Raw genomic sequence first — 144,179 nt, 5'->3', positions numbered from 1 at the left:
TTGTAAAGGCATGTGGGAAAGAAAATAAATAATATTTGACTTCATATCTTACATTATGCACCTTTAAGGTAAAAAAAAAAATAGCTTGAATTGGGTTAAACTCCTAAAACTAGTTAAAGCAGTCTGTCTGTCTTACCAGCTGTTAGCCTTCTTCACTTTCCTAGCAGCTAACAGAGCTGTGACATCTTTTCGCTACAGATAACGTAACTATCACTGATAATAAGGTCACATAACCTCCCTTTAAAATATCCAATCTACCCCTTTCACTGAATTGATATATATATATATATATATATATATATATATATATATATATATATATATATATGTATATATATATGTGTGTGTGTGTGTGTGTGTGTGTGTGTGTGTGTGTGATTGTCATACAAAGCTTTTTACATGAGAGCTCTATAAAACTGAGAAAGTGATTTGAGTGACTCACAAAAGCTTACAATAGGCTGAAGTGTTGTCTCTGCTGTGACAGCATTTCTTACATATTTACATCTCTTCCTCATGGGATTGCGCATGAATGTAGGACTACCATCCCCGAAAGGAATATCACAGTAAACTAATCATAAAGCTCTGACACTAGCAGCTCTCTTGTCCCAAAGTGGAATACTCTCCTCCACACTAATTGGTAAAGTTAGCGCTGCTGTATATATCTGCAGAGACATCGCTCAACATCAACATTTCTGATAAACAAAAAAAAAAAAAGATATCAGGTTTTCTGCATACTCACGAGGGAAAGTCAACAGGGGAACTCAGTGGAGTCCCTTGTTTGGATAAACAGACAAACATCAATTTAGAAACCCTGATTCCATCTCTTTAGGCTAACATACATTACCGCTCAAATAGACTAAATGGATGTTCTAAACGGCGGCACATAAACAAACGGCAGCAGGGTGGGAATGATCTTTGCCGTAGCACAAAGGGATGGCACTCCAGGGGGTTGCATCTCTCCGTAGTGGCATGATGTGATCAGGGATGTCCCTGCTGAAAACTATCCAGGTTAAATTATACGCAAAGCATAGGCAAAGGAATAAAAAAAAAAAGATGAATGTAATAAAAATATGTTGACCTTAAACACTTATAGCCCACAAAAAAATAAATAAATAAATAAAACAAAACAGCAATTCTGCTTTTAACAAACACAAGACCTTGGAGAAAAGAAGAGAGACGACAGAAACATGGGGAAGGGGGATAAGTGTGTAAGCTGGGGGGGGGGGGGGGGGGGGGCGCCAAGAGGGAAAAAATAAATGAGAAGATGGGGCTAAAAGGAAGTGAAATGACAGAAGAGAACGGAAGTATTGGGGTCACACTGATGGGCACTGAATTGTGTTGCGAATTGAATGAACTCATCTTTGAAAGACCACTGTGTATTTCCCCTTTATTGAGAGAATAGCCATATTAACATCCTGTTCTCTTTGCGAAGTCAAAGCCATATCAGATAATGATTGGGTTTTGAGAAACGCTCTGATGGGAAAATAGAGCCCATTGCATCCACATCACCATCTCACACCACATTGGCATATGAGGCTCACTGCCTCTTACTCCTGCCAGAATTGAAGAGCTTGCACAGAGGAAAGTAAATAGATGGTTGAATAGCAATGGCCTCTGCCACCGAACCTTTTATCAGTGGGAATCTAACAGCCGTGCCGTTTTAGAATTTCAGTTTAGCTTCCGATTACGGTATGTCCCGGCATTTTATTCCCTACATCTCTATGCTTCATAGCCTTCAAACACTTCTCGGTAACTGCCTATTATCCAACAGTTCCACTCCACTGACCCTGCCAATAAAACTCTTCATATCCTTATAAATGAACTCAATTGCAGCGTTCTAAACATTTACACTGCGCTAACAGATCATCTTCACACCTCGGAATTGGCTAAATTCCTTTTTCCTTATGAATATATAGGAGGAGATTAGAGATATGATAGCTTTTCAGATTGCTGCACCCAGTGAAATTAGTTTAGTGAGCGTTTACAGGCTAAATTGGAACCATTAAATAGCGGATTGAATTGATGGCACATTCATTGTCTCTCCATCGGTATCACTGTAAAATCAATTAGCCGTCACTTTTCCATTCTCAATAAAGTATGATTGTCAGCTACGGATGAGTAAAGAAGACCCCGACAGCTTCTCACACCAGAACGCCATGTGAAAACAAATCTGGGCCAGGGGTCTGGCAAATGTGAGCTGTAATTGTGCAAAAAGGAGCAATTTTCTCCATCATGCATAGGATGTGCCATTAGGTTAAAAATGTACCACATGAAAGTGATGTTGAGGAAAGGCATAGCTGTAATCACATTGTCAAGGTAAGGAAATTTAGGGATTGCCTATTGATTTTTGCAATGTTCTAGATGTGTATTGTTATTTTTTTTACAGTGTTTTCATAAAACAACACATGTGAAGCTTGGATGATGACATAAGATGAATATTTCTTTGTATAAATGTCTTTCTAAATGTCTTTATTAAAAAAATGTTTATACATTAAGCATAGTGATACTGTTTTTGTTTAACTACAACATAAACATACCACATTATTATTAGTCCTTAAGAGCCTTTGTTTATTTCAAAATAACATCAGGACTGAAAAAATAAAAAAATATATTTTTAGCTGCACATGGCTTTGGCGTAACAAGTGGGTTAAGGTAATTTTACGATGTCAGCCATTTTAGTATTTTTAATACATACTGTCCAAATCCTTCTACTTTTTCTACATATTAACAAATAAGAATATACTGCATATTCAAATTAAGCCCAGAGTATTTTATCATGTATTAGCTACTAACCATTACAGTGTTTTCCAGTTCTAAATCTATTAAAAAAAGTCTTATTCTAATATATTGCCTCTCTGTAATTTGCTTTAAAATACAATTTTATCAACAAAGTAGTTCTACTTTAAAACAAAGAAGACTTTTCATGAAAACCAAATCTAAATTAGATGGCTATGTGACATCACCCTTCTTAGGCGCCTCCTGGTCAATTTGCCTAAAAAACGTAATTTTGCACAATGTACGGCAATTTTCTTCTCAACTTCTACTATTTTGTACCTATAAAAGATTATTTACACCCATCTGCCTAATATTTCATCCAGCGTCATTTACCACGTTGTGCACATGTAATCACCACAGTCAGTGTTTCGATTTCTCATGTTGGTCATTTGGGGGAGAAAAAATGGAGATAAAATTCATAAAATAAAATGATTTTTTTAAAAAAAAAAATGCTATTTTACAGCCACATATGTGCCTTTGTTCACACTAGACACAAACACACAAATGAGTGTTGGCTTTGGGTCAATTCGCCAATTCGTACCCTCATTTCATAGCCAGGCGTTCCCCTTTTCATCCCCTCCTACTTCCATTTTGTACTCTTAACCACTACTTATCAGTTGATTTTCTTCTAGTTAAGTATTTTTTCACCACATCTGGCAACAAATAATTATCTAAAAAAAATTTCCAACATCACGTCTAATTTAATTTAATTAAATAGGATTTTCTTGACAAAACGTAAGTACTTCTAATGGACAAGGTCGGAGTAGATATTATTTGTTGGAGTCACATTACCAGGTTTTCTTAGAGCAAATTCCGAGTGGACTTTTTGGAGATTATTCCAAATAATTGGCATGCAAAGAAGATAACAGACATATTTAAGATACTTAACGAAAAAGGCCATAAGTTCAAAGGCCTAAAATGGCGAAGGAATAAAATGGATAGCGGATGAATGTGTTATGAAATATGCTGCTAATATGAGTGATACTTTTCCTGTTTTCCTGTTTTTATTAGACACAGTAGGCGTAATTTAAAGATTAACTAGTAAGGTTATAACATAGGGCACAATCTTTGACCATGCTCTTTAAATGTGGGTAAGATCTAGTAGAAGAGTACAAAAAGCATATAAGGAAGAAATAAATTGACACATACTTGGTAAGAAAAGAAAAGAAAATGTCAAATGGCTCTTTTACATTCCTAAAAAAAAAAAAAAAATAACAGGAAAGGGGTAAAATGTCACACTTCCCCCCTTGTGTCATTAAGTTAGTCTGATTAGTGTCAAAAACAACTATAGGTATTTTGTGTCATTTTGAATAGAAATTCCCAATATTTCTGTATTTTACGTACAAAGATTAAAATGTAACTTGTATAAAACGTATAATTAGCCTAATTAATTCAAACAGTCTTGTAAATGTATTGCCATATGGTGCTGTGTTTGCTGGTCTGCTTCTTTATATTACAGCACACGTGCATATGAAACACTGTAATGTTCTACTTCTGGTCTTGCTAATCAAAAAAGTCATTTGTTTAACAGATTCTTGTTTGGTATATATTTGCATTGTTAGTCAGCTGTTCTGTTTGTGATGCAAATCAAACAGCTTTGTGTCTGTCAGTTTGCCAGAGGCACTGCTAGATATCCTCTGAGATCAAGACTCTCATCTAATTTTTCTTCTAATGAAATAAAATAGGTTCTCCCAGTGTCCCTCATCCCAACGCTTTGTACAATATCTGCACTGAGAGACTCCTGCTCCTGACATCTCCTTATTTTCTCTGCATGGAGTAACATATGAACATGCATATGAAAATTACCAGAGGCAGCAGCGTCACATATGCTGTTATGCCATGGACGGCACAATGCAGCAAAGCCAGCTCTTCATTAGGCCATTTTGTGTAGTTCATACAACAGATGAAGCATTTATTTTTATTTTTTTTAGCTAAAACAGGGTGGGCCAACAGCGTGATGGACACTGCTACTTTTAAGACATGCCAACATTTATCTGCTGGCGCCAATCATCTGACAGTATGGCAAAAAAAATTAACAATAATAAAAAACAAATAAATAAAAGGTCACAGTTTGGGAATTTTTTTGGCATAAGAATACTTTTCAGCTAATTTTGTCGTATAAAATTGTGTTTTTAAAGTATTAAAAACAGTAATATCGTTGGATTTTGACTGTTCAAATCTTCCAGTGAGCAAAAAAATATCAACATTCATTCAAAATCTTGATTGGAAAAAAGCCACTGGGTGCCCAAACCTTTTCATTCTGAACACATAATCTATCTACCTTATTGCTGGAAGAAATCATTACGTGCAGCTAAATGCCAATTGATGTCGACTGAATGATAGAAAAATAACGTCTTCCCGCCGTTGCAGTTGGAGGTAAAGGTTTAAATTCATTGTCAAGACCACATTGCTTAAATGTCTAAAAAAAAAATAAAGCATCTGTGGCTGCCCGCATCAGTCGTAGCAGCAGCAGCAGAGGATTGATTATCTCCTTACAGATTGAAGGGCTTTCAGATTCTCAGATGAAAGGTGAGACGTGAATGCAGTCGGGTCTTATTGCTTCATGTTATCAACATTTCAGCTACGAGTATATGCACCAATACACGGCAGATGCTCATCTCGCAGGTAAATACTTTGATTTCATGAATACAAATGGTTGCGCACAATGGGATGGGTAAGAATTCAATCTATATCAATCTGATTCAGAGACTTTGCAGGCTCTTAGAGAAAGAATGAGGGGATCCAGTAGTCACCTTCAGATATGAGCTCGGTGTTTGGTTTCAGCGGGAAGGGGGAGGGTATAATAATAAACTGACTGTGTGCTTTGCAGTTGGCCAATAGCTACTGAGCTCCCAGGTCAGTGGGAAATTGACAATGTTTAAAGAGGCAGGCCAAGCAGCATCGGGGTCAGAAAATGTCCCAGGTACCAGATCAACCTCAGACCGGCCCAGGAGCCCTTTAATGTTCAGAAACTAGGTGCAGGTGTAAAAACGTCGTGGGGGGCCTTTTCTCACGAACCGGGTCGACTTGGGAGAGAGGCTGCAGCGTGGGTCTGGCGATGTCTTGGAAAAAACCAACAGCTGACGCTCGGTAGCAGGTGGGGCGCCGCTCTGTCCACAGGTGTGGCACAGATGCCTCCAATGCAGAGCGAGCACCAGTTATCCTGGGACACTGATACTCGCTGAAGTCTCCAGATTCTCTCTCACCCACCGCCTCTGCATCTGCTCAGTCGTTCGCTTGAAGTAATTACACTTGACACCTGGTGGGCACATGATGGATGCTGGGAAACAAGAACAGAAATGTGACATGATTGTTTTCCAGGGTTCAGTGACAACAAATTAAGCGAGATCCCGTTATTTAACAATAGCTTAAATACGGTTTTATGGAGGTGAGGAGCGTCGGTTTTTACATGAAAACTATTTTTTTTTTCAGATGTATTTCAAAGCCACAATGAAGAATAAATGAAATGTACAAGGGAATGCTCTCCAATTGGTGTCATAATTGCTATTTGGAAGATTCATAATTACAGAGTGCAGCCATCAGATAAAAGAGTGTGGATAAAAAATGAGTTGGGCTTCTAATGGAAATCTGTTTGGAGGGGGATAGTTTCTAATAAGTAATTTTGCCTAATAAACTATAACTGATTTAATCTCCACGTTATCAGGCCAAGATTTCACCACTTTCCTTTTTAATTGGCTATTTTGTAATCCCGATTCCCAACAGAGCGGATGGTCTTTCTCCCTCTCTGGAGAGATAGCATGAAATCAGTTTGAAACAGTGTGTCAATCTCATTCTGAAGTGGCCATCTGGCCAGTGTACAGACGCTGGGGATGGCACGCCGAACCGCGGGGTCTCTGCAAGGCAATCATGAGCAGATTTACACAATGTGTTAATGCAAATTTAATAGAGACTTCCTATCAGCCACTTTAATCTTCCATGTGTTCTCTTGGCCGGATCAAAACCAACATTTAACACCAAGAACCCAGCCTTGCACATATCTACTGTAGTTATTCCACTTTTTTATTTTAAAATAACACTTTTATTTTTATATGACCAGGGTAGCGTAGCTGTTTGTTAAATTGCTGAACAGATTTAGAATGCTGTGAAAAATTATTATAACCCCCATACGGATTTCCTTTGTTTTTGCTTTTTTGTTGCTCTCAACTGTTTCAGATGGAGACAAAAAAAAAAAAAAAAAACGACTTAGTATTTGACAAAGATGATCTGAAGAAATTCAAAATTAAGTTTGCAAACAGCAATATGATACGGTAACGGGGGATAGCTATGTTTGGATAGCAACATTTACTTGGATTATCCACACCAAGGCTTCATTACTGCCAGAACTTTAAAACCAAGAAATTACTCACATAGAAACAAGCCTGATCTCATAGAAAAATAAGCAAAATAAATTGTTGGCCTAGCAAAATGACTGCAACAGCATGCCAACAACTCATCCAGCAGGTCACAAAAGACCACATAACTTCATCTGAAGCACTGCAAGCCTCACTTCCCTGCGATGAATGTGAAACTCTTTGGGAAGGGGTGCATCCCGTTCCATCTGGAATGCGCAGCAAGAAATTGATCTTACTTTTTGAAAAATAAAATTAAATCTCCAGCGTGTCGCATTTCAAACAGAACGAAAACTGATGCAAAAGAGTTATTCCGTGTCTGCAAATGTTTGACGACAGCCGTGCTGCCGAGGGCGGCTCAGTAGCCATCAGGTTTAGGGAGCAAATACTTTTTCCACACATGGCCAGGTTGGTTTGGATGTGTTCTTTCCCATTATAAAGTAAACCATCATTTAATCACTGCACTTTGTATTTAGTCGGATTTTCTTTGATATTACAATTTATTTAGTTGTGGGAATGATGTTAATGGACAAAAAGGCAAAAACAGAAAAAAAATCTGCATGTGTGGGTGAAAACTTTTCCACATCACTATGTGATTCACCAACATAAAATTACATCTTGGCCGCATTAGTGTGAAACCAATTTTAAGATTAATTAAATTGAATTTATTATTTCCTTCATTTACTTGTTTACCATCTGAACCTTACAGATACATTGAATGTGGATTGTAGTGCTTTAAAAATAATTGACCAATTACTGATACTAGTTTTATTCAGCTGGGTAAATAAGCAACTCATTGAACTATAAAAAAATAAAATGCCATAAACAAAGCCTGGATATTACTCAAGCCACACACTCACACACACTCACACACACAGTATTGACAGAGCCCAAACCACCGTGTATGTCTGCAGACTTGTGAGTCAGAAAGTCAAACATCAATAAGTGCTGAGATGATGGGCTTGTGAAAGGAGAGGAGTTTATAACTGTTTTTGCCCAAGTTTCCAAGTAAATAAAACAGTGTTTTATTGTTTTATTTAGAATAATACAGAATTGTATCAGAGATCAACTTCAATATCTGTATAGAGTTAAGAAAATCTACTTAAAAGTGGGCCATCAGGATGGCACTTCCAACATGTAATTTGTGCATCGATCGAAATTTTACTTCAGTCAACATTTAGACGTTTCCAAGTAAATAAAACATTGTTTTATTTAGAATAATACAGAACTGTATCAGAGATCAACTTCAATATCTGTATAGAGTCAAGAAAATTAAAAGTGGGCCATCAGGAGGGCACTCCTGATGGCCCACTAAAAAAAATTTGGATCAATGCACAAATTACATATTTTGTGATTTTATTTGTGCAGTGATCCAAATTTTACTTCAGTCAACATTTAGATGGAGACTGTGTGAAAAATCAGGAGTTATGGTGAGACAACAATTAGCTACCATGCTGCGGGTGGCTCAATGAAGGTTACACACTGTCAATGTTATGTCTTACCCTTTTATCTGATAGTGTTTGACAAAAAACGACTTTTCAGGACCAATATTCATTAAAAGGGGACATCTCTATGACATCAGAGATTGCCTGGACACTGTTTTGCAATTTTGCCTGAACTGCAGGACTTGAGACAGAGTTGGAGGCTTACTTTCCAGCAGGACTGTGACCCTAAACTCACAGCATGAGTTACATGTTGTTTTATTTATATATTATCAATATGTGCCAAACTTTGAAAACAGCTATTTACAGACTCTCTCCATCCAGTCTGGCTGAGATTGAGCTATTCTCTAAAACTTTGGTAAAATGTTAGTGTCTTAATGTAGAAAGAGACATGTCCCACAAGATTTACAGCTGTAATCACAGTGAAAGGTGAAACTGCAAAATATTGACACAAAGAAGCCCAATTTGATCTACTTTTCATTTTTGATTGGATGAAACATGTCTGGAAGTCATTCAACGTTTCCCTTCAACTTCACAGACATGCGCTAGTTTGTCTTAGTTTAGCAAAAAGAAACAAAAGGAAAAAAAAAAGAAAATCCCAGTTTATTTTAATGTCACAAAATCAGAAAAGTTGAGGGGGCATGAATGACTTTGCAAATTGTTGTATATAAAATGACAAAAGCTGAAAAAAAGAAAAACACCACTACCCATCACACGTGGTCGATTTCCACTTTACGTCTAACTGTTCATTCCCAATAAGAAAATATACATAGCTTAAGGTTAAAAACCATCAAGTGTGACTTTATAAGCAGCATTTACTGGCTGTCTGCCTTCATTTGTCTGCTGATTTTACCTCATCAATCAGTTACCAGGAAACAACATGTAGAGTTTCTTCAAGTAAATTGTCCAAATATTATTATTTTTTTCCTTTTTTTTTCAAATGTCACGCAGTCTCGCAGAAATTTCAGGCGTTTTACAGACATTCATCGACACAGAAGAAGACTGAAGAAGCTAAAAAAAGAACTTTTTAAGGGGCTGCAAAATGTCTTTCAAAACACAAATTAGCAACTAAATGTATTTTACGGCCAAATGTCTGTAGAGAGACTTGTGTTTAAAAAATATGTTGTGCAACTTTTAAAGGATATAGTTGGAGTTTCTATCCTTTTTTACATGCATACGTACATATTTCTCATTTGATGTTCCGAAGGTTGAAGTAAAAGACATTTTTGTTCCCTCAGCCAAAACAAAACAAACAGAAAAAAAAAACAACAACTTTATTTGCTTTTGTTTAATGACAATAAATCTACATTGTCTCGCCATGTCCTTTTCTTTATTATTGGCGGTGGCCCTGTCGGACCCTTTGTTGTTTCATAATGCAGATCCACAGTCCCGCTGCAGCAGTCACATATGCACGAGCAGCCTCCCCTGAGAGTGTTGAATGAATGCATATTAATGAACCTCCATACGAATACGCGCCATGACACTGATGCCATAAATACACGAAGACAACAGAGGACCTTATATCCCCACATCCCCTTTTTTTTCTCCCCTTTACATACATGGAATAAACAAAAGAACCAATTCCATATTTTCACTTTACATTAAGTAGTGAATGAATGATAAGACCTTAAATAAATCCTACATCAGTTCTTCTTAAAACTAATAGTTTCTTCTTTTTTTTTTTTTTTTTTTTTTTTTGCTTTCAGCATGTCAGGGATGAGAGGAAGAGTTAATGAGGCTGTGCATCACTTCCCAAACTTTAAGAAAACTTTTTAATAAACCGACTGACTCCGGATGATAGTCATTCCAATCACTCAGATTAATAACTGCTCCAAATTGTTTTGTTTCAGCTCCTCCAAACATTTTGAGTTTTATCTTATTTACACTTGTTGGACCTTTCAGCTTTCAGGCTCCCTGAAATATCTTTTTTGTCATGCTACATTCTCAGCTAATTAAAACACGCTGAATGGTTTTTCTGCAAAATGACATTGTCATATCTGCATAATACAGGGCCCTGGTTTTATAAATGGCTAAGAACAGGTAAATAAAAACCTTTGATTTCATTTCAGCTTGGATGTTCTTTAACAAAAGAGACAAGGCCCAAGACAGGATGTGGATATCAAAATGGAAATTTCACAGGCTCTTTAATTGGATGGGCACTTTTACTTAACTTATCTTTGCAGCCAAACTCATTCACTGGAAGTGAGTATTTTCCAATTAAAGAAAATAACTATTTCCACTCAGGTTTAAAGCGAGCCTTTAACTGCCATATTCCGTTTTGACAGCTTGTGTCAGAGTAAACAAACAAAGCACAGAGCAAAAGTCCACTTTTGACCCTGCTTAAGTCTGTCAAGTTTGCTTACATACCACAAGTTCTTTCGCAAATTTACACAAATAAATTAGAGAAAAAAAACACGTGCATGAAAAATGTGCTGTAATGTAAAAAAAAAAAAAAAAGGAATAAAAGAAGAAATAAACTATGTGGATTTTTACATCAGGCCCAGGCAACTAACCTGGAAATCCCCCGCTCCTCCTTAGTGAGTCAATATGTCATGAATCAAAATAAGTATTTTTAAATTACACATACTTACAGTCTCAACAACAAGCTCAGTGAAGAACAAATGATTTCATTCACTTCAGCTTCAGAATAATGGAAAAAAATCTCCTATATTGTTGTCCACATTTTTTTTTTTTTTTTTTTTTTGCTGCGAGCTGCAGAGCCCAACATTAATCCCAACTGTCTGTAAAATTGAAGCAATAAAAACCACAAGCAGGGGCATCACATTTCACCATGGTGATGCTCCTCAAAAGTATAGATCCACAGACAAACAATGATATACTTGATTGTTTCAGTAAAGATTTCTAGACTCACTGCATTCCCTTTGTTGTACATGAGAGAGACATTACACCAATAGTGGATATGACCTCATTTGCTGCAAAGAGGAAATTTAATTAACAGAGCAAACAGAGTCTGCCAATATGCCTCCACAGAGACTGCAGAACAGGAACCTGCAATACTGTCTTTAAAGACTGGCCAACAGCTGGACTGTGAGGTCTTTTTAATCAATATGTTTTAAAATCCCGTAGATTAATATCACCAAAGAAGCATGCGCTTGGATTTTAGGTAGGACCTACGCAAAGAGTTAGAAAACCAGAAAATTCTAAAATCATCTTTACTATAATCATTTATTTTGTTGGAAAACTGCTCATTTGACTTTATCGCTGTTCTTCTTTGCTGCATTCATTGTGCCAAAATAAACTAAAAAAAAGCCCCTCAGGAAATACTGGTGCATATCTTCTCCAATCCAGTTCATGTTTTGGCCCAACTTACTTTGTAAAACCCATTGTGAGGAAAAAAAAAACATTTTCCCACTCTACTTTACCGTGAAAGCACAAGCTCGTCTCGGCACAGACAACAAAGGAGGGTGAGCCGACAACCATTGACCTTTTAACATTTTCGAATAATATTAACTTCTACTATTTATGGTTTATTTTCTCCTGATTTTACAAAACGCAAAATTAAAAACGATTTGTTTCTGCACAGTAATTTAGATTTAGGTGTTCTCATTTAGAAGTCAAATACAACCCTTTTTATCAAAACGCGAAGGCGTGGATGCCTTCGTGTACCCGCTGCTTCAATAAGAAGTGCCTAACGCAAACACAGCAGATGTTATTCTTCGGTGTTTTATTGTGTGAACAAATGACAAGATCCAAAGGATTCAGCTGCGCATGATGTGCTGGAGAATTTAGAATAGTGTGACTTGTGTTTGGAAACAGGCTGGTTGATTCCCTCCACCTCCCCTTTATCTGTGAACCTGGGATTTACATCCAGGTTTAGTCTGATTTATGCTTCTTGATTGGTTTAGTTTAACCACCCTGGTTATTAGTAAATAGTGTGTTTCAATTTCACTGGAAGAAAAATATGCAATAGTAGGCAAATAAGGCTCCAGCATTAAATTCTTATGCATCCCAGTGAAATGCAATATCGATAATATCTCAATTAAGCTTTCACCTCATGCTAAGTTACCATCAGTATGTGTTAAAAACCCTACATGGTCCTATTTATATAAAATATCTTATTTTATCTGTCTCAAATCTATGTAAAATTTATCTGTAGAAGAGTAAATTCTCTTTCTCAGGAAGCCTAAAATGACTTAATGAAAGCCCTTAAAAACTTAATTCAATTGAACTACATTTAGATAGTGCCAATTCATGATACATGTAATCTTAAGGCACTTTCAAGTCAAATTCGATCAGATTATACAGATTGCTCAAAAAGTTTCCTCTCTAAGGAAAACCAGCAGATTGCATCAAGTCTTGACAAGCAGCCTTCATTCCTCCTGAAAGAGCGTAGAGCCACAGGGAGAGTCGTCTGCATTGTCCATGGCTTTGCAGCAATCCCTCATACTGAGCAAGCATGAAGCGACAGTGGAGAGGAAAACTCCCCTTTAACGGGAAGGAAAAACTTCCAGAACCGGGCTCAGTGTGAACGGTCATCTGCCTTGACCAACTGGGGGTTAGAGAAGACAGAGCAGAGACACAACAAGAGAGACAAAAAAGCACAGAAGCACACATTGAGCCAGGAACCCTGTCTAAGTTATATGGTAATAGTGGATGATCTTTATAATATATATGAAAAATGTATCTATTTTCAGAATAACAACATTGAGAATTAAAATAAATTTTAATTTTCTTTTTTTTTTTGTATCTACTTGATTTCTGAATAGTTTGGCTAATAATCGTCTAATCACTTTAGGGCAGTCAGAAAACTGTAGTTTCATTTCATTTTATTTCTTGTTTTTCTTAACCTGTCCGGTTGCAGCATTTCTGGTATACCACATAGAAAAGCCGGTTGCCTACATGTGCCACTGCTGTTTTGCTCTGTGAAAAGACAGCATCCCAATTGTGTGACTGAATTTATTACATCCAGATTCGATTGGCCATCAAAGTAGGCAGGCCACATTAATGCAAAAGTAACCTAAGTCTGTATGACCTTCAACCATTTAGATTATTTGTGTGTCGATGCGTGGGTGAGCGTATGTGTGGAAATAAGGGTGGTTGTCTTGAATGGGTGTATACGAGCCAGTTTCTCACCTGGAGGTGCACATTTGTACGAATGGCGAGAAATGTGGAAGGCCTGCGACCCCCTGCAACCCACAGCACCCAAGACAGCAAAGGACATATGGACCAGGGTCTGGAAGGCCGCAGCAGTCCCAGGCAAACAGACAGAGGCATCACCCCAGGGCAGTGATACACCCTGCACAGCGGAAGGCTGTCAAGGAAGCACAGAAGCAGCAGCCCCAAAGCCAAGGGTATAGAGTGAGACGTAGGGTACCAAGAGCCTCCGACCCAGCCGCACCTATTTCCAGCCACTCAGAGCAAGCCAGGGAACCAGTCTCCCCAGTGGCCCAGAGCTGCCCCAACTCCAGCAGCCTGAGAGGCCAAAGAAGCCCCACAGCCAGCCCAACACATCCCTGGGAGCCATAGGCCACCAGACAAGAGCCCACCACTCCAGAATGTACCCACACAAACAACCCCACACCAAGGAGGGCATCATCTCCAATGACTCCATCAGAGACACTTTGTTGAAAAAAGGAAGTCGTTAACAAGGGAATGGCAAGAGTTTTAATGGAAATCTAACCTGTTCTTAAAAAGCTTTAAATTCATCTCCACTAGGACTTCAGACTAATTCTAGTTGTATTTGAAGTTGTAAAACAAACACCAAAAAGTATGCAAAACATTGGCCTTTAGCGGAATCAGATTTTACGTACAAACAGCCAGCGCTTAGAGACAGGATTAGCAGCAAACAACATCAACATTCTGGTTAATCTGATCCCAAATCTGTGGAGCCATCAAAAGTATACAATACAGTGATTACAAAGAAGCCTAGGCTGTCCTAAATGTTCCAGGAATCGAAACCGATGATGATTCAAAATCCCTGCAGAGACTTTCAAGTGGCTTGTTGACATTTCTAATAACAGAGTGATTTTGATTGCTGTACACAATAACATGAGATTAAATAATCTGAAAACACCTCACGAGCTGTACAACGCCTCCTCCTGCATCCTGCAAGGCTCCTCAGACGCTACAACTGGGAACATTTACCGTCTAATCATAGGAAGATCAGTTTCTCATCAACAAGAGATTACAGTTTTCTTGACCAGTCATACAATGCTTACAAATTAATTCCTAATAGAGACTCGCCGGTTTCTGATTCTCAGCTGAATGCTTGCCAGTAATGGGGAAATAAGATAAATATTATATATATATACATACGTAATTACCTATTGAATATGAAGTATAAATCTAAATTTGAATGCATTACAATTTGAGGTTTAAATCTGTCTTCCTTCTCAATTTTAGATTAATTTAATTAGGGTTAGCTTGAAATGTAATTTTTTTCTAACCAAGCCCCACTTTAATTAGCTAATGAATACGCGTTCAGTTCAGATTTATTGTTAAAAGGGATTAGACAAGGAAAAGTAAAAAATGTTGAACCAGTTCAACATTTGGGAACTCCAACATATTCACCTTGAATAAGTAGGTATGTCAAAACCATTGACATTGACAAAAAAACAACAACATACTGGCCAATAAGGGAAAAAAGAGTATTTGATTGAACTGATCCATCACCTAAGAGCTTTACTAATGACTGCCTGGTCTGCCTTGACCTCTCAATGCCTACACAATTTACTAACATCTCACATCTTGCATGAAAGCAACACCCTCACATATCAAATAGGGATAGAGGTAGTGCTCCATTACCCATGTAGCCCATTCATGGTTATGATTATTATTCCTCCTCTGCCTGAGACCTAAAATACTTCCGAGGAGGACTGGCTTCACTGAACTTCTGGTTCCCGGATCGTTGAACGGACTGATTTGTTTGCTGAGGGAATAGTTCATGTGCTATCAAGAACCAATAAAAATAAATAAGCCTGGACCCGTTGATGTAAAAGCACACCATCTCCTCTCAGAATAAAATAATAATAAAAAAAGGACAATACATTGCTTTCCAAAATACCACTATAATCATGTTTCTTCCCCTCACTCTTAATTTTTAATATAGCTGCGTAATTGGTTTCTGTGATTTAAAATTCTTAGCTGCAGCGAACAACATCCTAATTTCAGTAAACAATTTTAAGCCTAATTTGGTATGAGACACGAATGGCCCAGCGGCAGCGTGCAACTCCAATTATGATAAGGATTAAGCACATGCAATCAAAAGATATAACAAGATATTGTGCGAAGATACATTTGGCAAACAGGCAATTAATTGGGGAAGCATGACACCCTGCCTGCACAAGATGAGGCGGAAAGATGATGTTTCAACTCTTCCGTATTTTTAATGGCTAAGACAGCCAGTTTTCCCATGTTTGTGTGAAGTAGCTCTAGTCATTTAAAGAAAAAGACAGCCTGTAGTATTTAGAGGAGTTAGGAAAAAGCTGTGTGGACGTTTTGTGCCTTCTCGTGGTCCCTGTCTGCGCTTGGCGAACCAAGGAGGCAAGGAGCTGCTATGCCATAAGCTGGTTGAATATGCTTATTATTATTATTAATTATAATTTGGTATTATAATTTAAATAATAAATCATTCAACTCAAAATTTCGCTATAACAAATATAGTTCAAATGGTGGTGATGTTAGCTATAAGCTTATAAGTATTTATACCACTAATGCATTAGTTAACTTTCTGTTATGAACTCATTTATGCTGGAATAAATGATCAGGTCGGACTGTTAACCGACCAGGTTTATCCAGCAGGCTGTGAGAACCCCAATGTAACTGCAATTAGAGTTTAAATCCTTATTCCTTATCACCATCCAATGATATTGTCTCTGTATTAATGTCAGATGTTAACTCCAAAGGAGGTTAGCTCTGATTTCTGAATACCCAGGCAACTGTGAGTTGGACTGAACACAAAACAATGTCTATTCCGCAGTGGTTGGTTTTATTGAACCAAAAGCAATTCCCTGTTACAGTAATTCTCTGATTCAAACAACTTTGGAATTCTTACTCATTACTAAACTAAAACATGCAAAATATATATGTGGAAATAAAGAACAAAACAAAAATAAACAATGGATTAAAATGAGCGGTTAGCAGATCTTAACTTAACTCAAAGTTGTTTAACACCGCCCTCGAAACATCGGCATTTCACGTATCAGCATTGATAGACAGAACAGCTTCGGGAATCTCACTGGACGCTTTGATGTCTTACACAAAGCTAGTTCAGCTAAGCTACCTACAGTCCAGATACACGTGACCCTCCCAAGATGGCTGCTACGATGACGTATGAGGGGAGGTCCTAATAACGTAACCACGCTTACGCGGATGGGACAATGCCTCGTTTCGAGAGGGGGGGGCTAACTAGGAGTTTAAAGCAAAGCCCGCGACTTGAGCTCGGACAAAGAAATTAAACTGATAAGGAGCGAAAAGAGAGAGAGGGGGGAAGCAGGGAAGAAGATGAAAAGAGATAAATCGGTAACCCACGGCGGGGTTCTTGATGGATCACAAATCAACACAGCAAATCAATTGTAAAATGCATGCACATACAAAGAAAATGTTCAACAAAATAATTCCAACTTCGTCGTGGAATAAAAGCATTAACCAACACCTACAAAGTTCTACCGCCTGCCCAGGCACTTCTAAACACCCTGTTGGTGAGACAGAAATGAAAGGGGAAAAACCCCGTTACTTTGAGTTGCCTCGGGCTGGTCCGGAACGCTCCGAGTGTGGCTTTCTGGACGCGCTTCGACGAGCGCAGTTGTCCACAGGCTGCAGCGGGACGGGGAAGAAGCTGCTTCGTTTCTTCCTCCGGGTTCGGTCGCTTTGTTGGCCAGACAAAGCGGGGTCCTCTTCGATCACTGGGAGATGCGGCGTCTCTCAGTCTTTTGATCAGAGGGAATTTAAAAGTACTTATTTAAGTCGACCTCCTGTTATAAAGCAGGGAATAACCGTTGCGTCGAAAAATCTCGGTCCAGCGAGCAATCGAACACGTGGCGTGGGAATCAGCTGTGCGTGTCTTCTCGGGTTGGCTAAAAGCCAGGGAAGAAGGAAGCTCATCGTGTGTGATCGGCTTTTATAGCCATCACTATAGCAACCTTATCTTGATCGGCGGCCATTTTGCCGTTTTGCGTGATGGGAGTTGGTGGCCATTTTGACCACATTGCATCATGGGTAACGCAGTCCGTTACGTCCCGAATTGATGCTGTTTCCTTGATCGGCGGCCATTTTGCTGTGTTGCGTGATGGGAGTTGGTGGCCATTTTGACCACATGAGTTGGTGGCCATTTTGACCACATTGCATCATGGGTAACGTAGTCCGTTACCGCTTTCTGTCACGTCTGAACTGGCACAACATACCCCCCTTTAGCTTTGAAGAGTGGGATGCTGGTCACAGTCTTTAAAGCTACAACCAAGTCCATTCTGGCGTGACGAAAATCCGTTGTGCATGAGTGGAACAACCTAATAGTCTTTCTAGTAGTCCATTGGGATTCATGCAGTTCAGTTCATCATCCAAGAGGAGGAAAAACAAAGCATTCATTGTGCCTGGGTCAGTGACCTAGCCTGGGCAGGACTAAGCTATAGCTAGTCATTTCTATTGGCTAATAAGACAACAATAAAGTAATAAAAAAAAAAGAAATGCAAACTTCACAATCACCATTGTCAATACATTCATTGGTCATCAGGTTTGAACTTTGAACCAAAGAAAGGAGAGAGGGAAAAAGGGAAAGGAAAGAGACCGCGGTTCGTACTCTAATCAGCTTATGGCCTTCAAGGAGCTGGTGCTACGAACCTGGGAGCGACAAAGGTGAGGGCGTCAATCCTGATTTGCAACTGTTTGATCTGCTTGTATGCTGCATACGCCATCGCGGTAGTGATGGCCCATCCAAATACAAGGAGAACCACAATAATGGTCATAATGTGAGTGTCGGTCGGCTCTGTAGCTCTGGGGAAGCGAAGCAGAGGGACCGAGCTCAACTCTGATGGAGTGAGACTGAATTTAATCAGCTGGGTGCCTGCAAGTAAAAGCTGTCTTTCAATGCCGACATCAATGCTGAAATTGTATCCCTTAAAGACATCTATTATTTCAATCTCTGAGTCATATTTGTCAACGTCAAGGTGATGCAGAACCATGTTTCCAATGTGGACTACAGCGCCTTGAGGTGGGGAACAGAAAATGGTTTGGTTGGGCAGTTTTAGTCTAGTGACTGTGTCATGCTGCTCGTAGGATAACAGGGCTTCTGCCTCTGGGGTGCTAACGAGCCAGCGGTTACCTGCCCGCTCAATTTTGGTTTCCACACCTGCATCTTTAAGGGTCATTCTAGCCTGACAGTTTTGTTCAGGAGATTCATTAGACCACACAGGTAATTGGTAACGTCTCTGATAAATGGGTTGCTTGGGCATACCCAGTGGATGTCTTTGGTTTTGGTACACAAATCCAAATTAGTGACTAAATAAAGTTTGGGGTCAGCATCATGATAGGCCAATATTGAGGGAGTTTGTAGGTGTACGTGGGTCTCACCTTGCCAAAACCGACATTCAATACTGATTTAAGCCTATACACATTAGCTCTTTCAATGATGGGAAGGTTTAGCATAAATCCTATCTCCAAGTTGTCAGGATTTACAAATATCGGAATTGCACTACCTAGGCTGTACGCCAGGTGCGTTTGTGGTGGTTGCAGTGTTTCACTAGAGGCAGATTTGAGAACCTTTTCAACCAAATCTACTGGTACCAGGTACGGAGGAATCCGTCCTTCAGCAAGGCTATTTATGGATGAACTAACCTCTCGAGTGAGGTCCTGCATTAAATCTCTAACAACCTGAGTATACATCATGTCATTCTTTACCACTTCTGTGAGCGTTTCCAAAGCAATGCATGGTGTTATGGCTGAGTGTGAAATTATAGACGTGAAGTTATGTATGGACATTTGCTTTGTTAGTGCATGTTTAAAATGTCCTAATTAAACGTGCACTTGTCCTATTTAATGCTATGCATTGTTCTCTTCGGCGGGGGCGGAGTTAGGCTCCCTTCCCTGTGAGGAGAGTTTAGTGGACGGTTTAGTTCGGTTCGAATGAACCCATGTGTACTCTGGACTTTGCACGCTGGCTTCTAGGTTCTTTCGAGGCCACGCGAAAGTCGTTCGGAGACGGTCTTTTAAGTCAGTGATGCACTGGTGTGCCGTGTAGACGGTTGTCACACTGACGTCTTCGGGCTGGTAGATGAGATTCAGGGGAAGTGTCCTTTGTCTTCCTGTCATCATCTGGAAAAGTGTCACCCCTGTGGAGCATGGTGAGGTAGAGCGGATTAGCATTAGGACCAGGGGAAGCTTTGTATCCCGGTCCCTGTCATGGCTGCTGGTATGTTCCTTTGACATGCTGGCCACGGTGCCGTTCATTTGCTCCACCTGTCCGGATGACTGTGGGCGGTAGGGAATGTGGAATTTAACTTCCACGCCCAACATGTCAGAAAGCACGGTCAGAATGTTTGACGTTCCTCTGTCCGAGTCTATGGAGAGGGGAAGGCCCCACCGGCTGAAAACGTGATTTAGCAGCAGGACTGCAGTGGTGACAGCGGTGTCATTCGGTGCCGGCAGACATTCGACCCATTCTGTGAAACTGCCTGTTATTGTCAAAAGATATTTGTTATTTCTTGACGATTCGGGGACTGGACCGATCCAGTCAGTCTGCAAATGTGACCACGGAAATATAACCCCCCTTCGCTGAAGCAGGGCTTGGTCTAGTGGTCGTGTGGGTTGTAACTGGCTGCAGGTTAAGCAGCCTTGTACATACTCCTGGGTGTCCTGGGCCGTTGAAGGCCAGGACGTCACCTGTGGGAGAGTTGTCAGATTAGCTTTGCAGCTTCTGTGTTCTCCTACTGGTGAGTCATGGACGTGTGTCAGTGTGATCCCAAGTTCGTTTGAATCTTTGGGCTGAATGGGCTGAAACTCATAAAACAGCTCCTTAAGTGCCGTTTCCTCTGTTTCAGTGGTCAGTGCATCAGCTTTTCCCAGCTGTTGCATAATTTCTGTTTCGAAACCAGGGCAGGGCTCAGTGGTTGAGTCCCGGTCCCCTGGTTGATTTGGTGCTGGTTCTGTTGGGTCGGTTGCTGTCGCATACACCAACAGATTTCCTTCAGCTTCAAGCGTTGCACCACAAATAGATCCAGCAGGCCGAGCTTCATGTCGCCTTATTTGGATCATGTTGGAAGGAAAAGTAAACACGGTGTCTGGAGAGTCCTGTCTGCCGGTCAAGAATAAGGGCAGGTCTCCGATGACGGGAATGCTCAGCTCAAAGTCGTGGAAAGAGCTTTCGATGAGCACCCCAAGAGGTTTCTTCGCCACCACTTGGATCGGCATGCGAGTTGGATTCTCCACTAAAAGGTAAGCTGAGCGGTTGTTCAGCTCAAGCAGGGGTGTGTCAGAGGATTTGGAAATCGGCTCTGTGGAAGGCAGAAATGGTGCTAAAAGTTCTTTGGGCTCCTCGGAGCATGTCACCTGGTTGATAGGGACGGACAGTCCACTTCCAGAAGTGAGGGGCTTGGGAGTCCCCACTTGGGCCCAAAGATGACCATGATAGCAGTCAATGAGTGGGGCTAACCTGTTCAACAGGTCCTGACCCACAAGAAAAGGTTCTGTGTCCAAAGTACATATGTAGATGGGGTGCACCAGGGTCATGTCACGGAAAGTGATGTCTAACCACGCCCGTTTGGTGATGCATGACTGATCCTGAGTGTAGCTGGTGATGCCCACGTTACAGGTCTCCACCTGGAACGGTTTCCCAAGAGACACCATAGCTCTGGTCACCTCATCAAACAAATCTGAGCACATTAGACTGATCTCGGAACCCGTGTCTAAAAGAGCATTTGCAGTTACACATCCTCCGATAACTGTCGAGCAGTATAAACGGTGTGCATTTTCATGATTGTTTAGCTCACCTAGAAACCTTAGAAAAGGGGCTTTCTGATCACCTGCTGATGGGATCTTAGAAGGTTGTTGGTGATTTTTCGGTTGGTCCCCCCCCTTAATCAGATAAACTCTGTTAGAAGGGGAAGCCTGCTCCACGCCTAGTCATGCTGGCTGGGGTTTTGGGCCTGGCTTACCTGGAGGGTCGGCAGGATTGGGTGATGGCTGGGACGGCTGCGGCGCGATCTGATGCACTGTTTCGGCTAGCAACCTGCGAAAAGTCTCCTCTATCTCCTTTCTCATTGACTCCTCCATGCGCAGGTTCCAGCCTTTGTTGTCATGTGTGCTTTTCGACCTTTCTGGCCAGTCAGTTTGCTTACCGTCTCGAGCTGGATCCGGCCTGTGCCATTTTTGAAACCTCTCACCTTCCATGCTGCAATGCTGACCTCTCCTATCCTGGGAAGCTTTCTTCTGCTGCGGCTCAAAGCCATGTTGCTTCTTAGGACCAAATCTAGTTTTAGGTTTGAAGGGAGGCATCTCATGTCCCTCCAGACCTAAACTCTTTTCTGGTTCGGCTTGAATCTGCAGAACCTTTTTATCACTATCGGCTCCTTTGTTGGGCCGTACACGTGTTTCCCATGCCACCTGCGCATATTTCCTGATTTCCTGCATGGTAAGTTTCTTGGTTCTACAATGCATGGTAACCTCATAACGCACGCTTTCATGAAGATTATGGAGGAACAAAGATTTGAAAGTGTGGTCTTCCTCCAAGCCGGGAGCATTTCGTCCCTGAAAGTAAGCAGCTCGCAAGCGACGGTAGTACTCTTTTGGTGCTTCAGTTCTCTTTTGCTGAATTGCAAAAGCTCCAAGAGTTGCAGAAGCTGGGTCTGTAAACACAGAATATTCTTCTCTTAAAGCCTGACAAAGAGCTGAATAACGGTCACGTGTAGCTGGAGGGAGGCTTTCTATGAAAACATGGACACTTCTGGACGTGGTTTTCCAGATAAGCTTCAACTTTTCTCGAGCTGAGGGGCTATATAAGTCTAGCAGACAGTGCTCTACCTCTCTGAGATAGTCATCAATGGTGGATTCTGTATTGCTAGGATCAAAACGCTCTATGTCTCGGGCCAGGGACTCAAGTTGACGCATCCGCAGTCCCTGTTCAGGGATCGGAGCTGGTCCATCTGAGTCCTCTCCTGACGACTCCTGCCTGCGGTAACCACGATAGGAGGGAGGCTCCAGTTCTGACCACCTACCTGGCGGAGGCGGCCGTTCGTGGGACGCAGGGGGACCCCCCCTGTCATGAACTCTTGTCTGTGGACGCAGTTCAGAGGAGTGGGGTTCCCCTGTGTCCCAGGAACGGTGCTCTCGTCGCCCTGGTGGGGGGAAAAGATCACAGCGGACCGTGTCAGGGGTCAGGTGGGAAGCAGGTGTTTTCCCATGATTTACATCATGTGGATCAGTCCTGATTGCCACCCTAAGTTGTTTAGGCATTTCTTTCCGTATCACACTGCTATATCTGTCCTGACCTTCGCTTACCCTTCGCTCAGAAGGTGTCTGGGGGCCCAGTTCATCCAATGTCCTCCAGGTGTGATCTCCATGTTTTCCTTTGGAGTTCTCACACTCAGATCCTTCTGTCTGCAAGCTAATGCGATCCTCCTCTCGCTCCTCTGTGGTATGACAGCTGCCCTGAACACTTCTCTGTTCTAGCTCCCTAACTCTTTCCTCAGCTGCGATCCGTATCTCAACCTCTCTGTTACGCAGATCGGTCTCTAGCGTTAACCTTCGGTGGTATAACGCAGTTAATTCACCCAAAACATCTGCTACCAATCTATGTTTAGGTTTGCTCTGGACCTCCTCCACCAATTCCTGAATTCTCCTCTCACAGTCTTCTATGCTAAACTGATTCAGACGGGTTTGTTCGTCCGGTGTCATTTTAAGCAGTGAGCTAATGACATCCTGGGCCTCCATTCCAATGGAATGGTTTGGACCTTCAGCTCCTTCAGCTGAAGAACCGCTACTATCCATTCTTTGTCAGCTATGGATAACAACACAACAGGTAACAACCTGTAGTTTAGCTCAGCGCTAAACAACAGACAACAAATAACAACGCTGTATTCTAGCTTAGCACTAGGTAACAACGCATACACTTAAGTTTAGCTCAGCGCTAAACAACAACTGCTAACAACAACTGTTAAGTGGCTTCACTTTAACTGTTAACAGCAAACACGCACTATGACTGGCACTTAACTGCAGTAAGTGGGTTCAAATACGTGCGTTTAATTAGGCTGCACAGGGGAAAATCAACCCTGCGACTTACAACTCCTTAGTTTTAGGAACGGTTAATATGCTTGTTTAACTTTGAGAAAATTAACTTTGAGTGACATGGACCACTAACCTTTCGGCCAGTAATTAAATGATAAAGCTGTGGCTTTGTTTGTGATGTAAGTTATTTCAGAACAGGTGCTCTACACATGTGTGGAAAATAGCAAAGTGTTTTGGAGCTTCAGAGGTGGCAAAGAATGACAGTTAAAAACCGCTAAATTGCAACCTTAGTTTCAAAATCACAGCTCAATTTTGACCACTTATGATGAGCAGAAGGGGATAAAGGAGAAAAAAAAAAAAAAATGAATAAAATAAAATTAAAAAAGACAAAAGGGCGTAACCGTAAGGTAAGTTTAAAGAAACTGACTTTCAAAACTGTCCCTCCGGGACACTGAGCGATCTAAGCTGTCTTTAAAACCGTGACTGCAACTACCTATCCTGGCCACCAGATGGAGGCAGGGTCTCTCTTTTCAAAGCAGAACACGACACAGACTCTGATTGACAAGTAGCAGACGCTGGCTGCTGTGTATTTCAATCTAGCTGACTTCCAGTCCAGAAATCAATATTCAAACCTCAGGTTAACAACCTCAAACCACCACAAACACGTATATATTTAGTAATGATACCTCCTTAATCAATTATGACTGAATAGTCCTTTTGGCAAGGTGAGCAGTCAAAATGCTGGAATATGGATTGTGTTCATTCAATTCATAAGTTGCTGGTTATTCGATTTAGTCTAAAGGAACGCCAATAAGTAGACTCCAGCCCACCCAGGGACGCCAATTTATGCTATGCCATAAGCTGGTTGAATATGCTTATTATTATTATTAATTATAATTTGGTATTATAATTTAAATAATAAATCATTCAACTCAAAATTTCGCTATAACAAATATAGTTCAAATGGTGGTGATGTTAGCTATAAGCTTATAAGTATTTATACCACTAATGCATTAGTTAACTTTCTGTTATGAACTCATTTATGCTGGAATAAATGATCAGGTCGGACTGTTAACCGACCAGGTTTATCCAGCAGGCTGTGAGAACCCCAATGTAACTGCAATTAGAGTTTAAATCCTTATTCCTTATCACCATCCAATGATATTGTCTCTGTATTAATGTCAGATGTTAACTCCAAAGGAGGTTAGCTCTGATTTCTGAATACCCAGGCAACTGTGAGTTGGACTGAACACAAAACAATGTCTATTCCGCAGTGGTTGGTTTTATTGAACCAAAAGCAATTCCCTGTTACAGTAATTCTCTGATTCAAACAACTTTGGAATTCTTACTCATTACTAAACTAAAACATGCAAAATATATATGTGGAAATAAAGAACAAAACAAAAATAAACAATGGATTAAAATGAGCGGTTAGCAGATCTTAACTTAACTCAAAGTTGTTTAACACCGCCCTCGAAACATCGGCATTTCACGTATCAGCATTGATAGACAGAACAGCTTCGGGAATCTCACTGGACGCTTTGATGTCTTACACAAAGCTAGTTCAGCTAAGCTACCTACAGTCCAGATACACGTGACCCTCCCAAGATGGCTGCTACGATGACGTATGAGGGGAGGTCCTAATAACGTAACCACGCTTACGCGGATGGGACAATGCCTCGTTTCGAGAGGGGGGGGCTAACTAGGAGTTTAAAGCAAAGCCCGCGACTTGAGCTCGGACAAAGAAATTAAACTGATAAGGAGCGAAAAGAGAGAGAGGGGGGAAGCAGGGAAGAAGATGAAAAGAGATAAATCGGTAACCCACGGCGGGGTTCTTGATGGATCACAAATCAACACAGCAAATCAATTGTAAAATGCATGCACATACAAAGAAAATGTTCAACAAAATAATTCCAACTTCGTCGTGGAATAAAAGCATTAACCAACACCTACAAAGTTCTACCGCCTGCCCAGGCACTTCTAAACACCCTGTTGGTGAGACAGAAATGAAAGGGGAAAAACCCCGTTACTTTGAGTTGCCTCGGGCTGGTCCGGAACGCTCCGAGTGTGGCTTTCTGGACGCGCTTCGACGAGCGCAGTTGTCCACAGGCTGCAGCGGGACGGGGAAGAAGCTGCTTCGTTTCTTCCTCCGGGTTCGGTCGCTTTGTTGGCCAGACAAAGCGGGGTCCTCTTCGATCACTGGGAGATGCGGCGTCTCTCAGTCTTTTGATCAGAGGGAATTTAAAAGTACTTATTTAAGTCGACCTCCTGTTATAAAGCAGGGAATAACCGTTGCGTCGAAAAATCTCGGTCCAGCGAGCAATCGAACACGTGGCGTGGGAATCAGCTGTGCGTGTCTTCTCGGGTTGGCTAAAAGCCAGGGAAGAAGGAAGCTCATCGTGTGTGATCGGCTTTTATAGCCATCACTATAGCAACCTTATCTTGATCGGCGGCCATTTTGCCGTGTTGCGTGATGGGAGTTGGTGGCCATTTTGACCACATTGCATCATGGGTAACGCAGTCCGTTACGTCCCGAATTGATGCTGTTTCCTTGATCGGCGGCCATTTTGCTGTGTTGCGTGATGGGAGTTGGTGGCCATTTTGACCACATGAGTTGGTGGCCATTTTGACCACATTGCATCATGGGTAACGTAGTCCGTTACCGCTTTCTGTCACGTCTGAACTGGCACAACAGAGCGTCTCAGTTCACGAGCTGATTAATGAGATTGCTTACCCGGACGTCGAGATCAGACATTGACTGTGAGATGTAAGATTTAGAAAAGAAATCTTTAAATGAATTGTTTCAGTGCAGAGATTTTAATACAGTTTAATACATCTGCTGCTGCCATCATGAAAAAAATAAAAGGCTGAAGAAAAGGTGAATTCAAGCTGATCTTTCCATACAAAAAAACATGACAGATACCTGACAGAGCAACGATTTCAGCTTACTGTTGATAAAAAACACATGTTGAATCTGTGTGGCTTCTGACTTTCTAACTGTTGGGAGAGATGATGAGATTAATTGGAAGTCAGATAGCTACTGAGGGAGAGATGAAGCTGTCATTATACAGTAGGTGTTGAGTAATGATAGCTGGCTCCTCTTTATTCTCAACTAGGCTGTCTGCCGCTGCGCTTTTGACTCCCACCCAATTAATGCCCCAGGTAAACAGACTCTCACCATGGTCACAGGCACGCACGGTCCTCCTCAGATCGCTGGTGAAATGAAGCCGTACGTTTTATGTGTGCATCATGCTCGGAAAGTCAACTTGACAGAACGTGGGGGCACTTGATAAACAGTCTATCTAGGGCACATGCAGTGCAGCAGCTCTCTCAGGGGGGCAGCTAAAACCCAAGATATTACAGGGAAACCCAAAGCAAATTATCCTGACATGGATGAAACAATAGCAAATTGGACGAATGATATCATTTGAGTCACATAGGCCCCAGCAGAGTCTGGTTGTGTCTTGCACTCGAAGGGATTTGGAAACAAGAACGGTGTTCTGTGGTAAAGGTCAAGATACGAAGGTGGCTTTGTGTAAAACCAACCAACGTTTTCATTATTTTGCTCCGGTTGTGTATCGGAAATCACTGTCACAAGGAGTTGTTTTCTTTAGTCTTCACTCAAAACAAACAAAAAAAAAAAGATTTGAGAGATGTTGACTGTGCCAACCTGAAGTCAAAGGTTTGCAGCACTACACAACGCTCCGTCATTCTACCGTATACCTCCCCAATCGTCGACGGGTTTAGCCCATTCTCTGGGGAAGAACGTGACATGATTTGTCACTTAACACAAGCTAACGCTTACAATAGGCTACTGACAGCCCTGTGCACATTTAGAAACTTACCATTTAGGGACAGCTAAATGGACCAGGAGGCTCCACTTCTTCAGATTCTGACTCAGGGTCAAAGATGTTCAGTTCTACCATTGTGCATCTGTTTTTGCCGCCATTTTAACGCATATAAAGTGCAAGTGTAAACACTGAGTTGTGGGCACGCCAGCTATAGCTTGTTTGGATAAAAGTGGCCAAAATAGGCCGCACTGAGGGGGTGAAATTTCATTATCTGACAATGATTTTGTGCAAAAAATGTAATGAACATGTTTTGTATAGCCTACATACCTATCCTAAATGTTTAGAAGGAAGCATAATAGATCCCCTTTAAATGAGCTACTATTATATCATCTTGATCCAGGTGGCTCATTCTCCTCTGATCTCATCTAATCTGCCACTTTTTCAATATTTTATCATTTCATACCATGCCAACACAACCATGCCACTTTGAAAGTCATTTAGATCTCCTGTCTTCTACATTCGGATGTTGAGTTTGAACCTCAGCAAATCAACTTCCTACCATGTGACTGGCTGATGTTGTTGCTGCGCGAGAGCGCAAGCTCTCTGCCGCTGTCCCTGTGGTGGAGAGCTGGATCCCAGCTGCATATTCTTGTGTCGCGGCAGTGCACGCCACGGTCTATTTGGCTATTTAGTTCGATCCCACGGTGTTGAATCGCGGAGCAAGGTTAAAGCCTTTGGTCAGCTTGACCTCGCCTGTCGGACATCTTGCAACACAAACAATTCTACTAGCCAAAAAAACATAATATGGAATTGTAACGGAGTGTTGCACCAAGAAGAGAGGTGTGGATGGAGGGGGAAAGTGGAATGGGGGGGTGAGGGTGCGCATTTGACCAGTTTTCCAAATATGGTTGCAGCCAATCAGAGTGAGGTCAACTAGGAAATGCTGCATAGCACCCAACACTTTTGCTGAGGGGGCACATTTGGCCTGACCAAAAAAAACAATCCGATGTTATGTTTTAAATGAAATTCTTTGGAGAATTTCCATATGCAGCAATATCAACTACATTAAATAGTTTATACAGTGATGCCATAGCCCCTTTAACAAGTAGTTGAACAGGTGTACCTAATAAAGTGGCTTGTGTGAGTGACTGTTACTGATATCACGCGCTAACAATAGCACTACCTTCTGATTCCAAACACGTCATGTCCCCACTTGTGTCGCTAATTAGACTTGATTAATCATGAGGGAGCAGACAGATGTAAATGTGACTTTCCACTTGAAAATCAATTAGGGTTTTTTGGAGTCAGAGGAACAAATGTGTTAAATAAGTTCAAGGGGACAAAGGTCTCCATGGGATTAAAAATTCCTCTCCTGGTGTACAGGCGTCTGCTAAGAGGGTCGTAGGTATGAGAAAATCTTGTGCTAGACGAAGAATATGCACTTTTCAGAGGGAGGGAGCCACAGCGAGCCATTAATCATCCACTACTGACACTGAAAACCTTCTACCCCTCAAAAGGGCAGAATAACCCCTGACGATGATAGGAACTAAGTGGCCAGAGATGATGGGATATTGTGTGGTAGTTTATGTTGCTCTCATCAGCAGTCCAGCCAGCCTGAGACGATGGAGCAGCCATTTGACACAGCTCCCAGATCATACAGCAGCAGGAAGGGACATTATGTGGTTAGCCACAGTAAAATAGGTGCAGACTCAGGGAGCATGCTGTTCCTCAAAACAAAACTATCCTAACATATATATCATTACAGAGACAAAGAAAACTGCTTAGTTTATTTACTGTATACATTTCCAATATAATATAATATTACACTTTAGCTAAAATCAATAGGGGTAAATTTAAACATTCACCTCACTTACCTTCTGTTTCGCTTTTTGTCCATTCAGACAAGCAGAAATAATAAAAAGGTTAAGTATTCCAATGAATTGTCTTCTTGTCTTATTCACAAGACGAGAAGACACCCAACGTCAGGTTCATAACGAGACGTGACAAGATGAGACAAAATAATAATAATTTTTTTTTTTAGAAAATCAAAGGAAAACAAAGAATCCTCATTTTTGTTTTCACAAAGTTGTCAGAAATTACGGTCTAGGTTTTTAAGAGTCTGTAATCAGTTTTAAAAGATTCCAGTTCAGATTTCATGAGTCCAATGTTATGGTTTTAGTGCTTGTCTAATTTTGAGAATTAATGTCAAACAAGCATTTCTTATTTCACAAATAGATGAAAAGTATTATAAATCTCAAACTTCATCTTAAACACCAAGGTTGGATTATCTAGCACAGGTTTAGTCAAAATATTTTAACTTAACATGACCGAATGCATTCCAGACTCATTGTAAAATGAAGCTCTGATGTAAATACAAACTGGATTTGTTGACCTACAAGTTATTTGTGTCCCACAAATAACTCTAGTGTTATTTTTACTCTAATGTAAAAATAACTATAGAGTGTCTCTCAAAAGTGTACCAATCTCTGCTAAATATCAGATTTTTGGCATTTAAAAAAATGTGACCATGATACATAATTTCAAAACTCTTCATCTTCGGCTTTCTATAAAACACCTGACTCTCTTGGGCTGAAACTGACTTGTATTAGGAAAACTTTACGACTTCAGCCATCTTGAAACCTTTTCTTCAGATGGACCATAAAAGTAACCCAAGAAAATGATGCGGCCGGCACCATGTTTCCCTTTGGTGAAACTGTTCTTAGTATTAAGTCGTGCTGTTTCTGTGTCAAAAATACTATTTGCAAATTTGGCCCAAAACTACATGCTTGCTTAGCACGATAGCACATTCTCCAACCTGTCTATGGAAAATTTCATTCAGGCCTGGATGGTTTCTTTGAACTAAATAATTATCTGTTGCAACCCCTCTTCTTGGTGTAACAATAAAGAGGATAGAGAAAAATGTTGTCATGCAGAACAAAACAAATTGTAAATTTATCAAGCTCCTTCACTGCTTATTTCTACTCCTAGATTAGTTTCAGTCTCACATGTTCAATGTTGGAGAAACGTAAAAATTTTTTTTAAAAATATTTCCAAATATCTGTAACTTTCTTTACTATGCCATACCATACCTATAATTCTGTGGAATTTATTCTCATATTCTCCTGACTGATACCTTTGACGTAATTGATAATTGATTGATAATTGATCCTTTTGATCAATTATCGCTTCTCTGTAAACTATGGCTTTAGCTAAGAAGAAAATCCAGGATAACTCTATGAGGATAGCAGAACGTTAAGTTTGGTTCATCAGATTTATTGTAATTGATGGGAACTGTGAACTCAAAAATGTTTCAACTGAATCATAAACCTACTGGACAAAGTATTGGTTTATGTAAATGCACGTTATCTATTATTTTCTCCAAAATATGTATTTGTTTATTACCTCATATGTGGCAAAGGATTTAATGATTGATTAAAGTCCTATCTTTTTTTACACTATAACATGGCATTTAACAGGGCTGTGTTCTACTTTGAGAGTCCTGCATGCTGAAAACTTGTCAGTTGTGTAAGAGTTTAGAAAGAAGCTATAGACTGGATTTAAGATGGTAGAATTAAGCTCTGAAATTGGCCCAGTCGGGCCAGCTGTTTGTTTCTCCAAACTGAATCCATTCAAACAGCTATTAGTTGTTTCTTTTGGGTAAGCATGCTCATGACGTCTTCACAAATCTCCTTTTTTTTAAGATTTTAACTGTGACAACAAAGAAACTAAAGCAATTTTTTTTACTTATATACAGTTATCAAAATGATAAACCAAACTGGTAGCTCCTCCCTGGGTTATGGAGCTTAACGATGACTCCCCTCACAGCGCTGTGTGAGTTTGGCAGATGCTTGCCTTCACATTTGTGGACATATTTTTGTCAGCGTATTAGTGTGACATATCTGAAAAATACAGACAGAGTTTCATGGAAAAGACAACAAAAACGTCCAGATTAGACTAAAAAATGAACTCAACTTGATATTTTCTACCTTCCTGTCAATGTGCATGATCTTTGGCCTGATACATGATAGCAAGCAATATATTAGAGTGCTCAATTGCAACCTTCCAGTCAGTCGCCAAAAAAACACAGCAGCAGTAAAATTGTAGCTTATTAGACTGGAGCCTATCTCTGGCGGTCATTACTGTAAGTGAAAGTCAGGGTACACCCTAGACAGTTTACCAGTCCATCACAGGGCAACACGGAGACACTAAGGACAAACAATGCATGCACGAACACACTCATAACAAAAAGGCGAATAAGAGAGACCATTTAGCCTTACGGTCGTGTTTCTGGACTGTGGGAGGAAGCTGGAGTACCCGGAGAAATCCCACGCATGCAGAGGGAGAACATGCAAACTCCATGCAGAAAGACCTCAGAACCTTCCTGCTGCAAGGCAACAGAGCAGAAATCTGTCAGCAGAAAATAAAATGCAGAGTTAGATCTGCCTAAACCTCATTATCATAAACGCTGCCCTCCAATGAGAGTAAATTAAGAGATTACTGTAATCACCAGTAAAATATCTAAAGGTGTTTGCATTCGCAGCTTCATGGAAACTGAGTCATATTCTTCTAAAACTAATTACTGTAACAGCCAAACTTGAGCTACATGTAAGCCAAGAGAATTTGGCACCTGAGAGCTGAATGATTATAATAAAAAAAAAGTCCTCAGAGAAGGAACCTAAAGCAATAACACACATTTGCATCCCCGATCTCATGAAGGCATGAAGTTGATTGATTAATAGAGACAGAGCATGCCAAGGCATGTCAAGAGCTCTGTGCAGGTTAAATGGTGCTAATATTGTTTTATATAGTCTGTGATTAGAGGATGAGGAAGGAGGGTTTGATCTCCCGGACTGGCTGACCTGCTAATCACAGGGGGGGCTTTCAATCCTGCACCAGCAACTTCAGTCAGGCACACTGATGGAGTCTGAAACAGACAGCAGGAAGAGGAAAGAAAAAAAAGCACAACTGAGAATTACAGTTGAGGATTACAATTTGTTTTAGGAAGATTCAATCAATTTTGATATTTCTTACGCCTATGATAAGATATTTAGAAAGAATTCTAAAATATTGCTTTAATCATTTGAACACAATTTTAATTCATAAAGGTAAAAATGATTACGCAGTTTGAAGAGGACACTAAATGTGCTGAATTTCTTGAATTGTTAGATTTGTGACATCACAGTTATGAACAAATCACAACAAAGAGTTTCATGTTATGCTGTTTGACTGATTTTATAAATTTAATTTGTGACTCGTTTTATCTCATTTACTTTCAAATGTGTGTGATTTTGAAGATTATTGTTCAAGATAAACACGGCTAACACACAAACATACAACTATAGTTGTTAAAATTGGTTTTAAATTAATCTCTGTTTCTTGGGGGGATGAAATGAGCAATTTTTTATTGTTATTACTTTAAATTATTCTAGTAGCTAGAAATGTTAAACCCACAAGTTGAATGAACATACGATAATGTACCAAAAATAATTTTAGCAATCTGTGAAAACATAGTTTTAAACTAAAAGTGTAATTAAAACATATTGGCACTATATTATTTGCATAGTTGATCAAGAAATGCAAAAGGCTACAAGGAGCGTCTCCAGTTTGCACAGGGTGAAAAAATGACCGAAGTACAACATAATTATCGACATCATCAAAAGTAATTATGGATGCATAAATTGAATGCATGCCTGAACCCCCATTGTCCAGTGCATATTTGTCTTGAGCACAGATAATACGGCATTAACATTACAATAGAGGGGCAATAATGGAGCAGCGCAGCTGGGGCCGAGAGGACGTGGCAATAAGCTTCAGTCTGCCCTCAGTCAGAAAGAGCATAGAAACAAATATGTTATATATATATATATATATATATATATATATATATATATATATATATATATATATATATATATATATAATGGCCAACCAACAAGACATTTTGATCACTGAGAAGCAGCAGAGGACAGCAGTTGTGATCCATGTGGCCACCCCGAGTGATGGAAACATCAGGAAAGAAGAGCGCGAGAAACTGGAGAAATACCAAGGGCTCAGGGAAGAACTAGAAAGAGCCTGGAAGATGAAGACAACAGTAGTGCCTGTGGTTATCAGAGCACTCGGGGCAGTAACTCCTACTCTGGAGAAGTGGCTCCAACGGATACCTGGAGAAACATCAGACATCTCAGTCTAGGAGAGCGCAATCTTAGGAACAGCTAAGAACAAGATCCCAGGCCTCGGGTAGAGGACCCGAGGTTGAGAGATGGAGAGCCACCCAGCCTGCTCAGGAGTACGAGGGGTGGGTGAGAGAACAGTTTTTTTTTTAATATAGTAAATACATATAGCAAAACTCATGTATTATACAGATTAAATACTCAAGGGGTAAAATATTTCATGCCTTTATTTCCTATGTTTTTCTGATCATGGCTTACAGGTAACGCAAATCCAAAATTCAGAATATCATAAAATTTAAATATTACAAACAATAGATTTTAAACAGAAATCTAGGGCTTCTGAAAAGTGTGTTCATTCCCATGCACTCAATCCTTGGTTGGGTCTACTTTTGCATAAATTACTGCATCAATGTGGCATGGCATGGAGAGGACTGTCAAGGCCAATCATTTCAGGAATTTGGGGGAGCTTCACCAGAAGTGGGCTGAGGCTGGAGACAGGGCATCAAGACAAACTACACTCAGATAAATTGTACAAAGGTGCTGCAAATGGTGCATTCCTCATGTCAAGCCATTCCTGCAACCGGTAATGTCATTAACGTCCACCATGGGCAAAGGAGAAAAAGAACTGGACTATTGACCCGTGGTCCAAAGTCCTTTTTTCTGATCAAAGTAAAGTTTGAATTTAATTTAGAAGTCAATGTCCGAGAGTCAGCAGAAAGAGTGAAGAGGCACAGAATCTGTGTTGCTTGAGGTCCAGTGTGAAGTTTCCACTGTCAGTGACAATTTGGGATGCCATGTGATCTGCTGCTGTGTTTTTATCAAGTCCATAGTCAACAAATGTATCTATCGGGAAATTCTACAGCACTTAATGCTTCCTTCTGTTGAAAAGCTCTATGGAGCTGGTTCAGTGACCTTGGTGTTACTGTTTTTGATTGGCCGCTTGACCTGAACCGTATCGAGAAACTTTGGGATATTATCAAGAGGAAGATGAGAGATACCAACTCAGCAATGCAAATGACCTGAAGGCCATTATCAAAGCAACCTGAGCTTCCATTTCACCTCAGCAGAACCTCAGCTGATATCCTTTATTTCACGCAGTATCGATGCAGTAATTTAAGCAAACAAGGCCCAACCAAGAATTGAGTGCATAGAAATGAACACACGCAAGTTGAAAACGAAATGAAAACGTGCAAGTTTTTGTGTTCATGCGCTTTTGTTGTCATGCAAGCTGAAAGCAGAGGAATATAAAGAAGCCCAAATAATGACTGAAAAAAAAAGTCTTATTTGGTACAAATGTTTACTCTCCATGTGGCAGCTAGCCCTGGCGAAACAGAAAATCTACTCGCATTTGGCGTCTGGCGAGTCTTCATTTCAGACCTTGCTTGTAAAGAACAAAGTTCAGTTTATTTCTTTGTTTTGCTTATTTCTTCCCATTACCTCTGACATTAGATTTCCTTCCTCAAGCCTCTTCCTCTCTTTCTTTCTGTTTCTTAGTTTATTCATAGCCATTATACTGCTGCAAAAAGTGACACACTTCCATCTCTACATCATATTTCTTGCTCCAAAGCTATAGGAGAAATAAACGTCTTCTGTATTTAGTGGTGGCTACGTAGACTTGTCTAGTGATGGCCTGTCAACGACCTCCGCTAGTTACAGGCATGGGCCTTCGTTATGTCAAACTTCCCCCTGTAACCATAACCCTAACGTTGGCTTAGTGAATGTGTGAGGTGGGAACACGTCTGAGTTGCAACATTTGAGGACTTTATATTGGTTCCATTTGCAAAAAATTCAAAAATTCTTTAGTAAAAAAAAAACAAAAAGGTTTTGCATAGTTTTGGACTGTGAATGGTTTCATTCATGCCGGTTTTGCCCAGTCTCTTTCATAGAGCTATTTCATGAACACTGACCTCCTGGATGACGGGCCGATAAGTTGTTTAAGTAATTTTTGGAGGTCAGGTACCCTTGGTTAGGTTGACCACTGCTCCATTTTTGATCCACTGGTAGTTAAACATGGCTTTGTATGTTTTGGTTGGTCAGCATGACTGGAAAAGCGCTATATAAGTTCAGTCCATTTACCATTTGTAATGTTTTCCAGACTAATGAATGCCTATGGCGCTGTGTATCATCGGTTCTTAAAATTATTAAGCTCAGAGCATGACCCGGTCCTTTTTAATATCTTTTAGACTACTTCATGTCGATAGAAGGGTTCTATTAAAGATATTTCTTGGTTCTACAGGTCAGATAGTAGAAAGTGTGGTTTGTGAAACTTAAATCAACTTTCCAAAAGATAACTGGGTGTAGTTAATTCATGATTTAACAAGTTATTTTTTTCAATTAGGGTCAGACTTTGGATAGAATTCTTCCTTTAAATAATGAAACTGGTTATTCAGATTGTCTGATATTAAAATTTTATGACACACTGATTTGTTATTTACTTCGATAAATGCAAAAGTTTGGACAAAAAGTACCAACACCTGTGCACCTGTCTGCAGAAACTTTCACAAAGACACACAGGAACCGGTGTCTTGCCCATTTGGGACTTAAGAGGAACAACTATAGCTTCAGTTTGAAACTGAATGAGCAACAAATTCAATATTTTGATAAGAAAAAGGTAACACTGTTTGCTATCAGACGCTACAATAATTGTTATGCCTGGAGAGAGTTTCTTAATTTATTTTTGTATTATTATTTGAGGATTGCGCACTATTACCTAAAGTGATTTTTTTTTCTCCAAATCAACGAGATGATTTGAATATAAAAGACCTGATTTATCTCAGTGGGCTCAAGCATGGTGACTAATTATTTGTCTGAAAAAAACTTTAAGCTGAACACCCACTTCCCTTTTATATGCTTTTCCATTCAAACACTACTTACTGGAGATACTAAGCCAAACACTGAGTGGAACCAAAAGCTATTTAAATGTTCAATATTTGAGGTTGTCGTTGAGAGTCTGTTATTTGTCGGGCAGTCAAAACATCTCTGAAATGATGGATTGTCAAACATTCTTATCCTCGATCAACACCAAGTGATGAACGCCTCCAAATGCTCGATCCACATTATTCTCCCAGTCTGCGGCGTCGGGCTCGGGACTCACACCAGGCCTTCCTCTCTTCAGCCGAGACACTCTGAGAATCGCTGGCAGCTCATATATCAAGGGAGATCCTCACAGTGGTGCTCCTCTTCCTTTTTCAATGCGCAGGGTAAGTATTTTAATTAGTTGGCTAATTGTCTAAGTAATTGGAAGACAACTTAGCTCAAAGAGTAATCAATCTCTACAGGGCTGTGTTCTATCACATCAAAAGATCTGTAATTAACACTGCAAACCATGGGATGGTCTTTGACTGAGCTGGGTAGCGTGGGGGCGTATCATCACAGATAACACAGAGGTTGAGGAGACGGATCTGCAAGGCCTCCAGTGTGCTTGAAGATGAGATTCACTCAGAGAAACGCAGACTAAAGGAGGCAGAGGCAGACCTGTATTGCACTTAACTTCAAACAATGCTTAACACATTTTAAAAAGTTGCTTTATTGTCAATAAAAAAAATCAGCATGAATGGTATTATTCCAAAACATGAACGTTCAGCTGCACATCCTGGTCTTGGTTTTCCCCAAAGCACCTCCCTTAGCTAGATTTTGACAACAAAATTGGCAATTCATTAAATGTTCTCGAGCATTTAGTATCAGTTTCACTTTGCATCAAAGCTCAAGCCGGGCATTAAAAGAAAATGATCCATTTGGGATGAAGAGGACTAATCATGTCTCAGATTCATTCATTTGACGGTCCTTAATTTCCCCACTGTTGAAAACAAGACGTATAATGAACAATTATACATAAAGTCAATTTCAGCATTGTTGAGGAGACTTAATTAAAATTACTAATGAAAAAAAAAAGACTGCTTACAGTGGGGAAGTTCATTCGTCAGTTTTAATGTTAGAAGATGCATATTCTTTATGGAAGGTAATGAGAATGACCCAAATGGCGACTTTTGCTATATGCTGTTTGCAAACACATAAAGGCGTAAATCCCCAAACATATCTTCTAATTCAGGGAAAAGAGTCGGCATAACCGGGTAAATTGTTAAAACAAATAGAGCAGCTAAATAGCTTTAGCTCCTCACGTAGTCTGGGAGGAGGTATCATATTATCAATTAACAAATGTAGGCAAAATACGAAAATGACTGTCATGCTTGTGGCAGCCACCTAAAATGGATAATTACGATTAAACATCCAGAGGGAAGCGGCAGCTGGAAGAGATGATATTCCCCTAAAGATTCCCTCCCCCCCCATTCAGCCCGGAAGGCAAGGCAAAACTCACACAGTGGCACTGACAGATTGACAAATAAGGTTAATAAGTACTTTCCAACCCTTCCTGAAGGCTAATCAAATATTAATCCTAAAGGTGTGGTCAGCGAAATAAAATATACAGCAAACAATTGGTGGAGGGGAATTGATCTAATTGATTCTCTCTCAAAATGCCCAGATAAAGAAGAAGAAGAGGGGAAAAAAAAAAAAAAAACAGGCAGGGGCGGAGGTGGCGGCGGCGCCGAGTTGGAACTGTAGGAATTCATTTCAAGCTGAGAGTGGACAAATATTTGGATATAAGCGCTTAAAGCAATTTCAATTTTTAATCCATCGCCACATTCTGGTGGCTCTGTGGAGGCAGATTGTTCAGCGCGTTCCACTGTAACGTGGGAGTGAGTTTTCGCTCGTGACCCCCACTCACAGCCATTCCCAAACCCCCCCACGCATGCACTTTTAAAACAATATAGTTGATGCTCTTTTACACAGAATCCAAAAATATAAATAACAATCTTCTTATTAGACACGAACAACAACAAAAAAAGCAAACAATGCAAAAAAAAAACAAGACGAGCAGAGGTGAAAAAAAATTTGGATTTCAAAGTCTCTATTCAAATGTGGAGAAATACTGTAAAACGTTGCTATTGGTGACAAATCTGAATTTTACAAAAAATCTCTTCAGCCCCCCCTAAGGTTTTTTTTTTTTTTTTTTCACTAATCAGAAGCCTCGGGACAAATCGGGGGTCTGGTGGACCCGTGTGAGCGGGGCCACACACTCCTGTACTGATAGGGCAAAAAATTGGATCCAGAAGGAATGCAAAGAGGCTTATCAACCAACACTTCCAGGCAGCGCTCTCTGCAAGAGCATATGTCAACATCATTTATTAGATGTGGCTGGGGACTAAATTATGTATGATCACAAAATGGGGGAAAAAAAGGGGGGAAAAAATAGGAACACACAGAGCAGGTGGATAGAATAATATTTGTGGAGAATGTGAAATTATTAGCAGAGGCCCTTAAGGGAGAATATTTGTTAACATTACCTGGTGAGTCATTTGTAATGCTTGGTCTTTGTAATTAATCATCCCGGACATTTTCAGAGTCATATTTCGACTTAAGTGAATGTTTGAGAGGGGCTATTCATGTTTTTACTGTCGCAAATGTTATCTATATTAATGTTCAGTGATACAAAAAGTAAACCTTTTTTTTTTTTTGGGGTGGCACTGGCAAGCTTAAGGAGAAATAAACCAGAAATTTAAAAAACATGCTAACCACACTCCCTTCATTCCAGCTAAACACACTGTATACTAAGTAGCTTTAATATTGCCAGACGGGCAATCTCTCAAGCAAAATGCTCTTTCGAGATACTATGTAATTGACTCCACATCTAACAGTATGGAACAAATCCCACTAGCAGAGGGAGTTGACAAATTGCATTAAAAACACTCAATTTGGCCAGGATTGGATAGAAGCTCATGTTCCTTCTTATCCCATTAAACATGAAACAGTTTAATCTTCAAAACTTGCTGACATACAGGGAAAACGCTTAAGCACACAGAGCGTGTTTGATTTTGCAGGAAGAGGAAATCAAGGTGCGACGGCGACGGCCTCCGAACCACGGCGCTCCCCCAGTGCGCGGGTCACACGTGTAAACAAGAGTGGAGTTTACTCTCGGCGCATAATTTTAATCAGCGTCAATTACATCGCTTAAAAAGCTCAGTGAGAAGGAAATCCTAAGCACGCATATCACTTGCTTCAGCCTCCTCAAAGTGGTGAATGTTAAAGAGACTCAAACTGTCAAATCATCCAAGTTTTTTTCTTCAATAGCTTACCCGATTTGAACATGTTCCGCTTCTTTTCATGACATGTAAACAGGTTTTGACATGGGTCTAGTTAAATGTGTAAGACATGCTGAAAAAAGGGAAAGGGAAATGCCTGTGTGTAGAAAAAAAAAAAAAAAAACTCAAACCTGTCAACACGCAGTACCTGCTTTAAATCTGTTCCCCATTTCAGGCAATCTGTGGGAACCAGGCCTGTGGAGTCTAATCCTGTTTTCATCCGTACCCCTTCCACACACACCCCCCCCCTCATCCGTATCACACTTTCAATTCCACTTGCTGCTGCCATTGTGTGATTTTCATTTGATCTAGTTTTTAAAATTCAAAATCTATTCAGGGATTTTTTTTTTTTTTTGGTAGGATTCATGCTGGTGCTGTGAAGGCCTATTTATATTGTAGATTTGGAATTGCAAATCAAGAGTGTGCGATTTGTAAAGGTTGGGGGGGCAAAGATGTCCAAAAGTCCCCGGATTCGCCTTTTATGAAACCGTAGCTTTAAAATGTTAGCAAGGTCATATTAGTGAGCTTATTTGTGAGGTAACAAGCAAGATGTTTGAGTACAGATGACGTACTCTGCTTTTGGCAATCCAGAAATTAAATATGATAAAGGATCTACATCCCATACAGTTCTGTGCATTCTGGTTCTGCAGCAGATACAGCCTCATAACTTGGTATATGAATGATCACATTAAAAGTCATCATTTAAAGATCTTAATATTAAAAACACAGAACAACATTTTTAATTGAGTCATTAACTATTATTATTATTACTATTATTATTATTATTATTATTATTATTATTATTATTATTATTATTATTATTATTAATAATAATAATAATAATAATAATAATAATAATAATAATAATAATAATAATAATAATAATAATAATAATAATAATAATAATAATAATAAAAGGCCCTTACTTGTTATGGTAAATTGACTTTTCTAGTCATACTTGCTATTCAAAACACCTTACACTAAAACCACATAACCTATAGCAGACTCATTCATATACCAATATATAGATTATTAGGCAACATAGGGTGAGACACAGACATGTGACAAGGGGAAGCTAGAATCCAACCCACCACCTTCTAATTGTAGGACAACTGCTCTACCTAATGAGCTGCAGTCGGCCTCAGGAGGAAATGGAGACCATTGGCTGTAAGATCCAACACAACGCTTAGGTAGAGGATATCAGCCATGAGAAATAACTGAAGCAGCTGTCGCTGGTGTAAAGTATATTTCCAAGCAACTCTGAGCACATGGTTCACCAGCCAGAAATGTGATATACAAGTCAAATCCAATAGAGCAGATTTCCCCTCACGCTCACTCCAAAGACATATCATCAAATGGTCAGAGAAATCATAAACACCAAATGAACAAAATCTCAGATTTGCATAACCTGATTCTCGCCGGATGGATGTTGTTCTGCAGAGCTCCACATGTCTCCACACATCCATCTGGAATCACTGCCGTTGGGAGGGATTTCAATACCACAGAAAATGGACGAGCCAATCAGGATCGCCTGGTGGGATATTTGTAGATGTGACGTATCAGAGAAGTGACTGTGTGGATTCACACAACAATGGCGGCTCACAGCGTGGAAGCAAGCGGTAACATTGATGCTGCTACTTCATCAGTGTTGTCCAATCTACCCGGTATTAACTATGTAAAAGAACACCAAAGAACGGCTTTGAAAGCTTTTGCTAGTGGAAACGATGTTTTCGCACCTTCTCCCAACCGGGTTTGGCAAGAGCTTGTAGCACGTCAGTAATGATGAGGGACAAGTGGTTTATCCAATCATATGCAGGGATTTTTCACAAGTCCCCTCCTTCTGAAATACATCTCCAATGGAGCTATCCCAGATGGATGTGTGGAGCATATGGAGCTCTGCAGAATGAAATCCATCTGGCGAGAGTCAGGTAAACGTTTGCAATCATTTCCAGAGTAAAAATTTCAAAGACACAACTTGAGAAGACTGAAATAGTGTCTTTTTTGGGGGGCAGCCTCCAGAATAATGCCTTCTAAATGGAGTGAAACAGCACTGGTCCATTTTTACAAAGTTACAATTAAACAAACTAAAAAATAAAAAAAAACTTTTTGACATAACACAAACAAAACCATAGCAGGGATGTTTGGCCGTAATGCATGTTACAAATTTTCCTGACATTTTTGGATATTGGATATCAGTACACAGCTCTCATGCTGACGTTCGAGCACTGTGTTGAACAGTTCATGATTTGGGTTTGGAGCATCCTAGTCTGGAATGTAAGAACTTGTGTGTGTGTGAACCATAGATCCACTGGGTCATAAGATAGCTAGCATCTTCTATAACACAAAGATTAAATCCATAAATGTGTTGTGCAGCACTTCAGTTAGAGTCAAGCAAGTGCCTGACTATATAGGGCATTAATACCTTAATAGAAGAGGGCACAAACATATCTGCAAAATTAAACTAGCAGGGGCCTCCATTCATCCATCAATCCATCCTTGCAAGCAGGTGGAGGGCTGACTATTATCTCCTGTAGTGAATGGGTGGGAGGAAGTGCACATCATCAACAGGTTGCCTGTCCACAACAGGCCAGAGACAGAAGCCCTGTTGTTGACTGTAGAAATGTTTTACTAGCCATCAAATCAGGAAATGTCAAGTGAAAGGCTGCAGCCCGGGTGTATAACATGGAAACCCCTCAAAGAAACACACACACTGCCAGCACTGTAACCAAAAACCTTAGCTAAAACTTTACAGTGTGAAGCAAACTGATAATTTTCACAATGTAAAACATATCTGGCTTTTCTTTATTTCACGTGCATAAACATTAGCAAATAAACAACAACTTTTTTAGCAACTGTGGTGAGCATTTCCGCTGTAATATCGTAGGACACTCCAACTCACTCTGCAAATAAATTAGCGGGTTTGCATTCCGATATAACCCTAAAGAGCACATCATCGAGTGACGCGAGGCAACTCATTCATATCACCGAATTCCAGCCATTAACATTCAGAACAACCGCAAAAAAATATATCCTTCAAATGTCAAGGCAAACAACTCAATATTGTCATGTGTTTTAACACTGCTGCTTTTTTTTTTTTTTTTTTTAATCTAAAGCCTGAGCTGCGATGTTTGTTTTTGAATAAGTTTCAACTTATTCATAGAAGCAGCATTGGCTTATCAGACAATATTACTGCACTACTTGATGCCCGGCGAGGGATTTATGAGAGCATTACAAACTCAGCCATAACAAGTCCCGTTTCCTGTGATTATCTGACACGAGGTGCTGACAGACGCCCGGTGTTGACATTTCTGTTGATATTGGCAGTGAAAAGGACGGCACAAGCAGAGACTTAGAGGGCCTGCAGGACACACAGGAATGTAATTCTTCTCTTTGCTGGCCCAGATTGTCCAACTTACCGTATCATCTGCAGTTGAATGAGCGAGCGCGATACCGACCTGTCGTGACAGACTGACTTCATACACATCATGCATCGGGGCTTTTTTTGCTCACTGTCGTCACCGTTGCGATGCCAGGCCTGACACAGGTAACAGCTGAAGCATCAAAAATGCAAAATATAAAAGCCCCAATTACAGACATGCATGTGGAAAAAGTAGTATGGATAATGGATGGGGAGTCACAGTGTCAATGCTATTTTATGTTACCATCTGATCCTAATCTGATTGGTCTTTGTTAGATATATTAGGATGGCATAGACCCTGCTTTCCATAAAATAACAGGTGAGGTTAATGGCAAATGATTTGTTGCATTAAAACCAGAGTTTTTCCATCTCCCTCTTTTTTGTTTTCGGCCTAATGGATTTTATTTGACTGAATATTCCATGAAAGCATGCATAATCATATGTGCTTGGGAATCTATGTTTCATGAATACAAAGCATCATTAAAAGCAGAATTTAAGAGACTATGAATGTATAATGTTTTTTATTACTAGAAATGACAAATCCTCAGTTTGGAGCATTTTCCCTCATCTCTCTGTGTGGTGAGTTGTATTTTCCTGAAGCAAATAACAGCTAGTTTACATCTTGTTATTTAGATCTCAGAAATGCTGAATTTACATGGAATAAGTGGATGATTTTGCAAGTGTCGGAAAGTTTCTCTACAACGTCACTAATACGCCGCAACTCATTTCGATCAAGTCACCGCTTTCCCTGGCATTCACCACATTTTTATTGCACTTTCGGAAACACAGTGACATAATAATCATAATTAAAAAAATAATAATAATTCAACTTTATAGGCACCAGAAAACAAGGATTGTATAGAATCCTGTTTATCATTCGACAAGCCACTAAGCAACAGATGTTAATTTACTTGCCTATATCTGACTTAGTTTGAAGATGTTAAAACTGCATAGCCTTGCCTTTTATCCAGCAGAAATAACATTTGTTTATCAGATTCTTGGCTTAAATTTTAATTAGAAAGCCCCACTATTTACACACAGTTCAGAAGGACTGATTGTTCCACATCTTTGTGTCTATAGTTATCATTAAGCTTTCTCTCAGAAACCATGAAAGCCTCATACTGTAGCAGATATTCCCCTCTAAACACTGGACATGCACACACACATTTTTTTTCCACTCAAATTATTTCTTGGTAAAATTGTTATTTTTAGCATATTTGTTCTCTGCAAATTTGGTCTAAACAAAGTCTATGAAAATCAGGCATGTTTAACCCATTTCATTGCCAACCTTAACTACATTTAGACAATGAAAAACTATTTCTCTGTCGTTATATTTCGGTTAAAAAGCTAAGAGAGCCTAATAATTGTGAGAACAAAAAAAAGAAAAAGGATGTTTGATCCCATTAATGGTCCTTATGAGGGACGAGGAGGCAGTAGAAAAGAGAAATCGTTTTTAACAGAAAAAGGAGACCATCTGCCTCTGCTGACTTGAGGATTGGAGGGGGATCTGCAGACACAAACAGACAAAAAAAAACAGTCATGGGTAATCTGATAGGGGATATTATAATGAGGACAACTGTAAAGTTAATGAAGGCATTATTAACCTAGATAAATGTATGCAAGGAGATCATTGTGGGATATACTTCCGCGGCTCACATTGCCTTGCTTAAGTATTCACACCCCTTAGATCTTGTACACATCTACTTTGACTAGTTTGTTTTTTCCTGCACTGTAAACATAGAATGCAGCTCCAACTTAAATGAATTGTATAAATTGGTAAAAAGTAACCAAAGGAAGTTTACACAACTTAATTTATTATTGATGGTTTAATTTGGAAACTTATAAACTAAATCATTTATGTTGGAGATGCATTCTCTTTTTGGAGTGTAGTGAAGTAAAGCAACCCCACAGCATGATACTACTACCTCTGTGCTGTTCAATACACAGTATTTTGCATACAGGCCAAAAGGTTTAATTGTGATTTCACCTGAACTCATTGCTTTTTTTAACCGATGGTGGTCTTCTACACACTAAAAAGAGAAAACTTATAGCAGCACTATCTAAGTTTTGACCCAAGTATTAGCTTAATTTGAGATATATTAAATAATTTTTCAGGTCAACCTTCAGTACTTAGCACGTACCAATGCTGCGTGCGGGCTGCCCTTCTCAAAAACACGGCTCTATAAGTTCAGAGTATGGGTTCCGTCTCTGAATGGGTCATGACCCATTCTAGTTTATGACACAACAACAAAAACAGATATAATAATGACCGGATCAGATATATTTCTGGTTCTCTGATGTGGGATTTGATCTAGAGGGGTGAAGGGTGTGGCCTTGTCTGGCTGTAAAGCGGCAGCTCGGCGTGATCGAAGACCAACCGTTATTAATTAAACCAATCTACAAAAACTTTAACAGCCTCGTATCAGAACATTTACTCACATCAATCAACTCTGCGTCATATCTGAGCTATCGGCAGGTTTAGCGTCTGTTTCAGTCAACACCAACATTTATACTGTATTCTTAGCAACATTCCAGTCTTTTTTTCTCTTGGAATCATATATTTTTGCTCTTTTTTCACTGGGTCTTGGACCTTTCTTCATTGTTTCGCTGGAGATGCTAATAGCCGTTAGCCGCTTTCTTGTTTTAACCCCTGCTGCGCATGTGCAGTTCGTACTTCTATTAAAACCGTAAATAAGCACAAAAGGCTTTATTTACTGACAAACTGAGCAAAAACAAAGTATAAAACACCAAAATAACAACTAAAACGCCAGGAGGACGTGATGATCTTTCATAAAAACTTTGTATGCAACCACAGCGATGTATAAATTAAAGAAAAAGTCAAATAACGTGGCTATGCACCTTTAAGTTGTTTTAACATTCTCTTTTTAGAGTGAATAGTTGCATGGCTAATAGTTATTCTGTCAACAGATTCTCTGGGCTGGGTATCCCTGCAATTCCTCCAGAATTACCATACACACATGTGCTGTTTATTTGATTAATGCTTTCCTTGACTGGTCGGTCAGTTCTTAGGTGGAAAACAACATTTTGATGGGTTGATAAATGTGCTATGCTCTTTCAGTTTTTGGATGATGACTTGAACTGCGACGCTCAAAGCATGGATTATTGTTGTATAAACTAACCTTACTTTAAAACTTCCCCAAAACTTCTAGAACTACTGTGTACCTTGGTCTTCATGATGCTGTTTGTTGGCTGAATTGGATTTTATGTAAGGGTAACAGAATAAAGGGGCCTGAACATTTTTTATATGTTGTAAGCGGTTTCCTTCAACTTCAGAATTATCCACTTCTTGTGGTTTTTATAAAACACATTGACGTTTTTGCTACTGCAACATGAGACACTCATGCTGAAGGACCTGTAACTTGACAGTGATGTCATAAAATATAGTTAGGAACCAGTGTTATGAATAGGATTTAAAGAATCTTTTTTTTTTTTTTGTGAAACCAGTACTCCTATTCACAGATATATAAAACCTCTTTGGATTTCGCATATGATTTCAAACAGAAACCCATGTGCCTGTAATGTGTTTATACTGGCGGTGGGCTGTCACTGGGCTTTTCTTACTGTATTAGTGTAATGAAAGTGGAACCAGCTTTTCCCATGACATTTGGAGGTTAATTTGTGCCGGTTTCATGGTCATTTATTGACGGGGGGGTTCAGAAATCAGCATTAACCACGCTATTTATTGACAGAAGTGTTTAATAACCCATCAAATCAAACAGGGTGGTCGGGCAGGGAGCTCGGAGGTTGGGTAAAATACATTTTATTTAAAATGCAACTTATTTATTATTTGCTGATCAGCAAACGTAAAACGCTGAATCCTGGAAATCTGTGGCGAAATATTTTTGCAGATCATTACCACTTACAAGGAGCTTCACAGTAAATGCCGTTTAAGAGTTGATGAAATTGGTTTATGGGGGTGAAAGGGCCTGCATGTGACAACTCTGCATGGGGTGCCATGAGCCAGATGGACCTGGTCATTGTAGATGAGACAGGGGAGAGAGGGTGAAGGGGAGGCTTCTTCTCCTCACCAAAAATCCCTCCTTATTTAGATAGATTTACAGCCTCGATCACTCCGGCATGTATTTCCCCAAGTTGTTTCACTTCTTTTTACATCCCTTTTTACCAAACGTTTTTTTACAATCCTCTGAACAAGAGTTAGATTGCTTCCTGCTTTGGCTGAACAACAGAATATTAATGACTATTAATGGCTTTCTGAGAGGTCCCATAGAGAGCATAGGTTATGCAACAACATTGCAGATCACAAACATGCTTCCCATCTGAAAAGAACGAGCTCACGACAAATGAAATGCTCAAGTAAATCTTGTTTGTTTTTGCCTCCGAAATTGGCTCAAAACCAAGAAGAAAACCTGAACTGTAGACATAATTTCTGCGTTCGCCTTCGTACGCTCAAGCCTCCTCGTGCACTATTATGTTCTTCTAACCAATTTTCACCAGGATTTGCATAATAGCGTGTTCCACAGACTCACACGGCATGCCACAAACTCAGGGTGAAGGATACCCCCGTACAAAAGACTATTCATGTCGAGTGATGGAGTGGCGCTTAGTAGCTCCATAGTTGGTGACGTAGCTGCCTTTAACATGGATCTGGGGGAATGCACTAAAAGGAGAAAAAAAAGTACATAAAGAAAACCCCTTTCAGGACTTATTTAGCAAAATACTTCAGCTCTAGGAGTAAAAAAAATAATCTTTCTGTATGCGCTGTTACCGAGCAATCAAAGCCACAATTGCAGTTTTAACTACGCTCTTTAAGATTATGTGACTGAATGCTAATAAGTAAACAAATCAGACTTCTAACGTCTAGTTACTGAACAAGGTTAATCCTACAGGTTAATAAATACAACATATTCTCCTCTGAACAGTGCACACAGCCTCTTCACAGTTCCTTTATCTTCCAGCCAGTCTGTGAGGCTGTTATATAATTATATCATTGCATTTGTCATTGAGGTTCATCCCTGGGGTGAGGAACAAATTAAAGCGCAGACTATGTTAGCTTTATATTCCAAATGTCCACAATACACAAACTATAAAGAAAGTTCATATTTTCTCTGTAATGAATGTTACATTATTTATACTATGAATTATGGATAAACTCTTGCAGACCTGTGCAGCTCTTAACGGGCTGGCCTGTAATCAATCCTTGTCAGCCGGACCTCTCCGACAAACATTTATTAGTTGTTCCACTGTCTCTGGTCGGTTTGGGGGAAACTAACCTGTGCCAGCCTATAAAAGGAGCTATTATTACCCGCACTCGAGATGTAAATTGCGGCACCATTCAGAGCAAACGCATTGTCATTTGGGAAGAAATATTAAGATATTGTGGCTGTGATCGTTCGAAGATTACGGCGAAAGAGATTAAACAGCTCGCTGGCTTTAGAGGTGCAGAAAGGCTTTTGGAACCGGGCTGTTAATACCATTCAAAAAATACTAAAGAGAATGCACGTCAAATGACAGCTTCCTTTGAATTAATACACTTTGTAACTTCACAGGCAGTATAAGCACTGAGCTGAGATAGCGGGGGGAAACATTATTCATGGTGTTTTTCATCCTAACTCTACTTTATTAGCTTATTTGATTCCCCATTCTCCTCCTAGTTGATTCAATACATTTCCTATTTGCATAGAACTGTCCGGTAAGATTATCTTCACTTATTTGATCTATCCTAAGAGTCACCTTGTTCAGGATCTTATATGAATAATGAGATTTTAAATTGGAAGACACTCACACAGAGAATGAGGCATTTACAGTTAATTCATCTCATTGAGTTACATTGCTTAGAGGTATTGGAGGGTTTAGATTTTCATTCAAGCATCATATTTAACAGTGTCTGCTTCTCCCCTCCCTCCTCTCCTTCCACTTTGCCGGCATTGAAATTTAAATGGCCTGAGCCTGACAGATCCAATATTGCGACCCACTGTTGCTATTTTCCTGGGAGCAAATATACTGTCAAAATCCGTATATGCGAAGAACGAGGAGGCAAAAAAAAAAAAAAAAAAAAAGAGGGATCACATGCAGCTCTTCACCTTTGCGCGAAAAATCTCAATAGGACGTGTTTTTGTCTCGTTTTAGAGACATCTTTCTTATCTTTCGCTGTTCCTTTTAAAATTACGTTAAAATAATAGCGTGTCAGCTGCACAATAGAATCAAACACTCAGATTTGTGTCACACACGCTCACACGTTCCCCGTGATTTGACAGAGAAAGAGGCAGAGAATTAGGAGAGTGGGAGATACAGAGCACGGGGGAGGGGGTTAATTGGCTTTTTATGACTCCAATTAAATAACATTATGCATATACTGGCTTAACGGCTTATATGTGGCCTCTATTAACAATGTCCTCTTGATTGGTTCTTGGGCTTAAGGTCTCTTCCATCTCGTTCAGCGCTGGTCATAGTGTTAAAGTCCATTTGTGGAGACAAAAAAAAAGAGAGAAGATAGAGATTTTATGTGTGCGTGAATAATTCACAAGCAAAACTACAAATCTGGAAAAGATCAACGACCCCGTCTATACGAACACAACCGGCAACACGGGCACTTGTAATTTTAACGGCGAGTTGACAATTGAATAGAATAAATCTCATCATTACGGCCTTATCTTGAAAGCAGAAGAGTGAGAAAGAAAACAAGCATGTGCCTGTCCTGAAGCGGAGCTCCTGAGGTGTTAACTAATCTCTGGTGGCCAGTCTATACGCTGCCTCCTCTAATTGCTCCCTGTATTTCAGTCTGGTGTGAGAGCAGCCATTGTAGCGAACGCCCAGTCAGCCCCCAGAGGTCTCACACCTTCATTATCACTCTTTATTGCAGAACCTTATACGGGCACTCAGCACCAAACAGCCTGCCCGTTAAAAATAGAGCCTTCTCCTCTTCTCTCCTTTTGGTGGTTTCAGTTTTAATTACTAACACAGAGCCAAAGCCAGAGTCCTCAGCAGGCCTGGCGGTTTTTTTTTCTTCTACTTCTTTTTTTTTTTTGTTCACTAATTAAAGCGAGGATGGAGTTTATTGAAGGGACCCTGACTCTGCTCTCTCATCTATTATTAAGAGGGCAGGACAAATCATTTTCAAATTTATATGCTGAAACCTATCCAGGGACAGGCAAAGGGGCGTCAAAGGTTGGGGGAAGGTGGGATGAAATGGTGCTGAACACAAGGAAGGGTAGTTGAGGGGCTATTTATATTGGAGAAGTAAGGAGGTTTCCGAGGAAGGAGGGTAAATGCGGGAAACCATAACACAAACAGGGAGTTCCTGTAAATTTTTAACAATAAAAGAGAGGAGTGCGACGGAGCTGCACGGGCCACTGTTTGACAAAGATAATGGGATTGATTGGGCGGACCCCCTCTGTGTGCTCCGTGTAAACAGTGTGCATAAATACCAAAACAGCGGGGTGGTAAAGTGAGAGCACAATGTCCAGCCAGATTGATGTTCTCTGTGATTCACTAACCCCCTCCGTCTAACATTCCTAATTGTTGAAACAGCCGCGACCTCAGCAGCTACACAGGTACCTCGCTGGAGGGACAACAACAACAAAAAAAAACGAAGAACCCTACAGATGGAGACAGCTGGAAAGCACAACATCAAGCAGAACCTAAGAGACACCTGAGAGCATGACTCCTTTCTGACTATATACGGAAGGCAACATGATCTCGGCATGACAAAAATGTCTTTACTGATATCAAATATGCTTCAAATTGGGACATAAATGAACATTTAGTTAAATCGCTTCAGGTCCTTCACACTTGAATGCTATGAGGTACACATCCACGTGGAAAATGAGCAAAAGACAATTAGAGGGGAGGAAAAAAAAAAACTTCATATCGGGTTTCTAACCTTTGTAGGATGAGGTAGAGGGAATTGAAAAGGGAGAAATAATGAATTTAGCCAGCTGAGAAGCGAGTGAATCCTTCCTTAGCCTAACAAGCAGCTCGCATCCTCAGGGCAATTAGTCACTGTCATCTGAGGGCAAATGTAGAACCTTTTGCATGCTTGTTAAGTAAAAACTTACACAGAGGTCGCTGACATGTAAGAGAAATGCAGTGTAACCACTGAGCTATAAAAGATTTCCACTGTAAAATAGACTCCAGGCTTACATCAAACCTATTTTGTTTAGACAGTCTGTTGTAGACTGCGTATACACACAATCCAGCCCCAAAGTATGCATAACCCCGGCAGATTTACATTTAAAATGATTTTCCGTCAACGAAAAAGTTTCTTTCTGTTAGGAAATGTGACAAGGATCTCTTAAAAGATAATACATCCGTGTACAATTTTTTTTTTTTGGCATTACAGAAATCATACCGCTCTTTTGATGGCTTACCAGCTTTTTGCACGTTTCTACTGGAGTTTTGTCAACTTATCTTTGGCGATATGCTACAAATCTACGGGTGGAAGACCTCCATGCCATCCCCCTAATCTTTAGCCCCCCAAACCAGATTCTTTACCAGATTACCAGAGCCACAAACACTGGCTTCGCTCATACTTCCTAGAAATTATCATAGTTGTTACAGATATTTAATTGCTCTTTTTAAATGTTTTGATTCAGCATTAGAAGTTTAAGCTTCCCTTTTTTTTCTCCTAAATCTGAGTATATATAGACTTTCATCACTAATCCATCACTTCCTGCTTTGCTGGGGTACGATTTAACAGGAGGGCTAATCACCATCACCCCCTTTTCAAGATGGGAAAGATAAGAGAACATCGGTCAAGTAGGGCAGATGGTAGAATAATCTTTATGAGTCACTGTTAGAGAACTGCAGGAAATAAAATCATTCAACTGCAACAAAAAGTGGATTTTTCTTACAGATCTTCAGTGGGGTGCCAATAATTGTGGCAAACATCTGCACACCTTAGAGTGAAAAGATGTCTGGAGAGAGCAGAAACCGTTCAGCGAGAAGGCACAAGCTTTGAAAGCAGAGATTTAGTTGAACAACAATGTTTTTTTTATGATTATTTCATTCATTTTGTCTGCACTGACGTCAGTTTACCTGCTGATTTCATTTAATCCATTTACTCCGATCGCTCAAATCGCATACACTTCCTGTGCACAAAAAACTGAAGAATGCTGCACATTTCACAGCTATTCGCAGAAAGATTGTTTCGTTTTTCAGTTTCTACGCGTTATAAATATTATTTTCCAATACATACAAGGAGGGATATATAGGTCAGAGACCCTGGTGCCTTATCAGTAATTCACCATTGCCTGGTTATTAAGGACAGCTTAGGTGGAGAGGCCTGGAGTACCAGGAGGGGTTAAGGTGAATTGATTGCCTGTGGACATGTTAAACATGACCCTGTCAGGCCTCCACTCCACTCCTAAAATGCGCCAACCTGTGCACCTCACTCTAAGTAATCAGCTGTGGAGGCTTTAATAAAATTCAGAAAGCCCTGAGAACTTCCCTCCAGGGACTGTGCCAAGTTGGAAATAATCAAAACCCGAGGCAAAAGACATTTGCACTGTGTTACCGTAGGAGGCATGACAAAATGCCAAGTGCTTTGACCCTTTCAAAATGTTTTCAGGATAGGAAAAAAAAAAAAAAAAAAGCTGGTTTATGAGCATAATTGAAGCTCATTGGTTGTTGTTGTTCACCGTGAAACAGATTGGAAACTAATCACCAAAGTGCCTGTACCTTTTACTGAGTCGGTTCAGATGCAGCAGCTTGCGGAAGAGGGGCAGTGGCAGGGTAATTATGGGGTAACTTGGGCTCAATCTGTCTGCAGAAGCCCTCCCTCTTGGAAAGGGGGTGTTTCCCTTGATTAGCCCAGCTCAGGGTGAAGCCCCCGCTGCAAACGGCAGATTGAAGTTCATCACAGGGGTCTCAGCTGCCAGTATGTTGCAATGAATTGCTTCCCGTAAGAAGGTGTTGACAGGAGCAGCTGGACATCAGAGAGTGATGGAAAGAAAGGGAAATTCATGGAGAACCCAGACAGGGCGGTCCGTTGGGGGAAAGGACGTGGAATCGGTCATCTGCTGGCGGGGAACAAAACTGCAGCCTCTAACTTGGCTTCAGGGTGCGTGTTTGTATTTGGGGTGTATTAGCTGACGTTGGGGGTTTCATTGTGGACGATGTCTGCCAAAAAAACAAAAAAAAAAACATCAGAAGGGTTTAGGTTTAGAGAAGCTCTTGAAAGTCAGATAAAGAATTGCATCAAATGATAATACAAAAAAAAAAAAATAACATGTCTGCCAGAGGTTTGTAAATTGCCAACAGCGATTTTTTTTTTCAAATCCTGAATGGAGGTTTGACAGAAAAATCCTGTTTAGCCTCTACAGGCTGTAATAATGACAAAGGAAGGGTCTTTACAGGGTGGCTGACAGTGACTGTAGGACATTACACGTGTCTATTGTCTCCCAAGTGCTGCTCCTTAGCTTCACAATGGTGACTAATGTCAGTGAAAATGAGAAGTGTGCGCACGTTGATGAATAGAGATAGTGCCCTAAGGTGAGGACGGACTATATTGGTGTGATTTTACCATTCGCTATATTAATGAACTGCCTAAAGGTGCAAATTAGGTTTTAATGGGTGTTACTTTACCATCCCGGCTTTACCGCTTGAAAAAGCCCATTCACTTAGCGTTAGTTCTGGACCTTTCTGTTGGGATGAAGGAGAAAGAATACAAATTGAAGCGATCGGAGGGATGCTAAAACAAAATGCAAACTTTAGTAACTCAACTAAAGCAGTAGTAAAGCAGTTTTGCATCTATTATGTTTTTGTAATATGCTGGCAGTTTTGTCAAAGCTCTTTGTAAAATGTTGAACCATTTTGTTTGCATGCTTGCTCGTGCAATAGGAGCAATCGTCTTTTTCAACTTAAGCATTTCAGAACAAAATGCAGCATGTTCCTACATTACAAAGAAATACGGAGCAGAGAACGAGTTCAGGAACCGTATAGGACCCTGAAAAATGTTTAACGAGGTCTTTTTGCACACTTGACACCTGACACACTTCTTGATGGGGAACCGTTCAAAAGCTGAATTGTACATTCATAACTAATTTTAAAGCTATTAGCCAGACTTTTCCATAATGTAGATCAAACTCACTTTTGGATACACTTGTGACAGACAGAACAAAAACGTCATGGTCAGTTGTCCATCTTTACTTCAATCTCTCCATTTAAATTCCTCCTTCAAAAGTGTTTACTTGTATTCTGCTGAGCTGCGACACACGTTTGAAATGTAAGGAGACTTAGCGAGGAGTTCAATGAAATATGGCAACATCAAAGCTCATGGAAACACCTAAGAAACACCTAAGATGGGAGCTTCCACAGTCATTTCACTGCTCCTTTCAAACTCTCTTTCCCATGACTTTAGATCTGGTCAAATAAAACTCTCATCATGCAGAGGATGTCCTGAAACCTTTGAAATCTGTATGTCTTCATGCCCTTTCTGTGCTGTTTTGATGAAGACACATTTTTTGCAGTGTCTGCCCTGAACTACCCTATCCTGCTAGTTGAGACGGGAATACGGATTAATGTGTGAAACTTGGAAATATGAGCTTCTCTTATTCAGTAGCGTGATTACTGTATGACTTTAAAGTAAAGAATGCACTTTAATTTCTGTTATTGGCTGTGTAACTAGCAGGGTGTGCATGATTTTCCAAAGGCTTTGCCTATTTGGAAATGCCAAGTCAGGAGTGCACGGGATCTAAAGATCCACTAAAACGTTTTTTTTCCCCAATTCAGCTCTGGAGTGATCCAACTATTAAGCAGCCTGGGACAAATAAGGGGAGAAGTTTGATGCTATTTCCTTAAGACAAAAAATTACCTTAAATTCAGGCACCAGCTTTGTGCTGAGATTCCCCAGGAAACTGAGCAGAGAGACGGGATGCCGAGATCCACAGGTCAAAAGGCCCTGTCCAGATCCCTGAGAGGGCACACGTTGAGATCTGGACCGTAGCAGATCTTTCTGCTTTTTCTGATGAGGCACCATTCTTCTCCGAGGAGCTCTTAGGCCAAAGGTCGTCCTCCTTTTAATCCCTAAAACAACATTTAAGCATAATGTTGCTGCAAAAACTCCTTTCACACCAGAGAGAGAACAAAAGACTAGAGTTTGTTAAATCTTCAATCTGAAAAAAATGAATATGATGTATGATGTAGTAGAAATGTATCTTTAAGCATAATTTGTTGTCCATGTTCTATGTGTTTATGTTTCTTTATTTAAATATTTATTATATAATGGGCCTTACTGTGATTTATACCAAATATAATCCTTTAGCAGATGTGATTCATTAAACTGTTTTTTAAAGCATTCATCATTCAGTTCAAACTTTCTATAGATATGAGACTGATCATTTTGTGCAAGTAAAAATGATTTGTTTTTTTAACATTAATATAGTTTAATGTAACATGTCAATGCTTCAGGTTAGTGAAGAGGACCAGGACAGACCAGAACAGCCATATGTAATTAAGAAAGATGATCAGTCATCAGTTCGAGCCAAGGCTTTATTAAAAACAAATGGTCTGCTTGATGTTCCAGTGATGTTTCCTGCAAAACTGCTGCATTACTCACAAAAGTGACTGCCAGGTTGTCAGATTTTTAACTTAGACTTAAACTCAGACAACTTTATTGTCATTTTGTATGTACAGAGTGCATACAGAACGACATTTCGTTGCATACAGCATACGACAGTGTAAGGGATTGCAGGTGGAATAGGTAGCATTGCAATATAAAGTGCAGCAGTGATCAGAATGGAACACTGCAGGAGAATGAAAGGAGCTCAATCTTACCAGCTAGCCCTGCCATGCATAGCCTGGCGATTCAGCGTATACCTTCACCGTCATTCCAGGCAGCACCGGCACGAAGAAGTGAGAAAAGACTCCCTTCATTCGGAGGTCAAGGTGGCATACACATAATGTGGTTGTTACGAATTCTATGATTTGTGAGTGTGCACAGAGGCAGACCAGATGGTAATAATTCAAACACCAATATGAACCGATTTGTGCCAGTAAAAATGATTAAAACAACCACTACGGTTGTCTGTGTTAGATTCAGCTTTAGCACCACGCAGTATCCATCACGGCTAAACCCCAACTCAAATAGAAGACGATGGAAAAGAATAGAATTTACTGTCATTGTTTCACACAATAAAAAAAAACAGTTTAGTAGCTCTTAGGCACACACAAACATAGTCTGGTATACAAAAAGTAAAACACGAGGTTAGCAACTTTCACAACTCTATGGGCCACTTTTCCCTGGGATCCAGCCAGACAAAATTTGCTGAGAGCCACAGGACCCTTAGAGCTAGAATATGTACCCACTAGGAAATATGTGCGTGACCCATATACGGATGCCTTATTGCTCAATGCAGCTGTCCCGGGTTCAACTTGTGGACCTTTGCCGCATGTCTTCCCCGCCTCTCTCAGACCCCATTCCTGTCAGCCTACTTTCGTTAAAGGCCACCAGTGTCACAAAAAAGTTTATACAATAGAAAGATAAATAAGATGTTACTACAGAAACAATGGTCTAAGGTAAATTGTGATTAGATAGACAAAATAGCATCCAAAATCCAAAATATCAGTTATAAAATGCGTAAACAGTCATTCAGGTAAAAATATGTCTCAAAAAGATTTAACGATCGCATTATTGGTTCCTTAAAATCCATTTTGTTTGTTTCTGTGAGAAAGGTTGAATATTTTGTAGAAATCCTTAGGTGAGTAGTTAGCAGTTTATTTAATTTTTTTGTGGAACTGTAAGAAAAAGCCGACTGTCCAAAGGGGGTTTTGTGTTTCGGGATGCTGCATTCCCATCTGGTGGTGGACCTAGTCACTCTGATCATCTGTGCAGAAGTCCGGAAAACAAATAACTTGGGAGGTAGAGGTGACAGATCATGGAGGATTTCAAAAACGAAACGTTTTCAACACTTAACCCCTTATATTTGTGCGGTATGTGGCAATGGCAGTACAGTTGTGATCTTTTCTCCATGGTTTTGCTCGTGACCAGCAATATATACAGTGGGACAAATGCGACATGATCAGAACATGAAAGAAGCTTTTAGATCCCTGTGATGTGACAGAGTTTCTGATTGATCTGAAGCTTGTATGATCAGAACGGGGAGGTGGTGGCCCAGTGGTTAAAGTCGGTTACTTACATGCTGGAAAGGGTGCAAGTTCCCCGGTTTGAATCCTATAGACTTCCACTCTGGGTCCCTGAGCCTTACCCCCATAATGCTCCCCAGGCTCCACACAGTGGCAGCAAATTTCATTGGACTGTACTAAGCTGCAATGATAAATAGGTATGTCCATTATGATTATATCGCAGAGTGTATTTCAGTCATGTTACATGATTTCAAAATGTGAGCGCCATTGTCTAACCTTTGATATTGACGTTTGGATAGTCCTTGGATCAACTTGATTATTGTGCCTCTGGTGATGTCATGAACCCAACCACACCCAAAGCCGAATTTACTTTTAATTCTCCAGCGCGCTTCAAAAAATGTTGAACTTTGTGAAATCTTATGTTCCAAATCCATGGTTCATTGCACCGCTGTGTTTTTACAGTGAGCGCACATTTGTTGGTGGAAACAAGGAACATCACTGCGTAATATCTTTAAGACACTGTTTTTCCATCTGTACAATAATCTGTCCCACCGCTGTCAATACCTGATAAGCCTGTTTTGACACACATTAGAGCTGACTGTAGAACGTCTACAGGGAAATCTGAGCAGCCATGTTTCTGTGCGTATGGTTAGGCTGCATTGCATTTTTACTATTTAACTCCTCCACTCAATCTCTAAACATACTACAAAATCAATTGCCTTATCGATCCATAACTAATTAGGGGAAGATAAATGGTTCTGCTAGACAAATACGGGCACTATAATGAGCCAATGTTGAGGAAGACAGTTTAATTGAGCCTGACATATGAGGTTATTGTTGAAATGTGTTTTTAAATAGCTAAATGGGACCGTTTCTCAGCGTATACCTGAACAGGTGGAAAGTACATTTAGAGCCTCCCGGTTAAAGAGATCATCTGGCCTCCACACACGGGCGTTTTTTGCGAGCTCCTGTCGGTGCAGCAACCAGATCCCATGGTACACCCACCTCTCGGGTGTGACTCGTGTTGTGTGCACCCGGCAGCGATCAAAGGCTAATTAGCTTCAGCGGACACGGGCTATGGCCCTCGGGTCAAAGATCAGGACTGATGTTATGGAGATGATGGCGAAGAAGGAGGAAGCAGGAGGGGGAGTCAAGGGATCAAAATCCTCATTAACCAGAAATTGGTGCCCCCTTGCATCAAATCAAGTTAAACCTTAACCGAACTCATATCCTTTTCCAATCACTTGTTTTACACCCATGCACATCTGAACTATCGGGATTCTAGTGTGCATTGCATTAAAAAAAAAAAAAAAAAAAGTTGCTGACTGTTTTCTCTTAAGGCTTTCTTTTTAATCCTCAAAAAAAGTCCTGCAATTTGCATTTCACAGTTGCCACTGAGTAGTTTAAGGACCGACTCAGAACCGGGAGCTCCCTCTACAGGTCGAGTGCCGACCTCAACGGCGTGTAGAAGAGTCTCTCACTGACAGCGTGCGCGCTTGCGATGCTTCATTTGTCATAGCAGATGTTCAAAACTATTTTCCCTCGAAGCCTAAAATCTGAAGAAGTAAATTAATATCCCCTCCCCTCCCATTTTAAGTCCCGCAGACTCAGTTCATAGCCTGCACTAAGTGCCCTTGTTGACTCAATTGGATTAGCACTAATATGTAAACACAGGAGGTAAGAGGACTAATCCTCTAATGAGAGGAGAAAAAAAGTGAAATAAATAAGTTGAAATGCCACCCCGCGCCTTTAACTGAGGCATCTGTCAGGTAAGCTGTAAATGCTGCACAGATTGAAGCAGGTATTAAATGTGGACCAGGGAATATTCTGAGGTAAACTGTTGTGACCATTCAGTGACAGCGTAATTACTTGTTTGTAACTAAGTTGGATAATAGGAAAAGAGCCTCCCGGGGAAAAGACAAAGACTTGTTAATTATTAAAGCTTACATCAGCCAGCCACAAGAGAGTTGCAATTATTAATGTTGTTGTTCTTGTTTGTGCTTAAACACTACCTCTGCTGTTAATATACTCATTAACCGAAATGAGTGATTTTATTGCTGCTGATTTGGTTTGGGGTTTGTTAAACATATCAGGGGCTCAGCTGTCGTTGTTTACTGAAGGATAAACACTCCTGGCAGATGCGGACAGCGAGTAGGGGAACATCGCATTTGATCAAATTAAATACAAACGTAGAAACAGGATTGGATTTTTTTTTTTTTTGTGGTTTCTGCGTTGTTTTGCAGTGTAATGATGCTAAATACATTCCTTCAATTAAAAATAAATAAAAATTATTCAAGCTGATGCAAAATAGTAACACTGTGAGAATGAATCCATTTTGCCATTATCTCAATTGAGTTCTATTCCACTGAAGCTTTACCAAAGGACTCATGTTCATAAATGCATAAATAAGACTCATAGCACGATAAAAACAACAAATACGCAATAACATGGTATATGTGAAATATACATTGAAATATAAATGAAAAACTTTACTAACAGAGATTTTGAACACTGCACCATCATTAGCAGGACCAATTTACAGCAGGATTTTGAGTGCAGAAAAATGACTGTTTACAGCACCATCCAGATGTTGCATTAAGTCAAAAGTTGGATTTCCTAAAAGCACTTTGTGGGGGCAGCTTCCTGCAATTATAAACATCAGATATTCCTCTGCTGAAGATTCTCTTGGCATCATTGTGAATGAATGCCAACTGTACGTCGGTAGCATAGAGCAACATCCACAATGCTTTAAACAAAGCTTCTTTCAACTGGACTAAACGGAAGCAAAGATTATGTAAAATGATTAAATGACCTAGGTGTTACCTTTCTACAAACCTTATACAAACCTCAAGGACAATTCAGTCATTTGTGCTGCTTGGTTCTACATTTGTAACAAAATATGTTCTATCTATCTATCTATCTATCTATCTATCTATCTATCTATCTATCTATCTATCTATCTATCTATCTATCTATCTATCTATCTATCTATCTATATATATATATATATATATATATATATATTTATATATATATATATATATATATATATATATATATATATATATATATATATATATATATATATATATATATATATATATATATATATATACAAACTCCGAGGGGTGCCAATATACTGTATGATGGTGGCTTCCTCAAAATACACCAAGAAACTCCCCAATTCATCAAATTTGTGAAACACTTTATGTTATTAACTTCAACAAAGGACTTGGACACATCCAAAAAGCCCATTGGGAAAGAGTATTTGACCTAATCCTAATTTATTATTCCCTTAAAGGTTATGCTTTGGTTTAAAATCAAATCGATTATTAATTCTTCTTCTTTCGGCTTTTCCCTTCCAGTTGTTGCCACAGCGAGTCATCTGTCTTTATCTGACCCCATCTTTTGCACCTTCTTCTCTCACACCAACTACCTTCATGTTCTCTTTCACTCCATCCATAAATCTCCTCTTTGGTCTTCATAGAGCTCCTACCTGGAAGTTCAAGCCTCAGCATCCTTCCACCGATGCACTCACTTATCCCTCCTCTGTACATGTCCAAACCATCTCAGTCAGGCCTCTCTGGCTTTACCTCCGATACATCTAACATCAGCTGTGGAACGGATTATTAAATAGGGTTCACTAAATCTATCAAGCAGGACTCTTTCTAGAAGCTTTGAAAAGATGCCTCCTATCAGAATGTATCCATCATATTCCAGGCTGCTAACTTAAGCAAGACGGATAAGATTGAATGTAGTAGTTACATCATTCATAAAACCAGTGAAACTGAGGGCTACTTGTTGAATAGGAAATAGTTTTCCTGAAATTTAAACACATAGCATTTTACACTCATAATTATATGTGAAGTGATCCCCAGATGTAGCGTGTTTTTTATTATTACTCTTGCATAAATTATGTGTTATACAAATTGCAAACTTGCAAAGTTAGCAATGCTAAACACAAAGTAAGATCGGGTGACTGTAAGCTTCTTGAGAACTTTTTAAAAATACACAACAGTGGAGTGCGGCCATTAGTCAGAGGACCACATTTGACAATGCCACAAACAGGAATTAGGATGTCTTAAAATGATTTGCTCTTCTTAAGGGAGCTTTTATTAAAGCTTCACTATTGTTCCATATTGGGCTCTGCGCTGTCTCGTTTAAAAATTGTCCAGGTCAGTCCGTATAGGCTTTATTTAATTTGGCAAAAACATTAGAAAAAAAAAATTATTCTTAGACTACACACGGAGAGAGAGAGAGAGACAGAAAACTTAAAGTAAACAAGCAATTATATCTGTTCACACTCTATTGTGAGCTAAAAACCATATGCAGCCTTAAAGGGTGTTTCTCTTCCTAATGGGCCCCGGGGGGATAAAGAGGTTAATTGATGCAGATGTTGATCGCTTTTACACATGATGCAGGGAGCGTCTCCCTGGTGGCTCCCATTAGAGGGAGTTTTAATGAAGTGCTAAACAGAAGGCTTTCCTACGGTGTGGCCTGTCCTGAGGAATACCCGGCAAAGAAAGCACTTCACAGAAAAAAAACAAAAAACAAGGTCCACCATTGATTGTCGTTCCAGATAACCGAACCCTCCTTCAGTCAATGCCTGTTTCTCAACTTATGGAAGCAAGCAGAAGACACTGTGAGAGGAAGTCAATCATTGAGGCGTTATGTTGCTTAGGGTAAATGTTCGTGGGGGAGGGGGGAAGGGGGGGGGGGGTGGCAGTGGCTCAAGCTGTGATTTTACTAACACTTTGAAATTTGACACTTAGAATAAAAATATGCTAATCTGTAAATGTATGGCCTGATGCAGGCTTTCTTTTTTAGATTCTTAAAAAAAGAAGAAGAAATCACATCCAGGGTACGTTTTTAAACCGGTTCATCAGCCGAAATTTTTACTTCTGAGATCACACTTGGAGAAAATCACACCTCATATGTCCTAGACGGCCGAGGCTGGTTAAAGTGATAGTAATGCGACTGGGCTTCTCGCACAGCGTTACCAGCCCATAGTCACTAAATTCAGCTCATTAAAATGACAAACCCAAACACACAGTTACTCAGGCGTGATCTTCAGCTGTGTATGGCATCTGGCCCTGATGCTCCTCCGCCCCCCTCCCCAACTCCCAGGAGCGTCTCTCACACACACACACACACACACACACACACACACACACACACACACACACACACACACACACACACACACACACACACGCACACGCGCAGCCGAGTCAGATTTTAAAACAATCAGCATTCCTTTCATTTCCAATTAGGTCACCTCACCTGCCACAGTCTCTTATTAGCGTCCACTATCATAAAGTATGAGGTGAGGGTCTATAAATGAGGACCGGTGTCTTCCTCCTCTTCAGTCTGACAGTTTTTTTTTTTTTTTTTTTTTTTTTTTACAGTCTCCACAGCCAGTTTCTCACTTCATCAGTCAGCCTCCTCCATCCTGATTATCAGGAGACACCAGTTTCAAAGAGACATCTTAATAGTGATGTCAACGTATTAATTAGAAGTGTTAATGAGCTAAAAGCAACCCAAATTAAATTAATGCAGCAATAGACAGAGAGCGAAATTAGCTTCAATTTCTGTAAATGATTCTGAAGTGTGCACAACATATCAGGCTGTCTGAACATTCCCATCCCCCAAAGCTAATCAAGAGCTACATAGCAATTAGCTGCTTAATTAAAGCAACACTCTGCTCAGAAAATCCGGCACAATTAAGTAATGGCTGTTATAGCATGAAGACAGACTGTATTTTTCTTCTGGAGGGAGGGGGGGGAAAAAAAATAGAAAACAACATATTCTATCCCTAATGGCCTGCAGGGGATTGAGCCAGTCAGGATGTGCCAAGATGGAGAGGTTTCTATCTCACGCTTCAATGGGGATCTTTGCTCCAGCTGGAAGCCTTGTGAATCAATGACAGCAAGGCAGATCAAACTGCCGTGCCCATGGTTGCAAAGACGTCTGAATTGGCACTGACTGGGGTGACTGCGTCCTAATCACCAGTTCTATTTTAGCAGCTCAGTGGCTTCCAGTTGGACAGAGGGGCTCCAGACTATTGACACTTTGCACATATTTCAGCAGCAGACCTGTTACTGATCTCTGTGGCTGTGGACACTGTTGTCCTTCAGTCCCTGCTGGTGTGCCTGGAAGATACCAGAGTGTTGGATAAACACTCCCTAAGAGCCAGAAATAAAGCCATCTGCAGATATGCGCAAAAGTTTAGATTCCCAGATTGCATTTACCATTAAAATGCAAACGTGTCACTACCATTAAAATGTGGCTAATTAGTGTCTGAAATAGGTTTGAACTTTATATGGAAGTCAAAAGTTGAATCTGAACTTGGAAAGCTCTGGAAAGTGGAATCTGCGTTAATGAATTCCCAGCTTTAGAAATGTAACATGTGCCTAATGTAAAGCAGCGTTATTTTTTGCAGTTTCTACAAGAAGATGTGTGTTTTTTTTTTAAATAAACTAACATGAAATTAAGTTAATCACAATTGTAACAAATGTAATAACAGAAACAACCATGGAGAAAAAAATCTTCAACTGGAGCTGGCAGATGATTGGCTAAAAAAGCTCACTTCCTAATCAATCATTTATCCTCTTTTTTACTATATTTACATCATTATTTTTACATTGTTTTCAAAAATATAGAAATATGGGTTTGTAAGGTACAGTCAGAGCTTTGGGCAGCAATTAGATGTTCTCATACAGCATTTACACAATATACATGCATTAATACTGACAATGCTGTAGTTATCCTTGTTGCTTTTGCGCCTTCCCAGCACACTTTTTTCTTCCACTTAGCTTTCCACTAACATGCTTGGATACAGCAGTCTGTTAACATCCAGCCTCTTTAGCCTTGACTTTTTGTACATTAATCTCTTGTGTGAGGGGTGTCAATGATATTTCCACATTGAAATTATATTTTTAGCACGCAATTGTTTTATGTAACATCATTTTGGGTCTTCATTAGCTGTAAATGTCATTCATAAGAATTTACAGAAGTGAATGCTTAAAATAAAGTCACCTGTTTACATTTTTCAACTTCTACTTGTTTAATCAAATGACTGACAATAATAACCTTTGACAGTATTGTGATTTATTGAGACACACCCTTTTTAGACAATGTTATCTTATAATTTATTCTTTGCAAGTAACTTTAAAGGGTTCTCAAATGGACAAGAGCTTTAAAAATTATAAAATAAAGAGTTTTAAAGAGTTAAAAAATCTGTAAGTATCCTCTTATATATATATATATATATATATATATATATATATATATATATATATATATATATATATATATACATATATATGTATAACTTTGGTGTCCAGAATATGCATATGGAAATTTGAAAAATGTTTATATCCCTTCTAATTTTACACCATGTATTCTTATGAAACTAATCTTTTATTGAAAATACGGCAAAACTAAACAGATATGTTACACAGTTTTGAGGCGCTTGCGGTATTTTCACTGTTTCTCAGACTACAATAAAGCCTACACGGGCCGCGTCCTACTTGAGAACCCTAATTCTGTTGTAGAATAGCAGCTTTCAGGTTCTCCTAAATGGTGTTAACAAAAACATCATCTCATTTCTTCGCAAAGACGTGTCAATGCACGAAGTTCAAGTGAGGAAACCGACTCTGTGTTGGCGAGTTATTTACTGGCTTTAAAAGCGCCTGAATGAGTGTTGAGCTGTGATTAACAGCCCCTCTCAGAGGCGGAGTCCGGGGACCGTGGTGCGAACGGCATCCTTCTGCAGGTGTAGGCCACAGCAGAGCATATGCCGCCAGGTAACCAAGCTGGTTCGCTCTGCAGAGACTCAGCTGTGATCGTTTCCCGGGGCCCTGCTTCTGCTGGGAACCAGTGTCACTCACAAACACCATCTGCCAGAAAATCAGGTGCGCCTGCTTAGAGCATTTATCTGTGGGTCGGGGAGTGCTGTCTTTTCCACACACCTGCTGGAGAAAACAAAAGGAGATGCATTGCATCTCCTTTTAATTTCCTTTCCCCTAAGATTTAGCCATGTATAGCCCCACATAAAGCAGCAAAAAGCACCAGCCACGAGACAGTGCTCCAGGATACCTTTCCCTTTGGTAAAGAGAAAAGACACCTGAAGTGTCGGACGCTAAATTAGCTTTTCAAAGGCAATAATTAGACTTCCACCCTAAAGGTAAATTACCTGCTAACCAAGTGAACCCTGTTCTAATTATAGGATCTTTCCTTTGAGCCATTACACAGAGCCTTGTTCCTTTCAAGAAAATGTAAAACATGCAAAAAAAAAAGCGGGGGAAAAATCCATGTTGAGGTGCTAAAATCTGCAGAATACAGAGGGTAAATGTGTTCAGCCGTCCCATTGCTCTGCAGCAGCGAGCAGGAAAAGCTGATGGATCACTTGCATAACTGCAATAACCTTTCAGAGGATTTGAACAAGATAATTTCATACAGCGACCAGATGGCAGCTTTCGTTCCTTATGTGCATTCTGACAGAGGAGGTTGACTGAGCAACACTGGATGGGTGACAACTAGGTGCTTATCTGTGCTTTGCATATATTTGCAGTTGATGTTGTGACCCCGCAAATTGATTTGTAAGACACAGAGCCAGCAAAAGGATATTGAATATTTACACTCGCCTGGTAATAATACCTATCACGTCTGCGGTGGGGAGGGTTTCAATGGCCTTTAGGTCTGAGTAATTTTTTCCCATTGTTCTGCGGGGACGCGAGCCGAAGCCTCCCACAAGGCGGCACTGTGGCTCGCAGCACAGGGCTGTGGCAATGAGGCCCCACATTTGAATTCATCCCGCACAAATAGCCCTGTCACTAATTAATATGTTAATTTGACGCTGTTTGTTTGCTGCTGTGTCAAACTTTGATGTGAAGAGTGGCTTCCAGGTTAACAGAGATTTAGTTGAGATTGAGAGCTGGAGACCTGCCACATATGCCAGCCACCCTTTAATCTAACAATTTATTTAAATACATCAACTAATACTGTACGTCTCCACAGCTTAAAACCTGGGAGACGGGCTAATGATATTTTATTAAGCCAGAGTAATTGAGGATCCCATCAAAATATGTAATTAAACACTTAAGCATAATTACCCAACACAGTAGGAACCCGAATGAATTAATTAAAAAAAACGTCAATACATCAATTTATTTTAATTCCTTTGTTCCTTTTCTACTAGTAATAATTAACATTTTAATTGCTTTAATCTGAGATGAGTAAAAAGAAATTTATGTTTCATTTGATGCCAGCAATAAAGCAAGAAATTTGAGCTCACCAGAAAACGATTATTAATGTTAGCCACATAAAGCTTGTAAGCGCTAAGAGAAAAAAAAAAGAAGAAAAAAACTAAAAGTGGAGAATTTCATGAGGTGTATATCTTGTGTGTCTGTGTGTGTGTGTGTGTGTGTCTGTGCTTGCTTGCCTGGGTATATGTTCATTATCAGCAAGCTGCCTGGGTTTGATGCATACCTGGAGAGCAACTTAATATCCTCGGGCCACTACTACATGTCAGGCCAGGAGAAAGATACGCACACAAGACAGAGGAACATCCCCGGCCCCGGTGGAGCCATTTACCTTTCGCCAAGTAGGTTCAAGATATTAATTAAGATAAATCTACCTCAATTCACACATTCTGCCATCTGCCTATTTATCAGAATTATGTTAATCATTTCTGCAGGGCAGAGGAATTATTACCCATTTTGTGGGTAATTTGTATTAACATTTGGAACTAAATAATTTTGCATTTTCTCCCATATGGAGCCCTTTTACCATGACATATTTGCAGCACACAGAATGGCACAATGACAGTACTTCCGCAAAACAATGTGGAAATGTATCCACTGTAATCACAGAGGGCCTCCCAGGAGTTATTTGTCATGATGCATCCCATGCGTTTGAAGAGCTTAGAAACAAATAATAATCTGCCGATGATCCGTTCCGTCTCCGTGGTCGTGATTTGAAGCGATTCAAGACATTTTTCGTCCTCGTGGCCAATAGATGAGCTAGTTAATTAAACTCAGAGGAGATAATTAAGACGAGACGGCGGCTTGAATCATTCCGGTCATTCTGCCATTATCCGGGGCAAGCCGACAGGTGGCACGAGTCTGCACCAGGTGACGGCAAAGCCAACAAAGCGCATGATATGCTGGTGGAAGGCGACTTTTGGAGAATCCCCCCCCCGGCGCAAAGCTCTCCGGCAGCACCCACATGTCATGCAAATCTACAGTAGGTCCGTCGAGCTGTTGGACCCGACGCCAGCTCTGAGTTTGTGTCTGCTGGCACGTCTGGGTCAGAGTCAGGGCTCGGACGGAGAGTGGCAGAGCTGAACGAGGGGCAGATTGTACTCCTGCACAAGCCAAGGACTAATGAGGGTGAGGACAGGGCCAGGCAATGCTGTGTGATTAAATTTAGATCTGGTGGGAGATCTTGACCCACGATGGCCTGTGTCTAAGTGACATTTACCCAAGAGAAACACGCCACAGCTGAGGCTTATTAACCTTTTAAAGATCTAAGCACTGCCGCCTGTCTTTATGGCAATTGGATTATTAAACAGACCAAATTCAAAGTGATATGATCCATCAAGGTCTCCGCAGCGAGGAATGTGTTTCGGAAGGTCCAGCCTGACACGCTGAGCCCCTTCCAAACAATGTGAACATCAAGTACAATTTGAAAGAAGATCTTATCAATTTAACTCCGGACAGTTTTTTTTTTTTAGGACAGTCATTAGAAAAGTTGGAGTCACTTCCAAAGTTTAGACACATGGAAACTTAAAACTTGATCCTCCTTAAAACTCTTGTGAATTCTCCCTCTATAAATGAGGACATGAAGACTGTTGCAATGATCTTCAATATAAGCTTTCTAATTATTATACTATAAGCACATGCATCAACAAGCAGTGGCCACATTTATGTTCACTTTTGGTAAGGATCTGTAGAAAACTTTGAAAAAAAAATTTTCTCTCTTATTGCAGTCATGAAATCTCACACTATAAATTTACAAACGTTTTTTAACTACAGCTATTTTAATTTTTCTTTTGATTTTTCTGTGTTGATGAGTGTCTAAAATCATCTGATAATTCACAACTTTCCATTTCCCTTAGGAATAAATATGACGATGCAGCACAGAGGACCTTTTCTTTTTGCCACTGGCCACAAGGCTGGACGAGGGCACACGTTTATCTCGTCACCAAGCACAGTAAGGGGGGCGGGGGGGGGCGGGGGGGGGGGGGGGAGGGGGGAAGGGGAAGCGGGTTAAAAGCTCCAAAGCTTTTCCTTAGAGAACCACTGCAGCTTTTGGGCCCTTTTGAGGGTTGATTACTCTCTGTGACAACTCATAGACCCCATCCCCATGCCAACTGGTTGCATAAAAAGGATGCCAGAAAACGCCTCTCTCCTACCACAACAAACATAAATGTGTGGATGTTGACTGAGGAATTTTACTCGGACTTTAGTAGCGATAATTGTTCCACCAGGTGGCTGTTACAAATCAGATTTTTAATTTAGGATATTCTCAAAGTAAAAGTGTGTGCGCGCAATAATTATTGCTAAGGATTGTTTTGATTACGGGCTGCGCAGTGGGTAGTGCCGTTGCCCTGCAGCAAGAAGGTCCTGGGTTCAAGTCCTACCTTTGCCCTGGGTCTTTCTGCATGGAGTTTGCATGTTCTCCCGGTGCATGTGTGGGTTCTCTCCGTGTACTCCGGCTTCCTCCCACAGTCCAAAAACATGACTGTAAGGTTAATTGGTCTCTCTAAATTCTCATTTGGTGTGTGTGTGTGAATGGTTGTTTGTCTCTATGTTGCCCTGCCTGACTGGCGACCTGTCCAGGGTTTACCCCGCCTCTCGCCCATTGACAACTGGAGATAGGCACCAGCAACCCTCGCAACCCCAATAGGGATAAGCGTGTTGAAAATGGATGTATGGATGTTTTGATTACAGAAATAACACACACAAAAAAAACTGTCGGCCCCTCTAAGTCTGAGGACACGGCTCACACCTGGGAAAAGCGGATGATGGATAGATGGACTAGCGCTTCAGCTTTAGGTGTCACTGGGATTTAACACATTGAAGGCAAAGTTCTTGATTTACTGACCCGTCAAACTCTTACCTACGGTCATGATATACGAGTCATGACAAAAAGACAGATCCAAGCAGCTGAAATGTAGAAATGGAGTTCCTCCATGTTGAAAGGAGCCAGCGAAGGGGGGTTCCTGCAATTTATGAGGAGGCTTCCTTGGTGATTTCCGTTGTAGTATTTCTGCGAATGTCTCACTGCAAGGAGACTCCAGGGCCAAACCCAGAGCTCAGCGAAAGGATTATATATCCCTTTTGTCCAGGAACGTCCTTGTTAGCACACTGACCTGACTTTGGATAGGTTGAAGTGGGCGGGCCTTCAAAATCATCACCAAGTTACATGATTAGAAGACATGCGATCAGTAAATCAAGAACTTCGCCTTCAACACCTTAGATCCCAGTGGCAACAAGTCACATGACTGTAAATTTGGGTGACTTAACCTTATACAAAAACAAATCTATAGTCTTTGACCAAGATTGTTTAGGGGTTTGACATCAGCATCTAATGTAAGAGGTAATGCACTGTGTTGTGTTCTTTCACTAAGTATGCATTGTTCAGCCATATTTTATATCTTTTTTCTTTCTTTTTTTCTTTTTTGCCAGCAGTGAGTGAAGCCAATGAAGTCAAACGACAGTCTGCCAATACCACTGGGTTATTTTTAGGTCTGAAGATATCTCAGTTAAATGTCACTGATAAAAGCATAAAGCTTTTTAAAACAAACTCAATTTGAAACTTCTTTGCACCTTTCTGCTCTTAGAAAATCAGAAATAGTCTGGAACTTCCCTCCACACCAGAAGGCATGGACTCAGAAAGACAAAAAAAAAAAAACTGCCTGTACTGAAACCAGGTTTAAATAAAACAGGTTAACGATATGAGATTAATTCTGAAACACTCTGTGCTCGTAATTTGCAATTCTCACTGCGACAGTTAAATGAGTGATAAAATGACGCCAATCCAGGGATGATGGGGTACTTTTTTAGTTTCACATTTCCATCTCAGCCCTCAATGTTATTTTGAAATTCAAATGAATCGGGTGTTTGTCTTCAGAATGCTGTAGAAGGCTCTCTATATTGTTTGTATTCAGGTGTTCATGTTGCAACTCTAAACACTGATTATAAAAGAAGTAGAAAAGCTTCATATTATGGATGATAAATGCTTTATTTGCTCAACGTGTTTGATGTGAAAAAGTAAACGGGTGGCTAAACCCAATCACCGACAGAACAAAATCACACAATGCCTAAAAACTTCTGTTTTGCTGTGTTGACGCATTTAGCGAAAGATGGCAATTTTTTTTGGACTTCTACAGTCGGTTGAGATGACCGACAAGCACGACGAACATTAGTGCCGTGCTACAAGTCCCATACATCAACTGTCTTGTGGCAAATAAGAGAGGAGATCAACATGCTCTGAATGAGCAGACATAATCCCACTGAATGTGGAGTTAAGCCATTTCATAATTAGCAGATTTTCTAATGTATGCCGGGCTTTAATGACCTTTGCAAATGAGAATGGTTGTTTGAATTTCCATCCTTCACATCGTTTTATCCCTGCCATATCTGCCTGATAGAATGAGTGCGCCAGCTGATGATATGCATAAGCTTAATGAACAAGTGCACACACTTCCGAATGGAAACTGATGGGCTCAAGCCAGGAAGATTGGAAATGCATTTTCACACCTTGCACATCATCATCATGACCGTAAGTGGTGCCTCTCTGACCCGTTAACAATGCATTTCAAGCCTTTTGCTTCAATTAGGTACACTTCTCAGTCAGATTTCTCATCAAAATGCTATTAGCATACCATAGTTTAGAAGTATACTAGCCATCTAGAGCAGCACAACCTTTTAACTGCTGTAAATGACAAAATTATTCTTCATTTAGTTGCAAAAATGACAGTCATGATGAGCATAAGATAGCTTCTGCAGTTAGATTGATACTATATGTATCCAGACCTCTAAACGGAAACTGAAGCCAATATATCAAGCTTTAAAACGGTTTGCAATCAATATCAATTCATTACCACTGAATAGATGAGTTTAATTTGAAGTGGCCATTCATAACCACAAACAAAGAATTATTGCACAGTTGCTTAAAAGAGGTCCACAGCACTTTTAGGATCAGTTCATTTTCTCTGAACATCACTTTTTTCAATATAGACAATATTTCTGAGTGGAGCGACTGTGGCAAAGTCATTATCGAGAAACACACACACACACACACACACAGTAGATCAGTAAAGGAACCTGATTCATTATTCTTAAAACAGACATGCAGAACACTGTACCGTACCGTACTTTTGGTTTTTGAAAACCAAAAGGAAAATTAACAGAAAAGCAACTCACTTTTGTTCACTGGAGAATATCTGCCAATGCATCCTTTGACTGAAACTGTAGGAATTGTTAGACGGATCCCTTTGTAAAACAGAAAGGTACAAAAAAAACTCCACAGCATGATATCAACAGTTAAAACCAGATGTTTACATACACTGTACAGAAAGACAACCTTTTTTTTTTACCTCACTGTCTTACATTAGACCAGACGAAACACTTCCTGCTTTAGGCGAGTTAGGATTGCCAACGTTATTTCCATTTGCTACATGCCAGAATAATGAAAATTATAACTTTTGATTTCTTTTTTTCAAAATCTTAAGTTTAAATACTTAATACTGGTAGAGTTTTTTTTTTCTAAGCTGTGTGATTCGGGATCATTCACAAGCTTTGCAATCTTTCACTTCCTGGTTGTTGCCTTGAGATGTTGCTTCCATGCAATGTTTTTGTTTGTTTTTTTAGCTCATGAGGCCATCTGTGAAGTACACCAGTCCTTTCTACAGAAAAACACCAACACAACATGATGCTGCCATCCCTGCACTAAAGCTTGCAGGCGTTTCCCATTATCCTTCAAATGTACCTAATAATGAACTTTGTCGGGCCCAACACATTACAATTTGACTATGGGGACATGTCTCCAAAAGTTCAGGTATTCTGTCCCTTAGTGCATTTGCAAATTGCCATTAGTCTCTCTCCCCCCCCTTTTTTTTTTCTCTTTTCATGTTGCTTTTGGATTATGACTTCTTCACCCTTAAGTGGCATGTCAGGCCATGTTGGTGAAGGACTTGTTTTGCTGTGATAACAAGCCACTCTTCTACCAGCTAGCCAAAGTTATTTAGAGTTAAAAACAATTACAAAAACACATTAATCTATGAGAGACAGAACTTTAATCCTTCCTATGCAGTATGATAGCTGAAAAGATGTATAATTGTTTGAACAGATCAAAGTGGCAACTTTGTGCATCAAGAACTTGTACCCAAGGGTGAACCAAACTTGTGGGGATACTCACTTCTTTCCTGATATCTTGCCTGTATTTTTTTTTCTTCCATATTGTTAGACAAGTAAGCAGTGCGTTTACCCTTAAAATATATTCTTCACTGAAATGTTGTCAAAGAAATGCAAATGTTTACTGAAGACTTTTTGTAGACATTAAAAGCCAGGTCTAATGGTCCTTTAAAAATGAATGATAAAGTTATGAGTGCTTTAGGTAATGTCGTTGGAACATTATAGCAGCTTTGTAAAACTCTGCAACAAATTACATAAAACATCCCAAGTTTTATCGGTGCATGAGTCGGAACACAAAACTGTTGTGGATGATGCATAACTGATCAAATACAGTATGAAATTTAAGATCACATTGTTTTATTTATTAAAGGAGCTTTAAAAATCTAATCTTATGGTTAATGTGCATTTCTATAGTTCCATACAAAGCTTTTATAAAATGAGTCAGTATTCTGTATCTTTTAAATAAAACATGACCTGTATTTTACATGCAAGTTTAGATTTAAGGGTCTGCTTAATTTGTCCATGTTGAAACTGCAATACTTATGAGTTCAGTATTGTTTTTTGTTTTTTTTTTATAAAATATTGCTGCTAAAAACCAAAAGCAGGAAATCATATATTACCTTCAAACTGGAACTAAACATGCATGGAAAGTTTCACAGGTTCATTTTCAGAATAATTGGAAATGCCAAATGTCAAAACATCTGCTGAAACGAAATGAGGAAACGTGCCAGAAAGTGACATCGAAATCAGGATGTTAAACCAATTCCGGGAAAGAAATTTTCATTATGACACCAGATACCTTTGCGTCGCTGCTGTGACACCGCATGAAACCCATGTGGTGGGCCGTGCTGAAAATCCACCAAAAGTCATCACGGCTTTAAAACGCTAATCTGTCTGGGATTCCATGTGTGTTAACACAGCTACAAATGCAGAGAGCAAACACTTCAACAACACTATATAAATGTCTCAGTATCTTAACTAGACAATAAACAGCCCATTCAGTTTTGCGGATTTGCATGAGAAACGTGAGCATTAGCGAGCAGAGACAAGTCTTCTGCCTTTCTGCTGAGGGGAAGGAAGGCTTCCAACATGATCCTTTGTCAGACTGGATGGGATAGACAGACACAAGCTCTCGGTTTTCACAGATCTTGGCTCAGGATGTCATAGATTAGTAACAGCCTGACCACAGAGCTGAAATAAGCTAATTGCTTAATTAGCTGACCCAATTCTATAAGCTTCTTTTAGCATATTAACAGGAGCTATGTAATGAAATAGTGTGGTTTCACAGAGGCGGTGTTTGTTTATGGAATTACAATAATGAGGATAAAACAACATATTGTCAGTGGCACTTAGAATTTCTTTTCTACAGAAAGAAAGCATTATGATTTCCCATAGAGACACAGAGGTGGCTTGTTTATGTGAATAAATAAAACAAACAGGCCACCTCAGTGTAGTCTTTGAGATACAAGCAGCAGCTCTCGTGCTAATTTGTTACAGACACCAGTTTAATGTCTGCTATCTAGGAATCTGTTTATGAATCGTTTTCATTCTGTTAAACAATTAAAATATATCGAGGGCCAATAGTTTAACTGGACGTTTGAGCAATACTGGACAAACGGTAGACGGGACGGAAAAGGAAAAAAAAAAAATCTTATTAGACTGAATGATGATTGAAATGGATTAATTTACATTTCCTGCATGCATACTTTACATACATGATCTTTGCTCAGCACGGGGAGTTCTGGGCTAAAGAGCAGTATTTGTACGAGATGAACTCATCTATATGCTAATTCATTGGCATGTAGGCCTGCCTCATTTCTCCCATTCAAGAATGTTTACCTATTAGCTCTCATAGATGCAACGGGAATTGAAATCCAAAAAAAATATGGAGCATTAGTAGTACATAAGCTGTTATTACATATATTTTAGGGGGACATTTTTGCCCTTTGTTTTCTATGTGACCAGGCGCCAACACTGGTGACATTTCACAAACAAAACCCAATATCTTTGCTTGTGTGAGACTTCTTGTCAAAGAAAGTCTCAGTATGTTTTCAGAAGCCCTTCCAAGGATCGAGGCATATATTGGTGAACACCACACACACTTATATTAGAAATGATCTGATTAAAGAATTAAATATACTCCTATTTACCATTTTTGCTTTGCATCATGATTCAAGCTCAAAACTCAATTTATATACAGCAATAAACACCAGCCAACTCAAGAAATAACCAAACTAAGGCCCTTCTTAGGGCCCAAAGACCAGCAGGGGGCCCTAAAGAGAGCTTAGATTTCAAAACTTCAGATTTGTAGTTAAGGTTTCCCACAACTCTGAAACTCTGGAGAAAAAAAAAATACCTCAGATACTTTTAATATTGCAAATTTGGAAGATTTTAACGCAGTGTAAATTAATCAATTTGATATTGAATAGGCATGCTGCACACAGGATAATGATGTAAGTTCAAATGAATGTCCTAAAAATATCCTTATAATCCCTTTATTCTAATAGTTTTGAAGTAATGGATCACATTTTAACAGAACAGAAAAACTTTACTCTAGCTTTGCACAGAACTTAAATGTGGAAAAGTTTACAATGCAACCAAAAACGTCTAAGACTGATTTCAGTGCAATTTTTCCCCAACACAAAATAGCCAGAATGGCAAAAGAAGAGCAAGTTTGCAGATATTCTGGTATCTTTAGGAAAATGTTAAACTATTTAACAACAGATAATTAAATATAACGGAACAGAAATAACCTTTATAGTGGGAAAATTCAAGTCTAATAGAAGCAGAGTGAAATATGGAAGCACACAGATACAAAGGTAAAACTATGACCAAAAACAGAATAGCCTATGTGGTAAGAACAAATTTACAACCTAATGCTGTACAGTTTAGATTAGTATTCTCAAGTTAAACGAATGAGTAACCGAGTAATCAACAAAACATGCATGCGCATAAAACAGCAGGAGTGTACATGCTTCAGTTTGTTGGGTGCTGTGATGGTTATAAAGTCCAACAGCTGCTGAATGGAAGGATCTGCAATAACACTCCTTTGTGCACCGAGGATGTAGCAGTCTGTTGCTGAAGGAGTTCTGCAACAGCCTTACGTATGGGAGACACCGTCCAACAGCGATGTTATTTTTGATAAAGGCTGTCTCACCACCTGCACTGGGTTGAGAGGTGTCAGCGATTTCAGTGGGTCTACGCCGGCTCCTTGGTTTTTCCAAGAAAAAAACTAGTTTTACTGGCACATGGCAACAAACTCCTGCATCCACCGTCTTTACTCAGTCCTCTTCGTCCTGTAGCCACCCTCACCTCTGATGAGGCCAACCATGGCAGTGCCATCTGAGAATGTCTGAAGATGGAGCTGCTGGAGAACTCTGCAGAGTAGAGGGTGAACAGAGACGTGGCGGCACAGTTCCCTGCGAGGGAACTGCTAGTATGTACAACCTTTGGCATGGCAATCAAGATTGAGCTCACGTTCATCAGATTTCTGAAGATCAACCTGGAGAATCCATCCAACTTGGAGTTTTCCTTTACTCAATTCAATTACTCGAACAGGATTTGGGGGAAAAAATAAACACTTAGTGGCATGCCTTTATATAAGGAACCATGAACATGTAAGAGCAGAAGCCAAGCAACAAAGTCAGAAGAACTGTCCGTTTACCGTTAAGACTGGACTGCATTAAACCACAAATATGTGGAAGGATATAAAAAAAATCTGGCTACATTCAGTATCCTTCAAATCTCTGTGCTCTCCATTATTTAAAGTTTGGAGTCAACCCAACGCTGGCAGTAGAAGCACCTCGGCCGGATTGAGATGACCAAGAGCAAGGTGGTCAATTCAAAAGCTGGTGTTCTCTTGTGGAGATCTGGAAAAACATCCAGAAAGTTAATCATTGCTAGCATAAAAGCATTTAGAGAGTAGCATGCCCAGACAGAAGAGCTTCCACCAATATTAACCGAGAAGAAACAAAACTCTCCAGATTATTCCAAAACAAAAAAAAACTTGAAGAGGCCCGCTCCTCACCTGGCAAACACTGAAGCATGGCAGTGGCAAAATCATGGTGTGAGGCTGCCTGAGTGTGACTGGCCCAGCGAGAGCACAAGCTTAAATACAATTAAAGAGCTCTTAAGAGGGCAGTCAGGTTGCACTGCCAACCTGACTGCCCTCAATAGGATGTGTAGAGAAAAATGATAAAAGATGTTCCAAAACGGGTGTGCATAACTTTTAGAGCACACGGCAAAGGTCTGCAGTCCGGGAGCCAAACCTGAGATGGCCGCGTCGAGGACTGAGGCCTCCATAAATGGGTCGAGCAATTAGAAGGGCCTTCGTTTGTAAAAACAGGTGTTGGAGAAAGGTCAGGCTTGCTGTGTCCTGTTCACTTTGTGTAAGTACATTTGTTTCACACACACAAAGCACAGACTCTCCAGAATAATTTGTAAGAAATGTTTGTTCTGCTGTGGTGACTGAAAAGTGGGGTCCCCAATTTAGGTCCCATGCAACCTTAGGCCGGGTCCGAACACATCCACATATAGAGACGTTTGACGGCTCAAGTTAAAAGTGATGACTAAATGCTAATGTAATTTCACATGGGCCTGGCTAAAAGAGATGCAATCAAGCATTTCAGATTTAGAAGGCTGTTGTGTTTGAGAGGATGACAACCTCTCCTTTTCCTTATTGTCTATGTAATTCACCAAAAATTGCCACTTACAGTCGCTAAGAGCCGGACGTTTCATCTCCAAGCTTCCTCTGGTCTTTGCTACTCATCCCATTTCTACTTCCTCCAAAAGTGCCACCACTTCATTAACCTTGCCAGGCGTGAGATAAGAGAGGGAGTGCATCAAAGCTGCCTGCTCACAGAGAGAACAGAGCCCTGCATGTCTCCACTACACAGCAGCCATCACGCAGCCGGGCACACACACAGTCCACGACTCATCCGGCGCACGAGAGAAGCCCTTTTGTGTTGCAAACTTGTCATTCGGAAATGTTATGAGTGTGTGCTTGCGCATATAACTTCATTATCCTTTTAAATACAATTCTGTACCAGCAGTTTAAAAAAAAAAAAAAAGGGCATTTAAATGCAAAACAATTCATTTTGGTCATTTTATTGCCTCAGACTCTTATCCAGCGACACAAAGCGGGCACACCGCTGTCGTCTCTCTGACCTGTGCCCTGAAAACTTCGAAAATTAGAACGTTATACAATAAAAAGCATCAAAGCCAACTTCAGGCCGATGAGTAACAGCTCCCCGACTTCCTCAAAGTACGAAAGTAGAAGGGAGGAAATGTATTAACTGAGTCACAATATTGTTTTACTTACACCACATACAAATCTCTCTGGTGCATTTAATCCTTCTACCCACAGTTTCTCAGAAAGGGAGGATATAAATTATTTTCCTTTGGTGGAAACGGCAAATCCCTGTCTGGATTCTGTTAAAAGGCTTAAAATGTCACTAAATGCCAAGGCTGAGACTCCTGCTAACACGTAGGTCTTAGAGACAAGATGTTAAAGCGTTGAAAGTTACCTGAAATTGATGAGGTTAATATTCTTATCGCAAGCCAAGGCTTCTGAGAGCGCGGATATTGAAAATAGCCAGGTAACCCCTTCATATTAGAGGCTATCACACGGATTAGCAGCATAAACAGCAATTACACATTTCATTGTTTATTGTTGGAGTTTAGAAAATGTGGCATACTGCATAAATTAAAAAGGATTGGGATGCTAAGCGGGGTATTTTCCAGCGTGTTTTTTTTTTTTTTTTTTCCCCAGCAAAGACGACAAGAAAACATCCCTGGAAATAAGTCCAAATGCTGAATGCCGGGTTGTAAATGAGTAATTTACCATGAATATCCCCCTTTATCCCTTTACAGCCAAACGAAATTCCAGACCACATTATACAAGCATGGAAGGGTCTGTCACTGAAATTTGAAATAGAGGACAAAGGGCCACTGAGCAAATAGGTTTTTTTAGCCACCATCCTGCGAGTTCCCTGCCAGTGTGAATCAGAGGTAAAATACAGTGCATTAAGTCGACCTCAGAGGCAGCACAGAGGAGGGTAGAGTGAGACATTCCGCTATCTATTAAGGCTTGCGTTATGTATATATTGTGTTTTGAAGGAATTTCACTGATCCACAAAACCAGCAGGGAGGGATAAGAGTGAGTCCCTAAGACCATGCGGTTAGAAACTGCAGAGCAGAATCTCTGGCAAGTTGAAAGTTGCTGTGCCGTTAAGGAGGAAAGTCTGGCAGGATCCTGCATGCCCGCTGATAACATGGTTGGATTAAGGATGTTTAAGGGAAGTGAAAATTATTCATTTGAGATGGATGAAAGCTGCACTTGTCAAGTCCTACCAGTCATGGACTTTATACATTTCATTTCCAGTAGCCAGCATGCATAATTTCCCCTCAATGCAAATTTCTACACACGCTCGGTGCATTTTGTGAGCACATTTACCCCGCTCCCCTAACGCATTCTCCAACACAGTAAATGGATAATCTCCACTGAACAGGGAACCAAAGAAAAACAATGCAATTTTGTTTGCAGAGGTGTGAGAATCAAATTTTCTTTTTGTGCAGGAAGATAAACTGACAATACAGATTTAATTCAAAACTACTACCTGAATTAAAAGACTGTTTTCAAGCTTGCTCATCACAATGATATTAAAAATAAACAAAAAAAGCGCACCTAGTATCAACACTGACAACTTATTCCAAGCCTCGATTTCACTGACAACTGCGTGCGTCTCTGCCTCCCCTCTCTCGCTATACAAATATTATGATCTCTCTGATGAGAATAAAACCTCCATCCTGAATGGCCAATAAATTAGAAGCACGCTTCTCGTTTACTCATCAGAGCTAATGAGGCTGATAAAATTACCTCGAGGATCATAATTACTGGCTAGTGGCAGAGAATCTGGCAGGGGCTGAAATAAGAGGAAACAAAATCTAGATCATATTGCATGAGGCAGTGAAACCATTACACAGACTAAACTTCAGATAAAGAGTTTATGCATCTTTGTCCAGAAAAAAAAAAAAAAAAAGTCAGTATATTAAGATTTCAAAAACAAATTAAATAAAAGTAAATGTACAGGTTTTACATTATAAAACCAGTGCTGAACTGTTGTAGAGATTCCACCTCAAGCTGATTTTTACCACCCTTTCATAAAGATTAAGCACTTCATGGGTAATGGCATATTTTAATGAACGATGGCAGCCTGGACACAAGAGCTCACCTCTGAGGATTCCATTTCATCACACATTCACAGGATGAATTGTTTTACTTATGAATATTAATGTACCTCTAATTTGAGGCTGTTGTTAATGCTTGTCGCTAGGAGCTCGGCAAATCAGGTCCCCATTCCTGTTAAAGCCGTGTATTAGACACCCCCGCCACCCAAACCCCACCCGACACTAAGCCCTCGCCTTTGATTCTTAATTGCAGAAGTGCAAGCAGTCGCAGTAGATGGGGCGCAAAGCTTTAATTAACTCTAATATCACACATTCAGTCTCGACTGTCAGCCACATCACGCGTGGCGTTTTTTTTTTTTTTTTTTTTTTTTGTACCAATATCATGCCCAACTCTGCTCAGCTAGAAAGATTTTTGTTCCAAGTTTGTGATCACGGCTTCATGCATCTCAAAATGAGGGATGTGCTGTTAAGAACTTACTGTCATTCTGTATATCGAATCCATTTTAAACTTTGTTTTCAAAAAGGCTTTATTAAAAAAAAAAAAAAAAAAAAAAGAAGTTAATTAATGCAGCTTTTAAAATCAGTGCTTAGCCTTGATACATGGAGTTTGGTTACAATAAGAGTGTCTTACAGTAAAACTTCAAACATTCCTGAAGGACAGGATTGCCTCAGTTTAATAATATGGGTAAACGCGGATGAAAAGTCACCATGCGTAGCAGTTTGTAAAGGATTTTTATTAAATAGATTTCAAGGTTTAATTTACAATAAATAGAAACGTGTACATACAGTTTAATAAAATCTTTAGGATGTAAAATTATAACATTAATCGCAAACAGCAATAAGACATTTTCACAGATGAGCAACTCCACGTGTCCCTTGAACATTTTAATAGCTCAGGTATGGAGTTATTCTGATGCAGATATCAGCAAACAGTAATGTTTAATTAAACCTGGTTTGGAGATAAAATGCTTAATACAACCTATAGTTTGTAAGCCGTTCCTCAGCCATGAGCTACAGCTCTGCCTAATCCTCTTTCACATAACGTTATTGCATCAGCACAGCTGAACATTTTTTTGCAGCATTTATAAAATTAGCAAAGAAATTAACTGTCTGTACTGTGGCAAATTGGATTTCCTGAAGTTCTTGCCTGGCGATACTGCATACCCAGGCTGCCACCTACAGTACAGCGTGAGAGGAGCCGCAGCCTGCAGCAGCTCAACATGTGTGGCTCTACACACCATCCAAGTTAATGGAGAGGACCTTTAACATCCTTCAGGTAAATTTGTTAAAATCCATTATTGAATAAATACTTAATTCAATTTCGGAGCAAGACTGTTGAAGGATCATACAAATACAAAAGCAGCTCGACTTTCTCTGCACTTCAGATAGTAAATGTTGGTCAGAACACAAAATACAGAATATTGGTTTAACATGCATCATTACTAAAGAAAAAAAAAAAAAACACAATATAGAACAAATTTTGTACTTTTACACAATATCAATCATTAAATTGTGAAATGCTTTGGGTGCAACAGTGGTCTGCTATAATATAAATTTTTACAAAATTTAAAACCAAGTCTTAACAGTGAAAATGTGTGAACATTGGGAATATGCCAAAAATAAATAAATGCGATCTGAGTAACAGAACTGAACGTGAATTTCTTTACCAGCATTTAACTCAACATTCTGTCAACCTCCGTTTGTTTAAATTAAAACAGTTAATAACCTGGATTCAAAGTATTTCTTTTTGTAATAGTATTTTTTTTTTTTTTTTAAGAAGGAAACATTCCCTTAATCATTCAACTCTCCTTTTACTTCTTCGTTTGAACATTTTCGAAATGGATGAATTCCTCTTCTTTTTGCTTTTCTTCACTCCTGCTCCCCCGAAAGACAAATAAAATAAACTTATTTTATTTGTCTTTTATTGAAATAAGAAAAGTTATTTTTTAAACACTTACCAAGATCTTGCATCATCTTATTCAATTGCTGGTCCTCTTCCACTTCCCTGAAGAAACAAAATTAAACTCCAGTTAACCACGTCATGTGAACATACAAGATGCATTTGACAGCTCCTAAAAAAAGTACCCCTAAATACGGATTAGGCTACCTCAGCCTGTCTTCATCAAGCACATCCACGATCGCATTTCTGCCATCCACAATATCCATCAGTTGCTGCAGCAGCTTCTTCTCCCTGTGTCGCTCGTCTCTGGACTTTAAGTGATCTGCGATTAGATTATATCAACGGTTGTGAATCTCATCTTGCAGCTGGTTGTTCTGAAGTCCAGACTCAAAGTGTAGCTGGCTTGTTGCACACCAAGATCATTCTGGCCTTCATTGTAAAGAATACACCTTTTTTCCATGCCTTCAGCATGTCATGTTGCAAACTGAGGACATTTCTCTGCATCTAACCACACTATGACATGCTACATGTCCCTTAGGTCTGCAGGTACTGTACTCTTAATATCTGGAACTCCTCAGCCAACTTGTTCATAGTTCATTTTACTTTAAACAGGCACACTTTCAAACACCCTAATAAACCATATCTGAGGAGTGTGCACACAGCTTATGACTGTTTCGGATCAAAACTTCCCACCCAGGCAGACGTTTGCCATCATCACGAGAAGTTAGGTTGAAAATCTCAAGTTATTCCAGTTGTACCTGGCTTTTCCAGCAGCCTGCGAAGTTCTTCTTCCACTCCTGGCTGCTGTTGCTCCAGCTCCTGAGTCCTTGCTCTGAAAAATTAATTATGCAGTTTTTTTTTTTCTTCTTTTTCTCTCAATGGTTACCAAAACCCATGTTTGAACTTGCTTTGAAGTTAAAACATTCTTCACTCTTGACTCAAAAATAGAATCCCACTCAAATTATACAGCAGAGATCAAAAATATATATTTCTTTAAAGTATTACTCACAGGTAAACAAGCTCCGACTCCTTCCTAATGTACATCTGCTTTTTGCGAATGAGGTTGAACCAGTCAACCATCAGTGGATCCATCAGTATGTCTCCTTCTCCCTCTGCAAACGGACCATTGATAAAAGATGAATTTTAAACTATAAATCATGTACATTAATATTCTGGTGCTGGTCGCTGTGAAATTTACAGTCATTGATATGCTGAAGTCAATTAGGGGCAGTCCATTTACAGCACTGAAAGATGTTTTACTTGAGGCTTCCACTTTTTTTTTTTTTTTTTTTAGTATGAATTATCTGTTCTGGGTGGCTGATACAAGTCAACAGATCTCATTTAAATGTGTCCAACTGAGTAAATGAAATCCTGTAGGGACAAATTAAGCACAATGTTTTCCAAACTGGAGCATTTTTGTACATCCTCAGATCTGTGCTCTTTAGATGAACAATGACAGCGTGAAAGATTCACGTGAATAAATTCAAAAATTAGCACACAAGGCTCATGTCAATTTTTACAAGATGATCAGCTCGTTTCCTTTGACTAGATCAATTTACAGGATTCTGTGAATTTTAAATTTAGGCCAAAAGTGCCCCGTCTTTTAAAGACAGGCATCCTAGCTACAAATTTAATTAACAGTTGCCAATTCTAATATTACACTTAACATGTAATAGAGAACCCCCAAATGTCTGAATTATTTGCTAGAGGTTGATGGCAAACATCAGAAAGTCCTCTCTAGGCAATTTCTCCATAGGATCCAACTTCAGCCATTTTTCCATCCAAATGTTATGTGAATTATGAGCAAACTTAAAATGTCAAAAAGAAAAACAAAGTGAATTAGACATGGTTCCATCTACTGTTTGGAGCTAATTAACAAGGCTACACAACGTGTAATTTTGTCAAACGTTGAAGTAACGCATTGCTGTAATAAACAGGAATTAGAAGATGCCAATTAGCATGGACCAAACATCTGAAAAGAGGGAAGATGTTTTCAGTTGTAATCGTTTTCTCATGTCAACTAATCCTGGCGACGTTACTTGCAGTCCGGGGAAGTCGAGAAAAATGTAATTCTATGCTCGTTACGGGACTATCCAGGAGATTCGCAAAAGCGAAGACAGCTGATCATGTGAGGGGAATGTTCGCCATGTCCGAATTTATTCAGCAAATGCTTTTGCATCTCCTGTTCTCACACATCAACTCTTTCGCAAAAGCCAAAAACCTCTAGCAACCATAAAAACTTAACTGAGGAAGTCATTTAGTATTTTGCCGTTTCCATTAAATTGTTGTTCTAACGACATACTTCAAAATGTGCATAAAACCGTTGATTGAACTACAGCTATTGAGATCTTGGATGGCATCCCGGGAGGGATTTAGCGGATATAGAGCCTAGTTAACTGGGCTGGCTCACTCCACACACGCTTGCCTTTAATCAAACTGACTAATATCTGCTCACTGGCTAACAAAAAGGACAAATTGCTGCTTTTCATGTCTAAAAACTTGGACTTCTGTGGATCGGCCGTCCACAGAAACCTAGCCTAGCTCAGTGAGCACACCTCATACTGCGCAGTACAGATTACTGTACGGGACTTACAGCTGTTCTCGCCTGAGAACTCTTTGCCGCGGTTCTCACAGAAGGAGGTGGAATCTGACATCAGCACACCAACCTTTGTGTTAATGACAGGATCCTCAACTGGAGTCATTTTATTTTATTTCATTGCCAAACCCTTTAGTCACCAAGTGAATTATCCTTGTTTTTCCAGCCAGTGTTTACATCCCACCACATGCCTGAATATCAGACGCTGAAGAACAGCTTGCTGAGCTGATAGACATGAATAAAAGTGGCTGCGTCTCAAATTGGCATAGTGAGCTTTGCCGTCCATTAATTTTCAGGTTAGAGATTTATCATTAGCTTAGCCTTCAGTTTAGCTTGCTCAGTTACAGCCCAGACTCAAATTACACACACATTAAGTTGGGCATAAAACTTATCGTGCTATAACATCAATTTGTCTGTGGGTGCCTTAACTTCCCTGATATGTACAACTTGTTTGAAACTTCCCCCCATATTTGCTTTAATGTTGGTAGAGAAGGCAAAAATCCCTCCTAATGCCGTGAGCTTCACCATAACTTTGTTGTTGGAGGTTAGATTGGCCTGGGGTACACTTTCGTGTGGATGGAGCCATCTTGCAGTTGGCGTCACATCAGTTGTCTTGGGTAGTGAGACGCTGCATGAAGGGGAGGGGCTTACCGTTGGTTGCAGGACAACTGTAGGAATGAGTGTCACGATTTGGGTAAATATGAATTTGTTTGTTCATATTGGTTTCAAGGCAAATGAGCATGTTTGGATTTTTTTTTTTTTTTTAGGATGGAATATATTGAAATAGATTTTGACAATCATACTCAAAACCTACAATTCAGTATAAATGTCTGTAGTCGATTAATATCTAAAAATGATGTCCAAGGAAATGCATTTTCCAGTGGCAGGCAGTCAGAGCCTGTGAGGCATTCTCAGTACTCCAACATCTCACCCACTTAAAGTCTGACAGCACCATGACGTTCGAGGAGGCCGCTGCGCTAGCGGGGAACCATTTTTTGCACACGTCCAGGTGGCAAGAAGATCTTCACCATGATCTTCAAGGAGCCACTGCCCCAGTACGTCATCCTAGCTTGAAGTTGACCAAAATCATCTCACTACTGAAAAAAGGCCACCATTTGTCGTCTAAATGACTAATTTGCTTTAATACTAGTTGTTCACACCACCATATCCCAGCTTGAACAGCAGTGTCGCTATGCCAAGCTGCTCTTTGTCGACTTTAGGTCTGCCTTCAATACTATTCTCAAAGACTGATAGTAAAGCTACTGGACTTAGTCACCACCTGCTACTGGATCAGAGTCTTTATATCCAACCGCATATATGGAAGCAGAGTCGGTCCCCATCTCACCACAGACCTTAGTCTCAAGATCGGGTTTCAAAAGAGTTGTGTATCAACTCCTCTGATCTACAATCTGAAACTATAGCTGCATCAGCACCCTTCATTATAAAAATCATTAAACGCCACCGTAGTGGCACTCATCACCAGAGGCAACGAGATGGCTTACGAGGTCCAGAGGCTGGTCTGCACATACCTTGGTCCTTATCACCTCCAAGACCTAAGAGCTGATTGTAGACTTCAGGATGAGGAAGACCGATCTACAGCACATCTGCATAAATAAGGAGTGTATGGAGAGGATGCCCATATTCAGGTTCCCAGGTGCACACAGGGACACAGCCGTTTGTTGTCCCTTAATTTGGATTTTCTTCTAATCAATGTTCATTTGATTTTTACCTGATAATTTGTGCCAAAAGAAGGACGGTGTGCCAATTTTGCTGTGTGCATGTGCACCGACTCTTAATCTTAAATGCATTTATTCTGGCGACACGATTCATCAGCAATAAATGGCTCTTTTTAGTGCATTTCTGCACAAGTTGTTTTTATTGCCATAAAACAGGAGGGGGGAAAACAAAACAAAGTATGGTTATTTTTCTGCATCAAATCCCAATATACACCTTATATAGACCCAGTACAGCTGCAAAGTCTAAGATTTTAATGTTGCTTTACCCAGTCATGTTGACCTTGAGCAAAGCAGTCCCCCACCCCCACAAATGAGAGGCTACATCTCTATGGGCTGGCTGTGCCTCTCACCTCATTTGGCAGCAATAACTGTAATGGAAATTGCAGGTAATTTCCCCTCGCAGACAGTGAGTGAACGTGTGAGGCAGTCAGGGCACAACTCTGATACCCCACAGGGATTCAGAAGTCCATTCAAATATAGTAAAATACATTTGGGTGTGCATCATCTGCTGCAAAGGAGCAAGTGATGACCATTGGGTGGACAGCCTTTTCCTTAGATTATTAACCTCCAAGACCAATGCAGGGAACAAAAATGCTTCATCTTAAATGCCATTTCAAAGGCAACATTAAAAAATAAAAAGTTTAAAAAAATGAGATAATGGGGGACAATCCATATACTAGAGTACACACAGATATGGATCTGAGACTTCCATCTCTTCTAGTTATTAGATGTAATTAACTGTTTCTATAATGTTTGTGCACTTTGAGATAGATTTGAATTTTATTTTTAGCAAAGGAACCATGTTTTTTAAACCAAAATGTCAGTTTTTGGGAGACTAACCAACCTTCCTCATAGCTGCGGAGCTGCTTCTCCAGTTCAACGCCCTCCTTTTCCAGCTGAACCAGGTTCATCTCAATATCATCCAGCTCTCTCTCAATCTGCTCCACTGGAATATGATGATGGCACATCCACTGATTAGGGAAAGAAAAAAAGAAAAAAAAAAAAAAAGGCAGGATTATTTTAATTAGAATTTTTTACTCTTAACCCAAAGAAGCTCCACCACTTTTTTATACCAAGAATGTAATGAAAGCATATTTGCAAAATTGTTAATTAATCTCTTAAGAGACTTAATGGAGGGAACTTACAGAGGGTGACCTCATTTCAGTCCTGAAGGCGGCGGTGGGTGACAAATACTTTCCCTTTTTAGCAGCTAAGAGGTAGATAAAACAGGATTAGATGGTCCTTTCATGGCAGCTTTTCAGAAAAAGCATTGTCAATATTGAGTTCTCTTCAAAACATTTCAGTAACAAAACAAAACTCAAGATCTGCACAGCGTCTAGCTTTCATCACTTTTCAAACAGCAGGTGGAAACCAACCTGAAGGATTTTCAACAATACTCAAGGCAGTCGTTGAAACACTAGATTCCACACCTGGAGGTCTGAGTGGGGATTTCACAGGCGAGCGACCACCGTGTTTTAAGCCTGGGAGGAGGACAGGGGGTGTTACATATTTTGGATCGGTAGTTCAGAAGTTCAACCTGCAAGAGCTGCATCTCAACAATCAAACTTTGTAGCCGCCTTCAACTGTTTCTCTTGCACTACTCTTCCAATTCACACTGTTGGTTGAAACCTTCTTGAGTCAGCTGATCAATCTGTCCAGTATGAAGACACATAGGCCCTCATTTATAGTGTGTACAGCTATTTTATGGCAGTTTAAAACAAATGTTGAGATTATTCCATTTACACGATAACGGGGTGTCCTACATCAGGTCTCAGATTGTGGACACAGGTTCATCTGAATGTGGACTGTAGAACGTTTGGCTCATTCTGTTGTAAGGTTATGTTTAGCTGAACAAGATTTCAGATACCCATATTGTTGCATTTGATTAAAGCCACCCCCCCTTCAAATTCCCCTTGAAGACTAGAAACTAATTTAAAACAAAATGTTATGGGCTGCACAAATTTGTCTCGTTACAGTGGCACAGACTCAGTAACTGCACATTAAGTCAATTCAATTTGACAGTTTTATTACAACTTGAACTGAACTATATGCAAATGGTGAACCGATTTTCATGAAAAGTTATCAGCACTTATTAGTCCATTTTGTCTTCCAAAGTATTCCAACTTTAGAGCAAGGGAAACCTGGTGCTCTACAGCCATATTTATTATGGTGCTCATCAATTAACTGGGTTACCAGAACTTTCCGGTGAGATGACTGGGGATGCAAGCGTTTGATCACAGGCCATGGTGGGAAGCCACACCGTTAGTACAGAAGGATTTTAGGGAATAAACTGAACTAGGCATCCCTTGAAATCAGTTGGAGGAGTCCTGCTGTACCCTGATGATAGAGTGTTATATTCAGGACTGTTCTGCACAATATTACACAGAACAGTCTGGTTAATCTGACTCTGTGGTGTCAACCAAGAAGACTGAGGTCAGATGGAGAAAGGTTCTTATGAAGCATTCAAAAAAAAAAAATACATAAAGACTTCTGATAGGCAAGTTTGTTTGTGTTTTTAAATCACAATACATAACAGAAACTATACTTCAGTGGATTATAGATTCACAACAAGACGTATATTGTGGGCCATGCCATCAAAAATGAAAGAGGACTATTAGGTGATTGCTACCAGGCAGCCAGGTTTGTCAACACCTTTTTTGGTGGGATTGCCTGGTGCATCTCTTTTTGATTAAGTCTCAAAGCATAATGGTGTTAGTTGTTAACATTAAACACTGAAGATTCATTATAAACTTCTGGTTGTGATCATAATAAGAACAAAAAAGGCTTACCAAGGCTTTCAGAGCTTTGAAGGGGTTTCCGGGGATTGATTTCCTTAAAGCACACGGGCTCAGACAGACTAAAGTCAACTGCGAGTGAAGCTGATGTTTGAGCCAAGGGAGGCCTTGTTGCACTATTGGAGATATTACACGGAGTTCTGGGTGCGCAACAAGGTGAAGACTGCTCAGTAAAGGTGTCCGGTTGACAGTCTCTGCAAGAAGGGAAACATTTTTAAATGCAGCGGAAATTCCACACCACCAACCCAAATCCTGTTTTTAAAAGATCAGAAAACGGATCAGATCATCTCACCTTGTACTTTCTAATATAAAAAAAGTGATGAAACATTGAATAGAAAGAAAATGTAGGGTTAGAACGGAAAGAGTCAGGCCAGGCACTCCTTGGGGCTTGTTAAGATGGGAGACAGAACAAGCGGCGGCACTCTGAGCCAATCAACAAGAGGAAGGGAGGAAACTCGGCGAGTCTGCATTCTGGAGGGTGGGACAAGCTGAGAGGTCAGACAGGTACATTCTTCCAAGCGTTTTAGTTCACAAACATGACCTCTGAACTTTAAGCAGTATGTGAAATATTTAGCATTAGTGAATGTTAATAAACTGGCACAGACTTACTTTAATCTTTGTTCAGCTTTCACAGTTCTGAGCTTAGTTTGCCACTCCTGGTAGATGGGACCTGTAGAAAAGCAAACATTGTGGAGCTAAAAACAATAATTTGAGTCTGGTTTGCTGATGCAATCTAAAAAAAACATGTAGAATAGTGGGTGTCAAGGAACAGGGTTGAAAAACAATACTTTAGTTGGTCTTGTCTGCACCAGGCAAACTGGATGGAAATCCTTCCTTTATTTACATTTAGATCATTCACTTGTGGTCTACATAAAAAGAAGGCCATTCCATCCTGTTCTGCCACTTTGTAGTTTGAGAGCAGGGATACAACCAACTAGCATTGCAGAAATCTTTAAATAAAATTTAACCAGGTATTTCGAAGAGGATGTGATGCTGAGGGATGGTGTAATGAATTGTGCGGGTTAGCAAAACTGGGAAAACCAAAAACGGAACATTTTGGTTTGTCCACGAGTAGCTTGGGCATCCTTGATGATTGTGTGTTATGTGTAATCTATGTGCATTCTAAGACAGTGTCTCATCTAAAATTTCATTATGGTAACATTTGACAGATTGCTGCGAGAACTAAAATAAAAAAAAAAAAAAAAAAAAGGTGGATTCTAGAAATTTGTTAGATGGAAGTTCAATGTAAACAGCCCCTCGTGGTCCGCAGCAAATACTGGGATGAAACCGTTTAAAAATAAGAAGTTGCGAGAACAGAGAAAAACTTAACAGCTTGAAAAATACAACACAAACAGAATAGAAAGATATCTACACAGCACCTGGAGAGATTAAAATTAAACATTTCTGCACCGCTAGTACAAAAAAAAAAAAAATGTAGTCAACAGCAAAAAAAGTGGATCTTGCATGACACGTCCCCTTTAAATAAGTGTTATCCAGCATTTAGAGCCATCTACAGGTGCAATTCACAAAGTGCTGCAAAGAAGTCACATTTATGTGCAATGATCTGCACATTTTGTAACTTGTGGGATTATCAAGGTTAATATAACTACAGAAACAGAAGTAACTTTCAAAATGATAAATGCTCACCCGTGAAAGAAGAAAAGAAAAATGTATGAAGTAAAAAACAGCTCTGATAGCATTCACAATGAAATCCAACAATTATGAGCCTATCTTCAAACCCTCTGACAACCATTCACATGCATCCAGTCCAGCAGAATGACAGTTCAATAAAAGTTCATTAGTTTGAGACAGAAATGTCAGCTAAAAGCCTGCCAAATGCTCTGGCTGTGGAAAATGGGGCAGAAATGACAAAGGAGCTTTGTTTTCTCTGAATGTCTGAGGCAGACAAAGAATGAGGTTGAGGTGTGTGTGTGTGGGGGGGGGTGTTGGCAACATGTCAAATAGTGGATCAAGAACAAGTAAACTCAAATTGCATGGAGCGTACCTTTGGCCGTGTCGTGTACCGCTGTTGGCCTGGTGTTGTCCTTGCAGATAGTGTTCAGACATTGTGATTTCTCGTTGTTTGTTTGGCTGGTACCCGCTTGTCCTTCCCAGTTTCCTGCTGGCTCTTGGCTTCCTTTACTCTTCCTCAAACCAGGGAAGTCTTTTGAAACTGGGTCAATGTAAAACCTACAGGGGAAAAAAAATAAAAAAAAAGCCGTCACCATCAACTAAAGGGATATTAAAACAATAGGCTGTATACCAGTGATACTTACCGCTTTTCTGCCGATCTAATGGTGAACAGGTTGTTGTTATTGTTGCAGTTTCCACTTCCTGGTTGCTTTCCAATCATCCTCCTAGCTCCGTTTGAATCAGCAGAACTCAGAGGGACCTTTGGATCTCCCGAGAGCACGACTGGCTTCCCATTTCCTGTTGAGGATTCTGCAACTTGTGGCACAGCCTGGAAAAACTTCTGCCTTGCTTCCTGGGTCTTCTGGGCCGAGGCTGTCCACGACTGGGAATGCTGAGCAGGACTTAAGGACTTTGGTACGACATTAATAGGGGCCGACAGCACCGAGGATAAAGTCGGTGGCGCCAGACGAGCCTTCGCGGCACATGTTGGTGGCACAACTGAATTGCGGAGTCCGGTTTTGGCCTCTGCGTTCAAGGGGTACGTGTTCGAACCGTTCTGATGGGTGTTACAGACGAACGTGCCTGGATTCTTCCCAGGTTTGTAACTTCCTGAATGAAGTACGGAAGAGCACTCGCTGCACCTGAAGACAGTGTACATTTATGCAACCGTCAGTGGAAAAAGGTTATTACCAAAAAAGTTATTCCCAATTGTACATCTTACTTGAAACAGCTTCTGTGGTAGAGTTTTCCATCTACAAAGTGCCTCTGAACCAGATGGACGTGGCTCCTGCATGCGACACATTTGCTGTTGAGAGTTCCGGTCTTGTTTGCATTATCGGCCAAGACCACCCTCTGTGAAAGACGCTCAAATGAGACAAAGCTTAATAAAAAAAAAAAATAAAAAAAAACGCCCAATAATGCATTGTTGGACATCAACAACACTTACCTGAACAGCAGCTCTATCCAGCTTCGGTGATTTACGAGCAGTCGCAGTGGAAGGTAAGCAGTTTTCGTTGCCAGATTTCGACTCCAAGATCTTGGCGACCACTGGTTGATTTTTCTTCTCCGATGGCTCTTCTTTGGAGCCCTCTGCTGGTCTTTTCACTCCTCCCACTGAGGAGAAGTTGAACTTTATTAAAAAGGTGAACCATGCACTGCAATGAAAGCTATGTTGGATGATTGACAGTCGTCTATGGAACGAGGGATTTCCAAGGCAAAAAGCACTCACTCGGAGGCCGTCCTTTGAAGTAGTTGTAGTACTGGGACACATAAGTTAGAATGCTCAGCCTGTCTGGGATCTTTAAAGCCACCATGTCTTCAGCGTCTAACAGAGCTGGAATGCCCAGCTTCTCTTCAGCAACTTGAAAAGCCTAAAGAGAATTGTTGAAAATGTAAACAGTCTAACCAAAAGCATGAAATGAAATGGAAAAAAAAAAAAAAAAAAAAAAAAAAAAAAAAAAAAAAAAAAAAAAAAAAAAAAAAAAAAAAAAAAAGCAGCGCAAGACTATAATGGTGATGTAAAAGTATTTCAATGTGTGTAAAATAAAGCATAGTGACCATTTATAGAAAGGTTAGCATTATTCAGTACAGAAAGGTCAAGGGTAAATATTGACTTCCTGACTGATTGTGGGGATGAGGCCATTGTTCAGCATCAGTCCAGGGCAGACCCCTTTCAATAACTTAAAATGCATTTCTAAACACCAGTTAAGCTTAAAAGGAGGTAAAAGGTAGCCTCACTACAGGCGACACATTTTCACCTCAAGAGAGAGAAAAAAAAAAAAAAAAAAAAAAAGTACAGGTGAGCAACACGATACTATTCATGAAATATAAAAGAGTGTGAATTACTTCACTCATGTTTCAGCACAGGGGGCATCAGCAGAAGTTCGAAACTTAAACCTGATCAAACATGGGACTCCCTGGCCTCAGATCCGTCCGTCTTGTGACACTGACGGAGTGTAAGTCGGACAGATCCATCATGTGGATCGAATGGCGGATGACAGCGAGCTTCATTCAAAATGAATAGGCTGGACAGCCATTCCCCTGAGATGAGTTTTTTTTTTTTTTTTTTTTTTTTTGCTGACTTTACTAGGTTCATCCAGGACAACAAGGCAATAATACAAAGAGAAGCACAGTGGGAGACGCAACTCTCGGAGGAAGAGGATATGATGGCAGAGGACTAGATAAATAACTGTTCTGCTTACATCACCCAGAGGTTAGGCAAATAAATAAGTGAAAAAAAAGGAGGAAAGAAAGTCTGAAGTGAGAATGTCAACAGCTTAATATTAAAACAGAATAAATGCCAGGAGCAGGAACAAATATCGCACAATGCTGCCTGTGCTGTTTATGGAGTTTAAAATCTGCTCCTTTACGTGAGCCAAGGTTTTTTTTTTTGCAACTTGACATCTTACCAGTCTATTGTTCTCAAACACATCCTCTTGTTTGAGTGACTCATAGTCTCTGAGGAAGAAAATAAATCAAATTGATACAAAGGGAGGTTAGACATGCATGTGAAAACTTCATCAAAACTAGTAACAAACAAACAAGTCTGGTTTAAATAAAGTTTCATCTAGGACAGCTGAGAATACCATTCAATCCTGTAGGCAGAACAGCCTTATAGGTCGTTTATTCTAGAGGGAAACACAATAATCCACTCGGATACATTTTAGAGGGGCTACTTACATGAGATCCGGTCTGTATTTGTGTATAAGCGCACAAAACGCCAGCCCGTTCCTGAATGAAGTCGTCATGTTGGTGATGGCAACGTCTCTGTAACCATCGCACTGCATTTTGCACCACTGCTCCAGCGCCTTGATGGCGGCCATGCCGGCAGCGCTGCGCTTCCCTCAGCCACTCACAGCAGACCAAACGGAGGAGCTGGAGCTCCGAGCGTTTGTGGAGGAGGCAGAGGAAAGAGAAGTAAAAAAAACAACAACAAAGTTTCCCTGTCCGAAGTGGGAGGCTTTGGCCGTGACCTGCGCGGCTGCAGCTGCGTCCTGTTTCCTTCTGTTGTACCTGACTGGCCGCTGACGCGCTGGGAAAGCGTCTCTGTTTCTGCTGGTGGCGGTGTGCCTTTCTCAGCTCATTACACTAATTGGCGCCCACTGGTAGTCCGTCAGTCACAACTGCTGATTAATGCACGCCCTTAAATGGGCTCGGAAAAGAACAACGTTCTAATCGTGTTTTAATTTATTTAATGGACTTTGTTTCAACTTGAGAGCAGCTCACAGTGGAGTTAAAGACCTTCATTAACGCCAGTTTTGGTGCAGCTGAAGTTCATGGTCTTGGAATTGCAACATATATATATATATATATATATATATATATATATATATATATATATATATATATATATATATATATATATATATGTATATATATAGAGATATATCTATATAGATAGAGAGATCTATTTATGTATATATATGTGTATTTATATGTAAATATATCTCTATCTAGATATATGTCTCTAGATCTCTCTCTCTCTCTCTCTATATATATATATATCTATCTATTTCTTTATATGTAATATATATCTATATATCTATATATCTATATATATATATATATATATATATATTTATTTATATGTAAATATATATATATATATATCACCATTCATATTTAAGGTCATTTAAACTATTTTATAAGACAAAAAAGGAACAACTGATTTAAGCATTACATTTAAAAAAAAAAGTAGAATACGTTTTTTTGTAAACAAGTTAACATCTTGGATGGTATAAACATGATTCGGCCTGCTGCAGTGAACTGTAATAGTTCTGTTTTTAAAGAAGCCAAGAGTTTTAAGAAGTAGAAGTAGTAGAAGTCTCTGATGACCTGGGCGATCTAGATGGTTCGTATGACAAGCAACTCTGAAATGTATTTAAGTTTTTAAACTCAATATTTTAAACTCAATGGTTAAACTGGGAGCCAAGGCAGTGAATCAATGATGTATCACATGAATTATATTACTTTAGGAACTTCTGTTGGAAAACCATTTCACATGACTACCTCGAGAGAAGTGTGAAGCAGTAATCAAAACAAAGGGGGGCTATTTATCTAACATCTAAAAGATTTTGAGTTATTTTACAATTTCACATGAACATAATTTTACACTATGTTTCTACAATTTAGAAAATGAAAAACACCAAATAGCCATTGAATGATGAAGGTGTCTCCAAAAGTCCGGACACAGTTTGGAAACGTATGCACATAGGCTAAGTTATCTCTTTTTCCATACGTGCATATGTATGGTAATGTGGGAATATCCTGAGAATGGAGCCTTCAGGAACACCACATGATCTTTGTTTGCACAATTTATAAACACAACGTAGGTACAGTCTTCATAGAAAGAAAAGGACAGAATTGGCATACATGTGTTATATAAGTGAAACAAGAAGCCATTCATTTGTATGACCACATTTTAACGATCATTCAGATTTAGTTGATCCCCAAATTATGTTCACAAATAATGTACAATTATCGTCAGAACAAAACAACCAATTTTCATGAAGATTAAACTTGTGTTTTGTGGGGTTTTCCTTTTTTTTGTGGGGGGGGGGGGGGGGGGGGCAAGTTATTGTCAAGTAGGTCAGTATTTCACAGTTCATCCAGCTGTAAAATTCATATGTAAGGAAACACGGTTATAATGCTACATGCGTAATGTATAAACATTCTACATGGTATAAAAGGTGTTAGTATGACCGCAAACTCTTTCCACATTACCTTAAATAAAAAAGCAGGGTCTGACCCATTAAGGAACGTAACATTTGACCCTCGGATCCTGTCACTTAGTGTTCAGGCCTCTAATTCATGGGATGTAATTAGACCGCAGCTTAATTTAAGTCTATGAAATGTGAGCAACCCACACTGACCTCATTCATTCAAACTGTCACAGCCACTCCTCTGTTATTGTCTATTGTTACACGCTCAAACAATGGCTGCTGAAGCAAACCCATTTAAATTACAAAAAAAAAAAGAAAAAAGAAATGTCATTTAATAGGTTTGTCTTAAATAAATGTAGATAGTGCAGATTGAAATGTCCAAACTATCCCATTTTTTGTGTCTCACCAGAAGGGGGCAGTGTCTCACTGCACTGTTTGAGAACTTTGCTTATAGACTCTTTAAAGAAGATTTTAACTAGAATAAGTGGAGAACATCTTCAGCATATTCCAATTTTCTTTCTTCTTCATAATTTCATCCTATCTGGAGGATGACTTTTTTAGAATAGGGTTAATATGTATGTAATTCTAGTAAGTCACATGCAATTTGTGTTTCTTAAATACATAAAAATTGGTATGTATTTTTGCATTTGTTTACAGTTAATTATCCTAGTTAATTATTAGTTAATACAATTAATTATCCTTCATAGAGTCACAACTGTGTTTTAAAACTGTTCTAAAGACAGGAAGAAGTACCTAAATCAGTTTGAAACTCCTTATTTTGTTTTATCTCCATTCAATTTTTCTTTTTGCATTGTGTTTATGTATTTTAGCATTCAGTTTTTATTTTATACTCTGCAACTGTGATTTCTGTACAGCACTTTGGTCAACCCTGGTTGTTTTAAATGTGCTTTATAAATAAAGTTTGAGTTGAGTTGAGTTGAGTAAAGAAATCAACAGTTTTCATGCATTTTACGTATACAGAAGGACCAGGATTCATGATTTCATTTTTTAGCTATTTCCACCTTTTCCTGAGGAACGTGTTCTTACATGCAGACATCCTGGCTGTGTGTGACTGTAACCTTAGAGGTCAAGGATGTCATTAGTAAACTTGTATAGAAATAGCTTGACTGTATCCAATTTTAGCGGTACCCTGATGTCAACATTTGTCATTTGTCGTTGTTATCTGATAGAGCCCTGGTATAGTGGAGCGTTCCGTGAACATACCATCAATCACATTTAAGATGCGCTGACAACTGCATTCAGAGACATGAATGGTGATAAAATCCCCGTATCTTAAATAAAGCAGACTTGTTAAACCTGGCTGGTACATTACAGGAAACTCACAAAATCTGTAGCGACATAAAGAGTAGGCCAGGTGTAGTCCCCTCATATAGGCTCCTCATATTAACATTTTGCCTGATTTGCTTGTTTTGCTACTACAAAGTTAACATCTTACTGAATATTTACAATTATTTCTTCATTTATTTCTTTATTCATCACAAGCATGTAGAAAATAGAGAGATGACTTTGTCCTATATGCAGCCACATCCACACTAATTGTGAGAATGAAAGCCACACAATTAACTTCTATTATGCTGTATTCCTTTGTATTTTAATGGAGGCCGGAAAAGCAATCAGAGTCTCCCACCTTAGTTGCTGAATGCAAAATAATAGAAAACTATTTGATCTGGCACCTCAGTTTAGGGAGTTAGAATTTACATTTCATTTAATATTCATTCAATGTGTTGGTTTTTTTTTAGATTGTCTAAAAGGGGGAAAAAAAATGCTGGAATAGAAAAATATATACATTCAAATCTCCACAAGCAAATGTTTGCTGATTTTAAACTTTAAAGGTTATTTTTGGTGGAAATTCAAAAGAGGTAAAACAATTTTGGTATGAATTAAAAATAAAGAAAATCAACTTCAAACATATATTGCATACCAAAAAATGTCTGATAAGCAATTTGGTTAAAAAAAATATATAGTCAAGATATTCATGGATTTATTTAGTCATTTGTCAGTTTTTTTTAAAGCTAAGTTATGAAATGTTTCCCCATAGTTCAACCAGCGCCTGTACACTGAGTCCAGAGTTTATCGGTACAAACAGGAAGAAGGAACATGATTAGTCACTGAGAATGGCATCAGTTTCCTGCGTTTGTGCCTGTAAATCACTGCCAGACGTGTTTACAGTGCTGTGGATCTCGGCCTCATGCTCTCTGGCTTTGGCCCGCAGCTTGGCGATGCTGCAGGAGCGCAGCTCCTCTGAGCTGGGCCCCTCCTGCCTCTCCCACTTCCCTCTCAGGGTCACGGGCTGCTTCCGCACGGCCAGCACAGAAGCCGGAGCTTTTGTCCATGGGAAGATCTCTCGTTCCTGTTGCCTCTCCCAGGCCTCGCTGTTGGATCGTTCTGTCGGCGTGAAGTTTGTACTCCTCTGCTCACAGACCTCATCTTCTCTTTTCAGCAGGGGCCGGGCGAGCTGGCCCTGGATTTTTAGCTGCCGCCTCATCTTGGCTCGACGGTTTTGAAACCAAACCTTAAAACAAATGAGAGAAAAAAATACAGGTAGCCATGAATTATGAGGAAAACTTTGATTTTTTTTTTTTTAAAGTACTTCTAATTTTTTTTGACAAGACAATGGCATGTCACTGATTTTTAAAAATGCTCATCCTCTAAAGTTCTCTAGTTCATTTCTTGCAATAAATATATTATTACTGCCATTAAAGACATTTTGTATATTTCTAAAAGTTTGTTAAATGTCTAATTAAATATGTACAATTTTTATAAGGTTACAAATAATAATAGAATAGGATATAAAATGTATATTTGAAAGTAACTTTTTTTTTCACAAATTTGCCAGAAGACTTGTTTCACGAGGAGAAACTAAAATTTTATGAATCCCACTCACACATTAACGAGCTTCTGATTTTTCCCCGAATGGCTTCATGTTAGGAAGGCTTTTTATTTCAAGAGAAAGATAAATGTTAAATGGCCCATATGGAGATGCAGGACAAATAAAGTTAAACACCATAGTAGTGTGTTAACCTTGGGAAAATGTGTCTCTGTTACATTATGCATTGCCCCGGATACTAATTTGCAAGACTGTACTATCTCACTCGAGACGCACAGGTATAAAAATTAAAATTCTTGAAGAACGATTAGATTAAATCTAAAATAAGTAGAGTGAATGAAGAGATGGAAGGGATTTATTTCTCCTCATTCTGAATGGTTGGGATGGAAAAGAGAAAGCCAGGATAAAAAAAGGCTTTATTTGCCGGCTGACTTGACAAGTTTCCACCAGCTGTATGATCGGTGAAACAGTCCAGCTGGAATTCAGAGCACCAGCTACCTGAACTCTGGCCTCGATCAGGTCCAGTCTGAGGGCCAGGGCCTCCCTCATAAAGACATCCGGATAGTGGGTCGTTTTGAAAGCCTTCTCCAGCTCCTCCAGCTGCCAGCTGCTGTAGTTGGCTCGTGCCCGCCGTTGCTTCACTGGCCTCTGTTCATCTGGAAAGCACGGGACAAGCCCCAATTAGACAACTGCCAACGGGTGATGGGGAACTAATGGCCCTGGATTGGATAATTAGTGCAGCAATCACCGGACCCGCATTAACACTGCTTGATAATTGATTGTTAGTCACGAGCTGTTAGACAGTCTTTTGTAAACATTTACACTGATGCTCGCAGACTGTCTTAAAAGCTGCGAGTACCAGTTTGGCTGCACTCTATCCCAGCAAGTCCAAAACCATAGAAGCAGAATTACATTGGCTAAATTAGCTGGAGTCAGAACTCACCTTCGCTCTCCGCTAGTGGCCCTATCCCAGCCGCCTGCGTGGCCAGCAGCAAGGATTCTTTGCAGGGCTCTGGCTGGAGATAATTCCTCAGGGATTCGTAGCTAAAAAAGGGCCCCGGAAACAGAAACTGAGGTGGGGCGCTCAGTCTGCCTGGAAATGCAGGGAAAAAGTGAGCCGCTGGTGAATGAAAAACTGCGGGAAGTAGTGTGGATACCATTTGGCCTGGGCTAAACATCCTGATCTCTCAATTAGGAGTCCAATATTTGATGACGCTCCGCAAATGAGGGCCAGGTTGATTTCTAATGGGATGCTGTCCTAGTGGCGGCATGCATCCCAGCACCCACGGAGGAAAAAAAAGTGTAACAGCAAAGATGTATCCTATTTGCTGCAGGCTCTGCTGCTAAATGTGGCTGAGCCACTGAGTACAGGTAGAAGGTGTTGCTTAAAAAGTGAAGGTAGTCCTTGAGTAGGAGGTGGTCTCAACTTGGCTTCCCCCTCCTACCTGGTCATATCAAGCCAAACAAAAAACAGGACTTAGTTAATGGGAATGTGTTTTTTTTAAAAAAGCCTTAATTTCCTCCATCAAATAACGTTACACCACCTGTACTTACTTTATTTGTCACGGCTCTCCAAACAACATACATACATATAATCTTTTTCCGACGTAAAACGTATGCTCGGAACATCTCTCCTTTCTCAGACTTCACCGGGGACAGGTTGAAACATCTTTGGCTTCTGAAATGTCGGTGAGTAAGACCAAACGCAGCGTGATCAGCCGGGAAGCTATCTGAGCCATTACCTGGCCGGTTTAGAGGTTGTCAAGAACCATGAAGAACAAACCACTGCAACAGAGAAGTCATGAAAACCGTTGCTCAGTTCTGTGGAATGAAAGCAAACAGCAGAGCTGCAGACCCTGAAAAACACGTCCCAAGGTAAACACACTGGGTAACAAACCTTTGAGATTGTTAGCAGCTTTTACTTCATGCTATTATCCTGGATGTTCTGGACCTTTTCATCTTAATTCATATGCATTTTTTTTATTTATTTTTTTTGGCACTCACAAACTTTTATGTTGTATTTGTGTCAATTTAGGTGATCTTCTCTTTCAAAATGATCAGCTTCTATAGTAACTGCTGATATTATTACAATTCTTGGCACTTCATAGATTTCAAATGCATACATGCAGGGACGATACTTGCACAAATGGGGCCATGGGCAAGCCCCCATTTTTGCGTGCTTCTACACAAAACATAATCACACACTGCCCTCAGCCTCTTCCAATGTTTACACGATTCAAGATCCAAAACACATTGATCTAATATTGAGAGTGGAAATAATATGAGAAATATTAGATAACATAGAATTATATAATCTTTCTTGAAAAAAATAAATAAGAACCCACTTCTCACATGTATAGATTTCCTAAATAACAAACTCAGTTTAAAAGCATAAGTCAGTGTCATTATTAAAACATTTAGTCCTTGTTTAACCAGTCTAATATTGTGATTTTACACTAGTCTCAATCTGAGTCCTAATACCAAGTGAGTGCTGAAAAGGATAACTTTCAGTGTATTTTCATATTCAGAATAAAGGTTTTATAAAGCTAAAATCTATAGAATATATTTAAGTCTAAATAAGAAAGGTCTTGGTCTGATTACGAAATGCAGCCAAGGTTCCTCGGGTTGTATTCACCCCTGGAAAGTCCTTTGGGCCGCTTGTTTGGTCTGGATAAAAAGCTAACTTTTTTTACATTTTATTTTATTTTGTTTTATTTTGTTTTGTTTGGTGTGGTTTGCTGTCACATTGTACTTTTTGCGAGTGAACTATAACTTATAACAGAGCCACACATCTGACAACCGTTGCTCCCATTGAACAGAAATCACTTGGGCGGGACGTAGCACAGATCTGGAAATGGACAAAAACTACCATGGAAACACTGTATCCAGCACCTCTGTTACACATATTTGTGCCGTTATTACAGCTGATTGTGAGCGGCAAGAGCAGCTCATTTTATTTCTAATTTTGGAAGTGCATCGTAGAAAGCATCCTGCGAGCTGAAGGAATCCCACAGCATGCTGGCAGTAGGAACAGAAGATCAGATAGATTTTGAGTAATTGGTTCACTGGTATCCATGCTTGTTAAGTCCAAAGAAACGTATGTTTTCTGTAGTTGGTTCGGATCTAAGCCGTCTTGTATTCACACTAGAAGCATACCACACCAGAGTCCATTTGGATGTGGACCAAGACCACCTCGACCAGTTGTTTGGTCTGAACCAGGGTTCGCTTGAGTGTATTCACACCTGCAAAAAAAAGTCCGGACAAAGGAGGGAAATGAACTCTGGTCCGTTTAAAGCAGACCAAAAGTGGCAGGTGTGAATACACCCTTAGAAAACACAGATATAGCCAATGGGACATTATGTTTTCTGTAAACATGCTCTGCACACCACACAGAGGCAGTCATTTTTATTCAATGCATTCACAAAAGAAGCAACTTGCAAACAAATATTTATATTTTGCTACCTAGATAGTACCGTTCTGGGCAGAAAGCCATGTCTCCCTCATCGAAACGCTAAATCAATTACTAAAAGCGGTTGCTCAAATGATGATGTCAAGGAAACTCAATGTTCCTCGTGAAAATTTCATGCCATGGAACGTCCTTGCAAAGGAATGTAGACATCTTCTGCCAAAACACGATGGTCTACAAAACACACGCAAGTCGGTAAAATTCATTGACGCTTCCAAAATTAATACAAGCGTAAAGAATGAATTTTCATAACAATGATTAAAAAAACAAACAGTAAAACAGCACCCACCCATTGTCCATACTCTCGCAGAGTTGCTTGTGTCAATCTCCGGCGGTCATTGGGCAACAGGCGGGGTACACCCATGGGTCGCCAGCCAATCACTGGGCAACACAGAGACGACGCATTCATACCTGAGGGCAATTTGGAGTGACCAGATGAGCCATCAGTCATGTTTCTGTGCTGTACCACACATTTCACTGGGAGAACATGCAATTAGCCAAACTCCACACAGAAACAAAACCTAAGGTGGGAATTCAAACCCTGGACCTTCTTGCCATGAGGCAACACAACCACCCAGCCGTTATGCAACTTCAACACACAAAAAAAGAAGATTTAAAATAAATGTTTCTCGTCAGTGTGCGTGTCGTGATATTGGTCGACTTTTCTCTCATAAGAATATTACATGCTATGGTTGCCTTTTTCACCTGCCTGAGTACAGTTGTTGAGTCTGGCAGAGCTGGCATATAAATTCCTTTTGACAGTTTTTCTCAGATATGACTGTTTTTTTTTCTTTCTTCATACTGGTGTAATATCTCTTTCCTGGTTCGATAGTTAACGTAATGATGATCAGATTAATTGGCTTTGTTCAATTGCATCAAACATTTTTATTTAAAGTGTGGTGCATTGGCAGTTTTTGCAAAAAAAAAAAAAAAAGTATTCAAACTGATCAAAAGGAACAAAACTGAGTTTTGATAATTACTCAACTGGCATAAAGAAGTTTTTTATTTGTAATAAAGCATTGCCTAACACTTGAAGGATTTTCCATGTCAGTATACACCTCAACACATTAACAGTCAGGACAGGAAGATTATTAACACTTTTTTTTCATCGTCGAGCAAGACAGCTGCAGCTTAGCGCTGACGGATCTCTGATGAGACGATGAGCTCTGTCTGTTTGAATTAAACCCAGGTGTGTCAATTAATCCAGAGAGACAAATCAGCCAACAACACACCTCGCTGGCTGCTCGTCACCTCAGATGGTGCTGGGAACATCCAGCTGTCTGTGTTGTCACCAATAAAACAGGCAACTTGAGGTGGCTTTGATCAGAAATGCAGCTGGTCAGAGCTCAGGTGAGTCACAGGATGGTCGGTCCTCAGTACGCAGCAGAAAGCTTGAAACTGTCACCTGTGTGGCCCTTTCATCTGCACCTGTTCAAACACTAAACGGATGCCTCGGTGGAGGAAATAAGCCACAGAGCAATTTGTGTTTCTTCGAGTCTTTGGTTAAAACTAAAAGCTGAGATGGGTGGGGCTGAGAGGCTTTTTAGCATTTATCCGGTACCATGGTATTCAATTTGTGGAAAAATCAAACTCATACTTTCTGTGCATTTCTTAAGGCTCCGTTTTTCTTCTTTTAGGAGACAAAGTGTCTTGCTTGAGGTGCGACTGATTTATTAAATAACTGTGCCTGTTCGTCCCTGAACCTTGAGAAATGGCAGGGATTTCCGGTTTGAGTGAAAGACGCCTCATAAACTATTTTGTTTGTCTATGCCTGAATCCTTTAATGCCCATTGAGCTGGAAAGTCGGGGACAAAATTGACAAAAGTCAGAGGGGGAGGTTCTGGCAGTTGTTGCTCAAAAGACCTCCTTGTTGATAACTTAGGGAGGCATTAAGATAAGATTGTTAACTGCTAATGCCTGGCTTTGTTGGTATTTCTGCTCTCTGGATAAGTTGCTAGAATGGCAGTCATGAAATCACTTACAGTCACCTGCAGAATGTGCATGATACTGGGGGTTGGCCATGTCCCCCTCACTGGTCTTCTAGCTTAAAATGGACAGGTCTAAACTTGCCTTCATGCATCGCAAACTTGGAAAATGATCCACCTGAAATTCAGAGAGTAAAGCGTTGTCATTTAAAGTAATCAGTAAAAAGGCATCAGTTGTTTATTAGATTTTCGTGTGACATGATTTACGATAAAGAAAATAGTAATGTGTTACTATTATATATTACAGATAAAGAAGGGAGCGAAAAAATTCAAACTGATGGCAAATAAATAATCAAGAACTCATCAAATAAACTGATGAATAAAAAAAAAGATTTTTACCGTTTTATTTTAAACCTATTTTAGGCAGCTTATACATTCTGCAAATGTCAGGTCTTTAAGGAATATTGTGTTTTATAAGATTTTTAAACTATATCCCTTTGAGGGAATACAAACATAGGTTCATAACCTACCAGAATACTGAAATCTCATTCTGAGTTGATATGCCAAACCTGACAATTAACTTAACAGATGTTCAAGCTACGACATGATTACCTCATTGTCAATAAGTGAGGCAGTGTTGGAGGCATCTTTAGAACCTGATCGGTATCTGGACTGTTCAGAGCTTCCTGGGTTATCTAAAATTTTAGCTTTGTCTAAACCTTCAACTTGTATGTTAGACCCAATCCCAACCAAGTTATTTAAGGAAGTATTCCTTCTGATTGATCCTTATTAGATGGATATGTACCACAGGCTTTTAAAGTAGCTGTTATTAAACCTTTACTTAAGAAACTATCTCTTGATCAAGATGACTTAATAAATTACAGACCTATATTTAATCTTTTCCTATCTAATATTCTTGAGAAAGTAGTTGTTACTCAAGTATGTGAACATTTATAAAGTAATGACCTATTTAAAGACCAAAACACCTCTGGTGAATGGCACTAATGATATTCTCATGGCCTCGGATACTGGACTTGTGTCTGTACTTGTCCTGTTAGATCTCAAGGCTGCATTTGACACAGTTGATCACAATATTCTCCTAGAAAGACTTGAACTTGCTGTAGGGATTAAGGGAAAAGCATTAGGCTGGTTTAAATCTTATCTGTCGGACAGATTCCAGTTTGTTCATGTTAATAATACATATTCTTCAAACTCTAGGGTCACTTGTGGTGTACCGCAGGGTTCAGTACTTGGGCCAATTCTCTTTACTATATATGCTTCCAATTGGTAAAAGTATCAGACCGCATGGAATTAATTTCCATTATAAATCCCGACAAATCCAATCGATTACTTCAACTAAAGGCATGCCTTGATGACATCAAGACCTGGATGACTTTCAAATTTCTGCTTTTAAATTCTGACAAGACAGAAATTATAATATTTGGACCAGAGTCCTTAAAAATAAACTTCTTAATAAATCACTTAATCTGGACAGCATTATATTGGCCTTTGATAATAAAGTTACAAAACCGTGGTGTTATTTTTGACCAAGACATCTAATTTAAATCCCATATTAAACAGGTTTCCTTTTTTCACCTCCAGAATATTGCCAAAATTACAAATATTCTGTTCAGGAATGATGCTGAAAAACTAGTCCATGCATCGGTTACTTCAAGGCTGGACTATTGTAATTCTTTACTATCAGGAAGTTCACAATTATGCAGTTCAAAGCCTTAAATTGATCCAAAATACTGCAGCAAGAGTTCCGATGAAAATTAACAAGAGAGATCATATTTCTCCTATTTTAGCTTTTTGCTAAATCAATAATATAATTTAAAATTCTCCTCACATATAAAGCCTTTATTAATGAAGCTCCATAACAGAGATCTGATTGCCCCGTATGTTCCTAACAGAGCACTTCACTCTCAGACTGCAGGTCTGCTGGTTGTTCCTAGAGTCTCTAAAAGTAGAATGGGAGGCAGATCCTTTAGCTATCAGGCTCCTCTCCTGTGGAACCAACTCCCAGGTTTTGGTCCGTGAGGCTGACACCCTGTCTACTTTTAAGACGAGGCTTATAATTTTCCTTTTTTTAATATAAAGCTTAGTTTTAAGCAGCTTAGGTTACCTCGAGCTAACTCTGTAGTTATGCTGCTGGAGGACATTGGGGTCTATTTTTCTCACTCTGCTGAGTTCTCCTACTGCTCTCCAATTTACATTGTTAGTTGTTATTTCAACTTTCAACCTTATGTTCTCTGTCTTTTTTCTCTTCATAGTAGGTACACCTGGTCTGGCGTTCTGTTAGCTGGGATACCACCCAAGGAGGCAGATAATCTGCCATTACCATATAATACAAAAAGGATTCCTGGATCAATGTGTGCTTCTGTGCTTTTTGTGTCTCTGCTCTGTCTGCTCTAATCCCCAGTCAGTCGAGGCAGATGACCATTCACACTGAACCTGGTTCTGTTGCAGGTTTCTTTCTGTTAAAGGAGAGTTTTCCTCTCCACTGTCGCTTCATGCATGCTCAGAATGAGGGATTGCTGCAAAGCCATTGACAACGCAGACAACTGTACCTGTGGCTCTACGCTCTTTCAGGAGGAGTAAATGCTGCTTGTCAAGACTTGATGCAATCTGCTGGGTTTCCTTAGATAGGAAACGTTTTCACCAATCTTTCTGATTGAATTGGACTTTGTAAAGTGCCTTGAGATGACATGTTGTGAATTGGCACTACATAAATAAAATTTTATTGGATAGATGCAGAAAAATTATCATTATAACTTGCGTTTCAAAAGCATCCCAAATCAAAGTTGTCATTCACTTACTTAGCTTTTCCACATATTGGACACATCAAGGATAGCGCTCAAAAACATCCCAAAATTCAAAAAACCTTTTTGTGTTTCCCCATTTATTGCTGACCAAAAAGCTCAGTAAGGATTTCAAGTAGCATTTTATTGACAGCCGTTGTCAGCCATAGTTATAAACTCCACTTCCTGGTCAGTAAGTGGGAAAAAAAAAACGATCATTAACAGACTGATAAACTCAGGAGGGGCTGACTTTTAGAAAAACCTTCAATGTTGCCACTGAATGACCACAACTTACAGCAGTGAAAGAGCTATTGATTGCTCAGACTCTAAGCCTTAGAGAAATTAATTTATATTTGATAAAAGATCAAAATATCCACAAAAGGCTTTTTTTATTGTTAAAAGCTTTTTAAAGGGGATTTTATCCTTAAAAAGTGAAGGCAAAACAGAAAACGTAATTAAATTATGTGGGCTATTTGTCATCTTTTTCCCACTGACAGGCATGGCTGAAGTGGATTAACTATCTGCCCTCACTGTAATCAGATCTGATATAACGGCGGTCGCGAACAATGCATATTATTATTCTTTCTCATCCACTACTATTGTACTTCAGCTCATAAAACAAGCATTCTGCCAAATGTCACGCAAAGATGGATGATTATCGTCAGTGCCGCTGTCATGGGAATTTATCTGTGTGGTGTAATTTTCAGGCTGGAGCAGCAATGAGCACATACTCAATATTTAATGAAAGTATAAGTGAGGCTTGAGGGTTGTCACTTATGCCTCCGCTGTTAATGATGTGTCACATTATACTTATCTGATTGGGTCAATCTCAACTGCAATCACTGCTCTCATTTCTTTTTAATTCATTACAAATATTGGATAATTTTGTCCAACTCTCTGCAAACATATCTGCATTGAACTCTCTCACTCTTTCTTGAAGCTGCATTTGTGTCAAACGTGTGCACAAAGAAATCTATTAGTCGGAGCAAGAATTGGTATAATTCAATCAACACAGCTCAAATGTGTTTGTAACTTGGACAAAAAGTGTATTTCATGGCTGAGAAGGCCCCTATGGCTGGTGCCTCACTCTCCCTGGTAATAGTATCCCAGAGTGAGCAGGTTGATTGTTTTAGTCCTGGATCACTGACCATGGGATAAACCTGAGAGCCCAGCCTGCTTTTCATGTCAAAACCTTCAAGGGAAAGCGGCCACAATCCAAGGGCAATCACACTTGAAACATCAAAGCGCCAGAGAGAAGAGAGGCGAGAGCCGCTCTGCATTTTTCCTCCATGCGATCCAAGCGCAACTCAAGCGTGGAGGAAGAGGAGATGATCTAAGGCGAGGGTGCCATTGAGAGGAAGACGGAGAGCGGACAGATGTGCATGGGCAGGTAGCGGCACATCGGGGCCCCTTTCTGGAGAGGCAGAGAAGCCTCAGCTGGTCGCATTCCTGCTTGCTGCTCATTCACTGTCCATTTTCACTTTTCAGAAAAAAGCACAGCAAAGTAACCCAAGTTATAAAGCACAAAAGTATGTGCCTGGAATGTTTAGGTTTCAGATGGTCCAAGATGCTGATTTCTTGGACCGTGTTAATGCCATAACATTGCTTTTTTTTTGCGAGTAATCCTTCCCTTTAAATAAAACGTTAATTGAAGCCTTAAAATCATGACCAACTTCCAGTTTGAAACATGCATCTCCCCAGGCTTTTAATTGCTTATTCGTAAAGGTTCATATCTGTTTTACATATTGTCTTTATAAACTTGTTTGGATATATAATCAACCTGAAAACACGTCAGCCTGCCCAGGAACACGTTCGACGACGACAAATAAGCGGTTGCATTGGAGGGCATCCGCCCTGTTGAGATAAAGGCAGAGGTTGTTAACTTGTCAGTACTCCGGGTCCCCTGCTCCCCCCTCGCCACCGCTTCCTTGTTAACTGTCACTCATCTCTGTTCCGCCTCACTGCTGTCCAGCCAATGGGATGCTGGCGCCCCACCAAGGCCCCAAGCTGCTACGACTTGTGTAAGTTGGTTGATTGATAACCATAAACAGAGCTTTTTGGCTGGTCATAGGACACCATACAGGTGCAATTAGCAGATCAAACAAAAGGAGCACAGACAGAGGAGCAGATATGGCCGTGCAGGACATGATTAGGTTTTATTTACAAAGTGGTTAATTATAGGAGATAATGGGAGGATGCGTTTTCATTAAAAGCGAGATTATGACGACATTGTTCAGCTGGTAAAGAGTGTGTTTGTATCTTTAATGCTTTCACGTATTAATATCTGCATTTTAGACGAAAAACGTATAAAGGCAGTCTAGTTTCCATTGTCTGGTGCATGTATCTATCGTATCTTTCAGAATGACATATAGACCTGACCCACCGGTTTGGGCATGTCCCTATCAGCACTGAAAATCTTTTTTTTTTTTTTTTTTGTTGCTTTGGGTTCATTTCCACGTCCTGCTAGGTAACAAAACACCAGGATCACTGTGCTGTGAAAGGCTACGCTGACCAAAAACAGTTTTGGGCTGTGTGATTGACACCAGTTATCACCATGGTTAGTTAACCGTCAATGGAGAGAGATCCACTTTCTGTGTTTGGCCGCATGCTTACACATTAGCTAACTTATTCTCCCGACTTTGTTAAGAAGTTCCTCTGTTGAAGTCACTGGGACTTGGAAAAACAACCCCTACTTTCATGGCAACCGGGTTTCTATCACAGCACGTGCATCAAGCCTTTAATTTGAGAGTTCTAGCTGAAAAGCCCATTTATGAATGAGACAGCTGTTTTTCTTTTTAAATCAGAATAAAACTAAACCTTTAGTCGTTTAATATTTTCTGCACTCAAATATGTGCTGAATTAATATTTTGGGGGAAAAAATTGTTTTTATGTAAAATTTTTGTTTTTCCCCAATATTAGACAAACAAAAGTCTACAGAGTTTCCAAAGAACAAGACTGTGAAATTTAACATTTTCCCTGTCAGACCGTTAAGATGTGAAAAATCAACGATCGGTGTTCCAAAGATTCTTTATTCCACATATGGTTACTCAGATTGAGGCTGATTCACAATATTATTTTGAAAGAAATAACTTTCCTATTTTGGCCTCTTAGTTTTATAGATGTCAAAGCTCTTTGGAAATGTGCCGCTTAATAGGAACACCATGGAAATCACTGAAAGGGCTTTTGTGCAGCACATTAAGAATGGACAAATTTTCAAATTTTACATTAAGAATAAAAAAATAAAAAAATGAAACAACAGAAAAAGTAATTTCCTACTTCATCCAGTAATCGCATAAAAGATCCTGTAATCACAAAAAAAACAAAAACAACTATAATTTTACCGTGCGGTACCAGCAATATTTTATTTTCCACCTTTCCAGCCAAAACAGAGTTAACAAACTTGGTATGATGATGAAATGAAGTAATGTAATAACTCGTTTGCTTGCAAATTAATAACTTTATAAAAAAAAAATGCTTTTAAATGCAAAACCACTTTTACATTTATTCTTAAACAATTACAATACACGTTTCATTTACCTTTCACATTTCATTCTAAAAGGTTATTTATTGCATATTTTTGAATGGAGAGTCTTAAATAAACCAATTACACTTCATATTTATAATTATTACTATTACATCAGAAATCAAATTTGGTATATCGTCTAAAATTTGCAATATGAAATTAATGTTAAATGGTTGTATTCAACACTCCCAAGATTTTCACTTCTGTAAAGGCATTTTAAATGGCTTATGCAAAAAGTCATTAATTGATGCAGGAGTTATAACACTACTTGCTTTAAGGTTTTAGGGGAGAATCTTTGATCTGAGAGACCGTGGAATACCAAGAAAGAATGACGCCATCTTCAGTCAGACTGGAAGTTGCAGTTAAGTTGTTGCTTCCATATGAAGCACCTTCATGGACTCAGAGATCACTGAGCTGGTGTCAATTTGTCCATAGATGCCGACCAAAAACGCCTTGTGGAGCAAAATATCTGCATGCTCTGTAAAGAAAACACAACATGGCTTATTGGCTCAGTATTTTCTTCAACAACTGGCTATATGGGTGTTTAAATGTCTAAAGCATACAGAGACTTTAATAATATGACTTTAGCTTATTACCTTGACATAGAAGTACGTATTCTGGAAGATTCCTTAGAGCAGTCTGTACCACGTCAAAGTTACCGCTCCCTATACAGTACATGAAAGTTGGCAGGAAGTCTGTCGCCAAGCTACAATGAAAAATAAAAAAAGAGATTTACCAAAAGCAAACCTAAAAAAAAACAGCAACAACTGGCTTTTTTTATCTCATGCAATGACTAAATATGCATTTCCTAACCCACCTAGGATTATTCTGAATGCAGCGCAGGGCCAGACTGAAGGCCATGTTCCGACTCAACTCCTCAGACGAGGTCATGAGTCTCTGCAGGTCATTCTGCGAACAGGCACACAAAGCTGTGATTGGCAGGTTACACACGTTGACATGTATTAAGCTTGACTTTTTTCCCCTGTGACTCACAGTGAAGTACTGTATGATTTCTGGACTCCTCCTTGACTTCTCATCCACTTCTGTCAACACTTCCAGCACATCTGTAGCAGACGGTTAAAAAAAAAGAAAAAAAATCACCTTGTTAGTCATTACAGATGAAAACAGTTCATGTGCAGGGGAAACCGCAGGAGAGGCGTGTTTCTTACCCTCCACTGCTTCTCCGTTTGACATCTTTTTCAAGTACATTGTCATATCGGCAGCGCTCAGTGTAAATGGAGCAGATATGTTGACCAGAGGCAGAGAGCCGGTAGATAAGTCATCTGCAATAAAAGTAGAAAAAAATAAATAGAAATCAGAAAAAATGTGTGCGCTTGTGTACAAACCGGAGGAAAGAAGTAGAAAGAATAAAAAAATACTGTTTAGATGTATCCCTGGAAATGTTTCAAATAAAAAAAAAATATTTTTTTATTCTTTAGGGTTAAAAAAAAACTACCTGCTTGGAGAACACTACCAAACACACAGATGCTCACCATCTTTTTCTTCTGTTGTGACGTCTGCAGAGGAGCTTCTCACTGGCAACGTGAGTCCAGCTAGAAGGGATTTTAGCTGAACCAGATCTGGGTTTTCTGCACTGAGACTCCTAAAAAAAAAAAAAAAAAAAAAGCAAGAAGCAAAACAAATTTACCTACAGATCTCCTGCAGTGTGTGCAACCATCAGCTTATATCTCTTTGGTCTTACTGTAAGATGTCAGAGTGCTTCTGTAAATAAGGAATGGCAGCTGCTGCATCGTGTGTTATGTACTTCTGTGTAAACTGCAGAAACTTATTGATGAAGATCAGTGGAGAACGACTTCTCTGAAAGTTCTAGAAAATAAAAAAGACAATAACATGACATAAAAAAAATTAGAAAGCTTTCCCTTGTGCTTGATTAGAATAAGTTGCGATTAAACTCGTTTCGAGGTCTCCTTTAAGGGGAAAATGATCTGAGCACCTGAAGGACTTTCATAAAGGACAGGAGGCAGTCCTGAAGCGCCCTCTGGTGGTCGCTGTGGAAAAGGAGAGGTTGCAGGAGCTCCAGGATGGCGAGAACGTTGCTGAAGAACGTCATGTGGTTTTGCTGCCGGAACTCCAGCATGTTTAGGTGAATGCGACCGTGTAAGAGTCCTGCAATCATGGGGATGTGTCTGTAAGAAAAAGGCGACAGAATTGGTCAGTCAAAACAAGATGTCTCGAGAGCAGCAGAAAATCTAGGAGACTGGAAATTGTCTTAAACTAAAAAAAAGAAATAAATACCATCTTCTTTTTTTTTTTTTTTACTTACCTGAGCAAAAGAACCGGATGCGACACGGCCAGCTTCCTACAGGCAAGATTGGCATCAGAGACCCGACCCTCAGTAGACTTTGAGTCTCCGACATCAGCAAGCAGCGTGACAAGGCGATGAACCAGTACGTCCAGCTGAGAGACAGATAATTACAAAGTATTTATGGTGCAGTTCTGGTGGTTAAATTTAATTAATTTCTAGAAGCATTTAACAAACAAACGAGATGCAACGACTGACCTCTACTGGTAGATTCAGATTCTTCATTTTCACATTTTCTTTCTACTATGGTAGAAAGAAACTTCTACTTTTGGACTATAAGACGCACCTAAAAGCCTTAAATTTTCTCCAAAATTGATGGTGCGCCTTATATATAATTACCGTTGTGCTTATTGAACAATTTTATGTGGTACAACGAGGTCAAAAATCTGTTAAAATGTGCAAGTACGGCTTTAGTAGGCAACAAAGCCACTTCGCTCAATGCATATTCAGAGCATTACGGTACACTGTGTGACTACCTGATCGGACCCCTGAGCTGTCTACAAGACTGCCTGACTGTAATGTTGAAACTAGAAGTGCATTCATATAAAAGGCCCCCACATACTTGGGTGGAGTTCACTCCAGGTCTGTGCATACAGGTACGTGCAGAGTTCAATTTTTATGACTACTCAGCAGCAAGAAGTCTTTACATCAAACTGTTTGATATGTGACACCGAGCTTGACACACTGAGCTGCTCCAAGCAGGCGGTCACAAGGACGCACGACACCAGCGTCCCTCTCTGTTCTCACTGACAGGTGGAAGCCTTAATTCAAGTGCAGTATATCTATTTTTTTTTTATTTAACCTTTTTTTTAAAAAGGGAAAAAAAAAAAATCCCATTGAGATTAAAAAACCCATTTTTCAAGGGAGTTCTGGCCAAGAGGCAAAGTTACACATTAAACGGAGATGCATTAGATTAAATGACAGGTACATACAAAAAACATATCAAGTAAAACAATTACAGATAACTGAGGCTGTCTCAAAGTCTCTCATTTTCAACTTAAAAGCATTTAGGGATAAAAACTCAGTCCACTTCCAGTCTCTTTGTAAAAAACTCCACGCACAAGGAGCTGCGTAGATAAAGGCTTTCTTCCCTAGCTCTGTGCGGGCCAAAGGAACGGTGAGCAACAACTGAGCGTTGGATCTCAGAACATAAGAGGCCACGCCTTTCTGTGCAAGTAAGGTATAAATGTAGGATGCCTCCTTGTACAGGTCACAGTGACGTGTCATGGCTCTACAGTTTGTGATGAACCTCAATGAAGCATGGTAAACAGAGTCCAACATTTGAAGACATGAAGAAGTAGCATTCTTATAAAAAGATCACCATAATCCTGGCAGAGACGAGTCGCCTTTTTACTCCAAAAGAAAAACATGTCTTATTACGGAAGAAGAAACCCAATTTAAGTTTGAATTTCTTCACAAGTTTATCAATAAAAGGTTTGAAGGTGAGGGAGTCATCAATTACAATTCTAAGGTATTCATAATCATGCACCACTTTGATGACATTGCCTTCCAGAGTGGACACTACTAGCCGAGTATCTTATTTTAGGGCTCAAAATAATCATTCCATTGGCAGATAATCTTATTTATCTGCTCAAATCAAGCACAAATGCACTAATGTCAACAAAATATCACTTAATTAAGGTTAAGTGACACCGTGACAAGCTTTTTTGTGTCACGCTGTCCGTTGGCCTGCAAGACCTTAGTCATTTATCAACACGGTTTTCCCTATATAATGCATGCGATGCATGATGCCAAATCTTTTCTACTTGGCGAACAAATAAAGCACAAAATGGTCCACAAAACTGTTAAAGCGGTGGTTTATGGAGCAGGAGGGATGTTTTTACCTTGCAGCTGCTACCGTCTGCGGTCCCGCCACTGCTAAACGTGTCTCCAGGCAGGGTTACGTGCTGGATGACCTCAGGGAAGTGGAGATAGATCTGCAGCAGCAGGTTCTGGCACCATTTACTCATCGCACTGAAAGAAAAAACATATATAGCAAATATATATATAATCTAAATACAGATTATATAAATATATATAAATACAGAACCCTTTCTGATACATTTAGAAGACAAATTAACAAAGCTGCCAAAGCCAAGTGAGATTTATGCTAATGATGTACTGTCACCTTTAAACGGTTTACAAAACACAAAAACATAGGTGATCTTCCAGAAGCTTTACGCAGGTTTATCCTTCTAAAATTAGCTATTATCACATCTGATATCCCAGAGATCGGGAAGCACTTTAAAGGCGCCTTTTTGTTTGTGCCTGCTAGCAACAACAGCAGAGCAACATTAATACAACCCATGAACATAAATAACATTGTGTAATTCAAAAGGTATTTACATTTAAGTCACTGTGGCTCCACCAAATCCTCTTACTGGATAAAGCCCTTGTCAGACCCAAATGATGCAGTCTGTGCTGAACAAGGAGTTTACTACGGTCATGCCTTAAAGCAAACCACGGCGACCTTGAACAAGAGTTTGCTGGTTGTTAACACTTTGGGTGTAATTGGAATAAACACCAGCTTATCTGACAGAAAGCTCCCCCCAGTAAGAATGTTTCACATACCCCCCCGAATGTTTAGCCAACGCAAGGCCAAAACCTCTTTACTTCCAGTGTGTTTTTTTTATGCGCCCATGTTTTCACTTGCAAGTATTTTACCAGAAAGCTTAGTGCTACTTAAAATACTGTAATTCTGCAGCTAATTTTGCCTGACCTTGGCCAAAGTTTCCTCATTAAAGTGGTTTAATAAGCAGAGACATATTCATGAAAGAAGGGTTTGCCTCCACAAAGAGTTGCACCCTGATCTCTGACAGCTAAGTCAGAGCAGGAATTCACAACACAGGCGAGTTTAGAGCTTCAGCCTTAATCCTCTTGCCTTCATTATAATACACTGAGCTTTTAAAGAGATCACACTACAGACGACTTCTGCTGGTTTTAATTTCACACCAATAGAGCTAATTATCGAGTTCTCCCCGGTCCAAAGCATTGTGGGTGACAGGGGGAGTCTAAAAAGTTCATCTGCACAGAGAAGGAAAAATCTGGTGCAATTTAGCAAAAAGTCTATCAGCGCAACGTAAGAAAACAAACCGTAGTATTTTTGACAGCATATTGTGGAAGTTATATGATGTGACTGAATTATTGAAGACTCTAATAAACAGAATCAGCAGAACTAAATAAACACAGCAGACTAATGTGATGAGTAAACAAACCACTTGTTTGCAGTTTTTCCTATTTTAACCAGGAAAAAAAAAGTGCATGAAACACAGAGACACACAAATTCCAATCAAAACCTGATGGTGGATGAGAGGAATCCACCGTTACTGACTCTGTAACCTTTCTGAAATATGAAAGCGCTCAACAAAATCTATCCATTTATATACAAAACTTATTTCTGTAAAGAAGAGTCTTTACTACTATATAACTATGCATTCATGAAAAGGACGACCAATTGCGTAAATCTTGGGCTGCAGGGCGCAGCAGTTGGTACCAATGTTGCCTTCCAGCCGATGGGCCTGGATGTGAACCCCGGCCTGTGGGCTTCCTGCATGGAGTTTGCATGTTCTCTCTGTACACACATTGGCTCGCTCCGGTGCCTCCCACAATTTAAAAAAAACATGACTGTCAAGTTAATTGCTCTAAACTGCTCTGAGATATGAGTCATTGACTGCTGAAGATGGGCAGCAGCTCCACCCCCCCCCCCCCCGACAACCTGCAAGGACAAGCGGGCGGGTGGGGGGGAATGGATTGTGCACATTAATCAAACTGATTTACTACAGTCAACCGTTTGAGACGTTACAGGACTGCAGTAGTGCTGCATATCTCGGTTAATCTCGTGATTCTGTTCAATTAAAGCATCTACAGGGCTGTCTCAGAAAATTAGAATATTGTGATGAAGTTCTTTATTTTCTGTAATGCAATTAAAAAACATGAAATGTCATACATTCTGGATTCATTACAAATCAACTGAAATATCGCAAGCCTTTTATTGTTTTAATATCGCTGATTATGGCTTACAGCTTAAGAAACCCAAATATCCTATCTCAAAATATTAGAATATCGTGAAAAAGTATACTAGTAGGCTATTCAACTAATCACTTGAATCGTCTAATTAACTCGAAACACTGCAGGGTTTCCTGAGCCTTGAAAAACACTCAGCTTGGTTCAGTAAACTAAATCACAAGTATGGTAGTGGTTAAGAGACAACATAAGATTCTCACAGTAACTGGTGTACTGACCATGGCATTACTGTCCTTGATTGGTCTGCCAATTCCCCTGACCTGAACCCCATAGAGAATTTGTGGGGTATTGTGAAGAAGAAGCTGAAAGACACCAGAGCCAACAATGCAAATGAGCTAAAGGCCGCTATTGAAGCATCCTGGGCATCCATAACACCTCAGCAATGCCACAGGCTGATTGCCTCCATGCCACGCCGCATTGATGCAGTAATCTGTGCAAAAGGATTCCCAACCAAGTACTGAGTGCATTAATGGACATTTTCAAATGTTTGATTTTGTTTTGCTGTTATAATTTTTTTTTTTACTTGGTCTGAGGAAATATTCTAATATTTTGAGGTAGGATTTTTGAGTTTTCTTCAGCTGTACGCCATAATCAGCTATATTAAAACAATAAAAGGCTTGCAATATTTCAGCTGATTTGTAATGAATCCAGAATGTATGACATTTCATGTTTTTTAATTGCATTACAGAAAATAAAAAACTTTATCACAATATTCAAATTTTCTGAGACAGTCCTGTAGATGAGGTGAAGACAACTGGCTGTTGTTCAGACTGAGTATAGTCTAGAACTGAGGCTACAATGAGCGCAGACTCAGCGAAATTGGACAACTGTCCAATGAAAACATTTCCTGGTCTGTTGGGCATAAAATTTCAGCTGCAGAATTAGAAGTAAGCAACCAGAAAGCATGAATCCATCCTGTCTGGTATCAGTGGTTCATCCTGGGTGGTGTAATGATGTGGGGATATTTTCTTGACCCACTTTATGCTCCTCAACAACACAGTCCGCCCTGTTATTACATCCAGTGGGATAATGCTCCATGTCACAAAGATTTCTTGAACATCTACCTTGTTTTTAATGTTTTCTTTTATCTAATATATTGATTTCATTAAGCGCTTTGGTCACCAATATTGTAGATATGGAAAAGGCTATACAAAGAGATGATTGATTGATTGATGGATGACAGATTTATTTCTAAGTAGTTTATTATTACGCATCTGCTTTCTGTTTTCACATTTGGTTCTCCCACTGCAGACATGTGACCCATAAAGAAACTTAATGTTCCTGCATGGTTTGTAATGACAGATTTGCTTGGAGATCTCTCAGCGTGAAAACCAATGGAAAAAAATTAACAGACTCGTTAACTGATGCAGTCCAAAGCAAATTAAGTAAAAAGTGTGAAAACGCCCTTAATAGACAGTGATGGAAAATAAAACATTACCTGTCATCCCACTTCTTTGTGCAGTTAATGAGGTATTCTGAGACTTTCTTGATGTTTTCAAGGGACCCGTCGCAGTAGGAGTGAAGGAGGGGCAGTCTGGACTGGATAAGGGAGCAGGAGGCCTGGTCCAGGCCACTTTTATCGTCACTGGGCGAGCTGACACTGCTGAGCTTCGACTCTGACAGGATCAGGTCCACTAGGCTGATGAGCTCTTCAGAGCTCAGTCGCAGCACAAACTTCTCCGTTTTCTTCTGCAAACAGAAATAGAAAAAAGCATTCTGAATTTATCTCAATGCGTTTTAAGCACAAACAATAGGAAAGTCAACAAGCCAGTGTGATTATAGTCCCTTGATGCTACCTGGGGGATCTTCTGGTCGCGTCCTTGCCAGATGCGTGGAATATGACTGCATGCCCAGAGGAAGTCGAGGGCTGATGATGGATCCAGTCTAACAAAAAAAAAAAAAAAGAGCACACAGTTCAGTTCTTTGTAATGTAATGTAATCAATGACTAAATTCCAAAGAATATTGCAGCTGATATGTACTTGTAGTCTCTGTGCTTGCCAAGAAGAGCGCTGATGCACTGCAGCAGGGTGGACCAGTTGGACTGATGAGTCAGCAGGGCCAAGAGATAAGGTCTATAAGCAGGGGTGCCCCGTGCCTAAAACAAACAAAAATAAGGGCATCAATAATCCTGCAGATTTTTTTGTGTCTTAAGCTCCTGCATACATTTGATTTTACCTTGTTGAGGGCAAAAAGCAGCTTCTGCTGCAGGTCTGGACACACTGACGTAACTTCAGGGTCAAGATGCTCCAGCCAATCAACCAGCAGCCCGGAGTTCAGTCCTGACCTTGTTACTTCAGTGCCACTGGGGCAAGTCAGAGGAGGGTTAGTTTGCTAAACTTAGCATGTCTTCACAGCTTTAGTTAAAACACGATATACACTTCACAGTAAATTAAACACGTTTTGTTCGCAACAACCTGCAAACCAAATCATCATTTAAGGTCTTGGCTGCTTCTGATATGGATTATAGCCCCCTCCAAAAAAAGGTTAAAGGAAATTATACTTAAAGACTTATTCTATTTAATTCAATAATCATGAATCAAATATGACATTACATCCCTTATATAAACAGTTTCCTAGTAAAAATCTGCAAAGTCTATGCCCAACAAGAAGTCCAAGACATACAGACACCAGGTGCAGTTCTCCTGTTTCAGGCTATTTCCCATTTGGTTCAGGCAAATTGAAATATTTCTTAGACAAAGCTGAAGTGTTAAAGAATTAAAGTAACCACCTCTTTGTGTCCGCTTCCTTTTTCGCTGTTCGCTCTTCAGAGTCCTGAAGGAGCAGGGATATCACCATGGCCACAGGGCCAGCGGTCCCATTCTGAGTACCAACGGTCATCAGCAGAGACAGCAGCTCCTCCAAATATGGTGACTTTACCTCCATCAACCCGTGCAGCACTGACGTAAAGACAAAAGGATTGTTAAATCTGACAGAAGCCTCTGTTTCTAAGCTTAAACAAACACTTGGCTTTGCTTTATAAATGCTTTAAGACTAGCAATAAGAGCAAATTTGTGACCCAATAAAGCTGCTGCTTTACTTTCTTTAAATAATTATATAAACTATACATAAAATTGTATTTTTTTTTATTAAAAGGAGGCCTTAAATATCTTTTTCCACTAAAATCTGAAGGGTGCCAAAAAAATCTACACATTACAAAGTGACTGAGAGATGATCTTAAGGTTTCAGCCAGAATTCAGAGGACATTAATGTGAAAATAACGGCTCTAGCGAAAACATGATGAAGTGAAAACATAGACAGTTGTAAGAATTAATCACTCTTCTCCACCGATACCTTTGCCAATGAGCTCAGCTTCAGCATTGCATCGTTCTCCAGCTTTCAGCATTGCCATGACGGCTCTCAGCGGCACCTCGGGGTCTCTGCGATACGCGAAGGCCTCGGCCAGATGGATGAACCCTGTGCGCACTGCGAAGCGGCCACACGCCCGTCAGGTTATTCTTGCGGGGATTAATTCACAAACCTATGAACGAATGAACCGTTGAAGGTTCTCACCGTCACTGGGCCGCTGTATGTGAGTGCTCTGACCGGCGAAGGATTTCAGGAGGGACTTCAGAGGTCCGACCTCCACCGTCGGGTTGTCTAACCACCTTAACATCTCGACGACGACTTTTAGGAATAGAGAGGAGAAGGCAATGTCCTTGGATACAAGACGCTGCAACAGTACAAGATAAAACGAAAATCAGACAGAAATACTGCATCCAAATGAATAATAAAGCAGATGACAAAGCAGGAAAAACAGTTATGCGCCGCCTGCTTGTATCCATCACCTGGTACAGATGAAGCTGACGCATTAGAGGGCAAGAGAGAGCATGGCTGCGATGCATTGACATGACGATGGGCCCTGCGTGGGTGGAAGTGAGCAGGGCTGCGATGGCCTGCAGGAGACGAAAGGCCACACCGCCCTGCTGAATCTGCCCTTGTCTGGCCCGTATCAGCTCCTTAGCCAAGGTCTGCTGCAGGGCGAGAGAGAGCTGGCTGGGAGGAGGCCCGTGCCAACGGGGGTCCACCTTTATGGGGAAAATCTGGGTAGGAAGAAAAGAAACTGGTCACAATAAAGAACTTGAAAAACAACAAATGAAAAATATATATATTTTTAAAAAAAAAGGTTGTTTAGAAAAGCAAAAGAAAGGAGGACCTGCAGCAACATGCCGGTGAGATCATCCTCAGGTCTGACGGATGGAAGTTGAGTGGCTGCTCTCATTTTTACAGAGCTCTGATGCGTTTCCACCGTAACTTTGGCCTTACAAGTTTCCAAAGAATCTGCCATAAAGAAAGCAGTTAGGCATCCGGAGATCTGGAACGTTTCTTTCTGATTGGTTATCTTGTGATTTGTAAATTACTGCCTTAAAGCACGTGAAAGTATTATGGGATAATATAGTTTTGCGGATAGAACTCAAAGCATTACGGCTATTTTTTTGTACAGCAAAAGTAGAAATGTTAAATCAGCAAAAACCTGGAAGGTAAAGTAACTGACCTCTGCTTGTAGGTAGGGATGAGCTCAGCAGAGCATGGAAGGTATGCCCCCCAGTGGCACCTCGCTCATGCTGCACCTCCACCAAATGAGCCATGTAGTCTGTTGTTGGGGAGATAAACAGATCGTGATAATTGCATTTTAAACTACGTTAACTTAATGCTTCGGATGGAGAATATCTACAGGAAAAGCGTACGTTTGTCCATGATGTTTTGCTCCAGACTATCTGGGTCGTGAGAGACAGCCTGATCCAGGTACTGCAGGAGTTTGCTCATGCTGGAGACGGGGATACCGAAGGACTGAACAAACAGCAGGAGCTGCTGAGGCTCCAAGTCCTGTAGAGCTGAAAAAAGAATAAAAACACAGTTTGGTTCATTTAAAAAATAAAAAAATAAAAAAGTGCTTCCTCATAAGAGGTGTTTTTAGCCACAGTGGGACATCGTACCTGCATCTACCAATCGAGAGACCTCTGAACGGATCATCCTCAGTTTCAACCAGTCCGGCAGCAGCAGAGCCTCCTCTGAGGTGTCAACCAGGAAGGCAGTAGGCAGAGGTTTCTTTTCAGGAAACCAGATGTTCAAGAGAGCAAAAAAATCACTCTCTCCTATATAAAAAAAAAAAAGAAGAAAAACACAAGGCATGCATGTTTTTTCAAGCTTCTTTAAAAACTAACCAAAAAAAGCAACCCTAATCTAAACTGGACTACCTTTGGGTGGTCCCAGCGTCAGCAGGATGACCATTGCATGGACCACGAGAATGTGCATCGTAGCCGTCTCTCCAGTGGTCCAGCGGAGGAACACTTGGTCCTGGGACTCTGACTGGAAAATAAAAAATAAAATAAAAATAAAGGTTGAGATCTTTTAAAAATAGGGCTGGACGATAATTCAATAACAATATATATCGATCGATAGAAGTGTGGCGCGATAGGAAAAAATAGGGTCGATAAAACGTCTATATAGAAACAGTTTTCCTCAGCCTCTCAATTATGAAACCTGAGAAGTAACTAGTGTACTATTCCCACCTAAATAGGCTATTTTATTTATTTATTTGGTATGTTTATTTTGGTCATTTTACTGGTTACTATAGTTTATTCTTTGTCATTATTTAATAACATAACTCATGTCTCTTAAGTTATTTATTTTTTTTATTCTGTTATGGTTAAAAAAGTTGGTTAAATAAAGATTTAATTGAAATTCTGTGTTTTTGTTCTTTATTCAAATTAAATCATTTAGCAATATCATAAAATGTCCAGGCAGAGCTGCACATAAAATATGGTTATAAATATTTTCAATAATTATCGATATCGATGAATATGCATTTTTTTTTATCGATAAACTTTTTTTCTATATCGTCCAGCCCTATTTAAAAAGTTTCAAAGTAAGGAGGTTCGCTTCATCTTATTTTTTTGTCTTACCCAGCTGTACAGATCCTCGCCCTCCTTAGTCTTCCTCATCCTCTTGATGTAGGTAGAAAATATAGTAAGGAAAGCGGAGAGCACTGCATCAGATTCGGGTCTGGTGGAGTGTCGGGAAAACAAATTGTTCATGATGGTGGAGCGCTCCACAATCAGACGGGCGATGTCCTGTATGAAGGGGGGGAGACCACGGGGGGGGGAAACAAAAACTGTCAGCAATGCTCCGAGAAGTCAAACTGGAGGGGTAAGCTGTGAGCAACTTGTTTTGATTACCAGTGCTAGGTCATTATGAGCTGCCTGCTCCTCTATGGGAGCGTGCTGGGAAAGGTAGATGAGGTACGCACTGATGGTCTGTGGATCTGTTTCCATGTGAATAGCCTTTAAGGAAGCAGAAACGTATTTAATCCTTGCAAAACAATAAAAAGAAACTTCGCACATGGTTCGAGTTTCCAAGAGTTCCTCTCTGAGGCTGACGGACCTGCTGCAGAGCGGTGGAGGTCATTCCCCGGACGCTGTCGAATAAGGGGAGCTTCGGGAGGTCCTGCAGCAGCCACTGGTACCCAGGCAGAAGTTCAGCGTCTGCGGAGTCTTCCTCCATGGGCTGCTCTCGCTCCTCTCCATCTTTTAGGCCTCCTTCACTCAGCACCAAAGACAGACCCTGCGTATGCATACATAACTTGTATAAAGTCACTGGGTTCCCATGCAGGGTTCCCACACCTTGGTGAACATCAAATTCAAGGACCTTTCAAGGACTTTCCAGGACCAATTTCCTCAAATTCAAGGACCACACGTGGCGGCATTTACCTACCGTGACCGCTGAATAGGTTATCGTATTTTAATACAATGCAAATTCAATAAAAGACTAAACGGCATAGAAGTTGTTGGGTCAGAAGCAATGCAAGAAAGTGTACTTAATTTATAGCCTATATTGATATTGATCATATTCATAACCTACATTTATATCCACAGTACATGGCTATGCCATACTACATTACATTTAAGATGTACATTAGCCTACCGTTTCATGGAATGTTATGGAAAAAAGTGCAGCATTGAGATGTTCAGAATTATATCAATTTGTTTCACTTACTTTCACCTTTGATTAAGCTAGTTTTTGACTTTGACTCTGAAAAGTTGCTAAATATAGCGACAAAGTCGCTGAGTTGGCAACACTGCGTAAATGTAACCTATTGGACGCACGTAGGCCTAAACCATAGCCTACCAACTAACGAAGAAGAGCGAACGTACTTTTGCAAATTAAGTCTGTGGAATCAACATAATTTTAAAAGATTGTGTGGTAGTAAAATAATGACACGAGTCGTCATTCGTGTGAACTTTCAACCCCACAAAAAAATTCAAGGACTTTCAAGGACAAGGTGGGGTTTTTTTTGGCTGTTTTCAAGAACTTTCAAGGGCCTTGAATTTATATTTTCATATTCACAAACTTTCAAGGATTTCAAGGACCCGTGGAAACCCTGCCATGACACGGTGTGACTAGAGGAAGATTTTTGGTTTTCTTTGGCCTGTAGCATGGTACCTTCATGGCTAGGACTCTGGAAGCAGCTTGGGAAGAGCTAAGACGTCGCAGGAAGTAATCGAGAACTTCACAGGTTGTCTGTTCATCAGCCTTAGAACCCAAGAGAAGATCTTGGAGTCGTCCAAGTAGCTGCCTCTGCTTTTGTTGTCGCTGAGAGAATAAATAGGGAGTCAAGAGTCAGCATATGCTACAATCCATCGTGAGTTAACTGTGATTTCAGATAGGCAATAATTAAAGAAGAAAAATAAAATACTTGTCTCTTTTTGGCTTTCTGCTCTTTGCTCTCTGCATCTTCGTCATCCTCCACTGGCAAGCTGTCGTCGGCAGCATCGTGCAGAAGAAACTCACACAGACACTGTACTGGAAGCACGTCCAGGGACCCCTCACTGGACTGGACCAAGTCGGCCAACCAGGGCATGGACTGAGAGGACGCCTTTAAAAGATTAAAAAGCATTTAAAATGGACCTAAACAGACACTTCATACAAAACTCCAATTTACTCTTATCTAGTCCTTAGAGTAGCGGCTGAACATCTACGAACACGATGACCACATTCAACACAACCAAAACGAAAGTCCAAACAGAAGGCGGTAACAGTTTATTTAAAGGGGTCTACATAAGACTGACATTACACTGTCATAAACATGACATAACACCTGTTATGAACATAAATGACTCTTTATGAATGTTTGGGAAGGTTGTCATTAATTGTCATTCGGTAAATTATGACACTATTAAAGAAAAGTTGACATTGTTTAAAATGTCTTCGTTATGACAAGCCCTTAACTTAAAACCCCAAGCCCTTAAATTTAACCTAATCCCAAATCAAGCCCTAAATTTAACCTAATCCCAAATCAAGCCCTAAACTTAACCTTGTCTCTGTTAATGTCAAGTTGTCATAACAAAGACATTTTAAACAATGCCAACTTTGCTTTAATAGTGTCATAATTTACAGAATGACAATGACAACAGTCCTAAACATTCATAAAGAGTCGTTTATGTTCATAACAATGTTATGTCATGTTTATGACAGTGTAATGTCAGTCTTGTGTAGACCCCTTCAAATAAAGTGTAACCCAGAAGGCTTTAATTTGAGCGGCACAAGATTGTTTTATGTTAAACAGCCGTGCCCATGACCGTCACCTGTCTCTGGATGATGTTGAGCAGAAAGTCGGGGCTGCGGCTGCGGCAGAGGAGATGACCGAGACGGAGAGACTGGTTGAGGCTTTTCACCTGCTCCTGGACCTGAGGAGGAGGCCGACGCGGAGGACCCCTAAACACAAACATTCATGAGAAAAGGCCTTCTCTAAGCTTCAAAATCAGCTCCTCTAAAGCTCTTACTGTGGGTCCAGGCTGGTGAGCTGAGACAGCAGCAAGCTGTTGCTCTCTGTGATGGTCTGTTTAGTAGAGGCGGCCGCCAAATGGCTCTCAAAGGCCAAGATCTCCTGTTTCTCTCGCTGGGAGATCTGCAACTCCCTGTTGATGATTTCCGTCTTGGTGTCCTCGTCAGAGATGGTGCATGGCGGGTACGTGTAGTTACTGTGAAATAAAAGCCTCTTAGCTGTTTTTTCCCACATGAAAATGGTTTCATTACCGCTCAAAAGCTTTACTTACTTTGTCATTACCATCTCCATTAGCATTTTCAGTGTAGGATAACCATCCCAGGCAGCCAAGCCTGAAGAAAAAAATATATAGAATATTTATGGTGCATTACAAAAAGTATAACTCCAATGTGTGTGACAGACTTATACAAACTGGAAGATAATGTAAAGTTAAAGGAAAGAGATACATAGTTTAAAATTTCTCACAAAGACAATCTGAAAAGTGTGGTGGGCATTTGTATCCAGCAGAAGTGGGACCAAGTCGTATTTCAAGTCACAAGAAGGTCTCAAGTATTTCCACCGAAATCTCGAGTCGAGTTCAAGTCCTAAACTTCTAATTCTAAGTCTGAAACGAGTCATTTGACCAAATAAGTGATTTGATCAAACTTTTGAGATTTTTAAATTATTATTATGAATTTTAAGAACAACCTGCGGGAGGAAATTAACTTCAAAACTCTTAATATGAAAGAAAACGCCTGTACATACACATACATATATATACTGTTCCTTGTACCCATATTTTATTCCTTTAACCATTTATGTACCTTTTTTAAAGTTTGTACACTGTGTGTTATTGAAGCTTAGGTCAAAATCCTTGTTTGTGCACAAAACCTTCAACAGGCCTTCTCAATAAAGCTGAATCTGTGTCTAAAAATCATCATTATCATGGGTGTGGTTCCGCAGAGCTCCACACATCCATCTGGAATCGCTGCCGTTGGGAGCGACTCCCCACACCTATGTGATAGTGCAGGATGACAGGCCCTCTCCATCCCCGTCAGTCTCTGCTGTCATCGTAGGATGAAGAAGAAATACAGGTAACCAGCAGGGTAGATGTTGTGTGCTTGTTGTAGCAACAACAGAAGCAAACATTGGCAAATGGCGGGGAGCACGCAGCGGACTGGATCGCACGCCTGGCACGGCTCCATGGTTGCACACCTGGTGCTTTTCCTTTGTAATGCACGTTCTGTTCGATGTAAAATAAATAATATTTTCAAAATAAAGGTTTCAAGTCCAAGCAAAGTCCAAAGTCTTGAAGGAAACCATCAAGCTGAGTCTTAAGGCCACATCTCTGGTATTCAGCCTCCTTTACACTGATACCCCTAAGAAGCCATAGCCATATATTTGTAGCAGACACAACAAAAACACTCAGGATGAAGCCCAGAATGTTACGTTTTTAGCTCACCATTATATGCAGAGGAAATCCAACATGGCACAACAAGCTAAATCGGAAGGGTGATATAACAAGATACATACACCAAGGGCCCCGTTTCAGATAGAGTGGTTGATCCACCCTGAGTAGAAAGCAGCTACTCTGAATAGTTCTACCTCACGCTGTCATACTCAGCGTTTTTGGTTTCAGAACAGGTGATATCAGTAAGGTCCCTAAACTCAGCATCTAATAAAACCCGAGTTAAGCATGAGCATGAAAGAAGTCCTCATCAATGGAAAGCAGATAATGAGATCCACGATGGCAACGTCAGGAATAAGAAGCCTCAAAGTGCGCGTTTGCTGCGAGTGGAATAAGGAATCTTTAATGAAGAATATCAAACCATAACTAACAAAAAGAAACAAAGTTGTTGCTGCTGAAAAAACGAGTTAGCAGCAGAGAACTGCTGAAACAGTCACTGCATAAGTGATATGAGTTATTTGATGGAGAATTAAATCTGTATTCTCACACTTCACTTATTCAACACACAAAAAAAAGGAGGGGGGGGCATTGATGACATGTCTACGTGCAACACGACAGGCATAATAAAAAGGAGTATGAGAATGCAGTTTAATCAGGTTATGTTTAACTTTAATCACCTAAAGCATTAATTGGCTATGTTCAACATATGCAATTAATGATGGGATGGTGTGAGTTTTTGAAATAACTGATATGTTCATTCATCTTTTTGTCAGAATTTGGCTTCAACCATCCTTCTAAAAATTATATATATGAATGGAAACTAAAATAAATGAATGGAAAATTTGAGCTGGAAGTCTCAAAATTTGATACAGAATAAAACTATTGCTTTCATTCTGGGTAGTTATTTTATTCATCTTGAAGGTCTCTTGCTATGAAACACAATACCATACGTTTATTTAGGGTATGCAGGAATTTACCCTAGAAATTAATATATAATATATTAATATATGAATATCCACCAACTAATCTTTCTGACATAGGGCCCGGATCAATGATGGGATGGTTTTATCTAAGAAAATTGTGGTGTTAGGATTGTCCAGCCCGAGTCTAAAATCCAATTGAGAATCTTTGGTAAAACTTAAAATCTGCTGTGTAGACACTATGCACACAATCTGGCTGAGATTTAGGCATTTTGCAAAGAATAGGCAAAACACCCATCTCTAGATGTGCAAAGCTGGTAGCCCAGAAGCTTGCAGAACGCCCGCTACACTTTTCTGATTGTTATTTGCAAATATTTTTTAAAGCCCTGTATCATTTTCTTTTCATTCACAATAATACATTATTCGTGCTGGTCCGTCTCATAAAATCCAAGCAAAAAAAACATTGAAATGTGCTATTGAAATGTAGGAAAATGTGTAAAGTTAAGCTACTTTTACAAGACAATATATGTATGTGATTACTTTACCTATTTTTTGGGGATTAAAGGCAGCCACAACCAGTAAGAGAAGCCACGCTTTCCAATAGAGAGTGGAGATCGCCAAATTTGGCGGTTGGTACCTTAAACAATAAGAGACGCAAATTATTTTTAGCTTTTATGACCTGGTGCGAGTCTTTGAAAGCTATTAAAAGGCCGTCGTCTGTCTTACCCTGCTGGCAGCTGAATGTTCTCTGGATGGTGGTATGTACACAGATTCAGCACAGCATCAATGAGCTGGATCCTCTCCACTCTAAGGACATCTAGATCTGTTGAGCAGGAAACCAGATAAACAACAACGTCATGCTTCCCAGACATTACTAAAGCAACTCGCCAAGATGAAACATGAACGAAGGAGTCTCCTCTCAGATGAAGCCAGGCAGCACATTAAGCGGAGGCTCAGCTGTTTAAAGAAAAACGTCCAAACATTCTGCAACAGCGTAAAAAGACACATCTGTTTACTGTGTTCGTAAACAGCAACAGCCGGAGCGCATCCCCGCGCACCGTCAGACTGAACCGCAGCGGCTCTCTTGACCAGGTGATCCGCGAGCTCCATGGCGTCGGCCGGGCCCAGAGGCAAGTCGCGGGACAGCCCGATGACCAGGATGCGCATCAGGGTGTCCTCGAGCAACGGCACCTCAGAGCAAAGGCGAAGGAAGAAACTGAGAAACAGAGAACAAAAAAAAAAAAAAACATTCAATCCATTAAAGAAAGTTGGAAAACAAAAGATGCAGAGAAAGGCAAAAAGTAATCTTACTTTCTGTCACTTTCTGGAGGCCAGTTGTCCCACTTGTAATAAGTCTCAGGCTGCTCGGTGAAAAGCACCTTGTGAAGGCTGCACACGAGAACGAAGTCAGGTAATAGAAACTCGACAACATGCTGAGCTAGCTCGACAGTAAACATGTCAGATCCACACTCACCAGTGAACATAGTCTTTTGCGCCCACTTTGCTGATGGTAGGGACCACGGTGTGAAGCCACCACACAGCGTCTCTCTGGATGGAAGCAATCTGATTCTGGAAAGACCGCAAGACTTCCAGATCTGAAGAAAAAATTTAAAATAAACAATGTTCAGGTCAACAACAAAGCTAATTCTATAGGATCCACCACTGTAACACGTCTCACATACTCTTTTTCTCCCCTTTGTCCCACGCAATGCCAGCTTCCTTAACCTGAGCAGTGATGCCCAACATCATGGAGACCGTGAGTAAATCAGTCACCTGGATCACGAAGCGCTCCTGCAGAGAGATTAAAGTGAACAGCTCGATCTCAAGTGCAAATGAAGGACAACGGTTGGAGAAAAGCAGAGCGGGGCAATGTCCGCTCACTTTGAACTCCATGTCCACATAGCTGGCCTCTTTTCTCTCCTGCATCAAGCCGAAACAAAACGACTGGAAATTGATCTCATGCTTGGTCTGCTTGATGATCTCTCTGAGCAAAGCCCTGGAAGCTCGCAAGTAATCGTCCTTATTGGTCAGCAGGTCCTGGAACACCATCGCCAAGAACTGCAGATGCAAAGAAAAGAAGGTGAAATTATAGAAGAACAACAGTTGAACTGACAATTTGAGAAGAGAAGAGATCTCCATTGTTCCTGCCTTTGCGTTTTTTTATGTCAACATTCCTTCAAACTTTTCCAGGGTCCCATTTCTAGGTCTCCGTTTTTAAAGTAAAAGTTAAAAAAAAGGTTTGCGATGTATTCATGGTAGGGCTGGGCAATATGGCTTAAAAAAAAAATCTCCATTTATAATATACTTAAACTGATTTTTCCTCCTGTTCTCTTCATGGAATCCCAATGAGTGCATTGGCTGAATAAAATGTCCATTTCCCCAAAATAAGATCTTAATAAATTGTAAATTGAAATGTATCAATTTATAACCGATCCCTAATTCATGGGAGATTTCTCTATATTTAGTCAAATTCAATATATTAAAATATGGCTTCCAATGAGGCTCATTTGTCAGATTAAAACTACTTGAAAATAGCACCTTTTAAGCAGGTATTAAAACATACTTTTCATTAGGCGCAGATTTCTGTAATAAAAATCTATTTACTTAATTTGTTTGATGTAATAGTCTAATCTTAAAGGTCATGTTTTAATTATATGTAAGCAAAAAACTATCAGAAATAAGGGCTTTAAAACATCAGTTTGTGAGTAATTAATCAATGCAATTGATTCAAACACTTTTTGATATTACTCTAATCTATTGAATATAACGGTAGTGACCAGGTTAAAGAAGGTAGGCAGATGGGAAACATTGATATGGGGTTGGTTGGTAAGATGGTCAGATAGGTTTGCTTTAGTATTAGAGTATTAAGGGTAGAAAAATGTCTGGAAATACAAATAAGTTTCTGTACTCTATTTATTTCTCCCACCCATACTTATGGAGACCTAGACAATCATTATATAAAATTATAGTTTTCCTGGCATGGTAGGAACCCTCAGTTTGGGTTCACGGGATTGTAACTGGATCCAATTTCACCTTCGGTGCTTGCTCCGGGCTGTGCTGCAGCACCGTGTGCAGAACCTGCATATTGTTGGGATTCCTGGCATTAGAAAGCTCGTTGAAAATCACCAGCTTCACCATCGTGCCCAAGTTGTCTTTATGTGCATTTAGCAGCTCTCTGGAGGAGATCATCAAAAGCACAAGTTAACAAACGTAAACACGCTCAATAACCAGACAGAAGTGTGACAGCGGGGAGTTAGACAGACCTGACACACAGCATGTAGTGGTTCAGAAGGACTTTAGGTTTCAGGCGGATCTTGATGAGGCTGGAGATCACCTCCATGTCGTCTGCTCCGTGGGTGCTGCAGTTCATGCACAACGACATGAGGAGGTCCTGAGCGGGTCGAGTCAGCTGTGCACAGAAAAATAAAAAGCTACAATCAGCGGTCATGCACGAGGATGGAGAGCCTCGGTTATGTTGGCACAGCTGTACACTTAAAGATGATTTGTGTCTTTTTTGTTCCCCTTTGATGACTTGGGACAATGTAGCCAAACAGACAAGAATAATGGGTCATACAGCATTTTGATATCTTCAAACGAAATCTTCAAAGCAAGTAAAGATCAAATTTTAGCTGGGAAGATTTTATGTTTTTTTTTTAATAACTAATTTTGAATGATCAGGGCCTATTTTTCTCACACTACTGATTTCTACTCTTCTCCAGTTTTGCATTGCATTGCATTGAAATTACTATTGTCATTTCAGCTTTTTTTTTTTTTTTTTTTCCATTTCAGCTTTTAACTTTTTACTCTCTCTCTCTTTTCTTCATAGTAGGTACACCTGGTCTGGCGTTCTGTTAGCTGTGACATCATCCAGAGAAGACGGCTCACCCGCTACTACCATCTAATGTAGAACAGATTACTAGATCAATGTGTGCTTCTGTGCTTTTTTGTCTCTCTTGTTGTGTCTCTGCTCTGTCTTCTGTAACCCCCAGTCGGTCGAGGCAGATGACCGTTCATACTGAGCCCGGTTCTCCTGGAGGTTTTTCTTTCCGTTAATGGGGAGTTTTTCTTTCCGCTGTCGCTTCATGCTTGCTCAGTATGAGGGATTGCTGCAAAGCCATGGACAATGCAGATGACTCTTCCTGTGGCTCTACGCTTCTCCAGGAGTGAATGTTGCTTGTCATGACTTTGATGCAATCAACTGGTTCTCTTATATAGGACATTTTTGACCAATCTGTATAATATGATTGAATTTGACTTTGTAAAGTGCCTTAAGATGACATGTTTCATGAATTGGCGCTATATAAATAAAATTTAATTGAATTGAATGAGAGTTTTTCCGGCCTTTGTGCCTCACCTTTGGGTTCTGGAGCCACATCTCCAACCTCTGCACAGCCAGAAGGCGCGCCTCTTTGTAGCCACATGTTGCTGTGAGCAGACGCAACAGATTTCGGGACACGTTGTCCATCGGTTGCCTGCGGTTCAGCTGATCCCTCAAGACGTCCAGCACGTAGTCTTCCACACTTTCTGCCAATTCCTCATATCTATAGAGATTATCAACAAAAAGATTTATTAAAAGAATCTTTCAGCTCATTTCAATTGCAAAACACTTATTAAAAAAAAAGCCCTCGACCATTTAAATCCAGCCAAATTATATTAATACTGGACGCTGATTTACCTCGGCATGATTTGGCCTTCATCCTCAGGACTAAGTTTCTCTTCTGCTATCAGTAATTCCGTTTGGCTGTCATCCTCATCTGGTGTTGACGGATGAGGGCTGTTACCTAGTAGATCCAAAAGCAAGATATAACATCAGCACTCAGTTAAAAAGACACGCCTCTGACCAAGTCAAGTCATATTTAAAGGAGACTCCACCTGCACTGAGATCCCCAGGTGTGCGACCACTGTCAGTCTGCAACAGCATGCTCTTTGGTGGCATCTTTGTACCAAACGCCGTCTGGATGTTGTCAACAAACGTCTTACAGTGGGAACTGTCAACCCATATCCTTTCTCCGAGCGAGTCCTCAATGTAAACCTGAAAAAAAAAAAAAAAAAAGCAACTGATGTGGTCATGTGCAAGCACACCTCATGCAAGATAGAAACGTGAACTTAAACGAACACACAGTCTAATTTTCCAAATGTTCTCACTTTGACAAATATCTCTGGCCAGTTCTCATCTTCCTCATAGGCTGCCATGAGCAAATTGCACGCCAGAACCGACACCAGGCTGTTGCCTTTTGCCTTAAAGTTGATGGAAGCGTCCCGACGCAGGAGGCTGCACAATGCCTGGTGATAACAGAGAGACAGGTCGAGACGAGTAACAAGTTATGTTTACAGTTAAGATTACTTTGCAAGTCTAACGCTGGATGAATTGTATATGTTTATGTTGGCGACAATGTAACCAGACAGTTATATGAAAGTGTGGTTGTAAAATTTCAAAGTGTAATTTTACAACTTAATCTAGGCGGTTTGAGAAAGGCATATGCTTTTTATTAGAACCGTGTTCCACGCAGTGGTTCCTCTGGACAATGCACTGGGAACATACCTCAATAATTCCTTGGGTTGCAAAGACATTGGGCTTGATTTTGGCCAGAAACATTAAGCCGAGGTACAGAGTGATATCGGGCTTGGCTCTGTTCATCTTCAGTTGCCTCACTGCTCCACAGAGCAATCCCTCCACGCGATCATCGTTTCCCTCTGACTCTGCGGCTTCGATCTCATCCAGCAGAACGGCTGGAGACACTGCACAAACGAGGAGCAATCGGTTGGGAACTGGAGGATTTTTAACAGCTTATTTGTCAGATTGTGCACTGACATAAAACATGGGATTTACCTTCGATGGGTACCACCGAAGGCTCCTTTATTGAGGGTGATATAGCCCTCTTATCCACTGCCGCGACATCGGCAAGGCGTCCCAGAGCACTGACAGGTGGAGTAGTGGGTAATTTGGGTCTCTTGGTTAGGGTGGACAGACCAGACGAGGAGGGCAGAGTGGAGGAAGCCTCTCTCTTGCGGTCAGCGGGTAAACTTGTCGAGGCTGGCTTTAAGAGGACAGGAGGTGCTTTGGGCTCGCCTGACTGGCTCTTTGAGCCTAGAGCGATGAAATCCCCTGGTGGAGGATGCCCTGAGAAAGAAAGCTGGCACAATTATTGTGTCCAATTTGCATCACAGAGAAATAGGATTGAGGGTAGCTTTTTATATGTTCCTACCCGACGGTTTTGCAGCACTTGGGCGCCTCAGTGTTGTAGGCTTTGGGCGATTCATCTTCTTTATGGACAAGGTGCAAGAACCTCAAATAGCAGGATGAACTAATGGCATTATTTAGCTTTGAGGAACCTGAGGATGATACAACGATCAAAACAAAACACACACTACGGTGGCACAGATTAAAAAGCACATGCAAGTAATTTCAGCCTCACTTGTACCCTTTAGCCTCCCTATAACATAAATACTGCACACTGGAGTAACAAGGTAACAACAAAACATAGGCAAAGCTAGTTGGTTTTAGCAATTTAAGCTAATTTAACGGGCTAAGCTTTAGAGTTTAACGACTGTCACCGAAACATTTTTTCTTCACCCCAAAACCAAAGAGACATTTAGAAAATATACTCGATTCATGCACACTGACAGGTAAACAATAGTTGTCAAAAAACATAAAAAAAAAAACGTTTCAATAGATACCTAAAAGCATTGAGCAACGGCGGCTTCTTCTTCTGCTGTTTTGGGCCCCTAACTGATTACATTACTTACACCGCCACCCTGCGTCAGGTGGCGTCACGACAGCAAAGCGGCGAAGACCGGTTTTCCGCTTCTTCTTTTTCTGTTTTTCTTTTCTTTTTTATTATTAGTAAGCTTTACTATTGAGACAACTTATAATGATATGATAATGATATTAGTTTTATGTTTACACAAAAAACTTACAAAAAAAAACAACAACTGAAAAGTTTGAAAATATGCGGTTGAAAACTTGTAATTACTCAATGTGACCAAAAGATGGCAGTATTATCCCTACCCATTCTCACGCAAAGACACGAAGGATTTAGATTAAAATGTTCACGCCACTGCATGTACTTATCCTTGATGAACACAAGAGGACAGTAAAGAGACATATTCTTTTCTCCCTGGCTGAACATAAATAGGATGAGGGAAAAAAAACATGTTAAGCTTTTTTGTTGTAAATTATTACATGGTATTTAGTACTACAAAGATATATTGTTGGGGTTGGTAAAATATGTATTGAACAAAATTACTGATAAGAACATGCAATTTTATTTTGCACTCAAAGAACTAAGCAAATATTTAAGATGGATGGATGACAGTGACAACCTTGCTTCTAAACTAAATTTTAAATAGGTATGTTTGTATGACAATGTTAGAAAAGCTGAATAAAACGTAACAAAATATTGCATTTTTTTTTTTTTTGTTCCTCTTCCTAGTTTGTGTTCTTTTTGGTTCACATAGAGTGGGTGTAAACTTAAGGAGTGAATTAGTCATATTTCCTTGAGAGACCAACTTACTTTCTGGCGTTATTTATTTTATTTTATTTTTTTAATGATGACAAAATTTGCAGGTGCAAATATTGGTAAATGATCAATTCTTTGCAAATACAAACACAAAAAGATACCAAAAGAAAATGAAAGGAAAGAAGAAAAAAAATGCCAAAAAGAGGCATTTTGACACTTATGCATGGAATATGAAATGGAGTTTACCATCCTGACCTTTTCTGTGTTTATGTTTTGTATACCATGAAATGTAAGTAAATCACTCCAATAAAAAAGCTATTATGAAGATAAAACATTTTTGTCATGAAAGAAATAAGAAGGAAAATGACAAATTAATAATCGTTAAAGATAAAAGTCTACATGGTCTCTGCTTTTTGTACCGGAATTACATGACAATATATGTCTGTCTATAGATAGATACATTTAGATATAAGTGTGTGTGTAGAGTCATAGAAACAATTTCATTATCTGATTCATATTTCTATTTAGAACCTCTTGGCGGGGATTTTTCCATGATCTTCGAGGCCAGAAAAAAAATGAATCATGTAGTTACTTTAATGACTGAGTCAGAGCTTGGAAAATCTTTGTACTTTGTCACTTTTTAAACTTTCTGTTGGGTTTTGTCTGGTGTCATTGTTGTCTCTCCCTTGCTGACACTTTCTGCATCTCGTTGTGAGACACAGCTGATCCCCAGATATCTGAAATATATAAGTATTTCTGACAGACTGACTCAAAAATGTTCTCATAATCCTTTTTTTTTTCTTTTACATTTTGTCACTCAATAACCACAAACTTTAATGCATTTAACCAGGCTTTTATTCAATAAACCGACACATATAGGTACATAAATATTTTTGACTAATGCATTTCTTAAAATGTCTGTTGGGCATTTGCATTCAGACCCTTTTACTTTCATGCTCCTAAACAATGTACCTTGTCTACAAGGGTTTAATTCAACTTTATTATAAATGCAGCTGTTCTGTAAAGGCCTAAGAGGTTTAGAGAATATCAGTGAAAAAACAGCACCATGAAGACCAATGAATACAGCAGACAGCAGAGATTTAAATCAGGGTGAGGGTATAAAACAATGTACCAAGGTTTGACGATTTCATCGAGTACTTTTACCTGTTGTTCAAAAATGTTAATGATTTGACAGAAATGCAGTCCTATGAAGACTTGGCCATCCACCTACACTGACAAGGCAGTCAGTATGAATTGAATGTCTATCAAAGAAGCATATACGTGAAACAATATGATACATATATGGAGTATGAATACATTTGCAGGGAGCAGAGGGTGAGATGTGTGATGGAAAAATAACATTGCATGTCACGCTGGGGAAAAAAATCCCAACCATCAAACATGGTGGTGGCAGCATTGTGCATAAAGAGGATTTTCTTCGGCATGGACAGGAAAGCTGGTCGCAGTGCATTGTGGGATGGATCCAGTTAAAAGTGCCAGGCTGCAAAAGACCCAAGGCTGGTGCCGAGGCCCACATACAGCCGGAGCTACTGTGGAACAATTCGATCAAATCATATTCATGTGTCAGAATAACCCAGCCAAAGTCATGACTTGCAGTATATCTGGGAAATTAATGTTCAAAGATGATCTATGTTTAATCTTAACCACGTTTGTGCTGACACATAAAAAGGAATAAGCATAATTTTCTGTTATTTGATGAGCAAAGGTGATAGAAACATGCTCCCAGAGATCATTTAACTGTAAATGCAAAGAAAGGGCTAGAAAATGTGGCTGTGAAAAGCCCTTACTAGTGTTAAAGAAATGGAAAATCTTTATGTAAAAAAAAAAAAGAAAAATAAAAATAAAAAACTTACCGGGACAGGAATTATTTTGGGGGGAAAAAAAACATTAGTTGTTAGTTTTGACTAAAATATTTCAAAAACAACAATTTATTACAGTTACATGTCAGGACAACAGATAATTAAAAAAAAATAAAATAACTCTGGACCAGTGTCTTTATATTTCAGCGACATGGGTGAAAAATAATGACTGTTCCCCTCTGGTGGGGAAAGCATTGTATGGGTTTAACCCTACTTCTGCATTCTGCAAAATCTCTGCATCCACATCTACCGATTACAACTTTATACCATAGTGTGAAAATAAAGATAATCACACTTAAATGAGTGAACTTGTGTAAGAAGTTATTTAGGCTGCAAACTGTTCCATGGCCTGATTGAGACAGCTGAGAATTTCTGTTTGGAAAATCTCCTTCATTGAGCTAGAGAGAAGCTACTGTTTCAGACACGGCAATGAATTTCTTTAACAGCTTTCACAGCTTTGCGGGAGAACAATAGTGCATACAGTGAACCTTCACATCTGTAAAAGCACCTTCTTATTGAATGACAAACATTACAGAGCAGCAGATTTTCTTTCTTTTCTTCTGGAAGGCTTTTTTCATGAAGGAAGGCCAGTTATTATTGTAAAACGAAGCAAATCCACATTTGGCACAAAAGACGACCACACAGTGAAAAAGTCCAGACAGTGTTTGGCAAGTTGCAGTCTAGTCTGACACCTGCAGATTTCCTCATAGCATGTGCTAGAAAACTCCAATGCGTGTCTGAACAAAAGTGCTTTTATTTGTGGGTGGATATATATATATATATATATATATATATATATATATATATATATATATATATATATATATATATATTATTTTTAAAGCTGTTACTGTCTTAAAGACAAGCAGACAATGAGTGTCTCATTATTGCTTTAAATATATCATTGCAAATTATTCTACCAAAAATAATAGCAATGCTACTGACGGCCGGGACAGATTCTGACCGTATAACGGGAATTGTATCTGCTTTGCACATTATATTAATATTAGTGAGATCCAAAACAAAGTAGATCTAAAAGATTTTAAATCATAGCAGAGATAGTCCATCAATTTAAAAGAGATCCAGATTCTTTCCACCAAGTTTTTACCATGGATCAGCATCTACAAATTGTTTACAGAGCTTCTAGCTTGTTGCATCCTTCATAAAAGCTCATGTTTCGGGGGGGAAAACAGAACTGGAGAATCAAAGCTCTTTTTCTCCTTAATGTTCAAATTCATTCCCACCCTTGGTCGGAGGCGGTGATCTGTTCATTCCTTAGGCATTACTCAACTGTGACAAGATGGGTAAATATGGGAAGACGCCATCATCTTCCAAGTGAAGTGCGTAAATAAAAATTCGGCGGAACCTATAAGCTTTCATTTCGCTAATTCAAAACAGATTAGCGAAGCTGTAGGACGTTGCAGAACCGAGATCGGTCCACATGAGGCGTTCTCCGGTCGCTGCTTCTGCCACCACTGCTACTGTAACCCCACCATGTTCCTTTCCACGCAGCTCTGCGCAGCCAAGCTGGTTACGTAAAGTGTTTTCATATGAAACACATTTTGGTGAAGTCAGTGGAATGTCCAGTAAGTGCTCCAAATTAAATCTAGTGTCACTCTGGGAGTCTACGAGTGTGCAAGAAAACAATCCGTCAACCTTTAGGATGATGTATGGGTCACAGAACGCCAGCGGCAGGCTTTTAATACGCCAAGCATTTTTTTTTTTTTTGAGGCAAGCTGTCTCTGAAAAAACTTGTATTTTCACACTACACGTTATTTTTTTAATGCTTTGATCAGTTTAAAGAATGTTATAAGTTCAACACTGGCCTTTTGCTTAAGATCAAGTGTCCTCAGAAGAAAAAAAAAAAAAAAGTCAGCTCTTTACAATAGAGGGCCTCTTTCTACCAGATCAAATTTCTGCCCTGAACAGTCTGAGTCAGAGAGAGAAAAGATTATAGTGAGTCAGTGTTACTTCCTGCAATCCAGAACTGCCGGCAAGAAGGCAGACCCCACAGATAGAGGATCCAAAAGAAGAAAGAAAAAACAAACAAACATGAAGACTCTGGAGTCCATCAGTTATTGTTCGTGTTGTATCAAACACATTTGGCTTATTTCGGCTCATTCTTGTGTTAGCTGCAGCTAGACAGACACTAATTACGCTGTGTTGAAACGAATGAGCAGCTGGATGTCTGACTGATGCAGAATTTTAATGATGTTCCCACAGATGCTTGCTCTTATCTTCTTCTTTGTTTGCCTGACTCTGCAGGTTTCTTCAATTTAAGTTTAGATGTTTCTCTGATTTGCTGAGGTTTTTTTTTTTTTCCTTCCGCATTGCATTTGAAAAGTATTTCAATCTGACTTGACCACACCCGTCTGAACCAAACTCTCAGTTTATGTAAACTCCACCTTAGCCTGGGCTACTCTCGTTTAGATAAATCTCATGACTCATCTGATCCATTTGAACATCCTCTTTTCTCTTCTACGTCTGATATCCAATATTTGTTTGTTTTATTTTTACTTTTATCAAACTTTGCTCCGTTTAAACCTAAATCTGTGCCGACCGAACGTGACATAATTCCCTCCCATCTCTGATCAGATCTGTCATGTTCCAGTTTTATCTCCTCACCAAATTCTACGTATTTCATAGTCGGATTTAATCATTCATTTGATCTACACACTTGTCATGTCCGCAAGACTGAGTGTAGGTTGGTGTGCGCCTCACCTCTCTGATTGCAGGGTGAGATCTCGCCGCTGGAGGTCATCGAGACCCCTCAGGGTCTCGATGACCTCCAGCATTGGAGCAAATCCCCAGAGGCAGATGCCAGAGTGTTCTTACCCTCAGAGTGCTACTCAAGCCTGCTCTACTTGTTTCATTTAAACACTTTGATGATCCTAGCTTAACTTGTCTGTCCTCCTTTCCAGGAAGAAGGCTGTATTCTAGTCCCTAGTCTGTCCTCTGGTTTCCATTCCTCTGCCTACTTGTTTTCCAGGAACCGTTGGCGAACACAGCTCAGAATCCCCCCTGAAGAATCTCTTCACTTGTCCTCTGGTTGCTCTCCCCTAGATCAGCTGACTGGACCTCTCCAGACACCGATCTAATTTCTTACCTGCAACTCAGCACCGTCATCTCTAACGCTATCATAACAAGCCGCTCCTCTAAATCTCTACAACTCTGACAAAACTCCAGCTTTCTCACAATCCTCATTACAACTTATCAGATTTCACTTCATGCAATCATCACCTATCTATCCTCTTCACTCTTTCACTATTGTCAATAAACCCCTTATTCCTTCCCCAGTTGTCCGTAGTTTTTTTTCCTGGAAAATGGTCTCTAAGAAACAATTATTACTATGCTTTGAGATCCATGTTGATTCGATATCACTTAAACCAGTATGAGAAAATAATGCAATCTTATCTTATCCCCTCTTTGTTTCATCTAGACTAATATAGCACCATTTTTTGTTCAATCTCCTTTCTTCATCACTCTACATATTAACTCTTTTCTACTTATCTGGAGAACTTATCCCAGTGGACCTCCAAAGGTAGAAGCTCATGAAGCCTTGGTTCTCACACCATTTTAGAAACGATTCCTTATGATGCAGAGGAGCGGCCACAGCTCAACTATAGTCACGAATCCTTTGTGAATCATAACACAAAGATTACATGTGGGGTTCCTTAGATATTAATATCTAATTATGTAGTACTGAGTCATCTCTTACGATGGTGAGGTGTTATGAACTGTGACCTAAATTTAAACACCCACATAAATTCTACAACTGAGTCAGCATATTACCATATCCAGACATTGCTGGAAAAACTGGGTTCTTGGCAAAAAAAAGACACAGAAAACTAGCGTATATTTTTATTTTCAGTATTATTCCAGTGATGTATTTGCCTAATCTTGCCTGCAAGATAGATTCTCACGGTATGTGTGCGTTCGCAAACAAACAAGAATCGATCTTGTACTTCAGCCGTTCGTGTCCAAACCAAAAATGGTTCGGGCCAATCCCGTTGCAGTAATGGGGTTTAAGGCGGGACATACCGTTGGGATGAAAAGCAAGAGCTGACCGAAACAAACATGGCACCGCAGGAGGACGCATGTGTAGCTGCTGCCATTGAGTCTGTTTTGTAAGAATCTGCAATTTCTTCTTTGATTATAGAACAACAAGAAATGCCTTGATTGGCTTACCTTCTCATAACGCCTGCTGATTATGTTTTAATTTGATACCATGATTGGCTAAAACCAAGCTTTGGTGGGCGGGCACTAAGTGTTGCTTACCCCAATACACTCAGAAGGCTCTCCTGAACGTTGTTTGTAAAAGGATACATTTTTAAATCTTGTCCAGAGTGCCTATTTATTTTTTTGTGGGTATTTTTTATTTATTTATTGTATTTAAGCAGAGGGAATGTTTAATATCCGGGTACTCCGGCTTCCCCCCACAGTCCAAAAACATGACTGTTAGGTCAATTGGCCTCTCTAAAGTCTCCTTAGGTGTGAGTGTGTGCGAGAATGATTGTTTGTCTTGTTTGTCTCTGTGTTGCCCGGCGATAGACTGGCGACCTGTCCAGGGTGTACCCCGCCTCTCGCCCATTGACAGCTGGAGATAGGCACCAGCACCGCTCGCCACCCCACATGGGATAGACATGCTAGATAATGGATGGATGGATGGATGGATGGATGGATGGATGTTTAATATCTATGCACCTGGAACAAGCTTCTAGAACACCTGAAATATGCAGAGGTGGCTGTCTCACTTAAACTAGGAGTAAATCAATATTTACTGCAGCTTTCCCATAAAATAGTTAAGTGAATGCTGTTAATTTTCACATGACAATTTTTTTTTTTTTTTTTTTACTTTCAATTGGCCTACTAATGGTTCTTTTTAGGTGGTGCTGAAATTACACTGTTGTTCTTTTAATGTATTATTATCTTCCTCTGTGTTCCTGTAAAACACCATGCTTTATGTTGTGCATTAATGGCACTTTACAAATAAACTTAACACGCTTTGATCTCAGACTTAGAGGAGTGTACTCTCTTGTCTTAAGTAATGGAATTACATATTTACTTAAAATAAAAGTAATGAAATCTTATTTAAAATCTCTTTTAACTGATGTAATTACGTCTTCAATCTCCTCTTGTCGAAAATAGGCCTAGGTTTAATCTCTTCTCTGATTTTTATCTTGCAGATTTTATTTAATCAGTTTGTCTATATTATGTTCATTCAGATTCCTAATCTAAATACTTTTAATTATTGTCTTTAAATTGTATTCTGTATTGGATTTTTTTTAATTTATTTTTTTAAGAGTGCAGGTGTTGAATGGCCTTTCATCTCTTGCATGCATTTGTCTGACTGTTAAATACAGGAACTGCTGTGGTGCTGCTTGTGGTCAATGAGGCGGTAACACAAGCTGAGAACACAAAGACAGTTAGTCATCAGGTTCAAGTGCAGTTTGCCTTTAAAACATGTTGCAATATGCATGAAACAATCAGACCCACCGTCTTTCGCAAACAACTGATTCCATGTGTGATACAGAGGAAGATGCTATTCTTCATATACCACAAACAGAAACCATAACCATTCTAGAAGTGCTCCTGCTACAGCCTAAACAGATATGGTGCAAAGCAAAAGTTAAAGTAACTCTAAGGAGTCATTTTCGCTGGAGGAATCGGACAAACATTCCTGTGTGAGTCCGTAATCTCACTCCTAATGAATGCTTTCCTCTGATATAAGTGATCTGGACAAACCGGACCTTCACCGCAAGCAAATGAAACACTTGCTTTGTTTCTATTTGTCTGTATAAATGCAATTGCAGATTTAAACTCAGCATCTGTTAATCGGGCTCGAGTCATGGAGTATTTAAAGGTTGGAATAACATCACGCATGTGACTCTCTGTGAGTGTGACTGCTCTTATTTCTGTGGGTTTCCTCTTTTGTCTCTGTTTCTCTCATTTGCAGCTAAACATAGCGGCATGACAAAAAAAAAAAAAAAATTAAGCATCACGGAGCAAAAACGGTTTCAGTATTGAAAGAGCGTTTGACCTAAAATGGTCAGTGACACAAAGAAGGGACACACGCACGCAGCCAACCACGTTACAAAAGTACAGTTGGTTTTCGCAAGGTTTAAAAAGCTTATCTTTGAAGTTGTATCTGAATTATTTTACGTAATAACAGGATAATCTCACAAAAATGTGTGTATATAAGTATTTTTTTTATTTTAACTGTGTCACCCATAGAGGTTGTATGAACCCAAAGTTGAGTTTCTTTTGAGGGGTCCACTTCAGTTATGTCCAGTACAAGTATTACAGACCTGGGGTAACTCTGAGGGGAGGGGTACAGTTTAATGTTTTGTTCGCAGGAAAACAAGGCTAATACTCATCGATCTACTTACAAACTGTGACAGCATGTTCATGAACTGTTAAGTTTACATTACATTTCATTTGTTTCATTTGCTAATAAATTAGCAACAAATGTAATCAGAAGGTGTTTTTTTTCAGTGGCGCCGGTGCTGCTTTTAAACATTTTCATCGCCACAAATTGTCATTTCAGCCCTTTCCACTGACATTCCAGTGAAAAACAACCACTCAGCTCCTTCTTCTAGGAGCTATAAATTACGGAGATAAATGTTTGAAAATGTTTAAATAAAAAAGTTAGGGAGAAAATTACAGATGCTAAAAAAAAAGTATGAAAGAGTAAAGTAGCAAGTTACATTTCGACCTGTGTATATTTAACTGATCTTGGACCCTGAGGCCAATAGGGCCCCCAGGTAGCCATAAAGTTTGCTGTAGGTTTAAAGCACTCCTAAAGAGTAAACAAAGGGCTTTTATTCTTTTTATTACCAGAGTCTGGAGTAAATCAGATTGTTTTGAACAGCAAAGCTGAAGGGGCAAATCTATGAGTTTCGACCTTATAAGGCTTAACATATTTAGGTTCAGCGGTTAATTACCCAGAATAGCAGTGACGTTACAGACTGCAGTTAAAATAAGAGAAATCCTGTGACTTCTGGGCTACTACTCTGCATACTTTCCTCAGGAATGGAATGCCGCTGCTCCCAAAAGGCAGCCTGAGGGGGTGGGGTGGGGGCGTCGCTGTTT

General features: G+C 39.9%; 3 protein-coding genes across 4 annotated transcripts; all 3 read right to left on the bottom strand.

Annotated features, from left to right (window-relative positions):
- Positions 1–81,694: 81,694 nt before the first annotated feature.
- Positions 81,695–94,181, bottom strand: micall2a (mical-like 2a). Its single transcript, XM_036147855.1, has 17 exons — positions 93,767–94,181; positions 93,496–93,544; positions 92,316–92,457; positions 92,034–92,200; positions 91,809–91,939; positions 91,231–91,728; positions 90,960–91,144; positions 89,564–89,624; positions 88,949–89,148; positions 87,536–87,640; positions 87,305–87,369; positions 87,004–87,130; positions 82,837–82,939; positions 82,586–82,659; positions 82,035–82,149; positions 81,886–81,932; positions 81,695–81,802 (listed from the first exon to the last, which is right to left on the bottom strand). The coding sequence occupies exons 1-17, from the start codon at positions 93,907–93,909 to the stop codon at positions 81,723–81,725; spliced, it is 2,292 nt and encodes a 763-aa protein (XP_036003748.1). The 5' UTR covers positions 93,910–94,181; the 3' UTR covers positions 81,695–81,722.
- A 2,494-nt stretch (positions 94,182–96,675) lies between these two features.
- Positions 96,676–100,539, bottom strand: si:dkey-43p13.5 (visual system homeobox 2). Its single transcript, XM_012850177.3, has 3 exons — positions 99,540–100,539; positions 99,095–99,252; positions 96,676–98,281 (listed from the first exon to the last, which is right to left on the bottom strand). The coding sequence occupies exons 1-3, from the start codon at positions 99,772–99,774 to the stop codon at positions 97,871–97,873; spliced, it is 804 nt and encodes a 267-aa protein (XP_012705631.2). The 5' UTR covers positions 99,775–100,539; the 3' UTR covers positions 96,676–97,870.
- Positions 100,540–110,118: 9,579 nt separating this feature from the next.
- ints1 (integrator complex subunit 1) lies at positions 110,119–134,529 on the bottom strand. 2 transcript variants are annotated; one of them, XM_036147853.1, is made up of 48 exons: positions 134,426–134,529; positions 133,954–134,080; positions 133,578–133,868; positions 133,290–133,486; positions 132,893–133,030; positions 132,620–132,779; positions 132,423–132,528; positions 132,102–132,288; positions 131,011–131,156; positions 130,781–130,922; positions 129,629–129,805; positions 129,430–129,538; positions 129,222–129,342; positions 129,059–129,136; positions 128,764–128,963; positions 128,474–128,570; positions 128,293–128,384; positions 125,712–125,772; positions 125,439–125,636; positions 125,241–125,370; positions 124,352–124,531; positions 124,099–124,248; positions 123,040–123,219; positions 122,835–122,939; positions 122,562–122,729; positions 121,854–121,965; positions 121,593–121,751; positions 121,344–121,490; positions 121,151–121,249; positions 120,812–120,936; positions 120,444–120,698; positions 120,169–120,328; positions 119,950–120,081; positions 119,387–119,555; positions 118,834–118,960; positions 118,638–118,753; positions 118,454–118,541; positions 118,096–118,346; positions 114,479–114,608; positions 112,596–112,729; positions 112,266–112,458; positions 112,014–112,138; positions 111,805–111,914; positions 111,481–111,594; positions 111,305–111,375; positions 111,129–111,220; positions 110,908–111,017; positions 110,119–110,789 (listed from the first exon to the last, which is right to left on the bottom strand). In XM_036147853.1, the coding sequence occupies exons 2-48, from the start codon at positions 134,006–134,008 to the stop codon at positions 110,674–110,676; spliced, it is 6,603 nt and encodes a 2,200-aa protein (XP_036003746.1). In that variant the 5' UTR covers positions 134,009–134,080; positions 134,426–134,529; the 3' UTR covers positions 110,119–110,673. The 2 variants fall into 2 exon arrangements, with proteins under 2 accessions (XP_036003746.1, XP_036003747.1); XM_036147854.1 differs by having other exon boundaries at positions 128,806–128,963.
- Between the last annotated feature and the right edge of the window lie 9,650 nt (positions 134,530–144,179).

Source organism: Fundulus heteroclitus, chromosome 16 (genome assembly GCF_011125445.2).
Source record: "Fundulus heteroclitus isolate FHET01 chromosome 16, MU-UCD_Fhet_4.1, whole genome shotgun sequence".
Classification (NCBI taxonomy): Eukaryota; Metazoa; Chordata; class Actinopteri; order Cyprinodontiformes; family Fundulidae; genus Fundulus; species Fundulus heteroclitus.
This window is presented reverse-complemented; position numbering and strand designations above follow the sequence as displayed.

Excerpts from the sequence above, each read along its gene's own strand:
- micall2a (XM_036147855.1), bottom strand. The coding sequence starts at position 93,909 with ATGGCCGCCATCAAGGCGCTGGAGCAGTGGTGCAAAATGCAGTGCGAT. Across the intron at positions 93,545-93,766 it reads AAATACAGACCGGATCTCAT|AGACTATGAGTCACTCAAAC; the intron begins GTAAGTAGCCCC and ends TTTCTTCCTCAG. Across the intron at positions 81,933-82,034 it reads CTTGATGAAGACAGGCTGAG|GGAAGTGGAAGAGGACCAGC; the intron begins GTAGCCTAATCC and ends TTGTTTCTTCAG.
- si:dkey-43p13.5 (XM_012850177.3), bottom strand. The coding sequence starts at position 99,774 with ATGTTTAGCCCAGGCCAAATGGTATCCACACTACTTCCCGCAGTTTTT. Across the intron at positions 99,253-99,539 it reads GCCACTAGCGGAGAGCGAAG|ATGAACAGAGGCCAGTGAAG; the intron begins GTGAGTTCTGAC and ends CGTGCTTTCCAG. Across the intron at positions 98,282-99,094 it reads TGATCGAGGCCAGAGTTCAG|GTTTGGTTTCAAAACCGTCG; the intron begins GTAGCTGGTGCT and ends ATTTGTTTTAAG.
- ints1 (XM_036147853.1), bottom strand. The coding sequence starts at position 134,008 with ATGAATCGCCCAAAGCCTACAACACTGAGGCGCCCAAGTGCTGCAAAA. Across the intron at positions 131,157-132,101 it reads TGTGGCTCCAGAACCCAAAG|CTGACTCGACCCGCTCAGGA; the intron begins GTGAGGCACAAA and ends TTCTGTGCACAG. Across the intron at positions 111,018-111,128 it reads TGCATTCAGAATAATCCTAG|CTTGGCGACAGACTTCCTGC; the intron begins GTGGGTTAGGAA and ends TTTTCATTGTAG.